Source organism: Saimiri boliviensis, chromosome 17 (genome assembly GCF_048565385.1).
Source record: "Saimiri boliviensis isolate mSaiBol1 chromosome 17, mSaiBol1.pri, whole genome shotgun sequence".
NCBI lineage: Eukaryota > Metazoa > Chordata > Mammalia > Primates > Cebidae > Saimiri > Saimiri boliviensis.
Genome location: NC_133465.1, coordinates 10,761,454 through 10,905,632, shown reverse-complemented (window position 1 = coordinate 10,905,632; position 144,179 = coordinate 10,761,454). Strand labels below are relative to the sequence as shown.

The 144,179-nt window shown below is 39.2% G+C and overlaps 3 protein-coding genes across 6 annotated transcripts; all 3 read left to right on the top strand.

Annotated features, from left to right (window-relative positions):
* The first annotated feature begins 38,175 nt into the window (after positions 1-38,175).
* LOC101034323 (myosin-2) lies at positions 38,176-67,483 on the top strand. Of its 2 annotated transcripts, none has more exons than XM_003929242.4 (40): positions 38,176-38,236; positions 38,455-38,497; positions 40,288-40,511; positions 40,611-40,754; positions 43,188-43,344; positions 44,543-44,570; positions 44,654-44,768; positions 44,860-44,952; positions 45,491-45,554; positions 45,679-45,777; positions 47,800-47,903; positions 48,423-48,561; positions 48,912-49,030; positions 49,120-49,269; positions 50,350-50,520; positions 50,648-50,957; positions 51,580-51,653; positions 52,828-52,915; positions 53,003-53,120; positions 54,543-54,666; positions 54,754-54,890; positions 56,613-56,868; positions 58,767-59,009; positions 59,101-59,277; positions 59,360-59,505; positions 59,589-59,679; positions 59,763-60,152; positions 60,815-60,941; positions 61,643-61,761; positions 61,902-62,098; positions 62,832-63,015; positions 63,092-63,257; positions 63,360-63,484; positions 63,643-63,951; positions 64,039-64,242; positions 64,758-64,883; positions 64,977-65,147; positions 65,231-65,335; positions 65,452-65,547; positions 67,199-67,483. In XM_003929242.4, exons 3-40 carry the CDS (start codon positions 40,308-40,310, stop codon positions 67,349-67,351), a joined length of 5,823 nt encoding a protein of 1,940 aa, XP_003929291.1. In that variant the 5' UTR covers positions 38,176-38,236; positions 38,455-38,497; positions 40,288-40,307; the 3' UTR covers positions 67,352-67,483. The 2 variants fall into 2 exon arrangements, with proteins under 2 accessions (XP_003929291.1, XP_003929292.1); XM_003929243.4 differs by having other exon boundaries at positions 38,213-38,312.
* A 3,346-nt stretch (positions 67,484-70,829) lies between these two features.
* MYH1 (myosin heavy chain 1) lies at positions 70,830-96,757 on the top strand. 2 transcript variants are annotated; one of them, XM_039476797.2, is made up of 40 exons: positions 70,830-70,867; positions 71,127-71,157; positions 72,678-72,921; positions 73,017-73,160; positions 73,275-73,431; positions 74,512-74,539; positions 75,279-75,393; positions 75,492-75,584; positions 75,716-75,779; positions 76,441-76,539; positions 76,623-76,726; positions 76,861-76,999; positions 77,213-77,331; positions 77,417-77,566; positions 79,676-79,846; positions 80,695-81,004; positions 81,411-81,484; positions 82,701-82,788; positions 82,871-82,988; positions 83,297-83,420; positions 83,509-83,645; positions 83,743-83,998; positions 85,594-85,836; positions 85,928-86,104; positions 86,908-87,053; positions 87,134-87,224; positions 87,319-87,708; positions 88,067-88,193; positions 89,781-89,899; positions 90,058-90,254; positions 90,944-91,127; positions 91,409-91,574; positions 91,667-91,791; positions 92,437-92,745; positions 92,833-93,036; positions 93,666-93,791; positions 93,882-94,052; positions 94,311-94,415; positions 94,534-94,629; positions 96,496-96,757. In XM_039476797.2, exons 3-40 carry the CDS (start codon positions 72,718-72,720, stop codon positions 96,646-96,648), a joined length of 5,823 nt encoding a protein of 1,940 aa, XP_039332731.1. In that variant the 5' UTR covers positions 70,830-70,867; positions 71,127-71,157; positions 72,678-72,717; the 3' UTR covers positions 96,649-96,757. The 2 variants fall into 2 exon arrangements, with proteins under 2 accessions (XP_039332731.1, XP_039332732.1); XM_039476798.2 differs by lacking the exon at positions 70,830-70,867 and having other exon boundaries at positions 71,121-71,157; positions 72,682-72,921.
* A 21,641-nt stretch (positions 96,758-118,398) lies between these two features.
* Positions 118,399-143,938, top strand: LOC101034846 (myosin-4). Of its 2 annotated transcripts, none has more exons than XM_010339856.3 (39): positions 118,399-118,449; positions 120,924-121,166; positions 121,316-121,459; positions 121,818-121,974; positions 122,715-122,742; positions 122,842-122,959; positions 123,805-123,897; positions 124,049-124,112; positions 124,262-124,360; positions 124,480-124,583; positions 126,393-126,531; positions 127,126-127,244; positions 127,341-127,490; positions 128,263-128,433; positions 129,974-130,288; positions 131,106-131,174; positions 131,743-131,830; positions 131,913-132,030; positions 132,345-132,468; positions 132,563-132,699; positions 132,830-133,085; positions 133,673-133,915; positions 134,230-134,406; positions 134,627-134,772; positions 135,043-135,133; positions 135,219-135,608; positions 136,094-136,220; positions 136,641-136,759; positions 136,887-137,083; positions 138,500-138,683; positions 138,763-138,928; positions 139,026-139,150; positions 139,419-139,727; positions 140,317-140,520; positions 141,866-141,991; positions 142,083-142,253; positions 142,340-142,444; positions 142,540-142,635; positions 143,701-143,887. In XM_010339856.3, exons 2-39 carry the CDS (start codon positions 120,963-120,965, stop codon positions 143,851-143,853), a joined length of 5,826 nt encoding a protein of 1,941 aa, XP_010338158.2. In that variant the 5' UTR covers positions 118,399-118,449; positions 120,924-120,962; the 3' UTR covers positions 143,854-143,887. The 2 variants fall into 2 exon arrangements, with proteins under 2 accessions (XP_010338158.2, XP_003929293.2); XM_003929244.3 differs by having other exon boundaries at positions 118,401-118,449; positions 129,974-130,283; positions 131,104-131,174; positions 143,701-143,938.
* Positions 143,939-144,179: the final 241 nt, after the last annotated feature.

The following is a 144,179-nucleotide window of genomic DNA, read 5'->3' as shown; positions in this document are numbered from 1 at the left end:
GCCTATAAATGTAGAATGCAAATCATAACTGATAGAGATTTGGAATGAAGGACTTCATAGACCCGCAAGGCACTCCAGCCCCGCCTAAGTGGTTGTGGCTTCAGTGGGGTCCCAACGTAGGGAGAGATGTCATAAATGAGTCTGATGCACAGAATCTGGGGGAGCTTTTCTTACAATGTGCCATCTGTTGACATCCTGGAAACAGGAAATAGATGTTTCAAATGCACATTTAAGGAGTAAACTTTGACACAGGCTTATATAGGTTATGACCCCATTCTTCATATTCCATTCTCAATGACATCCTTTCCCATCACCATAACCACCAGCAAAACAAATAGTAGGGATATTAGAAAAAAAAAGGGCAGTGAGTTTGTAAAACAACCTATACTCCCTGGTTTGGAAGTGCTGGTCCTTGGATTCTTCCATTGTTTTTGTTTGAGACAGGGTCTCACTGTGTCGCCCAGGCTGGAATGCAGTGGCGCAACCACAGCTCACCACAGCCTCAACCTCCTGGGCTCCAGCTATCCTCTTGCCTCAGCCTCCCAAGTAGCTGGTATCACAGGTGTATGCCACCAGGCCTGGCTATTTTTTTTTCTTTTTTCATAGAGACAGGGTTTCACCATGTTGCTCAGGCTGGTCTCAAACTTCTGGGTTCAAGCAATCCACCTGCCTCAGCCTCCCAAAGTGCTGTGATTACAGACGTGAGCCACTGCACACAGCCCCTCATCCTATATGATGATTTTCTCTTCTCGAATTCTTAGCATCTTGTTATATTTGGCTCCTGCCTTTGGGCAAAGGAAAATTCCCCAGATGAACCTGATGGCCCTCAATCTCACTTCTCCAGTATACAGCATTAAGCAAACACCATAATTGAACTAATAATAAGAATTTAAACTCTCTCTTCCCAGTGACAATGGGAGTCAACTGTCAGAGAGAGTCCCGAGTCTTGGCATGATGAAAGTCCCTAAGGGACTAATGGGAAGGGAACTAGAGAGAACACTGACAAAGTCGAGCTTGAAATGTTAGCAGAACTCTGACGTCCACCCTTTAAACTGGGAACCCAGAATAGTTCATTGCATTTCCACTGGAGAATCAAGCTTCTTGCAATGGCAGGTTTTGCTCAGTGGGTAGCTAGAAAAGGCCCACTTTGCACACCATTATGTCAATCATGCTCAAGACACTCATGCTCTAATAGATATTACTGAAAACTGCTTAAGTCTAAACAGATGCTGAATGTCCTGGTACAGCTGCTTATAGTTAAAACTAGGAGTGGCAGTGGCAAAAGAATAAGACAAATGTTGATAACATGACAATTTAAAAAAGTTGGAGAGAAAAAGAAATAGTTTTACATAATTATAAAGGAATCATAAAGCACTGGAAAGTGGTTTATTCTTCTCTACTACCATTAGATTAAAAAGATTCACACTTCTCTTTGAATTTCATGTCATAAAAAAATTGACTAATCCAACCTATTTGAAAACTTAACGTCCACACAAAAACCTGCATGTGAGTGTTGATAACAGCTTTATGAAATCACTAAAAACTGAAAGCGGTCAAGACATCGTTCAGTAATTAATGGATATACAACTGTGGTACATGCATACAATGAAGCATTACTGAGTGAAAAAAAAAAATAAATGAGGTATGGAGTCACGAAAAAGACATGGAGAAACATTAAATGCATATTGTAAGTGAAAGAAACCAACCTGAAAAAGGTACATACTATGATTTGAATTCTGTGACATTCTGTTAAGAGGCAAAGCTATAGAAAGAGTTAAAGAAATAGGTGGCTGCCAGGGGCTCAGAAAGAAGGGGTAGAATGAACAAGGCGTTTTTAGACCAGTGAAACTGTCTGATACTCTAATGGTAAATAAATGACATTATATATTTGTCACAACCCATAGAACTTATAGTACAAAGAATAAACCTTAATATATGCTGACTTTAAGAATCATTTAGGAGGTCAGGGGATCCCAGTAAGGAAGGCTGACTATGACAAGAGAATCTAACTAAATGACAAATTTACGAAACCACCTCACTGAAGAATATGGGGAGAAAAAATGCTGACCTAAGTAGCTTTGGAGATAAGTGGCATCTGTAAACCTAAAAGCAAAACGAACTGCATATGAGCACTGTACTCTACTTGATCAAGTTGTTTCCCAGGGAGGTCCAGGGTAGTAATTCTGATACTGCTGTGCATGTATGTTGGGAGTTGAACAGCTAAGTAAGTGGAAGGCCAACTGTGGAGCCAGGTTTCTCACCCTTGAAGTGGAAGTTGACAGATAAGCAAGAAGAGGAAGCTAGAATGGTCCATGTGGTAATGGATTATAAAGTTCATCACTGTGAACTCATGTTGAGCTTAACATATGGATTGTTATACATAGACACATGTATATACACAGGTTAGTATGCACACATTTATTTCTTTGCTCTGTCAGCTGAAAAGGCCTAAAAGAAATGACACCCCAGTAGCAATGAATATATAGAGAGCCTAGGTATTGCTTTCTAAAGTGATCATCCAATAAAGGGAATCACGGTTCCTTGGAGAAATAGCTGAATTAAATATTGGGAAGGGAAATATACAAGATGAGCTTGGAACATCTTATAGTACCAGAAAAAAAGTACTCAAACAAATGAATAAACAAAGAACCTACACACACAGAAATGGGAATATGTCAAAGGAGCATAGGAACTAAATAAAAGAGCCTCTAGGCCGGACGCAATGGCTTACACCTTTAATCCCAGCATTCTGGGAGACCAAGGTGGGCGGATCATCTGGGATGAGGCCTTCCAGACCAGCCTGACCAACATGGCAAAACTCTGTCTCTACTAAAAATACAAAAATTAGCTGGACATGGTGGCACATGCCTATAATCCCAGCTACTCGGGAAGCAAGGCTGGAGAATCTCTTGAATCTGGGAGGCAGAGGTTGCAGTGAGCTGAGATCATGCCACTGCACTCCAGTCTGGGGGACAGAGCCAGACTCCCTCTAAAAAAATAAAAAATAAAAAATAACAAGAACCTCCAGTGGCTAAATTTGCAACAATTTGAGAAAAGAAAAGTAATACTGGATCTTAACTGAAAGTATAAAATAAATATCCATAAATCTATACTGATATAAATACACGACTGAATAAATTAATGAAAGGTGGAGAAGAGGCAATTCCCCATGCAGGAGAATGGCCAAGAACATATGCAGGTATTCTGCCCTAAAGGAGTGTGGGCTGCCCATAGTGACTTCCTTCTAAAGAGTACAGTATGGAAAAGGTGGAAAAGAAGCGACTTCAGAGTGGAAAACTCTGCGCCTACCTCAGCCAGGTGATCAAAGGTCACGTTAACAGTCATAGCTCATGTTGACAGTAGGATGAAAAAATGGCATTTTACCTCTGTGATCTTTGTTCCCAAGCCCCATAATATGGGACATGAGAAACAACATCAGAGAATAGAGGAGCATCCTGTCAAATACCATCGCGATACTCCTCAAAACTGTTAAGGTTGTCAAAAGCAAAGAAAGTGTAAGAAACCGCCAAGGCCAGGAGGAATCTAAGGAGAGATGACAAGTAAGTGTAATGTGGCATCTGATGAGATCCTAGGAGAGGACATGAGTACCAGGTAAAAACTAGAATAAACCAGGAACTTTATTTAATAATAATGTATCAATATTGGTTTAAAAATCCTAACGAATGATTCTCATATAAGACGTTAACAATAAGGGAAACTAACCAGTTTTTTTTCCCCCTAGGTCTAATATTTTATTGCCAAATTGTTAAACTTTTCAAGAAGTCAGAACATCACCTTTGCTGGGCTCATGCCTGCAATCCCAGCACTTTCGGAGGCCAAGATGGGCAGACCCCTTGAGCTCAGGAGGTCAAGACCAGCCCATAAAACATGGGAAAACCCCATTTCTACAAACGATATCAAGGTGTAGTGGTGTGCATGTGTGGTCCTTGGCAGGCTGAGGTGGGAGAATTGCTTGGGCCCCAAAGTTTTTTTTTTTTTTTTTTTGAGACTGGCTCTGTTCCCAGGCTGGAGTGCAGTGGCACTATCTCAGCTCACTGCAACCTCCGCCTCCTGGGTTCAAGTGATTTTCCTGCCTCAACCTCCTGAGTAGCTGGGACTGTAGGTGCGTGCCACCATGCCCAGCTAAAGTTCTTTTTTTGTTTTTTGTTTTTTTTTAAGTAGAGACAAGGTTTCACCATGTTGGCCAGGATGGTATCAATCTCTTGATCTCGTGATCTGCCTGCCTTGGCCTCCCAAAGTGCTGGGATTACAGGTGTGAGCCACCACGCTTGGCCAGAGCCAAGGAGTTGGGGCTATAGTGAGCTGTGACTGTGCCACTAAACTCCAGCCTGGGTGATAGAGAGACCCTGCCTCAAAAGAAAACAAAAAAGCAGCAGGGGAGCTAGATGAAGGGTATATGGGAACTTTCTGTACTATTTTGTTTTTCTTACAATCTAAAACTTTTAAAGAATACATTCTATTAAAAAATCAAATGTGTTCGATTTTAAAGTCTTGAGCCGGACACTCACGCCTATAATCCCAGCACTTTGGGAGGCTAAGGCAGGCAGATCATTTGAGCTCAGGAGTTTAAGACCAGCCTGGCCAACATGGTGAAACACCATCTCTACTAAAAAATACAAAAATTAGTCAGGCATCATGGCAGATGTCTGTAATCCAGCTACTTAGGAGACTGAGGCAAGAGAATCGCTTGAACCGGAAGGCAGAGGTTGCAGTGAGCTGAGATCATGCCACTGTTCTCCAGCCTGGGAAACAGAGTGACTCCATCTCAAAAAAAAAGTATTAAAAAGTGGAGGTCGGGGTCAGGGGTCAGAAAAAAGAATTGTTTTCATTGAATAAACTAGCTGACAAGTGTTTGGCTCCATTTATATAAAGAAGTTCAAATTTCTAAAACATTTCTTCATATTCTTCCTTTAGTCTATTATGAGGGCATCAAGAAGGAAGCAAGTTCTAATAGTAAACAGTGATGTGGCTAGTCTCCTCCAGTGCTGTTCTGCCCAATAAGAAGGCTGGAGAGTTCCAAGACCATGGACCCTACAGCCCTATAGCTGTCAATCAGCAGCTACACATTCTTCTAAGTTTCTAAGTCAGACTGTATTAGAGTCAGTCGAGTTTCTGTGGCTACAACAGTCTGCCAAGAGTTGGCTTACCTACCGCAACGAGGGTGCTGAGGGTGTGTTCTTGTAAATCAGCACCCAGCATCTCAGCAAGTTTCATGACGATGTCAAGTTTCCGTATTTTCAGCAGTTCTTTGGAAACAAATCCTTAAATGCTCTCACAAACATGCCCAGGAAAATGGGCAGCAGTTTTATTTTCTGTAATGTGTATCTTTAACCAACAGGTGTAGTTATATTTATTAGGCCTTATAATTTATTCTACAAAGGACTTGGGAGTGTGAGGCTATAAAATTTCAAAATCTTCTAAGAGTATATTCCCCCACCGGGTGCTTTATTTAAACGTACAGAATGAAAAATAAAAATAAGCATGAGAGCAAAGAAATAAAATGGAGAAGGGGAATGCAATTGGGCTTTCCAATTTATGAAAACACAGGTAACAATTAAGGTAATTCTAGGAGGGATGTTTAAATCTCTTATATTATTAATTCAGGAAAAGGAGATTGTAAGCATTACCCTCTTTTCATTAAGTTTATATCTTGTCAGTCTCTGACATGAAGAAGTATAAATCCACCACGTTCACTGCAAATATATGTTCTTTGGAAATATTTCATCTAATTTAAGGAGTGCACTTTGCTGAGCTAAAGAGTTTATGTTAAAACGAACAAGAAATCAACTAAAATGTTTCCAAATGGGACAGCTGGCAATTTCCCTCATATTCATTTTTCAAGCACAGTCAAAGCATCCTGCATCCATAAGTATCATTTGTGAAATGCTCTGAACAATGGCTGGTGTTTGCAGATGGCTATTTAGTGTCTCTATCTGCATCTCCACCTGTATAGCCCTAGAGAATGTTACCAAGATTTTGGATTAAGCCTTCTCACTACTATCCAAAATAATCTACTCCTCGAAGGCAGGGTGGTGTAAAATATTCATGCCCACTACTGTCACAACTAGGAAAGACCAAGGATCCACTTATGAAATGCCTTGGGAAATACGCAGTGCCTTTTGGGCACTTATAGTAGGCATCTTTAAACTCATTTAAAAAACTCATTCATTATTCCTTTCTTTACTTAGGTTATTAGCACCTACCTGTGCTAGGTACTGATTTAAATGCTAGAGGGGAAAAAAAAGATAAAAATATAGGCTCTCATGGGGATAAGAACACATATAGATGGACATATATAGCTCTATTTTAAACTTTTAAATATTGAATATTAGTTCATTGCATGGGTATACATAAGTTTTCAATCTCCCATTGATGGGTATACAAGAGTTTTTCACTTTTCTATCTTATTACAAACATCACTACAATAAATCTTGTGTTTATATATTGCACCTATGCAACTAAATTTACAAGCTAAATTTCTAGAAGTAAACTCTTGCCCAAATGATTTGTGCATTTTGAGTCTTCACAGATATTTCCAAGTTGTCTTCTTAAAGATGTTGCCTCAGTCTATACCTCCACCAAAATGATTAGAGAACCCCTTGCCACAGGCATTTTTAAAAGGTGAGGAATGGGCCACAGAGGACTAGAGCTGTACCAGGGCGAGAAGATAATCTAATCCAACTCCCTCAGCAAATGAAAATCCTATTTCTGGGGGAGCAATCACCCTGTTTACTTCATGGTTGCTATGTGACAAATGTGTCCCCAGCTCAAATTTACAAGTTCCAGATGAAGGTGGCTTGTCTTTCAACACAAGCCATCTTTCACCAGGATGATCGTTAGCCTCCCGAGGGCAATATTCTACTTAGCACTCTGCTCAGGACGTGCCTCCATAGGAGAAGGAACACTGTAAAGTCCCAGAAGAATACATAATATTTTCTTTCATTGTTAGAAGATACTTTTCATTTCTTAAACTGAGATATTTCTTCTCCATCCAAACCTACTTCATTCTTTCAGGAAGATAACATTGGGGCCACTTCACCTGGGATATTTACAATTTTTGCCCAAGACCCTTATCTCTGGATGAATTGATAAAGAATAAATCTTCACAAGGCATTTTTATAATTATTACCAGTTGACAGCAAAATACAAAATATCAATATCTTAGTACTACTGGAACACTTGACAAATGAAAACATCCGTTTAAGCTGATCAAACAAATGGACTCACTTTGGTTTGATGCAGGACCATCCCTTCAGTTCTCTGACTTAGACTTAAGTGGATGAGACAGAATTCCTTAATTTTTCTTAGGAGAGTAAATGTTTATTTTCAAGTCAGGAAACCAAGCTCTTTCAGTAAACTGACAGATGATGCTCTGTATCCAATTACCTTTCGAGACATGCTAGCTCTCCAAGTGAGCTATTTGATGGCCAGTACTCTACAGACAGGGAGGACACTGGTGGGTTTACAGGAAACTAACTTCACTGTTCTTTTCTCCCTTTTCTATCTACCCTACTGCTCTTGGCGTTACTTTCCTTCCATCCCTGGATACGACAGTATCATAAGGTCCTCTCTCATTGCAAGAGCCCTTCTCATCTTATTTCACTGGAATTTCCTCCTGCCTGCCTCCTCTTCCTTCACATTTCACTCTCTAAGCCTTCCAGGCCATCACCAGTGTCCTCACGTCTAAAACCTGCACTGGTCCTCTCTTGCCACTGGCCTCCTCTAGCTTCTCCGGCCTGCAGCCTTAACTCCTCCCTCTATAATTTACTTGGCCTCCAATCACCATTCACTCTCATGGTTTTCCACGAACAGAAGCACATTTATGTAACTTCTCTTGTCTTGGACATGGCAGATATCTTACTATTCTGAACCTTCAAATGACCGTCTTTCTATTTCATAGACTGTAGATACAATCCCACCTTTACTGTGGATACAAACTTCTCCTTGAAATGCTAGATTTCCACTAGTGCTTTTTGACAGACAGTGTGAAAGTGTCAAGGACCATCTGTTATATTTCAATTACCCTGAATGGACATTTAAATGAAGGCAAAAGATAATAAATCTAAAGTGTTGAAAATAAGCCACATCTGAAAGGGGGAAAATGCTATATTTAAACCATCTTTGATAGAAAAACATAAGTTTTGAAAACCAAAGAGCAAGATACTCTCAATATTCAAGTTTCTCTATTATATACTATTCAAGTTCTTTCTTATCAAAAGTTAAAAGCTTAGGTTGGCACAGGTATTCCTACTGGCATAAGTATTTCTTGGGAAGTATAAATTGTCCCTGCAATCATCACAGTGCAATCAGAGAGTTACTTAAAAGATGACATTCACAAATGGGTAGCCACTATGAAAAACAGCACGAAGGTTTCTCAAAAAATTAAAAAAAGAACTATTAAATGATCTTGCAATCCCACTTCTGGATATTTACCCAAAATAACTGAAATCGAGATCTCAAAGAGATTGTACTCCAGAGTTCACCACAGCATTATTCTAAATAACAAAGAGATGGAAACAACCTAAATGTCCATTGGCAAGTGAATGGACAAAGAAAAATGTGGTAAACACATAAATGGAGTATCATTCAGCCTTAAAGAAGAAAATCCAGTCATAGGTAACAACATGGATAAACCTGGAGGCCATTATGCTAAGTGAAATAAGCCAGTCACAGAAGGACGAATACTACCATGATCTCACTTATACTTACAATCTAAATTAGACAAGCACATAGAAGCAGACAGTAGAACAGTGGCTGCCAGGGGCTAAAGGGAAGGGGAAATGGGGAGCAGCTGTTCAGTGAGTATAAAGATTTAGTTACGCAAAATGAGTAACTTCTAGAGAGCTGCTGTACCGCAGCATGCCTATCGTTAACAATACTGTATTTTACCCTTAAAAATTTAAGAGAGTAGGCTGAGCGCCGTGGCTCACATCTGTAATCCCAGCACTTTGGGAGGTCGAGGTGGGCAGATCATTTGAGGTCAGGAGTTCCAAACCAGCCTGACCAATATGGGGAAACACTGTCTCTACTAAAAATGCAAAATAAAAAATTAGCTGGGCGTGGTGGTGCGCACCTGCAGTCCTAGCTACTTAGGAGGCTGAGACACGAGAATTGATTGAACCTGGGAGGTGGAGGTTGTGGTGAGCTGAGATCATGTGACTGCACTCCAGCCTGGGTAACAGAGTGAGACTCTGTCTAAAAAACAAGAAAAAAAAAAAAAAAAATTAAGAGGGCAGATTTTGTGTTAAATGCTCTTACCATAGTTTTTTCTTTTCTTTTTTTTTTTTTTTTAAGTTGACATTCACCAGACTTTTTTGGCTATTGGTGATATTCAGCCAAACAAAAACGTCAAAGTCAGCTGTACTTCTGATAAATATGTGTGGGCTGAATTGATGGCGTGCAGTTATGACTGAATGCACACACAGAGTAACACCTGGCCTGGTCCCAGGAGCCAATGCATGGTTGGAGAAAAGGGACCAGGGAAGGGTTGAATTGCCTGGGATCAGGCAAGCCAGTGGCAACTACTCTCCCAGTGCTCAGTTCCAGCAGAGGCCAAACAGGCCAGGGAGTCAGGGAAATTGGAGGAGTCCCCTCCACCTCAGCCTGGCCATCTGGTCCCCTGGTTTGATAAACAACTTCAGCAAAAGCAACTCCCATGACCTTTCAGCTTCCTATCTTTTTTCTACAACATCCCTTCCCCAGCGTTTTCCTTCCCATTCCAGTTCTCAACTGCTTCTTCTATCCTACCCCAGAAACACAAGTAACTATAAAACTAACAGCTACCCACTGACGTAGCTATAGTACTATTTTATGTATTTATATTTATGTAGCTAGGGTACTTACTGCCCACTTACTATTTCCAAATTCAGATGTCCTACTCCCATCTCAAAATCCATTTACATAAATATACATAAGTTAGTTTATTGGATCGAATTATATATATTTATATATTTATGTAGATTGATAGGTTCCAGATCTGTATTGATATACTAATAAAACAGAAATAAATTAAAATAATAAAAACAAACATATAAATGTTCTATAAAATTATAGGGACACTGACTAAATACTGCTGACATTATTATTTGTATTAAATGAAGTAAAAAGAATGGTTTCTTCTATAACAATCTTTACAAGGTACAACACCTTAAAAAGCTATTAACAGATAACCATTACTTGCAAAGTATATATTTAGTATCCTGAATCAAATACTAAGGTACAGTATACACTTTCTTTTTTTTTTTTTTTTGCTATCTAATATTTTCCTTCTTTGTTCACTCATTGCTGCAATAAAGATCCATATCCTTTACAGCTCATCAATTTAGCCTTTCATTTGACAGATTCTGCTGATGTACCAAAGGAAGAAAATTATTGCTATGGGCAATTCACATTTTTGCTTAAAGATGTGTTTTTTGGAAGCAAAGCATTTCTGAAATCAGTCTTCCAGCAGTGAAATACTGACATAACCAAGTTAACAGTGGACTCTAAAATTACATCACATTATTTCAAAGGCAGACTCCATGTTTTTGGTAGCCTTATCCCTGAACTGGATTAAGCGTAAACATGATCAGAAAAACACGCAGAAGCAAGGTACTGGAGTGCCAGCGAGGTACCCACCTTTAGTGTGGGTACAAACTTCTCCCTGCAATGCTATTTAAATAGTTGGTTTTCAACCTGGATGCTCATTAGCTCAGTTGGTGAAAATTCATCAAATTGTCATCTGTTGAAAATTCAACAAATATGTTTACTTGTTTGCATTTTATATCATACTCAATAAACAGGTTTTTAAAAATCCTATCTTAAGATACAGGAGAAGTGGAAATCTCTATGGATATCTTTTATGAATAGTCTATCTGATTAAACTTCTGCAATAGTTGCTGCTTGAAACCAAGAAAGGGTGTAAGTTCAGGGACCCAATCTTGTAACCTTGATGTGCATTTTTATATGTCTGGGCATAGTCAACAATAAAATCCTTTTAGTAATAATTAAACAGATAGGTATAGCTCTCAAGTAGCTTGAAGCTATAGCTGCGACTTGACCTCACAGAAAAAACTGCTCTGTAACCACAGCAATCCCCAAGAGACTCTGCCCTCAGTAACCAGCTGTGCCTGTCCGTCTACCAGGCAGTTCAAGTTCAGGATATCAGAGCCAGTTGCCACAGTCTAGTTACAAAGCCACATACCCACTGTCTCTCTCTGTCTAAATTCTTTCTCTCCCCCTCCACCCCCAGGACATCTCAAATGAGTTCTAGACTCCAGTTCACCGCATCCCCTCTTTTCTGCCCTCAAACACGAATGCATACTCTCGATCCAAAACAAACATTCAAAGCTTACCTCCTTTCAATGGCTTTCCTCTTGTCTTTGTCAAATGCTTGCCTCTGCACCAGCAATCGCTCTTCCCCCTTCCCAACACCCTCAGATTTTTGCTGGGCATCTATACAGTTCCAAGGAAGGTGACTTTCCTTTTGTTAGCTCCAGGGATGGATGGGGCATATGGCCTAAGCCACAGTCTTCAATTTTGTTTTTCCTGCTCATGTGCACCTAAAAGTATAAGTTACAGGGCAGAGCTGAGAGGCCAGAAGGATCTGAGTTTTTGATAGTATCACTGAGCTTCCACATCAAGCCTTGCCTTGTGCTAGTCCTCTCTCTGATCCTTCCAGATATATTCGCTGACACATTTACTGTTTCAGCTTCTTTGAGTTGGAATTCCTGGTGCTTTTAACAAAAACACAGCAATGGATACACTTTAATAAATTTCTTACACAAATAATCCATACCCAATGGCTCCATTCCCTTATCACTTCCTCATGACCTATCTAAAATCAGCTTAGCTAAGGGGTAGAGATACAAACCAATTGCCTCTCTCTGGATCCATAGCCTTTTATTTTTATTTTATCTTTGAGGCAGGGTCCCACTCTATTGCCCAGGCTGAAGTGTCACAGTATTTTTTACAATGGCATTTATTTCACTTTGTCATGTGTCATCTAGGTCCACTATCCCTTATCTACAATTCTGAAATCCAAAATGCTTTGAAAAGACAAAAGTTTTTGTTTTTGTTTTTGTTTTAATTTTAATTTTAATTTTTAGTAGAGACGGGATTTTACCATATTGGTCAGGCTGGGCTTGAACTGCTGACCTCGTGATCTGCCTGTCTTGACCTCCAAAAATGCTGGTGTGAGCCACTGCACCTGGCCACAAAAGCTTTTTTTAAAAAATAAGTTTGCACTCTCCCAACAAAACTTGACTGAAAGTGGCGTAGAGATACTTCTCTCTTTTTATCCCATTTAGTGTGAATATTTATGTGCAGAGATTATTTCACTGCAGAAGTATTAAGCTGTTTGAGTCTGAGGTTCTCTCCCAGATTCTGCTGGGGATGTTAGAAAATATAGAGCCACAACTCCAAATCCACAACCTTTGGGGCTACGTGCATTTGGAACTCAATATTTTAGTAACTTTTGGAAAGTTTTACAGTGCACAGAACACATATTACCCTGCTGGGAGTATGACATAATATTCAGTAGTTCTTTAGAGGGAAACTGCCTGCAAAGCAGGAAGAACATTCAAAGCTCTGGAAGAACAGTGGGAATCCACTGATTTCATTACAGGGACAGATGCCTGGTAGTCACACTTGGTAGTCAAAGAAAATTCCTTCATCCATACAGCGTTAGTCTACACTGTCTCTGAAGAAGAAATGAACATCTATGTGATACTGTAATGTTCGATGTATGACACTGTCAAAACCCATAGAATATACAACACAGAAAGAACTCTAATGTAAACTATGGACTGCTGTTAGTAATAATGTACCAATATTTGTTCATCAATTGTAATGAATGTACCACACTGATGGAAGATGTTAACAGTCAGTGAAACTGGGATGGGGAAGGAAGAGGGAATAACAAGATTTAAAATTTTCTGCTCAATTTTTCTGTAAACATAAAACTGCCTTCCTGGGTCTGGTGGCTGATACCTGTAATCCCAGAACTTTGGGAGGCCAAGGTGGGTGGATCACGAGGTCAAGAGTTCAAGACCATCCTGGCCAGCATGGTAAAACTCCATCTCTATTAAAAATACAAAAAATAGCTGGGCATGGTGGCTCACATCTGTAATCCCAGCTACTTAGGAGGCTGAGGCAGAAAAATCACTTGAACCTGGGAGGCGGAGGTTGCAGTGAGCCGAGATCATGCCACTGCACCCCAGCCTGGGCAACAGAGCGAGACTCCGTCTCAAAAAAAAAAAAAAAAAAAAGAAGTCTACTTATATATCTCTTTAATTAAAAAGTTAATGTGCATTTTTGGGATATGGGTCTACTTTTAATAAATCATTTATTAAAGACACTAGCAGGCCCACAGTGAATGAGAACTTTTTGTGGAGGGGTAGAGATCTGTGTCCACCTCTAACCTTGAAGCTGGTGTCCTCCTCCCCAAGCCTGAGCATTGATGAGCATCATTTCTTATTTGCCTGGAGCTCCAAATATTATTCAAGCTCATGGACTTACACTTGGGACAGTGTATTGGGAACAAAGATACGGAGAGTGGGACTCTTCGGGCGAGACAGGGTAGAGTTTCCCATGGAAAGAAAAGTGGAAGTTTTACATAGAGAGAGCTGAAAGTGAAGGAGCTTGGGAAAAAGGCCCAAACTTTAGCACAAAAGCTTAGGACTGGGGGGAAATGCAAGGCCTCCTTGGCAAGATCTGAGCCTTAGCTGCTGTCTTGAGAGTCCACAGACAGCACAGTGATAGGGGATGCTGGTTCTGAAGTCACACTCACTAGACTAAATTTCAGCACCACCACACAGTCGATGTGTGACTTCGGGGACATTACTAAGTCTCTCAGGGTCTTGGTTTCCTCGTTTGTAAAATTAAGATTATAATAACAACTACTCCACAGAGCTGTTGTAAAGATTAAACAAAATCATGCACAGAAAGCTGTGAGTACTCTGACACATAGGAAGTACTCAATAAAGCATATAGTAAGTATTCAATGAAGGCTACCTATTAGTAGCTTTTTACCTGCTAACATGATGATTCTCTTTTCTAACTCTTCAGTAAAGAAATGTTCACGGATCATGGTCAGTGGGTTAATTTTGAGGAGACTCGGGGAACAGAGTGGCAAAAAGTTGAGTACAGGAGGAGCTGTTTCCACCTCATCTCTTCAAGGGCTCCACCCAGGAGGGGTAACTGGCCTTCTAAGAGGTTTATAGCTCCAATTTTAGGTGGACATCTGTAAAGAGAAGCAATAAAATAAATCATACAGTTTAGAGAATGCACCCTCCTAAAAGAGTAGCTAGATAAGCCAGCGGACACCTGGATATAGCTGTACAAGGAAATATTTCAAAATGTGCTTGTTAAATGTAGACATATTGTATTGGGTAGTAGATTGGATCGGATAACTTCAAGGATACTATCTAGCCTCTCTGGATTCCACTCTGTAAGCCCCTCATTCTTTTAGACTGTCTCAGAGTCATCCTGTATCTGTAAGCCCTGCCCACACACTCAATCAGCAATCACAGACGCCTCTAATCTCCAACTTGAACTCTTCTACCACCGTCTACACTATACTTTCAGATTTGCTTCTCCAACCTACTGCATTCTTCTCCCTCCTTTTTCCTCAAGACCTTCAGGGACTTCTATTCCTTACTGAGACAAGGCCAGAGGGTTCCCCTGGGCACTTAAGGTCTTACTGAACTCAGCAGGTATTCCTTTACCCATGCAAACTTTTAGATCACTCTTTTTCCACACGAGCCTTCTATTAAAAGAAAATACCTAAGTGAGTATTTGTCAAAGGAGCCCTGACCCCTTTCCTCTCACATCTCTCCACCATTTACCATTAGCTGATTTGAAAAGCGTCCTTTTAGGGTCTTTTTGTCATTAGCACAGTCACTCAATTCTTAGGCATTCATCTTCTCTTAGCTCCTCTGAATTGCTCTCCCATTTCAAAAACTTTTTGGTTCTAATCTAACATTTCTCTCATGATCATTGTACTTACCTAATTAGTGCTCTCTGAGCTTTTAAACATCATTTTCCAAAGGAAAATCCTTAATGAACTATACTCCCTCTGAATATCTGATCTGTATAAGTAGCTCTAAATTTGGGTTCCACACATTTAACGGTGCATATTATCAGATTCATCAGTAGGAAAAATTAATTGTCCCACTGTTTTTAATAGAAGATCAGGGAGAGAGGAGATCATTTTCTTGACATATAAAAGCACCATTCAATCATGGACAATTTAGCTAAAGGAAAAGAATTAACTTGTATTTGAAATATGTCATTTTCTTTCATTCCTGGAACCTAGAGAAGGGACTTTTCCCCTGAGATCAAAACTCAGAATGCCATTTTTCTCGATGTGGGTCTGTTTTATCTTTCATCTTTGTCACCTACAGGTGTTATTTGTGTGCTTTTCGTCAAAGCACATGCCAGCAAACTAACATGAAGCTTCAAGCTTCTGCAGTGTCTCATCTAAATATATACCTAAGATTTCAAGGAGTGAATCAATGTTCCCCTAGTCTAGTTTTGTTTGCTGGTTTGTTTGAGACAGGGTCTTGCTTTATCAACCAGTCTGGAGTGCAGTGGTGCAATAATGGCTCACTGCAGCCTTGAACTGCTAGGCTCAAGTGATACTCCTGCCTCAGCCTCCTGAGTGGTTAGAACTACAGGCATGAGCCACCATGTTCAACTTCTTCTTCTTTTTTTTTTTTTTTGTAGAAATAGGGTCTTGCTTTATTACCCAGGTTGGTCTCGAACTCCTGGCCTTCAGAGATCCTCTGGCCTTGGCTTGCCAGAGAGATAGCATAACAGGTGTGAGTCACCATGTCCAGTCCCCAGTCTTTGATTTTATTTATTTTGACTGCCAAAAATAAGCCAGAGGACAATTTCTGTGAAATTTCTTTTAAAGGTCAACCAATTTCTTGAGTGACTTGCTACAGAAGAAGACCTGAGGATTGTTCACATCCAGTAGCCTCAAGAGAAAAAGAACTTTTCTATAAAATAGCCTGTTCTTCAGCAATTACCACCCAAACTTTTCCAAGCAAATAAAACCAATAAGAATTTTGACAATATTAAGGGAAGATCTGCCAATGATATAAATTGACATAATTACATATAAAGTAATGACTTCCTAGATGCAATGGTTATTTTTAATTAATTAATTTATTTATTGAGACAGAATCTTGCTCTGTCACCCAGGCTGGAGTGCAGTGGTACAATCTTGGCTCACTGCAACTTCCGCTTCCCAGGTTCAAGCAATTCTCCTGCCTCAGCCTCCCGTGTAGCTGGGACTACAGGCATGTGCCACCACACCCAGCTAAATTTTTCTCATTTTTAGAAAAGATGAAGTTTCACTATGTTAGCCAGGATGGTCTCAATCTCCTGACCTTGTGATCTGCCCACCTTGGCTTCCCAAAGTGCTGGGATTACAGGCGTGAGCCACTGTGCTGGGCTAGGATGGTTAATTTTATGGGTCAACTTGGCCAGCCCACAGTACCCAGTTTTGGGAAGGAAGTCTAGACATTGCTGGAAGGGATTTTTATTTTTATTTTTTGAGACAGGGTCTTGCTCTGTCACCCAGGCTGGAGCACACTGGTGTGATCATAGCTCACTGCAGCCTCAACTTCTTAGGCTCAAGTGATACTCCCGCCTCAGCCTCCCAAGTAACTAGAACCACAGGCATGTGCACCATGCCCAGCTACAATTTTTTATTTTGTATAAACAGGGTCTCACTCTGTTACTCAAGCTGGTCCCAAACTCCTTGGCTCAAGCTATCTTCCCACTGTGGCCCCCCAAAGTGCTGGAATTATAGGCAACAACCACCATGTCTGGCCAAAGAGATTTTTAAAGATATGATTAACATTTAAATCAATAGACTTCAAGTAAAGCAGATTACTCTGTATAATGTGGGAGCCTCATCCAATCAGCTGAAGATCTTAAAAGACTGAAGTCACCAAAGGACTTAAGATGCAACAACTTTTCCCTGGCTCTTCAGCCTGCTAACCCTACTCTGCTGATTTCCAACTCACCAGCCTCACAACGGTGTGAGCCAATTCCTTCAAATAAATGTCTCACTTTCTAGGTGTGTGTGTGTGTGTGTGTGTGTGTGTGTGTGTGTGTGTGTGTACGTGTGCATGCTTTTGACTCCTTGGAGAATCCTGACTAATAAAGCAGATATGTATACTTACGGTTGAGGCATACAAGTGAGAACATAGCAATGTGATATAGAACAGACAAATAGTAGTGCTTACAAATAGGAAAATTTCTTGAATTCATCCCCTTCTCCTCCAGCTAAGGTCCAAACTTTGCCAGATGTCCTGGAAAAGTCAAAATTGGGAGTACAGGCAGAAACAGGAAGTATAGTAGAGACAAGAGCCTTCCTTCCTTCCTTCCTTCCTTCCTTCCTTCCTTCTTTCCTTCCCTCTCTCTCTCCCTCCCTCCCTCCCAAGAGCCAGCTTCCCCCCTTTCTTTCCTCCTTCCCTCCCTCCCTCCCTTTCTTTCCTTCCATCTTTCTTTCCTCCCTCCCTTCCTGGGAGTATAGGCAGAAACAGAAAGTATAGTAGGGACAAGAGCCATTTCCTTCCTTCCTTCCTTCCCTCTCTCCCAAGAGCCAGCTTCCTTCTTTTCTTCCTTTTTTTTTTTTTTTTTTTTTTTTTTGAGATGGGGTTGGAGTGCAGTGGCGCAATCTTGGCTCACTGCAACCTCCACCTCTCAAGTTCAAGCAATTCTCCTGCCTCAGCCTCCGGAGCAGCTGGGACAACAGGCACACACCACCATGCCCGGCTAATTTTTTTGTATTTTTAGTAGAGGCGGGGTTTCACTGGCCATACTGGTCTCAAACTTCTGATCTCATGATTCATCTGCCTCAGCTCCCCCAGATTGCTGGGATTACAGAAGCGCCTGGCCTGCTGCTCAGAATTTCTTTAGGCAACTACTCTTTCCCCATTCACCACTCCCCATAATTCTGAGACTAACTCAGTCTTCAGGATTCAGAAGTCCATCATCCTTTTGGCCACAAGTGATTGTCATAGGAATTAGGTTGCCAAATTCAGTAAATAAAAATACAGGATGTTCCGTTACATTTTAATTTCAGATGAATACTTTTTTTTTTTTTTTTAGTATAAGCATGTCTCAAATATTTCATAAGGCATACTTATAGTAAAAAAAAATTTGTTTTTCTGAAATTCACATGTAACTGGGAGTTCTGTATTTTATCTGGGAACCTTATACTTAGTGATGAAATGTGGCATTAGCCAGGCCAATCAGAACCCTTCCAGAATTGGTATTGGAACTCCTGGGAAAAGGCTTTCCCTTTTCCTTAGACTCTCTATTAGGACAATGAAAACCTCAAGTTGCCATGGACTAGATTTCCCACCATGGACTAGATTTCCGACCACAGAGAGGGAGCCTCTTGCAGGTATGAAGCCAATACAGAGAAAAGCACTGTCAAGAAATGGCGAAAAAGAGCAGTTCCTGGAAGTGTCACTTGAATCCCAAGATTGAAGCCAGAATACATTTTGTTTGTTTGTTTGCATTGCATTGATTTGGGTTTCCATCACAACCAAAATGTCCTAACTAACTATAGGGTAAGCAGCCAAGGTTAGGAAAGATTTAAAAACTCATTCCTGGTCTTTTCACCTCTGAGTGCATGTTTCTCCTTCCTGATTTTATAGCCCTGCTCTCTCTTGACCTTCAGCTTTTGGGGATTCGCTGGCTTCCAATTTTCATCCTGGCTGTACACAAACGCTCTCCTCAGCTTGCTTTGGAATCTGCTTCCTACCTTTTATTTTATTTTTTTAAATATTTATTTTTGGTTCGCCTTATCCTGGATTATTGCCATTTTTAAGAATCTACTGTAGGGATGAAGGGAATTTTCCTCCTCTGCCCCCCGCCCCCACCTTGAAGGTTTGATAATTTAAATCTATAAAACAAACTTACAATAGACAAATGGGAGAAAAGACATACAAATTATAAGCACATGTACACAGACGCTATGCAAAATATGAAACTCAAGGGAGGGCCAGATGACTGAAGGTTTTATACTGTACAGAAAGGGACAGGGACTCAGGGCTTGGGGCTTCCATAGGAAGGTGACAATAGTTCAGGGGATGGGAGGGAGGAAATATCTGTAAACAAAGGTTGTTGTCTTATGCAGATGAAGTCACTCCGCTGGCAGCCCCCAGAAAGAATAGATGGTAGGCTGTGTAGAAGTTTCTCTGTCAGACCTTTAAATTGTCAGAGTTCAGTATCCTTTTCCTCTGAGTTAATCTTTCTTAGATCCAGATCAGGACAACTCAGATAAAGCCCCTGCATCCATTGTTTACTTCACTAACATACATTTCCTCTACAAAGGCCAAGCTCCCCCACAAAAGGACAGCTTTTCAGAGCTATTCCTGTGTCTGCAGCCTCTCTGAAGAGCCATCTTGAAATATGCCAAAAGCAGCATACTTTGGGGTGTCAGATTTTAATCTCCCACACCACAGTTGCCTATAATCTGATTCAGGGGCATATTAAGGGACTAGTTATTTCCTTATTAGAAAATAATCAGGACTAAGCAGCTAGCCCCAATCCAAGGACAGATGAACATTCTAGAGGATAAGCATTGAAAAAAAAGATGTTCCTTCTATATAATTTCAGTAAAAGGGGAAATGGAGGCCACCCATTGTAAGCATGCTTCTTTCAAAGGGAAGGACTCACACAGACCTCTTTGAATCCTAGCTCTGCCCCTTCAAACTAGGCATCATTGAACAAGTTATTGAACGTCTCTAAGCTTTAGTAGCTAGTGAAAAAAATCAAGAAAATGATGCCCAGCAGAGGATTTCCTCTGCCAGGGAAAATCAGGGGAAATCCTTCGTATGAAGGACCTGGTATCTGGTAGTTACTTAGTAAATGTCAGTTTGACTTCAGTCTCATGGTTTCCTTCAACCTTATTGGCTTTTCTTCATTTAAGTGATTGCTCCTTGCAAAACATGTATCTGACAAACAACTCAGTATCTAGAATGAATATATATGCCACTTAAAAAAATAGACAAAGATTTTGAATGAGAACTTCCTAAGAGAAGGTAAACAAATGGCTGAGAATGCATTAAAAGATACTCAACATAATGAGGTTCTAGGGAAACACAAACTAAAACCACAATGAGATACTTTGTTAAGCCTAGCAGATCAAGCTAAAGCTAAAATTAATAAGCCTAACAGTTCCTCGTGTTGGAGAGGATATGGAGAAACTGTAGCTCTCTTACCTTGGACGTGCAACTGTAAAATGATAAAACCAGTTTGAAAAGGTGTTTGACAATTTATTATAAAGGTAAACAGACACATACCCTATGACCCAGAAATTCCATTCTTGATATTTATCCAAAAGAAATTAAAATATAAGTCCATGTAAAGACTCTTACATGTATGTTCATAGACTCTATAACAGTAACAAACTAGAAATAACACAAACGTCTGACAATAGGAGAATGAATAAACAACCTGTGTTATATTTTTACAATAGAATGCTACTCAATGATTTTTAAAAAGATCAGAGTACTGATATATGCCACAACAAGGATACATCTCAAAAACATTAGGCTGAATTACAACAGGCTGGGGAGGGAGGTGGGGACAGCCTGAGGGTGGGAAACTGGCACTATTTGCTGCTAGGTACTTGGTGCCATTGTACTCAGCTGTGGGTTTTAAGAGCTAATTGCATCAGAAAAAAGATAAAGACATTTTATCAGATGATATTCATTTAGCTGCAAATATCAGACTAGTTTAGTGACATTGCTTTTAAAGATGTGTTTTATTTTTCTCACATAACAAGAAATCTTGAGACCACTGCCGATATCAGCTCAGTGATTCAGTAATGCCACTGGGAACCCAAATTCTTCTTTTCTTTCAGACTTTTTTTTCCAAGCAAACTTTTTATTTTGGTATAATTTTAGATCCATAGGAAAGTTGCAAAGACAGTACAGACCTCTCCCATACCCTTCACCCAGTTTCTGTCATGTTAACATCTTGTGTAACTTTGGTACATGTGTCAAAAGTAGAAATTAATATTGGTGCATTTCTACTAACTAAACTATAGACTTTATCGGGATTTCATCTGTTTTTCCTCTCTTATCCTTGTCCTGTTCCAGAATCTTATCCAGGGTACCAGTAGTTCTCATGTCTCCATACGCATCTCTTGGCTGTGACAGTTTCTTGGTCTTCACTTGTTTTCCATGATCTTGACAGTTTTGAGGGCTACTGCTTGTAAAATGTTTGAGCTTGTTTGGTGATTTCTCATAATTAGACTGTGGTTGTGGGTTGGCAGGGGATACCAGCAGAGTGGAGTGCCCTACTCATTGCCAGGGGTCCTGATATCAGAAGGACTTATCACTGGTGATGTTAACTTTGTGATAATCAGCTGGATTTCAAGACTGCAACCATAGAACACTGAACAAAGCACTGGGTCCCTTTGAGGGTGGAGCCCTGTGTGGCTGCATAGGTCACACTCCCCTGAAGATGCCCTGCTAATAAAGGAAGTATCCAGAATATATAAAGGACTCAAAATTCAAAAGTAAAAAGACAAATAACCCCCTTTAATAATGGGCAAAGGATTTGAACAGACGCTTTACCAGATGAAAACATATTCAATATCATTAGCCATTAGAGAAATGCATGTTAAAACCCAAGTGAGATACCACTATACATTGCTCAGAATGATTAAAATAAAAATATACTGACCATATTGAGTACTGTTAAGGATATCAAGGAGCTGACACTCTGACACACTGCTGGGCGGGTTGCGGGGGGATGCAAAATGGTACAGCTACTCAAAAAATGTTTTGCAGTTTCTTACAAAGTTATACCTATGCTTACCATATAACCCAGCAATCCTACTCCTTGGAATTTACTCAAGAAAAATGAACTTGTGTTCATACAAAAACCTGTACATGAATGTTTAAGACAATTAAGTATTCATAATGACCCAAAGCTGCAAAAACCTAAGTGTCCTTCAGCAGGAGAGATTGGATAAACTGTGGGACTTCCATACAGTGGAATACTACTCACCAAAAAGACAGAACAAACTACTGATACAGTCAAAAGCTTGAATGAATCTCAGGGCATTTTGCTGAATGAAAGAACAGTCTCAAAAGCTTACCTAATGTATGATATCAGTTACATAACATTCTCTAGAAGACAACAGCTGATAAGACAGTGACTGCCAGGCATTAGGATTGGAGAAAGGTGAGACAGCAAAGGTATGATGGCACAAGGGAATTTTTGGGGGTGACTAAAATGCTTCTGTATCCTGACTGTGGTGGTGCTTATACGAAATCTGTACATGTGCTGGCCGAGCGCGGTGGCTCACGTCTGCAATCCCAGCACTTTGGGAGGCTGAGGCGGGCAGATCACCTGAGGTCAGAAGTTTGAGACCAGCCTGACCAACATGGTGAAACTCTGTCTCTAATAAAAATACAAACATTAGCCAGGTGTGGTGGCACGTGCTTGTAGTCCCAGCTACTCAGGAGGCAGAGGCAGGAGAATCACTTGAACCTGGGAGGCAGAGGTTGCAGTTAGCAGAGATCGTCCCACTGCACTCCAGCCTGGGTGACAGAGTGAGACTCCATCTAAAATAATAATAATAATAATAATAATAATAATAATAAACAAATCTATACATGTGCTAAAACTCACAGAATTATATATCTCCCCAAAAGCCAATTTCACTGAATGTTAATTTTTTAAGTTTTCAATATAACCTAAAATTTTTTTGATTTTATTTTTAATTGACATATAATAATTGCACATATTTATGGGGTACATAGTGTTTCTATACATATAATGTATAGTGATCAGATCAGTATAATAGACATATTCACTCAAACATTTCTTTGTGATAAGAATGTTCAATATCTTCCTTCTATTTAAAGCAAATACAATTTTTAAATGGAGCCTTATAAGCTAATACTAAAGTTCAGCCAGAAGAGAATATGTACAGGAACAATGAAGGCATTTTGAAAAATAACAGTGTTTGAAGGCCTGTCCTACCAGATTTTAAGATCATTATACCTGAAAAGTATGACATCGATACAGACAAATACATCTACAGACAGACAAATGCAAGTCAATGCAAGAATCAAATAAATTTGCAGAAATACATGCAAATATACTTCATGACAAAGTTAACATTTTAGACCAATGGGAAAAACAAGAAATATTCAACAAATAGTTGAAACTAATGGACATCCACTGTTTGTTTGTTTTGAGATGGAGTCTTGCTCTGTTGCCCAGGCTGGCAAGTAGTGGCACAATCTTGGCTCACTGCAACTGCCTCTCAGGTTCCGGCGACTTTCCTGCCTCAGTCTCCCAAGTAGCGGGGATTACAGGTGCCCACCACCATGCCTGGATAATTTTTGTATTTTTGGTAGAGATGGGATGTCACCATGTTGGCCAGGCTGGTCTTGAACTCCTGACCTCAAGTGATCTGCCCACCTCAGCCTCTCAAAGTGCTGGGATTCCAGGTGTGAGCCACCTTGCCTGGCTTAGATACCCGTTTTTTAAAGTAAAGTTAAATTTTTACTTCACATTACGAATATAAATAAATGTTACCGGCGTTAAAGAGCTAATTGTATAAAACAAGATTATGAAAGCGTCCTTCAGATAGATGTGTATGAGTGTTTATGAGTATACGTTTGTGTGCATGAATGTAGAACAGTGTGTTTGTTGGAGCACTGCTTGTAATAGCAAAAAGAGAGAAAGAAGAAAGAGAAAGAAAGGAATGTTCATTGGAAGTCAAATAACATACCTATATATTACAGAATAGATATATCAATATACATTCTGACATGAAAAGATTTTTGAAATGTAGAACAAAACAGAACGGTCTCTTTATTTAAAAAATTTCTTTTTGAGACAAAGTCTCATTCTTGTCCCCAAGGCTGGAGTGCAATGGTGTGATCCTGGCTCACTGCAACCTCCACCTCCCGGGTTCAAGCGATTCTCCTGCTTCAGCCTCCCGAGTAGCTGGGATCACAGGCGCATGCCACCACGGACAGTTAATTTTTTGTATTTTTAGTAGATACGGGGTTTCACCATGTTAGCCAGGCTGGTCTCAAACTCCTGACCTCAGGTGATCCGCTGCCTTAGCCTCCCAAAGTGCTGGGATTACAGCTGTGAGCCACTGGGCCTGGCCTGTTAAATTTTTCTATATGTGCACATTAAAACTGCATACAGATTGATCCAGACTGCTGAGTGGGATGAAGGGGAGAGAGGAAAAGGAGGACATTTACTTTTTAACTCTATATACTTATATACTTAATTGTTAAAATGTTATCCCTGCATATAGCAGGGTATTATTTACTGCAAAAAAAAAAAAAAAAAAAAACAAAAAAAAAAACCAAAAAACCCACAAAAAACAAAAACCCTAACTAACTGCCCCACCACACAATCAACACTGGAAAGAGGTCTGAATAAAGTGCCATGTCAGACTAGAGAAAGGCTCAATGGAGTCTGTGAGAGGCTGTCACAAGACAAAGGACATTTGTGCTAGGTCACTGCCAGATCCCTCTGGGACACCAGAACATTTTGCTCAGGCTAGACCTGTCCCTTTGCCATCCTAGGCTCCAGTTCCTCAGTTAAGAAGTAGTTGTTGAGGAGTAAGAGGATTCTTCTAGCTAAGATCCAGAGTCAGTAAGTGTTTATCGATTTGCATTTCCCAATACTTTCTAGTAAAAACAGAAAAGCAAAAAGCAAAACAGTGTTAACTGTGAAAAAAAAATACCTTGTACTTTTAAATATGATGACCAATCATAGTCAGTCTTACTAGCTGAAGCTTAGAGAGTGAATAACTGATGACTAGGTCCACTGAAATGCTTTGGTAACCATTTCCTGTGGGATTTGTAAAAGGACGCCATTGGTCTGAACACAGTGGCTGACACCTGTAATCCCAGCATGTTAGGAGGCCAAGGTGGGTGGATCATGAGGTCAGGAGTTGAGATCAGCCTGACCAACATGGTGAAAACCCGTCTCTACTAAAAAAAAAACACAAAAATTAGCTGAGCATGGTGGCGTGCACCTGTAATCCCAGCTACTCAGGAGGCTGAGGCAGGAAAATTCCTTGAACCTAGGAGGCAGAGGTTTCAGTGAGCTGAGATGGTGCCACTGCACTCCAGCCTGGGTGACAGAGTGAGACTCTGTCTCAAAGAAAAAAAACAAACAAACTATGAACAGATACTTTTCAAAAGAAAACATGTATGAGGCCAACAAACATATGATAAAATGCTCATCATCACTGGTCATTAGAGAAATGCAAATGAAAACCACATTGAGATACCATCTCATGCCAGTTAGAATGGTGATCATTAAAAAATCTGGAGACAACAGATGCTGCAGAGAATGAGAAGGAATAAGAACACTTTTACACTGTTGGTGGGAGTGTAAATTAGTCCAACCATTGTGGAAGACAGTGTGGTGATTCCTCAAGGACCTATAAATAGAAATTTCATTTGACCCAGCAATCCCATTACTGGATTGTCCAAAGGATTATAAACTGTTGTCCAAAGGATTATAAACCGTTCTATTATAAAGACATATGCCACATATGTTCACTGCAGCACTGTTTACAATAGCAAAGACTTGGAACCAACCCAAATGCCCATCGATGATAGACTGGACAAGGAAAATGTGGCACATATACACCATGGAATACTACGCAGCCACAAAAAACGATGAGTTCGTGTCCTTTGTAGGGACGTGGATGAATCTGGAAACCATCATTCTCAGCAAACTGACACAAGAACAGAAAATTAAACACCGCATGTTCTCACTCATAGGTAGGTGTTGAACAATGAGAACACATGGACACAGGGAGGGGAGCATCACACATTGGAGTCTGTTGTTGGGGAACAGGGGAGGGACAGTGGGGGGTAGGGAGGCTGGGGAGGGATAACATGGGGAGAAATGCCAGATATAGGTGACAGGGGGATGGAGGCAGCAAACCACATTGCCATGTATATACCTATGCAACAATCATGCATGTTCTGCACATGTACCCCAGAACCTGAAGTGCAATAAAATATATATACATAAAAGCAAGCCATTAAAGAACATTAGTAGCAATAACTTACATATATATTATATTAAAAATATATATATTATATATATATTTATATACAGTCATGCACCACATAACAATGTTTCAGTCAACAATGGACCACATGTACAACATTGGTCCCATAAGATTTCAATGGAGCTGAAAAATTCCTATTGCCTAGTGACATTGTAAACCTTCTAGTGGGACAAGACGTGGAGGTGGAAGACAGTGATATTAACGATCCCATGTAGGCCTAGGCTAATGTGTGTGTTTATATCTTAGTTTTGTTTTTGTTTTTGTTTTTTTGGAGACGAAGTCTTGCTCTGTCGCCAGGCTAGAGTGCAGTGTGGCATAATCTTGACTCACTGCAACCTCTGCTTCTTGAGTTCAAGCGATTCTCCTGGTTTCAAGCAATTCTTCTGAGTAGCTGGGACTACAGGCATGCGCTACCACATCTGGCTAATTTTTTGTATTTTTAGTAGAGACGGGGTTTCACCATGTTGGCTAGGATGGTCTTGATCTCTTGACCTTGTGATCCACCCTCCTCGGCTTCCCTAAGTGCTGGAATTACAGGAATGAGCCACTGTGCCCAGCCTATGTCTCAGTTTTTAACAAAAAAAGCTTTAAAAGTAAAAATAATTTAAAAAATAGAATAAAGCTTAAAGAAAAAAATATTTTTCCAAAACTGCACAATGTGTTTTGTGTTTTAAGCTGTGTTATACAAAACAGTCAAAAAATTATAAAGTAAAAAAGTATGGTGAGCTAAGGTTGATAACTGAAGAAAAATACGTTTGTATAAAATGCATGTAGCCTAAACGTATAGTGTTTATAAAGCCTGCAATAGTGTATGGTAATGTCCTAGGCTTCACATCCACTCACTACTCACTCACTGACTCACTCAGGACTACTTCGGGTCCTGCGAGCTCCATTTACGTAAGTACCCTATAGCAGTGTACCATTTTTTAATCTTTTATATCATGCATTTACTGTACTGTTTCTATGTTTAGATATGTTTACATACATACTTACCACTGTTACAATTGCCTCCCGTATTCAGCATGGTAACATGCACAGGTTTGTAGCCTAGGAGCAACAGGCTAGACCACATGGCCTAGGCATGCAGTAGGCTATACCATCTAGGTTTGTGTAAGTACACTCTATGATCTTTGCACGATGAACCAACTGCCTCATGACACGTTTCTCAGAATGTATCCCCATTGTTAAGTGATGCGTGGCTGTATTGTATATACATATTTATACATATGTAGTGTTTAGAGTTATGCTGATACAGTGCTATATATACATATGCTGTTATACATACACACACATATGTATATATAGCTTTTCCACTTATGAAACCCTTTGTCTTTCTGTTTCATGTTATAATGGTGTTTCCCAGACTGGATAATTTATGAAGAAGAGAAATTTATTTCTCACAGTTCTAGAGGCTGCGAGGTTCAATATCAAAGCACCAGCATCTAGTGAAGATTTTCTTCCTTGTCATTGCATTGTAGAAGACAGAAGTGGAGGAGATCAGGAGAGAAGAAGGGAAAACGATGCCCAACTTATCTCATCCCTTTTTTAGGAACCCACTCTTGCAATACAGCATTTAATCCATTCACAAAGGCAGGGCCCTCATGTCCTAATCACCTCTTAAATGTCCCACTTCTCAATACTGTTGCATTTAAAATTAAGTTTCCAACACACGAACTTTGGAGGACACAGTCAAACCACAGCACCCTTATACACAATTTTTTATTTGATCTGTAAAGTAGGACGGGTATTACAATTCTGACCTTACCTATAGAGCACTAGAAGCTTGGAGAGTTTCATGATTTAACAATTCTCTCACCAGGTCTCATGGCTGTCCCAGGTGGGTGCTAGGCATCTCACCACCAGAAAGCACATCTCACAGAACACGTGAGAAGGAATCTTGCAGCTTATTTAGAAAACTCATAGAAAAGACCATCTTATTTCACCAATGGGAAGAAAAAGTTTGAAAACCATGGTTCTAAAAATATTATTTAGTGATGAAATATAACACATGTAACTATATATACAAATAAAAAACTTTTTGTTAGAATATTGATGCCTAAAATAATAAGAATGGAATTTAAAATTACTTCCACAGACTAAACAATAATACTCTTAAGGTAAATAAGTCTTGTCTCACGTTTTAAAGTTATTCTCAGTCACGTTAATTTTACTTGTAAAACCGAGGAGGAAATTCTTTAGCTGTGCTCCTAAAAGTCCTTTAATATTGCTTGGGTAAATTGGAGCTATATTTGGAAGTCATGGTGAGTTAATTATCACAAGGTTGTTGGGTAAAATTATCCTCTCATGAAAAAGATAGTTTAGCACTTTGAGGCAGCTAAAGAGCCTTCTACAAAAATAACAATAAAAACATAAATTTAATGTAACATATATAGTTTTTCATAAAAATATTTGTAATTTCAAAGTTTTAATTGAGGAGTCCTTGGAACTAGTGAAACACATTTTTCAATATTATGGGACATTTTTTGGCTTATCTTAAAGAAAAGACTTAGGGGTAAATTAAGCTTCAGGTGAGACAATACAGAGTAAGTACCATTGGAGGAGGCAGCAGCTGTCAAAAGTTAAGCAACGTGGTTAAGACCACACAGCATCAAGCTGCAGAACCAAGACTTGAACCCCGCAGATCCATGTGAATCCAGAGCATGATTCTTCATCAGAGAACATGAAAATAAATGCCTCAGTGTGGGATCTAATATTTCAAAAATAGTAATTCATGTGTTTAACTTTGTGTTTCCTTCACCGGCATTCCATTCAAGAACTATTTATTGTGTCCACCAGCACCAGGAAATATCCTCAATGCCAGTCAGATGTGGTGGTAAATGAGATGTCCTTCACTTACATTCTAGTGAGGAGGGAAGACAACAAATTCACAAATAAGCAAACAGATAAAGAAAAACATTGGAAGGGGCTCTATCGACTACTAAGGAGGATCAAGAGGGATTGTAGTTATTTGCCTTTCCTGCTCTCATTTCTCTTCTGTGCTGTGAGCTCTCTGAGAGAAGGAATACCTTTCGGCATTCTGTTTTGTCTTACACCACAATTTTCACGAAGTAGAATCAATGCATCAATGACAAGCTGTTTAAAGAACAGAGTACAGTCTCTGACAACTTGTTATTCGAATATACATAATGGTCTCTTAGAAATCCTAGTCTGCTGTAGCTTTAGTTTATCCTACCTATATTTTGAAGGTGACGTGCAGAAGAATTTTCTTCCTTTTTTCTATAGAGTACAGGAGTTCATAGTGTCCTCACTGTAGTCAAGAAGATGAGAAATCCCCAAAGAACTCAATGTGGTAAGTGCTCCTGATAGAAAAAAATGCAGGCCGGGCAGGGTGGCTCAGGTCTGTAATCCCAGCACTTTGGGAGGCCAAGGTAGGTGGATTGCCTGAGGTCAGGAGTTTGAGACCAGGCTGGCCAACATGGTGAAACCCCGTCTCTAATAATAATACAAAAAATTAACTGGGCGTGGTGGCAGGTGGCAGGAATCCCGGCTACTCGGGAGGCTGAGGCAGAAGAATGATTTGAACCCAGGAGGCGGAGGTTGCAGTGAGCTGAGATTGCGCTACTGCACTCCAACCTGGGCAACAAGAGTGAAACTCTGCCTCAAAAAAAACAAAAACAAAAACAAAAAAATTCAGTTACCTTTAATTTTGGTAAAGGCATTGAGGTTTCTAAAGTCTGACATTTTGGCTTGTTTTTCAAAATTCTCTCATAAGCCAAATCACTAGTTGCGAGCTGCTAGATGAGCCACAAGTGCATCACTTGTTAAATAATTGATGTCTTGCAATAAATGGCACCTTCAAAGGGAATATTTATCTTCCAAAGGACTTGTATCTAATTTCTATAAAAGTCACCAGACACTGAGAAATATAGTTGCCCTATACTTGGGCCTCACAAACTGCACTTCTTTCTTTTATTCAACAAATACTTTCTCGTCCAGACCATGTGTCCGGCACTAAGAAGGCACTTGAGGGATAATGGTGTACAAAATTGGACCCTACTTTGACCTCGTGGAGTTTGCCAGATAATGGTACTTTTTCCATAAAGTTTTCTGAATTCCACTCCATACCTTCTGAATCAGAGTCCTTAGTGCAGCAATTCTCAAATCTTAGTGGATTTCAAAATCATGGACTGCTAGGCTCTACCCCTAGAGTTTCCGACTGTGTGGGTTGTGGGTAGGGCTTGATAAGTTGCATTTCTAACAAATTCTCAGGTGATACTAATGCTGCTGGTCCAGGGAATCACACTTTGTGAACCACTGCCCTAGGGAATAGAACCCAAACATCTGCAGATGACTCTGATGTGTGTTTAGGGTTGAGAACCACTGGAGCACCAGGTGCCCATCACTATGTTGGTTGCAGTTGAGGTAGGGAATTTCAAAATAAGCAGAAGTCCAGTCCCTGCTTGCAAGTAACCTACATTGAGATAGGAGAGATGAAACACAAAGTGGAAATGTTATGGACAACTGAAGCAGCTTGCTGGGCATTATCATTATATGGACACAAAGGCTTCAGAAATGTGGAATCTCAGTGGGGATTGTAATGGGTGGAGAAATCTGCTGGGTCTTGAAAAGTGAGCAGTCTTTGGACTGGGAAAATATGAAGTCACTAAGAAAAAATTAACCTGCAGTTCATTTCCTTCAAATATGGTATGGGAAACTAATCTAAGTATCTAGACAGTTAGATACAGATATCTTTGGCCCAGTCAATTTGATGCATTAAATTAACCATCACGGTCATGAAGATAAATCATAGTCACCAAGATAAATATTCATATATTTCAGTAGTTGCAGATATTTTATTTTATTTTATTTTTTGAAAGAGTCTCTCTCTGTTGCCTAGGCTAGAGTACAGTGGCATGGTCTTGGCATGCTGCAGCCTCTGCCTCCTGGGTTTAAGCAATTCTCCTACCTTAGCCTCTTGAGCAGCTGAGATTACAGGCACCCACCATCATGCCAGGCTAATTTTTGTATTTTTAGTAAAGACAGGGTTTTACCATGTTGGCTGGGCTGTCCTTGAACTCCTGACCTCAAGTGATCCACCCACCTCGGCTTCCCAAAGTGCTGGGATTACAGGTGTGCTCAGCTAGTGGTTGTAGATATTTTAAAACATTGTTTATAGGCATCAACACTTTGAAACTATCATACAGTCACGCACCATGCAATGGCATTTGAGTCAACCAATAAAAACATTTCATTTCTTTTTGCCCACGGGACCTGAGTGGCTCAACCAGCATCACAAGATTCAATTGAAGATAGTTTCCAGAAATTCAGTTTCTTTTATTTCACTAAAATTACCGATTTTCCTGAATGCTAAGTTAGAATCATTTGCTTTAGTAAGATCTTAGCAGGGAGCACCTATCTATTTATACACCCAGCTACCCCTTGATGAGTCTGAATCTTCCAAGAAAAATAAGTAGCTCTTCCGTTCCCATCTTTCTCCTGATTAGGGCATTTTTAGTTAAGCACATGCAAGAATGCTGGGCACACATCAACACACAGTGTGCACCCACATGTGTACACACCAGCATCCGATCTTTGTTTCATCAGTTCTTCACATCATTTTTACTTTGACAACTATTCAAGATTGTCTGGCTAATATTTTCCTACAAGGATATGATGTATCTTGGGGATTTCAATGGTCATTTTTGTTCTTATTGCTCAAAGAAGAAGGAATTTAGAACATTAAGCTAGAGACTTCCACAGGGCAATCAAAACAAAGCAAATGGCTGTGTTCATTAAGGTTTATAAAAGGGACAAAGGATGAGAAAATCCATGAAAACGTCTGCCATCATGTTTTTCAAACAGACCAGAAGAATGACTAGGTCTCCAGCATTTGGCTTCCTGAAGCTTGGCTTTCGGCCACATTCCTTTTGAAGTGCTTCTTGAGTCATGCCAAGTACCAGCTTCTGCACAGGACTAGTACTTTGGATGACATTACCACCTTTCCTTCAAAAAAAAAAAATTCTTCCTCAAGACCTAAAAATACTCCTCAGCCTTGGAGCACAGCCTTGTTTTAATCAACTCCTGTCCACAGAACCAGTTGCTTGACCTGGGACAAGCCAAAACTACAAAGAAAAAGCAGCAGTTTTGAGGAAGTTGATCCACATTTGGGAATCTTTGAAATGTCCAGCTCACAGAAATAGCAAAAATCTTTCCTCCCTCAATCAAGAGAATTCCACTCCCACCCCAAATCATGCTTCTTTTTTTCATTTTTGGGGTTTGGGTTTGCATTTGTTTGTTTGCTTGTGGGGTATAGATTTTGGCAGGACAAGAGGAAAATTATTTTGATCCAGTTTTTATTCTTGCAACTGAGAGAAAACAGAATTGGGTTAATTGAATACTTTTTCCATTCCTAAAAATTGACTTTGAAAATTGTCACAGTCAAGTAAAATTAAAACTTCTCAAAAAAATGTTGGTAGATTTTGTTTCAAAGCAAGTATGAGATAATTTTGGTGCTCAATGATACAGCATTCTAAATCCATGGAAGTGTTGTTTTGGCAATAGCCTCCTATTTGGTGGTTAACTTTTTTAATTTTTATTTTTGTGGAGATGGGGTCTCACTATGTTGCTCAGGCTGGTCTTGAACCCCTGGACTCAAACACCTTGGTCTCCCAGAGTTTCTGGAATTACAGACGTCAGCCATCATGCCCAAGCCAAGAGCGTTAAATATTTTATTCAAGTCAAACCCTGGTATCAAGTGTTCGAGGCTCATTGTTGTCACATACTGAGTAGACTTGGCAGGGCAGGAAAAACAGCCCATAACTGTTTCCATCTTCAACAGGCATCAGCAGGAGGAAGGACGCAGGTCATGGAAGTAGGAGAGGGGATAGGTGCCCTGACAATAGGATCAAGCATGGTCAAGGGAGGGAGAGTGAGAGCGGAAGGAGGCCAAAGGGGGAAGCCAAAATGTCTGTGTGGATGTGGGGGATGGAGAATAATCTGAAAGTATAGAACTGAGTGAAAAACAAGGAAACAAGCTGTCTGTGGTTTGAGAGCAAAGATAACAAGAAGCTGCTCTGGTTAGCCTCATTTGGAGTTCTGGTCCAGAACATTTGTTCTTAATGAGTGAGATCTGACAACGGTTTCTGATGCATCTGGCCCCAACTGTCTCTCGAAACTTCTTTCTTACACTTACGGTATACTCCAGTCAGACAAGACTGCTCTCTCTTCCTCAAAGAGACTTCCATTTTTCTTCCTCCCACCTCAGTTGTTTCTGTTTCTGTTCCTGCATCTAGAATTTCTTTCTTCCTGGATCTCCATTTGTTAAATCCTACCGAATTCCTTCATGGACCATCTCAGATGACATTTCTATGTGGCCTTCCTTGATCCTTCAACAAAATGCTACTTCTTCATTAAAGAAATCTGCAGTATATATTTGGCCGGCAACCGTGGCTCACGCCTGTAATCCCAGCCCTTTGACGGGCCGAGGCTAGGAGTTCAAGACCAGCCTGCCGAAGATGGTGAAACCCCATCTCTACTAAAAATACAAAAATTAGCCAGGCATGTTGGCAGGTGCCTGTAATTGCAGGTACTTAGGAAGGCTTGAACCCGGGAGGTGGAGGTTGCAGTGAGGCAAGATCACACCAGTGCACTCTGTACATACAACAAGTCTTTGGATTCTTGGATTTTAATATAGCATCCATTCAGCAACTTCCTGGACAATTCTACCCATGAGTGCAGATACAAACTTTCTTTCTTCCCACTTACTTCAAATTAGGACTAAACAATGTATTCTTTGAAAGCTAAATTTGGAACTAAAAAGAGTCATGTAATATATGATTAAAATTATATTTGTAATTTATATAAAATGTATTTAAATACATACATAAATTTGAATATATTTATATATTTTTATTCAAATTATAAGTGGGTCTGAATTATGTATTTCGACAACTTTATGAGCTCTCCCACAGGACTCTTACTAGCCAATTTTTTTCTTTATAAAGCAAATTTTCAGAAAGTCCTATGATTAGACATTTGGATGTATAGCTCTCTATCGATGGGGCTTTATACTTGCGGGTTACTGGTGCAAAGGTACCAAGTTTGAACCAGAAAACCAATGCATTCCTAGGAAACAGTATCAACATTCATTAACCATGCAGATTGATGAGCCTGGAGTTCAGTCTATGGAAAAAAGACAGAAGCAGTCACTGGAAAACTTTCATCGTGAGTCTTGACTCTTCTAAGGCTTTATCTGCCACCTCTTTAATTCTGTGGCCATATTTCTTTTAATCCCATCTGTTCTTTTTTTTTTTTTCTTCCATTTTTAGAGGGGATCCTGTTTCTACAAATCATCAATTTTAATTTTTAAAGCAATAATACATGTACTCAGCATAAAATTTTGAAAATACAAAAAGGTATGGTATGAAATGTCAGTCTCCCTTCTACCAAGTTACTTAACATTCAGTGCCCCTCTTGAAAAATCAGCAGTTAACCAATTTCTTGATCGGTTTTCTATTTCCACCACCAGCTCCCTAGCCTGGGCCCTCATTTCTTCACACCTTTCTTAATGTAACAGCTGAAAGTGTTTGTCTCTCTGTCAGGGCCAAACTGCCTTTTCTCTATCTGAGGGAATAATTGGAAAAAATGTCTGAATAAGAGCTGAGCTTGATTTTGAATTAAACAATAATATGAAAGAGAGGAGGGCATTCCATGGTGGCAGTAGGGAGTTTACCTGAGGGCTTGCCATATAGCTGTGCTGTGCAAATGTTTACTGAGTAACTGAAATTATTGAGGGAGCATATCTTGTTATAGAAATCAGAAAGAAAACTAGTTTCACTCCAACAGAGACTTCAGAATAAGAATTAACAAACTATGAGGGGCTATAGTAATCACAATTGTTAATATCAGTTGAATGAGTGATGGGTTCCCGGCACTGTTTTCAGCTTCTAAGCACTTCCGTGTCTTATTTACTCCTCACAAACCCCTATGAAGTACCACTTCCTTATCCCTTTTATAGAGCAGGAAGCTGAGTCTTGAGACGGTTTAGCAAATTTCCAAGGATATCCAGCTGGTATGTAGTCAAAAGTTAAATCCAGGTCCCAATTTCAGTTGTTGGGGACAAGAATGATTAGGATAAAGAAACCTGGCACCTCTGAGAATTTATAAACTAGAATTTAGGGGGACTTTCTACATGTCAGTACTATCCTAAGTGTTGATGAGGATCAAGCAGATACAGAAAACATGGATCCTTTTTTGCAAAGGATTTGTACGCTGTATCTTTTAAAGGCTGCCATCACATTGTTCTGAAGGTGACTTGAGCCATCTCTTAGTGCTCTCTTGATTTCTCAGATTGTAACCTTCCTGAAGACAAGGTCAGTGGCTGCTATTCTCTCTGAATGGCATAGACATTGCAAGGAGATTCAGACAGTAGCGACATTCAATGAGTAGCTGATGCTCATTCCCAAGCTGTCACCACCCCAAAACGTGACAGCTATTCCCAGGTGTGAGCAATGCAAAGTAGAAAGCCCCTGACTTATTGCAGCAGTGGTAAAAATACAGCGAAATCAAGAAAAAGATGCAAAATGACTGTACGTCTTTGACCTGTTTACAGAGTGGAAAAGATGATCCTGAATGACATATTCCTTAAGCCCACGTTCTCAGAGAATATTTTGTAGTCGCAAATCATGAGTCAAGTGGCACAGGAACAACTAAGGTGTGTCTCTCAATCACTGGGAACAAGGCTTTGCATGTTCTGCTTTACAGTCAAAAACAATGTATTAGACAGCTGCTACCTATAGAATACAGTATTCACTGAAGGAGTTTACCAACTGAAGAAACAGAATATAGAACCATGAGTTGACTTAAAAGTGAAGATCAGGCTGGGAGCAGTGACTCATGCCTGTAATCTCAGCACTTTGGGAGGCCGAGGAGGGCGGATCACTTGAAGTCAGGAGTTTGAGACTAGCCTGGCCAAGATGGTGAAACCCCGTTTCTACTAAAAACACAAAAAACTTGCCGGGCATGGCGGAACACGCCTGTAGTCCCAGCCACTCACGAGACTGAGGCAGGAGAATCGCTTGAACCCAGAAGGCGGAGGTTGCAGTGAGCCAAGATGGCGCCACTGCACTCCAGCCTAGGCAACAGAGCGAGACTCTGTCTCAAAAAAAAAAAAAAAAAAAAAAAAAAAAGTGAAGATCATTTCATAAATAACATTAAATATTTATTAAAACATAAGGAAAATGTCTATCAGCAGCAGAGGTGGAACAAGAGAATATTAAACTATTGCTGTGGGCACTAAAAATGGCAGTCTAGTTTGAAAAAACAGCTCCACAACTCACCTTAAAACAGAGCTTCCCAACCCGTAGGCTTTGGCATCAAAAAAGTAACTGATGTGCCATAAAATTTTGATCTCTTCAGTCTCAGAATGGCTGGAAGGGCAGGGGGGACCACAGCTTTGGGAAGTGGCTCCCAGCTGGGAGAAGGCTGACCAAGCGTTCCTCAGAGTGTTGGCTAGGCTGCATTAGAGTTTGACAGCATAACCTAGGATCCCTACAGGAGGCAAGCACAATGGTGGTATTTGCCATGTGCTGGATGGAACCAAGAAGGACTTCAGCAGCCAGCTGAGAATGTAATGCTGTCTTCTGTAGTCAAGAGACCCCTGGAATGGCTGGGAGGGTTGGTGTTCCAAGATGCCTGGGACAAGGCATGCAACCCAGAGAGCATCCAGCCAGAGTAAAGGTGCCATAAGGCTAAGTAGGTTGTACTGGAAGAGGTAGCTCACAGCGATAGCTCCAAACCTTAGACTTTGAAGAGATCAAGTACTTCTGTATATTTGTGACTGTTGTGCCCTTTGACCAACCTAGCAGCTGGGTGACTCCTTTAACCCATGAAGTTTTTGAAGATTAAGCTTCATTATCCTTTGAAATATTTAATATGAAAGAGAGACTTCAAACGGATTAAAAACTTATTTTCATTATATGAGAATATTCAACATTACGTTTTTCAATGAAGGAAAAAGAAGAGCTGGTAAATTTTTTAAATACTTCAACAGTGGTAAATGACCTAGTTTTTCATTTTCATCCCTCCTTCTTGGGCAAAGATACTCACTATGTTAATTATCAAGAATGCAGATATTGTTTGTATCATTTTTGAAAATTTGATCAGGAAATTTGTGTCATATTTCAAGTATAAAGTCAGATACAAACAAGTTTTATTTGTGAGATACAGCTCAAATTTTTCCTAAAGATTTTCAAGAAGGTATTATTTGCAAGTTTCAGATATATTCAGTATTTTATATTTTCCTTAATGCTATGCATATTTATTATATTACACAAAGGAATGTTAAAAAAATTTTTAAATGTTCTCCCCAAGCCCTTTACAGACACAGACAAATCCCTTCCACGTTACTCTACTACACTCATATTGTCATTTTTTCTCAGCGCACTGTGACACAAAAAATGTCGAAAAGTACTCTGATAATGCCTTTGCTCCTAAAAAATATTCAGCTTTTTTTTTTTTTTTACTGCAGGCAAGCGAAATGGGCAGGGGGACAGGAAATGGTGTGCTGGGTAAAGGGCACAACTTCGGCAAAAGCAAAAAGGTGAGAGAGCAAGGAAATTCCTCAAACTACAGGAATATTGGCACAACAGAGAGGACTTTCTATCTCTTTAAGTTGTTGAGGGCACATTGCTCAATTTTGCAGGGCTGGGGAGAAAGAATCAACAGGTAAAAATTAACTCTCACAAAATTAAAATACAGATTTGTATTTTATTTATGTGATTTAACATGTGAAATATGCGAAAGTGATGCAAGGCAGGCCTGAATGGTATGCCCAGCAAAGCCAAAAAGAAGTTCCAAGGGGAAGCCAGGTATCCTGGCTGCCCAGACACGGCCTTTATCCACCAGCTTGAATCTTTCTTTCAGATCATCTTCTCAAATTATCCATAGGAGATTTATCCACATACTCAATAAGAAAAATATTTCTAATTATATCCAACCATTCTTAATATGAATGAGAATTATGTGGGGACGCTAGATTGCCAAGAGGTATTTTGCCAAACAATTCCTTTTGACTTAAGAAAGAAGAGGCAGCTGCATTGTTTCCATAGCTATCCATATAAAAGAGCCCTTGGAATGAGGCTGACTCGTCCTGCTTTAAAAAGCTCCAAGGTAAGTGGGAGCAGGACGGTCTTTCAAGAGGGACACTGGTCACACCGCCCAGTGTAAGCAGCAGCTGCTAGTTCTGGTACTGCTCCTTCTGGAACTCCGTATTTTACCTCTCTGAATTTTGTTACTTTCTGTTTATAATAGCAAGTAATGCCATAAATGGAATTTTTTTCACCTCTTTTTCGTCAACTAATCAAGTGCTTTTCCCTTTTCTTTTATAGAACTGTCTCACTCCCAGGCTACATCTTCTCACTTGCTAACAAGGTAAGACTTGGACTAAGCAGTTCCTAGAGGACAATGCAAGAGGCTCTGGGATGGATTTATGTCACTTAGCAACCTTTCAGAGAGTGCTTGTCTCAGTAAATACCTTCTGACAACCGCACTTCAGGAAAGGGGCTAGAAAGGGAGGGCTGTCCCTTCAGAACAATGCACACATCCTCATTTATGGCTCAAGCATCGGTGGGGTGACATTTGAGCAAGGAAATCACTTTTAATAAATATATTGTCTGTGCAGGAAGAAAAAGAGTCTACCCTCAGATTCCCTTGCCAAAAATCTCAAATTTGATAAAAATGTATGTATCCTGCTGTTAGAATTCACTTAGTAAACATCATATCCAACAAATTAAAAAGGAACTAAGTAGGACAATGCTTCCTTTAAACTTTTTATAGTCCTTGCAAAAAGTTGCCTTACACAATGCTGAGTGCTATGGCATTTTTGTTGCGTATAATAGAGGTATTAATCTACCCTACCACTATGTACTGCATTTCTAAAAGGAGACACTGGGAGAGATGATACAAATGAGTTTCAAGTAATTTGATCACGTAATGACTGCAGTAGCATTCTTTGCCAAATCTTTCATTCTACTGATACCACTGGCAACCTGCAGATAACACAGAATGCAGCAAACAGGGCCTGCATGCTTCAAAGGAAAATTTGGAATAGCAAAGGGAGCCCTTCAATGTAGAAGAGTAAGGTTAATGTTTGCTACTGTTTTTATCCTTAGTTTAAATGGGTTAAAATGATCATCTGTATTTAATATGCAAAAAAATTACGTTAGAGAAACTATACTAAGCACCCAACCTAAAAGAAAAAAGGTAAACAAAATTGTAATCTCCCATAAACCACTGAACTTGAACAAATCTGGCTGAACAGGTAAAGGAGGAAATAAAGTTCTCTTTTTTTTTTTTTTTTTTTTTTTTGAGACGGAGTTTCGCTCTTGTTACCCAGGCTGGAGTGCAATGGCGCGATCTCGGCTCACCGCAACCTCCGCCTCCTGGGTTCAAGCAATTCTCCTGCCTCAGCCTCCTCAGTAGCTGGGATTACAGGCACGCACCACCATGCCCAGCTAATTTTTTGTATTTTTAGTAGAGACGGGGTTTCACCATGTTGACCAGGTTGGTCTCGATCTCTCGACCTCGTGATCCACCCGCCTCGGCCTCCCAAAGTGCTGGGATTACAGGCTTGAGCCACCGCGCCCGGCCAAAGTTCTCTTACATTACATTCAAGACATGGAATTTTGTGACACAATAATTTATGACATCTTATATATATAAATGGTAGCCTGAACAATTGCAAAGTACTTTCACAGTCATCATTTAAATCTCTTTTTCAAAGTATCTTCATCATATATTGTGAGTTGTGAATTAAGAAAGACAGAATTTATAATCCCTATTCTAAAGATGGAGTCACTTAGGCTCAAAAAAAATTAAGTGACATACCCAAGGTCACAAGCTACTTGACGAGCATTGACTTGTCAAGTCCCAACTTGACATCAGGACTGTAACTGTAACTCAGTTCCCGAGGAGAATGTGAGTCTTGGAGGATGAAAGAAGATAATGGATGCAAAGCCCTGAGTATGGTATTGGATACACAGAGACCACCTGATGCATTTTCATTCTTGTGATTATGTTTATCTCAGTAACTACAGCCTGGTGAACACAGGAGACCTGCCTAGTGAAATTTCCAACTGGGCCCATGAAATACAACAAATATTAAGATTTACTGGTATACATGGCAATCCAGACTCTAATGTGAAAACTTTTATCTCCTTTAGGACCTCTGAGTTCGGCAGCCATGAGTTCAGACTCAGAAATGGCTATTTTTGGGGAGGCTGCTCCTTACCTCCGAAAGTCTGAAAAGGAGCGCATTGAGGCCCAGAATAGGCCCTTCGATGCCAAAACATCTGTCTTTGTGGCGGAGCCCAAAGAATCCTTTGTCAAAGGGACCATCCAGAGCAGAGAAGCAGGAAAAGTGACGGTGAAGACTGAAGCAGGAGCAGTGAGTAGAATCCCAGGAGCTTGCCACATTTTATAGATTTTTAATTTTTTTGGTTTGATCACTCAATTAATGTACATGGTTATCTTTCCTGTTTACCAGACTCTGACAGTGAAGGATGATCAGGTTTATCCCATGAACCCTCCCAAATATGACAAGATCGAGGACATGGCCATGATGACTCACCTGCATGAGCCTGCTGTGCTGTACAACCTCAAAGAGCGCTACGCAGCCTGGATGATCTATGTGAGTGGCCCCTGCCAGAGCTCTTTATAATCATCCTCTTGTACTCTACCGTCCCGCTTCATCCACTGAGCATAAATAGGTCACAAGTAGTGACCCACTTCACTTTCATCATAGCATAACTAGTTAAAAGGCTTCATTATTCCTATTGTAAAGCACAGCGCAACAGCCAGCTCTACCTTGTTTTCCCATCCAAAGCTGGGGAAGACCACTGTCCATGTTGACTGGGTTGGCCATAAAACCCTTAAACAGGCATTTGAGCAGCTACTGCTTATTTTTCAATCACGTGCCATCTTCCCCGTTCCTCCTCCCCATTCCAGCTGCAGAATCATCAGAGTGAAAAAATAAACATAAACACTTTAAACTTTTTAAATATTTATTTTTATTTTGATTTTGAGACAGAGTCTTACTCTATCTCCCAGGCTGGAGTACAGTGGTACGATCTCAGCTCACTATAACCTCTGCCTCCTGTGATTCTTATGCCTCAGCCTCCAGAGTAGCTGGGATCACAGGCATATGCTATCATGCCTGGCTAATTTTTTTTTTTGTATTTTTTTTTTTTTTTTTTTTTTTTTTTAGTAGAAACAGGGTTTCATCATGCTGCCCAGGCTGGTCTCGAACTCCGGCACTCAAATGATCTGCCTGCCTTGGCCTCCAAAAGTGCTGGGATTACAAGTGTGCGACATCACACCCGGCCTAAAATGCTTTTTTTTTTTAAAAAAAATAATTCACTCATTTTTACTCCCCTAAAATAACAGCAATTTGTATCTGTATGTTCTGGTCCCTTCTATCTGTAATACCACCTCCTCGATGAAACCGTTCCCACTTCCCCAAGCAGTCAGATGTTCTGTCCTTCTGTTTCAGTCCCTGCAGTAACACTGACCATGTTTCTCCTTGATTATTCATTTACATGACTGTCTCCTACATAGACTGGGGATTCCTCCAGGGACATCATCTCATTTATCCGATTTCATTTCTACTGTCTGGCAAAGGCCTGCAGATAATACACATGCAGTAAATATTTTTAAATTGAATTTATTATGTTACATTCATATTTTTGCATAGTTTAGCCAGTGCTGATAGTTAGGCAACATCTATGCAAATGTGCCTAGTATTGATGGTCAGCATCCAGTCTAACTGGTTGGTGCCTGTCTTGAACCAATCATCAAAGACTTAAAATCCCTTGTTGTAATCATCATGTATCTATATCATTTTGTGTTCTGTTTCCTTATAACTCAAAACTATTTTGTAAATATTTTCCAAGTGTTGCTGTATACATTCATGTTTACTTTTAAAAATGCCTGCATCATATTCTCTTAAAAGATTTACCATAGTTCACCTAGCCATTCCCTTACTGTTAGGCACTTAGCTTATGTCCAAATTTGTGTTCTCACATATTTGAATTGTCTTAATGCTGCAAAGAGAATATATACTCATTTCCATAAAACAACACAAGGTTTCATATCCTAATTTTTGTTTTTTTGAGGCAGAGTCTTGTACTGTCACTGGGGCTGGAGTGCAGTGGCACAGTCTCTGCTCACTGCAATCTCCACCTCCCCAGTTCAAGCAGTTCTCCTGCCTCAGCCTCCTGAGTAGCTGGGATTACAGATGCCCACCACCATGCCTGGCTAATTTTTCAGATTTTTTTTTTTTGAGACAGAGTCTTGCTCTGTCACCAGGCTGGAGTGCAGTGGCACAATCTCGGCTCACTGCAAGCTCCGCCTCCTGGGTTCAAGTGATTCTTCTGCCTCAGCCTCCTGAGTAGCTGGGACCACAGGCACGTGCCACCACACCCGGCTAATTTTTCTATTTTTAGTAGAGATGGGGTTTCACCATGTTGGCCACGCTGGTCTTGAATTCCTGATCTCGTGATTCTCCTGCCTCGGCCTTCCAAAGTGCTGGGACTACAGGCATAAGCCACTGTGTGTGGCAATTTTTAAAAACATGTATTTCTTCTGCTGCTATGTAAAAAGCACTGTAAAAAGCCCTGAGGGCAGCAAGCAATAAGAAATCTGAATTGTAGTCACTTCCCTAGGATTCTGCTATCACATTGTTGAATCTGCCAACTAGTTTTCATGCTGATACCTTGAAGAAATAAAACTAGTCATTTAAAGTGCTCCTTTTTGTTAAAATTCAGTTAATTTCCAGACAAGCCTGGGCAAAAAAGTGAGCCTTTATTTCTATAAAAAGTTTATACAAAATTAGCTGGGCATGGTGATGCACGCCTGTAGTCCCAGCTTCTTGGGAAGGTGAGGTGGGAGGATTGCTTGAGCCCAGGAGGTCAAGGCTGCAGTGAGCTGAGGTAGCACCCCTGCACTCCAGCCTGGGTGACAGAGCAAGACTCTTGCCTCAAAAATAACATTCAATTAATAAGTTAATTGTACAAGTAACAGGAAAGGTCTTTGGGTGCTTATTCTATTTTTTTCATTTTCATAGACCTACTCGGGCCTCTTCTGTGTCACCGTCAACCCCTACAAGTGGCTGCCGGTGTACAACCCCGAGGTGGTGGGTGCCTACCGAGGCAAAAAGCGCCAGGAGGCCCCGCCCCACATCTTCTCCATCTCTGACAACGCCTATCAGTTCATGCTGACTGGTGAGTGAGCCAAATGCTTTGCAAGTGCATAAACCTTTTAGAACAGAACCATAGGAGAACGAGACTCTAGGCACTCTCAACACATTCTTTGAGCTCATCCCTTTTAGTTGAGGCTGGTGTGCTTATGAAGGAGAAGGTACAGGAAGGGGAGAAAGGCTGATTTGTAATCCTTAATATTACATAGTTGCTAATGATCTCTTAAATTTTAAAAAGTCAAGAGGCTGGCCATAGTTAATATACTTTTGAATGACTCAGAAACTCAAATAAATATGAGTAAAAATACAACCATTTCTGTATGTAAGTGTATGTACACATACACCCATGCACACATAATCACACATAGAAACTGTGTCTCTATTACTATGAACCAAAAAACAGAAGAGTAAAACTTGTCTCTGTGGTTTCAGCCTCAGCATCCTAAATTGTGACAGATAAAGTTCTCTCTATATTAAGGATGGCACAATGCTATTGTCCTTTGCTCAGAACCAACCTGAAGAGGCTCCAGATTTAAGGTATATTTGGTATTAAGAGAGTTACATGTTGAATCTGCTTCCTACAATATAGTCTTGGCTAGAACAATCTAAAGTACTTGTGGCACCTTGGAAGGGGCTTAGAGAATTCCTGTTCAGAGAGTAAAACATCAAAACAAAATTTTACCTCTTCCTAAAAATACGATTAAAGCTATATTTTTAAAGCTATCACCTTTACTATGATTACTCCTCTCGCACACTAAAAATATCTCTAATGTTCATTCTTCATTACTTCTTGCACCCACAATTTATATATGTCCCTAACTTAAATCATCATTTAAAGCTAACCAAAGAGGCAAGTCTACTTTTGGTGTTTATTTAGTGACAAGAGTATTAAAAAGAAAAAGTGTGGTGCTTCAGGAATACACAGCCATGTAGTCATCACTTATAAACATCACTTTCAAACATTTTCCTTCATCATAGAATTTTTTTCTTCAAATGAAATACTTGTTGGAAGATTTGAACGTAAACTGATAAAAGTGGTGGTGTTCTGTTGAAATGGGTGCATGTGTGCTAAAGCTGGGGAAGGAGGAAGTGGTAGGTATAGAGCCTGCCAAGCCCTAAAGATTGCAAAGGCCAGACTGAATAACACTGAGTAAATTCCACTTTACTTATCATTTACAAATATCTAGGAAAACAGTATTAAATGTCTATAATTTCTTTTGTAGACCGAGAGAATCAGTCAATCCTGATCACGTAAGTAGATTTTATGCTTTCTTTACATGGCTGTGATAGCTGCTAGCTTTGAGACCACACCTGATTGAGTTTTGATTTGACAGTGGAGAATCTGGCGCAGGGAAGACTGTGAACACCAAGCGTGTCATCCAGTACTTTGCAACAATTGCAGTTACTGGAGAGAAGAAGAAGGAAGAAACTACTTCTGGCAAAATGCAGGTGAGTCTGATGGTCACAGTCAAAATCTGTCGGGACTCTCAGGTAGGAAATTCCCAAGCCCCAGATGCAAAGACTGCTCTTGCCTTTGCAGGGGACTCTGGAAGATCAAATCATCAGTGCCAACCCCCTACTGGAGGCCTTTGGCAACGCCAAGACCGTGAGGAATGACAACTCCTCTCGCTTTGTAAGTCTCTTGGACACTCTAATAGATATTGTTCACTGGTCAAAATTTTTGAGATGTTTGTAAATATATTCTCTGAATCTTTTTCATTCCCATTATACTACATCATTGTTCTTTCCTTTTCCTCTGAGCATGTAATAACATAGATCAAAACTTCATCTTTCAAGGATATGTGACCTTTTCTTATCTGTCATGATCTACAATTATTCACTATTTTAAAATTTTTATTTATTTTTAATTTACAAATAATTATATTTATAAAATAAAATGTGATGTTTTGATATATGTTATGTGTACATTACAGAATGATTAACATGCTAATTAACATATCCATTACTTCACATACTTAATAAATATTTACGATTTTTAAATCAAAGATAAAACTCTTCTACTTATAAAATAGGAGATACACCTTTTTCTACCTGATACAAATATTCTCTTAATTGATTTAATATTAAAGTACGAGCATCAAATGTTTTGAATTTCTCAAAGATGTGATATTACATAAAAACAAGGTAGTAACATTAGTTTTTATTTCAAGGGTAAATTCATCAGAATCCACTTTGGCACTACAGGAAAACTGGCATCTGCTGATATTGAAACATGTAAGTGTTCAGATCCATTTAAAATCATTTCAGATTCTTATGATCTAAAAAACTGACCAAAAATCAAATTCACAGGTCAAATGAATTGTTACACTTTTCTTGTATGTTACTTGTTTCCTTCCAGATCTGTTAGAGAAGTCTAGAGTTACTTTCCAGCTTAAGGCTGAGAGAAGTTATCATATTTTTTATCAGATTACATCGAACAAGAAACCAGAACTAATTGGTAAGAAATGTCATAATTCTTTTTCAGAATTACTGCATCAGTACATATCAATGCATAGTCCAACCTAGTATTCTATGACTGAATTTTGGAAAGTTTATATGTCATTTTGTTTTTTTAAAATAGCTTTGTGAGCCGGGCGCAGTGGCTCAAGCCTGTAATCCCAGCACTTTGGGAGGCTGGGGCGGGTGGATCACGAGATCAAGAGATCGAGACCATTCTGGTCAACATGGTGAAACCCCATCTCTACTAAAGATACAAAACTTAGCTGGGCATGGTGGCACGTGCCTGTAATCCCAGCTACTCAGGAGGCTGAGGCAGGAGAATTGCCTGAACCCAGGAGGCAGAGGTTGTGGTGAGCCGAGATAGCGCCATTGCACTCCAGCCTGGGTAACGAGCGAAACTCTGTCTCAAAAAAAAAAAAAAAAAGCTTTGTGAGTTTGGTAAAAATTTACATATGCTCATTAGAAAAATTCAAAGGAAATTGGGCAAGCGCGGTGGCTCATGCCTGTAATCCCACCCAGCACTTTGGGAGGCTGAGGTGGGCAGATCATGAGGTCAAGAGGTTGAGACCAGTCTGGCCAACATGATGAAACACTGTCTCTACTAAAAATACAAAAATTAGCTGGGTGTGGTGGTGCACACCTGTAGTCCCAGCTAGGCAGAAGGCTGGGGCAGGAGAATCATTTGAACCCGGGAGGCGGAGGTTGCAGTGAGCTGAGATTGCGTCACTGTACTCCAGCCTGATGACAAAGCAAAACTGTCTTTTAAAAAAAAAGATTCAAAGGAAAGCAAAAGGAAAACTGAAAATAATATCTCTAATTGCTACCACTGTGAAAAAACCACCATGAACTCACTTGGATAAATATCACTGTAATAATTTTGTATATACATATCTCTACATATAGATACATACATACAATTTTCATAACTGAAATCAGTTACATGCTCTCCTGTACTCTACTTTTTTACTGAGCAATTATGTATCATAGCTATCTCCATGTCACTAAATATACCTCCACATTATTATTTCTAATAGTTACATAGTTTTCTATTCTAGAAAAAGCATAATTTACTTAACTATACCCTCTTTACAGATAGCGATTATTTCCAGTTCTGGATTGTATATAGTGAACACTATCGTGACCCAACTTTTCCCATTATGCGATTATTCTCTTTGGATTACAGTAGTTTTCTTTGTTTGTTTGTTTTAGTTTGTTAAGATGGAGTCTCGCTTTGTTGCCCAGGCCGGAGTGCAATGGTGTGATCTTGGCTCGCTGCAACCTCTGCCTCCTGGGTTCAAGTGATTCTCCCTGTCTCAGCCTCCTGAGTAGCTGAGATTACAGGCATGCACCACCACACCTGGCTAATTTTTGTAATTTTAGTAGAGATGGGGTTTCACCATGATGTCCAGGCTGGTTTTGAACTCCTGACCTCAGGTGATCTGAATGCCTCAGCCTCCCAAAGTGCTGGGATTGCAGGCATGAGCCACTGCACTTGACCAGTTTTTTTTTTTTTTTTTTTTTTTTTTTGAGACGGAGTTTCACTCTTGTTACCCAGGCTGGAGTGCAATGGCACAATCTCGGCTCACCGCAACCTCTGCCTCCTGGGTTCAGGCAATTCTCCTGCCTCAGCCTCCTGAGTAGCTGGGATTACAGGCACGCGCCACCATGCCCAGCTAATTTTTGTATTTTCAGTAGAGACGGGGTTTCACCATGTTGACCAGGATGGTCTCGATCTCTTGACCTCACGATCCACCCACCTCGGCCTCCCAAAGTGCTGGGATTACAGGCTTGAGCCACCGCGCCCGGCCCACAGTTTTTTTTTTTTTAAGTAAGGATTTATAAGAGTGCCATGACATCAACTTCAAGTATTTGCGACGGTGTCTAATACCCTTTAAATGCTTCTTCAGTGCCCATGAGTCATCAACCAAGCATCATACAGTGCCTCACAATTTGTCTAGAAATCTCTTGCCTTAATGAAGAAGATAATTATGCTTATCTTTGCTCTGTTTCTTGTACTTAGAAATGCTTCTGATTACCACGAACCCATACGATTACCCATTTGTCAGTCAAGGGGAGATCAGTGTGGCCAGCATCGATGATCAGGAAGAACTGATGGCCACAGACGTAAGTAGAACACAAGACTATTGGAATTATAATGGTGGGTCAGAGTAATGGTGATCCAGATCAATATTCAGTGTCTAGTAGAAATGGCAAAGGAAGATTCAAGGATGCACATGGGCATGCCCCTTCGAGTCAAATGAAAAGAGCATGATGTGCCCCTATAGCATTTTACTCAACCTTTACATTCTTCTAAAGATCTATCATTTCTGAATTTCTAAACTCTTTTTTTTTTTTTTTGCAATTGACTGGCATTAGATCCCTACCATCTCTCAAAATAACAAGTTCCTTAGATCTACTATTCTTATTCTCTGTTCTAAGTCCACTTTTTGAATCTTCAGAAGGTACACTCCTACAATTCTCATGCTCTGTGCTGGCCTCTGGTTGACCAAGTCTCTATATACCCAACCTTCCTTGTCTCCATTAGTACTGTTAGTTTCCTCAAGCCAGCAATGGGAGCATGGACTATTAACAGCGAGTGTGTGGGTCACAACCTAACTGCCATCCTATTGGTTATTTTGACAGAGTGCTATTGATATTTTGGGCTTTACCAATGAAGAAAAGGTCTCCATTTACAAGCTCACGGGGGCTGTGATGCATTATGGGAATTTGAAATTTAAGCAGAAGCAACGTGAGGAGCAAGCAGAGCCAGATGGCACCGAAGGTACCAACTAAGTTACCCATATGATTTTGCATTTGTTTGAAAATCACACTTAACTTGTTATCCATAAATCTTCCTGGGAAGGTAAATTCACTTTGAAGAATTACGGTGTCTGTATACTTAAATACTACGCCATGGGAAGCATGAACACTAGATAGATGTTTCCTATAATTTCTGAAGTTCTTTAGGGCAAACTACCCCATAATCAAAAACTTGAACTTAGTGAAAACATCAGTAAGGACGCTCAGAAAGATATATTTAAAACACTGCATATCATTGTAGTTTAAAAGTATTTTTACGGAAGTGGGTTTCTTTGAGCCGTAATAACGTTGCTCTATTCTGTCTTCTTTTAGTTGCTGACAAGGCAGCCTATCTCCAGAGTCTGAACTCTGCGGACCTACTCAAAGCCCTCTGCTACCCTAGGGTCAAGGTCGGCAATGAGTATGTCACCAAAGGCCAGACTGTAGAGCAGGTAAGTGCAGAATTCATATTAACTGCCGGGGACGAAAGCATTTTCACAGGCCTCTAACAACTTTGAGAGTTATATCTTTGTCTTTTAAGGTGACCAACGCGGTGGGCGCTCTGGCCAAAGCCGTCTACGAGAAGATGTTCCTGTGGATGGTCACCCGCATCAACCAGCAGCTGGACACCAAGCAGCCCAGGCAGTACTTCATCGGGGTCTTGGACATTGCTGGCTTTGAGATTTTTGATGTGAGTTGATGGCTGGCTGAGGGAATTTTACAATAAGGCAATGGAAATATCTATATGAAGGAATTAGTAAAGACTATGAACTTTTCTTACCACTGTTAAAATTATTTTAAGCCTTAGAAGAGAGTAACTGGGCACTTATTGTAGTAGCAATTCCACTTCTATAAGAAACAGCAATACTGTTTCATAAGGACTCGTCAGCTTGCTGTATGATCCAAAAGGAGTTCTGAATTAGCTTAGTGCAATGGGATTGGAGGTCTATTTTAAGAAATACTTAGAGACAATAAGAGCTGAGAAACGTTAATAATTTAGAGTCAGCATTAACAAATGCAATTAGCTTTTAAGACTCAATAGTATGATATGAAATAAAAATTCATATTGATTATGAAATATATTTTTCTTGATTATAGTTTTCAAGAAGTTTAAACTTTTTTCTAATTACACAAGCAAAACTTGGGCATTGCAGAGGATATAGAAGGTCCCAAGGAAAAAGATTCCACATAATTCTACTATTTATATATAATGTTAACATTCTGGTGAATTTTTAAAAATACAAATGTATACTATCATACTATATATAATACTTGGCATCTTGATCTTTTTTCATTTCACCTTAAAGAATAACGGGGGGAGGGCTGGCAATTATAGCTCACTTGCATGCTGACCATGTGACTATCATGCAAGACAGACTCCTCCCAGCCAGCTTCTCATGGGTTGCAAGTTGGCTCCTAAATGAGTCAACAGAAAACTAGAAACCTTCTGGAAAGTGTCGGAGATAATGGGAATAAACACAGGATGATTAAGTAGGTGCTCAGGAAAATACCTGAATAAACTTAAGCAAACACAGAAAAAGAATATCATTATGGTAGGATTTTCTACAAAATTACAGCAGAAAAATAGTAGATTCCACATGCCCTCAAACTTCCATATTTTTCATCTTTTATTTCAAAGTCTCTTCAATCCAGTGATTTTAACATCTATAATATAAAGGCTCTTGACACATATTTTTTATATGGAAAACTTCTGTCTTTTAAAAAATGCTCAATATGCTTAAGAGAGAAGTAAACACATCTATTTATGTAGTTCAACAGCCTGGAGCAGCTGTGCATCAACTTCACCAACGAGAAACTGCAACAGTTTTTCAACCACCACATGTTCGTGCTGGAGCAAGAGGAGTACAAGAAGGAAGGCATCGAGTGGACGTTCATCGACTTCGGGATGGACCTGGCTGCCTGCATCGAGCTCATTGAGAAGGTTGGTTTTGCATTTCAGAAACCATATTTGGTGGCAACTATATTATTCACTGCTTCTCATTTTAATTCCATAGGCAGAGAAAAGAATAAATAGAAGTACGATTTTGTTTTGTGGTCTGCTTTTTTAGCCCATGGGCATCTTCTCCATCCTGGAAGAGGAGTGCATGTTCCCTAAGGCAACAGACACCTCCTTCAAGAACAAGCTGTATGAACAGCATCTGGGCAAGTCAGCCAACTTCCAGAAGCCCAAGGTGGTCAAAGGCAAGGCCGAGGCCCACTTCTCTCTGATTCACTATGCTGGCACCGTGGACTACAACATTACTGGCTGGCTGGACAAAAACAAGGACCCCTTGAATGAGACCGTGGTTGGGCTGTACCAGAAGTCTGCAATGAAAACTCTAGCTAATCTCTTCTCTGGTGCTCAAACTGCTGAAGCAGGTAATGCTCAAATGTTAATAATAGCCTCTAGGTATTACAACATGTGATGTTAGATTGAAGTTAGTCATCTCTTAAGCCTGGCAAAAGGGTGGCAGACCAAACTCCTGGTTCTATCAAGTATTGAACAGATAGGCTGACTTGTAATTATACATTTGTGACTCACTCCACTACTGACAGGAGCCCAACTGCAGAGTCAGAGGGGAATTATCAGGCTCTCAACCAATGAAGAGCCTCAGCTTCTACAATTCTCTCCTACTTCTTCCACATCTGCAGGATACAGAATATCTGAGAGTATAAATCTGAGACAGCGGAGTGACAAACTTCTGCCTCACAATACTAATTTCTATGGATGATTTTTGACGTTAGTGCTCCCGACATGTCCTAATATTAGGGAGTCCCTCTCTGTAAAATCAGGTGAATATCCTTGGCCTCATTTCCCACTGGAGAAAGAATCACACATAAGTGGATGCAAACTTAGTTGAAAAATAAGATTCATTCAGGCTCAAACAGAGAGGCCAGTTGAGTAGGAAAAAAGCTCCACTTGATGAACACAGAAATCAGCAAATAGACAAGAGGTAGCCCTGTGAATTCAAAACTATATTTCTTTTCTTCCTTTCTTCAGAGGCAGGTGGAGGGGCCAAGAAAGGTGGTAAGAAGAAGGGCTCTTCTTTCCAGACCGTGTCTGCTCTTTTCAGAGTAAGGAACAGATAGTTTTTGACATTCTCCAGTTGCTTTGGGAATCTGTTGTTGTTGCTGCTGTTGTTTTTAATTTGGGTCTGTTTTCTGAATTTCTATTTTTGTTCTAAGGATATATTTATCTATTCATCTGCTAATATCACATTATATTTATTAAAATTAACTTATAATATGCTTTGAAATCTTGCTGGGCAGAAGTTCCCTCGTTGTCTTTCCTTTTTTAAAATTTATTTTTTATTTCAAGAGGTTTTGGGGGAACAGGTAGTGTCTAGTCACATGCACAAGTTTTTTAGTGGTGATTTCTGTGATATTGGGGCACCCATCACCAGTGTACTGCTGTGTACACTGTATCCAATGTGTAAAATGTACTTTTAAAAGTACAAGAACATTCCCTGAGTAAATGATTGATAGTAGCTAGTGACTCTGTTGATCTAACTTTGGAAAGAAGTGATTTAAATTACTCCGAAATTATTAGTTCACCTTTCATGCTAAGTCAAATAATGAGAAATATTTTACAGAGAATTTTATAGACCATAATACTCTGCCATTAATAATCTAGCTGAGCTATGAGAAAGAGGAATGACATGAACTCAAAGAGACTAAAAGACATCAGTATGGCTAATAAACTCATAAAACTCTAGCAGAAAATCTGCAGTGAAGCTAATATGGTATTCTTGCTCTTAATTGAGTCAATTTTCAATTATAATTGGTAGGATTGCTCCCCTATGATAATCTCTATCCCCTAAAAATTGATAGAACTAGAAAAGGGAAGCTATATTATAAGGAAAAAGTCCACATGTGGTACAGGCTTCCATTTCCTTATTGGCAAACTATGGAATTTAGAAGAAAGAGCAATCACCTAGCATGGGAAGGCAATGGCCTTCTAAATATACATGTGTGGCCAGGGACCAGGGAAGGAAAGAAGGATGGTGTTGGTATAAACTAAAGAGAGGAACATGCCAGGATGCTTTCTACGTGTAACTCCCAGAAACCCAAGTGCAGAAAGATCTACTGAGGAGGAAAATATATCTCAGGAGAAGCATTCAAGGTGTTGCCTTGTAAGAACGCAGTCCATACTGGTATTCGACTCAGCTATATGGATTTTACAGACACCGATAACTGCTCATATCCATGTCTAGAGTATAAGATGACACGATTTCTCCTGATTTTACAGGAGAATTTGAACAAGCTGATGACCAACCTCAGGAGTACCCATCCTCACTTTGTGAGGTGCATCATCCCCAATGAGACTAAAACTCCTGGTAAGAAGTTCTATAATAAAAGTGCAAAGGGTGACTGCCACACCTCCTTTTCAACAGCTCTGCAGTGAAATAAATATGCATTTTTAGGTGCCATGGAGCACGAACTTGTCCTGCACCAGCTGAGGTGTAACGGTGTGCTGGAAGGCATCCGCATCTGTAGGAAAGGATTCCCAAGCAGAATCCTTTATGCAGACTTCAAACAAAGGTCAGTTTCTCCTGAATATAGTGTATCCTAAAGTTTAATATGAACAAATTTAATGCAAGCAAAACAATTTAGTGAAACATATGCCTCTACTTGTTAGTTTTGTCAAAAGAAGAAGTTAAAAAAATCACGAGTCTCAAGTCTCAAACACTTTGTTTGTTTTTGGAGACACAGTCTGGCTCTGCTGCCCAGGCTAGAGTACAGTGATGTGATCTCAGCTCACTGCAGCCTCTGCCTCCCAGGTTCAAGTGATTCTCCTGCCTCAGCCTCCCCAGTAGCTGGGATTACAGGCATGTGCCACCATGCCCGGCTAATTTATGTATTTTTAGTAGAGATGGGGTTTCAACATGTTGGCCATCCTGACCTCAGGTGATCCACCCGCCTCAGTCTCCCAAAGTGCTGGGATTACAGGTGTGAGCCACCACACCCAGACTCAAACACTTTTACAATATAAAAATACAACATTTTAAGCACCTTGTAGAATTTTCATTGAATTGACCAGGCTCTTGGCTTAGCTCAGAGATGTACACATTAACTCCAATAATGAAAATAATAACCTTTTTGAGTACTTAATATGTTTAGATTACCTTGTTTAATCCTCAAAAAAATGCAGAAGGAGGTACTAGTAAGACCTCATTTTATAGATGAATAAGCTGAGGCTGAGGGAGATGAAGGTACTTGCCCAAAGTCATACTTAAAAAGTGGTTGAGTAAGAAACTCTTCCTTACAAACATAGCTACTCATTTTCTGTCATTCCCTTTGGTATTATTTGTTTGCCTTTTCCTCTCACATATTAGATTCCCAGTGCTTCCCGGAGGCAGAGGGAACAGGTCACAATGACTGCTCCTCAGGTGCTTTTTCGCCTCTCTAAACAAGCTTATCTTGAGAATCAAAGAAAAGGCGGAGGTGGGAAGGACTTGGGTAGCAGCTGCCAGAAGCTGATCTCTCCTAGAGAGTGCCACCTGGGTCAGGTGGCACTGACAGAATTCCAGGGCTCAAGATCCATAGCACGTCTAAGTTTGATTTGAGGTGATCAGGATAGTTCCCAATACGTAAAGTGTACTCTACCAAATTCTTCAATCAAGGTAGCTCTCTTGGATTCAGGGCCTTAAAAAGCAAATGTGTCTAGTAAAGATAACACATTACATTTTATTGGTTAGCCATACCACAGTATGAATGAGATGACAGAACCCTTTCCTAAGAACAGGATCTGATCAGATGAAAGGAAAGTTGCAACTGTGAGGAAAAGGAAAAGGGAGTAAAAATTGGTCCCAGCTTTCATATTCATATAAACAATGTTCTCCACGTGAACCGAGAATAGTAACTTTTTAAAAAGTTCTTGTTTAAAAAATGAATCATTTAATGTTTAGCTACTATTTGTGTCATCAGTAAACTGGTTTTTAAAAGCCGTGTGTACTTTAACAGATACAAAGTATTAAATGCAAGTGCTATCCCTGAAGGACAATTCATTGATAGCAAGAAGGCTTCTGAGAAGCTCCTTGGGTCCATCGACATTGATCACACCCAGTATAAATTTGGGCACACCAAGGTAATATTCTGTAAATCCTACCTGATGCTATCCCTATCCCTTTGAACTTTATTAAAGCTTCTGATGTGCAACCCTTCCCATGTACAGGTCTTTTTCAAAGCTGGCCTTCTGGGGCTCCTAGAGGAGATGCGAGATGACAAACTGGCCCAGCTGATGACTCGAACCCAGGCCAGGTGCAGAGGGTTCTTGGCAAGAGTGGAGTACCAGAAGATGGTGGAAAGAAGGTATAAAAACACACATTTATTCACATATTCTGTCTTCAAAAACATATCTGAAATGGCTTACAGTCAAGACTCAGCTTATGATGAGGACACTAAAGAAGGAATGAACAGGAGTCCTCCCTATAATGAAGTGGGAATATCCATGTACCAGAAAACTTAAGGAAGGAACCACCACCATCTGATCATATGGGCAAAACTTGAGAAGCATAAAATGTGTGTAATTCTTCTCTAACAAGATAAATTACACCAGTGAGTAAGCAGAAGCCAACTTTTGCCTGAGCACTTGTTTCTAATATGAAGTTACTGGAAAGATCATTAGATAAGGGACTTGAGCTGTAGAACAAACAGTATACTCAAGAGTGGTTTCACACAGGATGCAGAGACAACTTTTTCCCTCTGATCACTTATTTATCGAACTATCATGATGTAAAATATTAGGGGCCATTTATCGGTGAAAGATTTTTTGCAGTAAGTTAACACAATGTCATCAGGGAATGTAGCTTTCGGGTGATCTAATTAGATGCAAGGACAGCATTCAAAGACTATAGAGCCAGGTGCTCAAAGTACAGGATATATGTGACCAGGACCATTTCTCCGTGGTAAGAAAGGCATTTTACATTGCTACGTATAAACCTACACATATGCATATGTGTATGCAGATATATAATTTACATGAAGCAAATTTTATTTTTACCACTTGTAATTATGCTAATATTTTAGACTATATTCTATTTCATTAAAAATAATAAATTTTGGTCATGATCCACGATATATATATTTGAGCAATTGTCTATTTATAGTGTAATGAGTTGGAAAAATCATTTAGATGAAAACAAAAGTGGTATTAGAGAATGGAATGCAAAATTCACACAACGTTAACATATAAAGCCAGAGATTTTCAAAAAAATACTGAGTTTTTAAAATCTCATGCCCCACATATTCCTAAAGAGCTGTGTTCCCCCTTCACTACCATTAGTGGTGTTTTAGTAGCAATGTCTGAGGAGCACTGATGTACAGCAAGGCTTCCCAAAGGGTACTCCTTGGACTTGCAGCATCAGCGTTTCTTGCAAACTTGTTAAAAATGCCATTTTTCAGCCCCACCCTAGATCCTCTGAGTTTAAATCTGTGAAGGTCAGGTTCAGGAGTCAGTATTTTAATAAGTCCTTCACAGGTGACTTTTTCTTCTTCTTCTTCTTCTTCTTCTTTTTTTTTTTTTTTTTTTTGAGATAGAGTTTCGCTCTTGTTGCCCAGGCTGGAGTACAATGGCGTGATCTCGGCTCATTGCAACATCCACCTCCCGGTTCTAGTGATTCTCCTGCCTCAGCCTCCTGAGCAGCTGGGATTACAGGCATGGCCACCATGCCTGACTAATTTTGTATTTTTAGTAGATACAGAGTTTCTCCACGTAGGTCAGGCTGATCTCAAACTTCCGACCTCAGGTGATCCACCGCCTTGGCCTCCCACAGTGCTGGGATTACAGGCATGAGCCACCATGTCTGGCCCCTTCAGGTGATTCTTATGCATACCAAGTTTGAGAAGCAGTGATGTAGAGAAATGAGTGATCTTAGCAAGACCTTGACCATCATCCCAAAATAGAATTTCTTTTATCTGCATGTTTGAAAGCAGAATAGAAAAAAGATGGAGCAGAACCTCCAATTCTTACTGCCAAGGTTTCATCTCATTTCATCAACCACACAATACTAAGTTGCATCAATTAAATTTCAGGGAGGCCATTTTCTGTATCCAGTACAATATCAGAGCCTTCATGAACGTCAAGCACTGGCCCTGGATGAAACTCTTCTTTAAGATCAAGCCTCTGTTGAAGAGTGCAGAAACCGAGAAGGAGATGGCCACCATGAAGGAAGAATTTCAGAAAACTAAAGATGAGCTTGCCAAGTCAGAGGCAAAAAGGAAGGAACTTGAAGAAAAGATGGTGACGCTGTTGAAAGAAAAAAATGACTTGCAGCTCCAAGTTCAGGCTGTGAGTTGGAATACCATCCTTAGTATCACTAATCAGTATGCAGGGGCTAGAACTTTGGCCACTGTCGGCCATGAGTTGGGTAATCACATGGGAGACACTCATTGGAGGGAAAAGCTTAAAGCACTCCAATGGTAAGAAAAGGTCCAAACATTCTTCCATTGCCCAATAAATTCCAAGAAACCAGAACCAGGGCAGTGAGGCAGAAATGTCCCTCATCTTCCATAGCAGACAATTTCATCAAACCACAAAATTTTTGACTTTTTTCCTTTAAATACAGTCCTTAAAATGATTTTAATATGATACAATCCCAAATAAAATATTAAGGGGAGGATATCATGGAGAGAGTAATATTTTTCTGAAACTTCCTTGAACTTCTAGGTGTCCATGGTTCTTAAATTATAATAGAACAGCTGACACGTGACAGTACTCTACATCAAATTTTACTCAATTACTGTGTGATACTGATCTGAAAACCTCAGACTCCCTCTTTCCAATCTGTCTCCACCGTCAGCGTGTCATCACATCACAACCGCATTGCTGCACCAGCAGCTAAGCTGCTCAGCCTACTTCGCAATTCTCTCTTCTTCCATCCAGGCTGCGCACTGCCCTCTCCTGAACCAATCATTTTAGAACTGCTTCCATCAACTAGAGACTATAATTTATAAGACTGTGTTTTATTTGGGATGAACTGAATTGGTCTGCTTTACTTATCACAAAGTCATATATATTTTTTTCCTGTTAAGACTGGTCTGTCAATTTTGAGCAGTGTAATAACTCTTTCTTCTAAATTACAGAAGGAAAGAGAGCCCTTCAAATCTATCCTGTATTATTTTCTGTTGATCCCAGAGATTTATACAGAATCTGTACTATACCACTGTATTTACTGTATGGCTATACCCAGCACCCTATATTCTTTGATGTATTCAAAGGATGATATAGAGGATTATTGATGAGTATATATTCCAATGTCTCTTTCATTTCCTGCCTGCCCTTATCCCCTTAATTGGAAACAGCAGGTTGCCAGGAATTTCTTGATTACTTTATATTTCAACTTGAATTTAGTACATCATAATCAGAAGCATCCTCCAGTACTACAAAAAAAAAAAAAAAAAAAAAAAAAATCAGTGGCAGCTGTTATCTTGAATTTGTCCTGCTAGAATGCTTCCCCACACCCCTCCTGCTCCTCTACACAATAAGTTGATTTCTGTAAACCAAATCTTACCCTTCTCTCAAGGCCCAAATCAAATACCAATTCTTTTTTTTTTTTTTTTTTTTTTTGAGACGGAGTTTCGCTCTTGTTACCCAGGCTGGAGTGCAATGGCGCGATCTCGGCTCACCGCAACCTCCGCCTCCTGGGCTCAGGCAATTCTCCTGCCTCAGCCTCCTAAGTAGCTGGGATTACAGGCACACGCCACCATGCCCAGCTAATTTTTTGCACCTTTAGTAGAGACGGGGTTTCACCATGTTGACCAGGATGGTCTCGATCTCTCGACCTCGTGATCCACTCGCCTCGGCCTCCCAAAGTGCTGGGATTACAGGCTTGAGCCACCGCGCCCGGCCCAAATACCAATTCTTTCATGAAACCATCTCTGATCCAATTTCTCTGATCTGTTATGTCACTAATTGCTTTCCACATTAATGGTAGCTTTTGGGAAATAGGTTTTCTAATCTACTGTAGAATACATTCTTTTAAGGGAACAGGACAGCTGATACATTTTGGCTTACCCACATGTGGAAAATGCATTGCACACAGTAGGGTGGTTTGTGAAACAAAAATTTGTGAAGGTGTAAATAAATGAACATAGGAAATTCAAAAGATCAGATGCAGAAACATACACTCTTATCATTGTAAAGTATTTCATTCTTTGTTTCCAATTTGATCTTGTTTCCAACTCAAGGAAGCTGAAGGCTTGGCTGATGCAGAGGAAAGGTGTGACCAGCTGATCAAAACCAAAATCCAGCTGGAGGCCAAAATCAAAGAGGTGACTGAGAGAGCTGAGGATGAGGAAGAGATCAATGCTGAGCTGACAGCCAAGAAGAGGAAACTGGAGGATGAATGTTCAGAGCTCAAGAAAGACATTGATGACCTTGAGCTGACACTGGCCAAGGTTGAGAAGGAGAAACATGCCACAGAGAACAAGGTATCAATCCCATTCTATAATCCTATATTGAGGTTCTGCCACCCAGCTAAGCTGCTTTATAGCAACTAAGCTGCTTTCTTCACCTTTATAGGTGAAAAACCTCACAGAAGAGATGGCAGGCCTGGATGAAACCATCGCTAAGCTGACCAAGGAGAAGAAGGCTCTCCAGGAGGCTCACCAGCAGACCCTGGATGACCTGCAGGCTGAGGAGGACAAAGTCAACACCCTGACCAAAGCTAAAATCAAGCTTGAACAGCAAGTGGATGATGTAAGTCTAGTATCATCAAGGAAATTATTTTCTTCTAAAGGAAGATGAGCATTCCTTCTGATTCGACACTATTTATATTTAGCTTGAAGGGTCCTTGGAGCAAGAAAAGAAACTTCGCATGGACCTAGAAAGGGCTAAGAGGAAACTTGAGGGTGACTTGAAGTTGGCCCAAGAGTCCATAATGGACATTGAAAATGAGAAACAACAACTTGATGAAAAGCTCAAAAAGTAAGTAAGAAAGAATTCCTTACAGATTTGCTTCCAACATTAGATATGGACTAAACTGTTGTCCTTTGCTACTTTTCTAAAAGGAAAGAGTTTGAAATCAGCAATCTGCAAAGCAAGATTGAAGATGAACAGGCACTTGGTATTCAATTGCAGAAGAAAATTAAAGAATTGCAAGTAAGTACATGATTTTCATCAGTCTGGCTCGGAGACATAGTTATGACACAAAGAAGCTGAGTTTGTATTTTCACTATTTCCAGGCCCGTATCGAGGAGCTGGAGGAGGAAATCGAGGCAGAGCGGGCCTCCCGGGCCAAAGCAGAGAAGCAGCGCTCTGACCTCTCCCGGGAGCTGGAGGAGATCAGCGAGAGGCTGGAGGAAGCCGGTGGGGCCACTTCAGCCCAGATTGAGATGAACAAGAAGCGGGAGGCTGAGTTCCAGAAAATGCGCAGGGACCTGGAAGAGGCCACCCTGCAGCATGAAGCCACGGCGGCCACCCTGAGGAAGAAGCACGCAGACAGTGTGGCCGAGCTTGGGGAGCAGATTGACAACCTGCAGAGGGTGAAGCAGAAGCTGGAGAAGGAGAAGAGTGAGATGAAGATGGAGATCGATGACCTTGCTAGTAATGTAGAAACGATCTCCAAAGCCAAGGTAGTACAAATTCCGGGACACAGTTACTGACAATAATGCATTATGGACACAACACAGCTTGCACGGGGCACTTTTTACACGTTAAGTCATTTGTTAATTGCAGTAATTCAGGGAAGTAAGCACAAAAATTAGTATTTTTATTATTTCCATTTAACAAATAAAGGAGCAGAAATGCAAAGAGGCTAAGCACTTTGACCCATCACATCATTAACAAATGACACCACCAGCTTTTGAACACAGGCCATCTGTGTTCTCTAAGTCTCCAGTCAGAGAACAAAGGTCTCCAAAAATTCCAAGTACCCAATAAGGAAAGATTCATCATACATAAAGGCAGTGAAGTATTTTGGAACATGCTTTTAGAAAATGTACAATATACAATTCTAACAAAATCTTAAAATTAGAACATAACCTTAAAATGTTTATATTAATATTGAACAGAGCTTCATGATTAGCTTCATAAAATATATGAAAAATTCTTATGTTTACATTACATATGATTTTATTTTATATATTAAGATATTGTATTTAATATATATATATATATATACATTTATATATTACGATATTATATTTTGTATTTCAGGGAGAAGTTATAGCAACTGCAAAGGTGATTATTATTAGCTTAAAAGGTCTGTTTCCTTCTTTTACTTTTTCTTATACAGGGAAACCTAGAGAAAATGTGCCGGACTCTAGAGGACCAAGTGAGTGAACTGAAATCAAAGGAAGAGGAGCAGCAGCGGCTGATCAATGACCTCACAGCGCAGAGGGGACGCCTGCAGACTGAATCTGGTAATCCTCCTCAGTTCTATGGTGCTTCAGGGTGAAGATGATGTGGTTAAGAGCAAATGATTCGGTGATGTGGGAGCCTAATAAAAGCAGCTGAGAACATGTATGATTCACTGAAGGGCTCAGATAGCTCACCTGACCTATGTGAAAGGTCATCTGGGGGCAATGCTGGAGATAAAGGTTTCAGTAGGACAGGATCAAGCTCTGTTCCAGAAAGGCCTTGAGTATTTGCCCACTGCGAGGACACTGGGATTAGGGGTTACTCCAGTATGAGTCCAGGGCTTCTGTTTCAGACCAAGTTTCTTTTCATTTATATTAAGGTCAACTAACTTCTGGAATGGGGCAATGAATAGCCGAGTCTCTCAAAAGTCCTATGGAATGAGGACTCTGTAGAATTAGAAAATTTCGCTTACTAGTCTGACAGACATCACCAGGTTTTGTACAATATCATATAATCCTGAAAGAGTTATGGAAAAGACAAAAAGAATTTAAGCTGTATTTATTCATTCCGATTGATCTGAAAGTTTCACTGTAAAAACTGAACACTTGGCATTGAGCATGAAGATGTCAATATAGAATTCAATCATCTGAGCACTCGATTTGGGAAAGTAAGATTTAAAATTTCTCTCTAACATGGGCTTCCAGCATCTTTTTTTTTTTTTTTTTTCCACTTAAAAAATGGTACCATTTCTTTTGTCCATCAGGTGAATTTTCACGCCAGCTTGATGAAAAGGAAGCTCTGGTGTCTCAGTTATCAAGGGGCAAACAAGCCTTTACTCAACAGATTGAAGAACTAAAGAGACAACTTGAAGAGGAGATAAAAGTAATTATGATTCTAAGACTGATTTTTCCCCCATGAGCTGATTCTACCTGGAGCCTGTTACACTAGTTTTCAAAAGGTTTTGAAAGATAAGAATTAATATTTAAATATCTAGTCAAATGAAGGCGTAACTGTCTCCATAGGCCAAGAACGCCCTGGCACATGCCCTGCAGTCCTCCCGCCACGACTGCGACCTGCTGCGGGAACAGTATGAGGAAGAGCAGGAATCCAAGGCTGAGCTGCAGAGGGCGCTGTCCAAGGCCAACACTGAGGTTGCCCAGTGGAGGACCAAATACGAGACGGACGCCATCCAGCGCACAGAGGAGCTGGAGGAGGCCAAGTATGTGCACAGATATGAGAGAATGAGCAGAAAACTCTGCATATTGAATCAGAAAGACATCACCTTTGAAGATTCATTGAATTAGTTCTCAAATGCTCATTCATTGGCTTCTATGTGTCAGTCACAATCAGGCCCTGAGAATAAGACATGAATAAATCAAATATGGTCCCTGCCTTACTATCCCGAAATCTAGTTAAGAAAACAAAGAAAAGCAAGTAACTACACTGATAATTAGGGGATTTATTGCTGTTTGTCAGTCACTCTGAGATCACTCCTGCTTCAGGGGCTTCTACCTGCTGTTCCCTCTGAAGTACTCTCTCCACAGATTTCCCTTTGGCTCACTCTCTGGCTTCTCTTAGCTCTTGACTCAAATATTATGTCTTCATGGAGGTCTTCACTGAATACCTAGAATAGTTACCCACTATTTACCCTATTTTATTTTGCTTCATTGCCCTTCTATCTGTAAGGTGTTATTATGGATGTTCTGACTGGCTTATTGTTTATCTGTCTCACTTGTTTATGATCTTCATGTGGCAGAGACCTTTTCTGTCTTGATCACTGCTGTGTAGCCAGTGTCTGGTTCATAAAAGGGGCTCATCAACATATGTTGAAAGAATGAAAGGTGGATGAGCAACATTCATATAAAGTTGCCAATACTCTCCAGTGTGTATGGCAATAGCTCATAATTCATATTATGGTTCACTTCTCTCTGAAAACATGTATAATCTTCAAGGAAGAAGCTGGCCCAGCGGCTGCAGGCTGCTGAGGAACATGTAGAAGCTGTGAACGCCAAATGTGCTTCCCTTGAAAAGACAAAGCAGCGGCTGCAGAATGAGGTCGAGGACCTTATGCTTGACGTGGAGAGAACAAATGCTGCCTGTGCAGCCCTTGACAAAAAGCAAAGGAACTTCGATAAGGTAATTTCTCCAGCATTCTCTGCTCTGTACTGTATTCCTTTGTCTTTACAGCAGGTAACAGGTCTTGGTTTTTCAGGTCCTGGCAGAATGGAAACAGAAATATGAAGAAACGCATGCTGAGCTTGAGGCCTCCCAGAAGGAGGCCCGTTCCCTTGGCACTGAGCTGTTCAAGATGAAGAATGCGTACGAGGAATCTTTGGATCAGCTAGAAACCCTGAAGCGGGAGAACAAAAACTTACAGCGTGAGTCCCTATCACATTCAGTAGTATTCGTAACTTGGAAGAATCTTTCTCTTACATCACACGTTTAACCTAATCCCTACCTGTCTTTTACTCAAATAACAGAGGAGATTTCTGACCTCACGGAGCAGATTGCAGAAGGAGGGAAACGTATCCATGAACTGGAGAAAATAAAGAAACAAGTGGAACAAGAAAAGTGTGAACTTCAGGCTGCTTTAGAGGAAGCAGAGGTACATGCCAAATTGTGCATGATAAACAGATTTGGAAAAGAATTAAGGACATTTGCATAGAGTGAATAAAAAGACACATAGCACAAAATTATTGGTGTGCAGAAAAACTTCAGAAAGCTTTTGGTTCCTTGTTCATGTCACCTCTTACTGTCATTAAGGCATCTCTTGAACATGAAGAGGGAAAGATCCTGCGCATCCAGCTTGAGTTGAACCAAGTCAAGTCTGAGGTCGACAGGAAAATTGCTGAAAAAGATGAGGAAATTGACCAGCTGAAGAGAAACCACATTAGAGTCGTGGAGTCGATGCAGAGCACGCTGGATGCTGAGATCAGGAGCAGGAATGATGCCATCAGGCTCAAGAAGAAGATGGAGGGAGACCTCAATGAAATGGAAATCCAGCTGAACCATGCCAACCGCATGGCTGCCGAGGCCCTGAGGAACTACAGGAACACCCAAGGCATCCTCAAGGTAAATGGATCCAAGAGATGGTCCCAGGACAATTGGGGTGCTTGTGACCCTGAGAATATGGTGTCTCAATGACGGTTTGTTCCACAGGATACCCAGATCCACCTGGATGATGCTCTCCGGAGCCAGGAAGACCTGAAGGAGCAGCTGGCCATGGTGGAGCGCAGAGCCAACCTGCTGCAGGCTGAGATTGAGGAGCTGCGGGCCACTCTGGAACAGACAGAGAGGAGCAGGAAAATTGCAGAACAGGAGCTCCTGGATGCCAGTGAACGTGTCCAGCTCCTCCACACCCAGGTGGGATTTAGTACAAAGAACTCTCCTAGAGTAAATTTTGTGTACCTGAATTTTTATAAGACAGCCAGACCTTATATGTACCAAATTTTCTTTTCAAACAATACTGAATAGGAATTCTGTATTATCGAGAAATCTTTCACTGTTTTGCTTTGAAAAATTATTGTTGATCCACTTCATATAATATTTTAAGGTTGCCCCATATTCTACTGTGTTAATACCTTTACTGGCCCTCATTATCAATATTGATATTTTATTGTGGAGAAATGGAATGTTATGAACATGTTTATTATACTTTCATCCCTGTGAATGGTCTATTGGTAAAGAGCTATTTGGTCTACTTGTAACCTCTGCAATCGAAACGCTGAATATTCTATAACATTTCTATTTTATGGAGTTGTACTATATAACACAATCCTTTAATTCTTTAATATTAAAGGACATTTTTTGATTTGCAAATTTTAATCTCAGTTTTCTTCAAGTGGTTACCAATAAATGTACAAATTCTTTTTAAACAGAACACCAGCCTGATTAACACCAAGAAGAAGCTGGAGACAGATATTTCCCAAATGCAAGGAGAGATGGAGGACATTCTCCAGGAAGCCCGCAATGCAGAAGAGAAGGCCAAGAAGGCCATCACTGATGTGAGTGGCAGGCATACTTCTCCACCGATGTAGCCATAGGATTTCCTGATATCTATAACTTTCTTGGCTTTCTTAATTTATTTTGCTAATTAGGCTGCCATGATGGCGGAGGAGCTGAAGAAGGAGCAGGACACCAGCGCCCACCTTGAGCGGATGAAGAAGAACATGGAGCAGACGGTGAAGGACCTGCAGCTCCGTCTAGATGAGGCTGAGCAGCTGGCGCTGAAGGGCGGGAAGAAGCAGATCCAGAAACTGGAGGCCAGGGTGGGTCTCCCAATACCTGTTGATTTCCATGTGCTTTCAGTGCCTTATTAGATCAAAGTTCTTAAGAGTCTACTTATTTGTAGGTACGGGAGCTGGAAGGAGAGGTTGAGAGTGAGCAAAAGCGTAATGTTGAGGCTGTCAAAGGTCTGCGAAAACATGAGAGGCGAGTGAAGGAACTCACTTATCAGGTACGGCAGTAGTTTTTAGCAGTACTGGTCAAAGTCTATGTGAAAGACTCATATGCAATGAAGCAATAGTCATGTGCTTCAGTAACTAAGGCCCTGAACTTTTTATAATCTTTCAGACAGAGGAAGATAGAAAAAATATTCTCAGGCTTCAAGATTTGGTAGATAAACTTCAGGCAAAAGTGAAATCTTATAAGAGACAAGCTGAGGAGGCTGTAAGTATTTTTAAGATGGAAGTCCTCAAATTAAGCTAATAATTACTACCTCATGTAGTAAATAAGCTGTTTGCTTTATAGAATACTGTGTGCATACTTAATGTTTGTTTTTGTACAATAATTATTATGTACCATTTGTAATATTAATAGCTTCATTTTAAAAGTAAACTTTCAATCCACCAAGAAACCCGAAAAAAAATTAAAAGCAGAAATAATACAGGCCATATTCTCTGGCCATAGTATGATGGAATTGTAAAGTGATGGCAAAATACAAAGAAAAATCCCTGGGTACTTAAATATTTAAAAAACTAACTTTCTTGAATAACTCCTGGGTTAAAGTGAAAATAAAAACATAATTACTAAATAATTATTAATTATAAGTAAAATCACAAGGAAGGTGCTACTTTTAGAAACCTAGAGACTGTAGTCAAAGCTATGCTTGGAGCCTAATTCACTGCTTTAAATGCTTTCATTTTGAACCAAAAGCAAAAATAGGCAGTCCAATAAAAAATTATGAATAATAATAAAACAGTAGAAGAAGTACTGTTAAAAATATAAATAAAAATCGGTGAATTGGAGTATACTATTTTCTACTTGATAATTTTAGTAGTATTAGTAACTTCTGGGGAATTAATCAACGTACTTACTAGTTTAATCCAGGAAAATGAAGGAGAAAATACAAACAACCCTAGAAATGAGGAACGGAATAAGCTATACACATAGAGGATCATTTTTTAATATAAAACATAAATCTATCAATAAAAATGATTTTTATTGAAAAAAATTAATGATTTTTTCTAGGAGAATATAAATTTTCAAGTTGGCTGAATTACTTCTGGAAATGGACCCAAGTCCAGAAAGGTCTTTCAAAATTTCAAGGAACAGATAATCCCCCAGCTATGTAAGCTGTTCAAGAGCATAGGAAAAGACGGAAAGCGTCCAGTTCATTTTAAGAAGCTCATATAACCCTCATACCAAAACCTGTCCAAGACAGAACAGAGGGAGAAAAACTAAAGGCAGTTTTACTCATGAAGACAGTTACAGCAAAGATAAATTACTAAGTAGTAAGAGTCTTACTGTATTAGAGGAATTGTCTTCCAGTGATTAAGCTTAATTCTTACAATGTAAAGAATACCTAATATTAGGCAATCTGTCAGTAGAATCATTATATCCAATGCAAGAGGAAAAAAGTAACCATTTTGAAATGTGCCAAAATGACATATGACAAAGTCCAATATTAACTTCAATTTTTTAAAACTTAATAAATTCATCCTTAATGTGATAAAAAATCTAACTCAAGTGAAAGTTATACAGCAAGCATTAACAACCATGACTTTAATATTCTTGCCTTCCTCTCTAAGCTTATATATTTTTTCTTATTTTACTTGTGGTACATATATACGTTTTGGTTGCCAAAATAGGGGTGTGAGCTATATATAGATATATAGATATATAGATATAGATAGATAGATAGATAGATAGATAGATAGATATGAATGACACCAAGACCCCAAATAAATCTTAAAATTACTTTCAATGATAAGCCCTAGGTGTTGCTTCTCCACAGATGCCAAGCCCTTTCTTCTCTTACGTTTGAAGAGTCTAGAAAGATGCAAGCATGAGTTCCTTACAATTTCATTTTCATTCTCAGGAGGAACAATCCAACACCAATCTAGCTAAATTCCGCAAGCTCCAGCACGAGCTGGAGGAGGCCGAGGAACGGGCTGACATTGCCGAGTCCCAGGTCAACAAACTGCGGGTGAAGAGCCGCGAGGTTCACACGAAAGTCATAAGTGAAGAGTGATCATGCACTGATGCCATGGAATGACTGAAGACAGGCACAAAATGTGACATCTTTGGTCATCTCCAGCTGTAATTATTATGTATTCTACCCTGTTGCAAAGGAAATAAAGCATAGGGTAGTTTGCAAACAATATCCTTAGACTGGTCTTGTCTTGTCTTTCTTTCCTGAAGCCACGTCAAAGTTTGAATAGTCACAGAGCTGTCAAGCAATCATGTTCAATCAGCGACTAAGAAGTATTTATGTATTCACTTTTATTTCGTGTCTACAGCAACACTTAAGGCATCACTTATCAAGAAAGACTGTTCTCATGAACAGGTATCTGGAGGCCAGTTTTCTTTCTTTCTAACCTTTCCTGATATCTGAGTGCAGTAAAATCTTAGAAAGCTCCTGCGGGCCGGGCACAGTGGCTCACACCTGTAATCCCAGCACTTTGGGAGGCCAAGGCAGGAGGATCACGAGGTCAAGAGATCCAGACCATCCTGGACAACATGGTGAAACCCCATCTCTACTAAAAATACAAAAATTAGCCAGACGTGATGGTGGGCACCTGTAGTCACAGCTGCTCAGGAGGCTATGGCAGGAGAAAAGCTTGAACCAAGGAGGCAGAGGTGGCAGTAAGCCGAGATTGTGCCACTGCACTCCAGCTTGGCGACACAGTGAGACACCAACTCAAATAAAATACAGAAAGAGAAAAAGCTCCTGCTTCCCCGACCATGAACCTTTTTCAGGATGGTACTTGCTATATTCTCACATAGGGGATTCAAACGGAATTGTATTATTATTATTATTATTATTATTTTTGAGACAGATTGTTGCTCTTGTTACCCAGGCTGGAGTGCAATGGCGCGATCTTGGCTCACCGCAACCTCCGCCTCCTGGGTTCAGGCAATTCTCCTGCCTCAGCCTCCTGAGTAGCTGGGATTACAGGCACGCGCCACCATGCCCAGCTAATTTTTTTGTTTTTTGTTTTTGAGACGGAGTTTCGCTCTTGTTACCCAGGCTGGAGTGCAATGGCGTGACCTCGGCTCACCGCAACCTCCGCCTCCTGGGTTCAGGCAATTCTCCTGCCTCAGCCTCCTGAGTAGCTGGGATTACAGGCACGTGCCACCATGCCCAGCTAATTTTTTGTATTTTTAGTAGAGATGGGGTTTCACCACATTGACCAGGATGGTCTCGATCTCTCGACCTCGTGATCCACCCGCCTCGGCCTCCCAAAGTGCTGGGATTACAGGCTTGAGCCACCGCGCCCGGCGGAATTGTATTATTAATTCTCCTTGTTGAATAACTGTTATCAAGAATGTAAATCCAAAATATTCTTAATTAGCCCATGGATATTTACATTATTCATTCCAATATGCCATATGCCCACAGTATGTGCACTGGGTAATGGGTCTGACATGACCTTGCTCTTCATGAAACAAGTTTCACAATTAAATGAAATATTATTAAATATGACTCTTCTCCCTATGAAAACTACAGTGCGTCTATCAAATCTGGAAACATAGAGAGTATTATTTTACGTGTTATAATGTAGCATCCATGAGCTATTAGCCTACATTTCCAGTCCAAAGTAGATTATTCAAATGTATATTCAACACACATGATGGTTATGAGTTTGGTACCGCAAGTAGATATTGTAGCAATCTGGATTACTCAGAGATGTTTTCCTAGAGGATCGAGATTTTTAGACTGGATGTAGCTGAGATGCATAGCCAAAAATATAACCTTCCTGCGTAGAATAAAGGAAAAGATAAATGGTAACTCCCCATCAAATAGAAAGCAAGAGTATCTTGATCTAAATGTCACTGTGTGAAAACGATGTAAATTAGACATGGTAGTTTAAGCGGTAAGTTGGGTCCACACTGTTGCACTGGCCCTAGAAAGGGTGTGAAATTGCTCTTCTCACTGAATAGGTCCCTCTTTCACTCTGTCCCTGTATCACCTGGAAATGCTGAAGTGCCTTATAACATAGCAGTAATAAACAAAAACAGTATCTTACTTTCTACTTATGGAAAAGTTTATCCAGAGCAAGACAAAAGGTTGTCTGAAAATTCCCATCAAATCCTATTGAGAGCATTATTGAAATGTTCTGTCTTCCTGAAAATCATTACCCACATTTTGCAGGTGCCTACTAAAGAAACGGACATATAAGAAAGTAAAATTATGTACCTGTGCTAACAACGCAGGCTAATAGATGGCTAGGAAGGGCCCCCTCAGACACACATCCTTGCAATATCCTTCCTGATGGCTTTAATCTACCCCAGGTAGAAGAGTGTCAAAAGCAAGTACATTGGACTGTTAAGTCAGGTGACCAGAGCCTAAACTGCTGTGTGATTTGCGGAGATTCTTTTCTATTATTTGGATCTCAGTTGCTTTCTTAGTAAAATGAGGAATATGAATTAGATGATCCCTTATGGTAATAAAACCATGTGACCTTGACAACTAGTATCTCCAGATATCTGGTTTCATAAGGCAAGCTATAGACATTAAATCAATTGAAATATAAGTACAATAATACAGAGGTGGTTGCAAAACCAGGTATATTAAGCAAATGTGGTCCCAGTCCTGGTCAGACAATGCTGACAGAGAGAGACGTAAAGCCACAAAGACAGTAAAATAAACTTTTCCAAAAATCAAAATTAAAATAAAAAACAATGTTCAGGTATTGTTTGTAAGCACAATACTAAATATGCAGCATGGACAGCTAATAGAAGAAAAATCATCAATGCTGTATATTTAGATAGAACAAAGGCCCTGTTTCCAATATGTCCTTATGTTGAGTTTCATAGAGTAAACAAGATTTCACAAGCAACCTGCACATTGAAAGAAATGAGAGAAGCAGGACATCTCTGCTTGGCAAGATAATGTAATTTCGGAGCAAGTCTGAAGTGCGAGTGGAATGATCTGACACTGAATCAGAGGCAAATGACTGAAGGAAACAAAAGAAGCTATCTTTGGCTGATCTTCATGAAGCAGTTTCAAAATTAAATTTCTACGCATCCTAGAAAAAGCACAATAAATTGCAAAAAAAAAAAAAAAAAGGAAGAAATCTTTTTTTAGAGAAAGCAACAACGTTTTTATAACACTCTGATAAAGAGCAGAAGCTTTCCTCCCTAGTATACTATCTGTAACTCTGCAGGCAGTTGAAAAGACTTCACACAGAAGACTGTGAAACAGAAGAGCAGCAGGCAACAAAGTCCAAGGATTCCAGAACTTAGCTGTCTTTGAAACAACACCTTACATTATTCCAAAGGCCAACAGCTTTAAGATTGCCAACAACTCAAATTATTTATAGGAGATTGATTCATATACTTAACCCAATGTGAGAGGAAATATTTCTAATTATATCCAAACATCTTTAATATGAGGGGAATTAGGCTTGGAGACCTTCAATGCCAAAAGCATGTTTTGCCAAATGTTTTAAGAAAGAGGAGGAGGTTACGTGTTTTCCATATTTGATCCTATAAAAGTACCCTTGGAATGAGTATGACTTGTCTCTCCTCATAAAGCTTCAAGGTAAGTGTGTGTGAGGACAGGGCTCTGTCTGGGGAACCGTAAGGGATGTCTGGCTGCCCACATGCATGCCACACATCCTGGCTCCCACTGTCCCTGGCAGCCCTGCCAGTGAAGCACCAGCTTACTCTGTAGCAATTTTAATTAGATGTTGTAGTCTTCCCAGTCATTTCCTGGTTCTCAGTTAAGAATTATTCTACAATTGGTAACTGTTATCATTTAATCAGAAGACATTTGCTCTTTTTTTTTTTTTTTTTTACAGTTCTGACCCACTTTAAGGTTGCATCTCTAAGGTAAGATTCTGTCTTTTTTCTCATTCCTCACAGAGTGCAAGGAATCTTCTGCAGTGGCTTGGACAGTGGGGCTGGGGGGTGAGGGGAACGATAAAACATCATTTCCATTTCATGGTCAATTGTGCTTCTTAGAAAACAGAGAGTGACTTTAGAAACTGGTTCTCATTAACTCATATCCTTTGCAATATATGAAAATGCTTTCTCAGAGTCTTTGGGAATTTTATTCACAATTTTGTCTATTTCCAGCATTGTAGTTTATCTTTTAAATGACTGCATTACAACATGCAATGCAACATTTCAAAGTGTTACTCAATTATAAAGAAAATTTAAATTTTCTATACTATGCCTTTTCCTCAGCACTATGAATATAAAAACTATGAGAGATGATGTCTAAATGGATAAACAGAATGGTCTGAATCTTTGCCTTAGAAAAGTTGCTTAAATTTGCATGTTGTTTCACAATCTGTAAAATAAAAATTAAGGAATATATATATATATATATATATATATATACACACACACACACAAAATATGAAACATGATTGTATTTTCAGCAAGATGAAGCATTTTAATTATGTTATGAGTCAATATAGTTTCAATGAGAAAAATGTGAAAAAAAATATATCCAAATAAGCTTTCCTGGAAAAGGTATCTTTATTATTACAAAGGAGAATATACATGAAAAGTATTGACAGCATTTGTGAATGCTAGTTAATGTGGCAAGGGGTAGATCCTGAAAACAACAAGTTTTGTGAAATTATCAAAATATTAATAATAAAGCAAGAAAACATAGGTAATGTTTTATAATAAGTATTTGAGAAATGCTAAAGACCAGTGAAGAAGCTGAGTTTGTCAAAATTATGCAGAGACAACAGAAATTGATGCATAATAGAATATTTCTTAACAATGCAAAACAAAGATCCATGCATTTCTGCTTTCCTTTATATTAGTCTTTGTAACTCCCAAGTTTATAATGAAAATATTTCCATCATGCACAGAATAGTTCCTAAAATTATAGCAACATATTCCTATTGTTCTTTTAATTCACCAAGCCAGCTTTGAGTCCTTCTCTGTGTCCAGCATGTGTTCTAAGAGGTGTGAAGGATACCATAAAAAGAAGAGTGCTCCCTGCCTGCAAGGTGCTTATAATCCAATTGGAAAGATAAAACTAAGTGAAAGAACTAGAGATTAACCTGCCACCATCATAGCTTTATGTTCTCTATAAGCCAATGATAGGCAGCTTATAAAGATTAATATACATATGAAACAGAGAAAGCAGCTAAGAGGCTGCAGTAGGTGAGCCAGAAACAAGTCTCTTTCCAAATGCGTGATTAAGTATCTGCCAACACTGGCACAGAACAAAGAGACTGGCATTTTATCCTCAACCAAGCCAGGGAGGTGGTCATACCCAATGCAATGCTAAGCACTCAACTGGTCAGTAAATTTTTTTTTAAAGTTTAAAATGTAAACCTAATGATCCAGTTTCTGAAATTCTATAATTTCTTTTCTTCCTCTGCCAGACAGGGTCCTTAACTGGGCTGCCATCAATAACCTGCAGCCATGAGTTCCGACTCTGAGATGGCCATTTTTGGGGAGGCTGCTCCTTTCCTCCGAAAGTCTGAAAAGGAGCGAATTGAAGCTCAGAACAAGCCTTTTGATGCCAAGACATCAGTCTTTGTGGCGGACCCGAAGGAGTCCTTTGTGAAAGCAACAGTGCAGAGCAGGGAAGGGGGGAAGGTGACAGCCAAGACCGAAGGTGGAACTGTGAGTAGAACATCTGGAGCTGATCAGACTCTGCCTCATTTTGGGTTAGGTTAGCAGACACTAATTTTTTGATCTGGCCTCTCTTGTTTGTACAGACCGTAACGGTGAAAGATGACCAAGTCTATCCTATGAACCCTCCCAAATATGACAAGATTGAGGACATGGCCATGATGACTCACCTACATGAGCCTGCTGTGCTGTACAACCTCAAAGAGCGCTACGCAGCCTGGATGATCTATGTGAGTCTGTCTCACGGTCTTCTACTCATGAGAGTAGCTAATAGTTTTGGAAAAGTGGTAGACGATTAAGGTCCCCATCAAATAATTCTGTTCCCCTTTGTTTCTTGGATGCAGACCTACTCAGGCCTGTTCTGTGTCACTGTCAACCCCTACAAGTGGCTGCCGGTGTATAACGCAGAGGTGGTGGCTGCCTACCGGGGCAAAAAGCGCCAGGAGGCCCCGCCCCACATCTTCTCCATCTCTGACAACGCCTATCAGTTCATGCTGACTGGTGAGTGGCTCAGGGGGTTTTCATGTGCATTATTTTACCACTCATAATCATAAAATGTTAGAACTAAAAAAGACATTTAGAAAAAAATCCAATCCACTCCCCTGGTTGTTCAGCAGAGGTGACTAAAGCACAGAGAAATATATATTGTCAAAGCTGGTATTGAAACTCAGCTCTCCTGATTGCACCTCCCTGTCTCTATTAGACCACGCTGTTGCTCCATCCCATTAAATTTGTTCATGGTCTCCTTGCTTGGAAACACACAATTCATTTCATGTATTTAAGTAATAAGAGCCAAGATTCAGTAACAACTGAATCATATATTATCTGCTTAGAAGTGAAAAATAGGAGTTCAATCCTTTCAGTGCCTGGGTTTCTTGTTAATTATGAATTAGATACTTTTACAAGTACTGTCATCTCTTTAAAGTCGTCAGAGTACATCTCAGAGATGATATCCTCTGTTTGAATGAAGATGGTGTTTTGGGGCTACACACATATAAACAAAAGTTGTTTTCCCTCTTAGAGAGATTTTATTTTGATTGTGGCATCCTGTCTTACCCTTAATCTTTCTTTAACACAGTGGTACACTTTTGGGAAGGCTGATTAAAGTTGGGGCCACAAGACATTAAATTTTTTTCTCTTTGTGAGGTCAATTGACACATTTAGAAATGAAATCTCAATCATGGCTTGATTAACACTATTTCAATCTATTAAATGACAGTCTAAGCCTTTAGCATATTATGCATTTTTCAGCTATATGAATTAATCAGCAGACAGCATACCACTGAAATCTACAGATGACAACTAGGGAATGTATCTAGCTCTGGGGAATACTGCTCTTTATGTTAAACCAATAGCAGGACACACTTACTTTCTGTATTAACTTAAGGAATTTAAGATATGACATCTTATATGTCTCTTTCCCAATTTAAGAGGCTTACGTATAATAACATAACCTTACCACAATATATAGAAAAACACCATTGAATACATGACACTTATACTCAAATGCCCTGTTTCCCTATAGAAAGTTTAGTTTGTGAAACCCATACATATGCTAATTGTCTACTGTTTTTCTTCTAGATCGGGAGAATCAGTCTATCCTGATCACGTATGTATCATATTCTGAGATCTACTGGCAGTTTATTCTTACTGGAAAAATGACAAACCAAAAGAAGAAATGAGTTAATGCTCCCTACTAAATGAACAACCTGAAACTAGCATTGGTTTAGCATTATTATAAGGTTTAGTTTGCATTAGAATGTAAAATAATAATGTTCCAAATCACCTCATTTGCCAGTTCAGTCTCAAAAGTTCCACAGAACTTTTCGGTGAGTAGAAAGTATAAAATGAGCTTGGCTGGAATGCAGTACAGTGCAGTGAGCAGCATTCAGCCTTCTAAAGGAACAGCAGTTTGGAAATATTACTAGTGGCTCATTTTTAACGTCCACTTAGAGAATGTCTATTTCTTCAAAGACCAAACTTGAGCCATGTTTGTAGTCGAAGGAAATAGAAGAACATATGCATGTTTCGTAGAGTTTTCTACTAACTGTTCCATTCACTACAGAGGTGTTAAGTAGTTGCTTTTTAGACTCCACAAACCCAGGCCTCAGCACCCAGAAAAAAAGCTGACACATCATAAACACTCAAGAAATATGTGTTAAATTAATAATGACTGAATTTTTTCTACTTCTTTTCAGTGCAAAGCAATATAAATAAAATGAGCTATATGTAGGCTGAAAAGAAAGATGTAAACGGCTCTCTGATAGAGATATAAAAACAAAGGCATGAGGTAGTTGTAGTTTCATTTGCCACAGGGCTTAATTTCTCACATGTCTGGTCTTTGACAGTGGAGAATCTGGTGCAGGGAAGACTGTGAACACCAAGCGTGTCATCCAGTACTTTGCAACAATTGCAGTTACTGGGGAGAAGAAGAAGGAAGAAACTACTTCTGGCAAAATGCAGGTGAGTCTGATTGTCACAGTCAGAATGTAGGCTCTGTCAGGACTCTCAGGTAGGAAATTCCCAAGCCCCAGATGCAAGGACTGCTCTTGCCTTTGCAGGGGACTCTGGAAGATCAAATCATCAGTGCCAACCCCCTACTGGAGGCCTTTGGCAATGCCAAGACCGTGAGGAATGACAACTCCTCTCGCTTTGTAAGTGTCCTGGTTGCCAAAGGGTCTTCTCTGGCCTTAGATGCCAGAGAAAGCATGTCAGAATTATTTCAATGGCATCCCTACTACATGCTTCAAGCTTTGGCTATAACATCATCTTTTTTACTTACAAGGGTAAATTCATCAGGATCCACTTCGGTGCCACAGGGAAACTGGCTTCTGCCGATATTGAAACATGTGAGTAACAGGACCTCCTAAATAGAATCCAAGAATGATAAATGATGGTTTGGAGGAACACTCTGCAGCTCCTGCTGAACATGGAGCTTGTAAAGCACCAGTCTGCTGCCAAACATGCTTGTGGTTAATGTCAGTCTTATCCACAGCCCACAGTGTGCTTTACCCTCTCCAGTCATGAGCTAATGCTTCTGTGGGAACTGCCAGAAACTGCTGGGTATGTCCAAAGTATTCCAGCCTCAGAATGATTTCAAATTTTTCTAAGAAAAAAATAACACTAGGAGTAAACAAGTTGTCCGGGGGTTGCGGATATGTGATTTCTTCCTAGTCAGAGCTTTAATACAGTTGCTCTTAATAGTCACCCTATTATATAGTGACAGGACCCTGCAGAGGGAGTCTCAGGACTCAATTATATTCCTTATGTCAAGGATCTTCTGTATGAGAAATGAATGTGTCTTGAGCCAAGCATATTTCACATTTTTTCCCAGGAGGTAGGAGGAACTGCAATAGTGTTTGTAGAGATATAATGTGTGGTACCTCACAGGAACATTCAGCTGAAATCTCAAGAGGCTAATGAGATTTAGTTAATGATCCCAAGTCCCAAAATCACTCCAGGACACTTTGTAATTTTTCCCCGTAATCTGATGTCTACTATCTGTTGCAGATCTTCTGGAGAAGTCTAGAGTTACTTTCCAGCTAAAGGCTGAAAGAAGCTACCATATCTTTTATCAGATCATGTCTAACAAGAAGCCAGATCTAATTGGTAAGAAATAAATTAATTGGCTAAAAGTTGGTCACTTTACTATCCTCCAATGTAAAACATATGCCCTGAATTCTGTGACCCAGAAATGCTCCTGATCACCACCAACCCATACGACTATGCCTACGTCAGTCAGGGGGAGATCACAGTGCCCAGCATTGATGACCAAGAAGAGCTGATGGCTACAGATGTAAGTTATACAGGAATTTTAATTTAAAATCCATTATGCATGAGAAAGGCAATAACAGCCAGCTATACGTGTGTAAAGGATACAGCATAAATTCTTTTGTGCCCTAATCTTTGTCTTTTCATCTCTCCTGGTAGAGTGCCATTGACATCCTGGGCTTCAGTTCAGATGAAAGAGTGTCCATCTATAAGCTCACAGGGGCTGTGATGCATTATGGGAACATGAAATTCAAGCAAAAGCAGCGTGAGGAGCAAGCTGAGCCAGATGGCACTGAAGGTACCAAATGAATCTCCATCTGGGTTTAATGAGAGAATACAGGCAAAAACAACCATTTCAAAACTCAAGTCTCCTTTATAGCTGAGCTCCTGATGGACAAACTCAAATGTACCCACACACAGACTTTCTACAAAGCAATTCATTCAACACTCTGCCCCTGTGAACTGTGGGTCCCAGAGTAGGTAAAATTGAGTATCTGAATTGTTTTTGCAGTTGCTGACAAGGCGGCCTATCTCCAAAGTCTGAACTCTGCAGATCTGCTCAAAGCCCTCTGTTACCCCAGAGTCAAGGTCGGCAATGAATATGTCACCAAAGGCCAGACTGTGCAGCAGGTAAGTGCATGACCTCAATGAATCATACACATCGAAGGCCTTCATGACATGTCTTCAATAACAACAACAAACTTTATCTTTGAAGGTGTACAATGCTGTAGGTGCTCTGGCCAAAGCCGTCTATGATAAGATGTTCCTGTGGATGGTCACCCGCATCAACCAGCAGCTGGACACCAAGCAGCCCAGGCAGTACTTCATCGGGGTCTTGGACATTGCTGGCTTTGAGATCTTTGATGTGAGTTAGCAGAAAAATAGTACCAAGAAAAGTTTCCAAGAAGCAGTCTTGTTGCTGCAGTCATACAGCATGACTGTAGGCACTGATGGAAAGGGTCTATGAAAAATAGCTGCAGTATAAACTTAACTGACACATGAAAGAGCACCAAAAGACCATAAAAGGAAATGAACTTTGGAATGAGACAGGTCTGGATTCAAACTCCTGCTCTGCCCTAATGAGGCTAGCTGTGTAATAATGGGAATGGTACCTCACTGATCAATGGGCAAATTCAACTAGGCCCTGTAGGTAAATCACATAGCATTCCGAATCACAGACTCACTTCTGAGATCTTTCTGTTGGTTCAAGATTTCTGAATTTTCAGCCCTTAACACAGTCCCCAGTACTCAGTAAATGATAAGACAGTGAGGGCAACAATAAGATCAAAGATGGCGGTGGCGAAGACAATGACAAATGAAAAGAGACCTTAAGATTCTTGTTTGCCTAATTAAGAGAAATGAAATGTGTTTAATTATTAGGATAACCTCTACAATATTTGGTAATTGCGCATAGAAATGGCATTGTAAATAAACTCAGATTTGTCTGCCTAAGAAAGAATACCTGCTACACAGCTTAGGAAATAAGGCTACTGAAATCCTCTACCTGACAGCAGTATCATGGATGTGTCTCATCTAGAGGTCGAACTTCTAAAGTTTTATCTACGCATGAACTGGAAACTGGATGAAATTTTTGAAACAGAGGCACTTCCAGACATTTCCAGGTCAACATGGGAAGAAAGGAATAAGCTGTATCAAGTAGGAACAGAAAAAGCAATCCACACTTTTTAATAAGAAAACTAATGACAGGGTACTTGCAAGCTTTTTGAGTTTTTTTTTTTTTTTAAGCAACAGTTTCATTGAGATATAATTAATATACCATACAATTCACCTGTTTAAGGTATATAACTCGATGGTTTTTAGTATATTCACAAGTATATGCCATAATAATAGTTTAGAACATTTTCATCACCCCGACAGGAAATTCCATTTCGTCCTCATTCCGCCCTCCCCCAGGCCACAGAAACACCTGATCTACGTTCTGTCTTTGGATTTGGCTGTTCTGGACACGTCATATAATGGAATTGGATAATAGGTGGTCTTTGTGACTGGCTTCTTGCACTTAGCATATGCTTACCAGATTCATCCCCCTCATAGAACTCACCGAATAATAAAGCAGGGGAGATGTACTCAAGTTCCAGGAGCAGTTACAAACATGGGCTCTGGCATCAAAAATGTTGTGGTTTCTGCCATGACTGTTACTACCATAGTCTTGCGCAAGTTACTTAGCCTCTCTAATAGTGTTTCCTCACCCATGAAATTAGCAAATGATACCTACAAAGGCAGCTGTGAGGATTAAATGCAGTAATTTATACAAAGCACTTAGCATAGTGTCTATTGTACAGTAAATGTTTACCAAATATTAGCTGTTGAATTTTTACTATTAAGGACAACAAACAGACCATAATGGCTCAGATCTAGCAAACTTAGCTAGTTTACGACATAATCATAAATCATTAAGAAACCTCTAACCAATGAAAACAAATACTGTAAAAGCCAAACCACCTTTTTTTTTTTTTTTAACTTTCAAGCTCAGGGGTATGTGTGCAGGTTTGTTACACAGGTAAACTTGTGCCACTCAGGTATTAAGCCTAGTACCCATCAGTTATTTGTTCGGATCCCCTCCCTCCTCCCACTTTCCACCCTCCAAGAGGCCCCAGTGTGTGTTTGTTTCTACGTGTCCATGTGTTCTCATCATTTAGCTCCCACTTGTATGTGAGAACATTCAGTATTTGGTTTTCTGTTCCTGTGTTAGTTTGCTAAGAATAACGGCTTCTAGCTCCAAACAAGTTTTTTTATTACATAGGAAAGCATCATTCAGAGCGTGTTTATGAGTGCTGAAGAGATAATTTTAACAAGTATGGTAACAGCAGCAAAAACTTCATTGCATAGGTATAGGTAGGATAAAAACGATACCATCCTAGGAGGTCAATTTGGCTAACTAAAAAAACCACCCCTTTCAAAGAGAAGATTTCATCATAAATTGAATGCTAATTTGTATTTTCCACTCATTTAGTTCAACAGCCTGGAGCAGCTGTGCATCAACTTCACCAACGAGAAACTGCAACAGTTTTTCAACCACCACATGTTTGTGCTGGAGCAGGAGGAGTACAAGAAGGAAGGCATCGAGTGGGAGTTCATCGACTTTGGGATGGACCTGGCTGCCTGCATCGAGCTCATCGAGAAGGTTGGCTTGCTTTTTGCAGACCACAGATCATACTGCTATATAGTATTTAAGAGAAAATTATAAAATCTTGATGTAGGCAATGGTTAAATAAGGAGAATTCCTTATTTTACTTGTTTTTCACAAGTAGAAGACGTGAAAAACATGAGGAGAATTCCTAATTTTGCCAACTCTGAGGTAGATATTCTGGTAAAAGGAGATGAAATTTTTCTATAGAGTCCAGAACTCAACACTTACCACAGTTTGCAATACAAAGTCTTACATTTAAAGTCATTTTTCCTTACAAAAAGTGCACTGACTAGAATATTTTTTACTTATTATTTCTTGGTCATCCTAAAGTCATTATTACTACATTAGAAGTATGAATTTCTACTACTGTACTTCAAAGCAGAAGTTTTTAAAATCCAATGTGCAAAAGACTCACCAAGAATGCCTGGTACAATTGCAGGTTTCCCTCGTCTTACCCCTAGAAATACTTTCTGGTAAGTGTAGGATGAAACATCGGAATCCTCATTTTGAACAAGTGATTCTGATGCAGCTAATTTGAAACTCAAACTAGGAGAAATATTGCTCTAAGGTCTTTGGGGTAAAGACACAAACTCCACAGGTACATAGCCCTCATCTGTCTTACTCTTTCATGTCCCAGAGCTTGAAACAGCACGTGACTCCTGATCAGCACCCAATAAATATTTGCTAAGTTAATGACTTCTGACAAAGGAATAAGTTTTCATTACCTCTGTAGAATTAAAGGGTGAATTTACTCAGATAGGATCATTATTAATGTCACGTTATTTCTATAAGCTGACAGAATTCAAGTGGCATTTTTTTTTTTTTTTTTTTCATTCTTCCAGCCCATGGGCATCTTCTCCATCCTGGAAGAGGAGTGCATGTTCCCCAAGGCAACAGACACCTCCTTCAAGAACAAGCTGTATGAACAACATCTTGGAAAGTCCAACAACTTCCAGAAGCCCAAGCCTGCCAAAGGCAAGGTTGAGGCCCACTTCTCGCTGGTGCACTACGCCGGCACTGTGGACTACAACATTGCCGGCTGGCTTGACAAGAACAAGGACCCCCTGAACGAGACTGTGGTTGGGCTGTACCAGAAGTCTGCAATGAAGACTCTGGCTTACCTCTTTTCTGGGGCAGCAGCAGCAGAAGCTGGTAATTTTCAGTAAACTTAATCTTTTACCTAAGGTATAAAACGTAACCAGAGGTCGGGCGTAGTGGCTCATGCCTATAATCCCAGCATTTTGGGAGACCGAGGCAGGTGGATCACCTGAGGTCAGGAGTTCAAGACCAGCCTGGTCAACATGGTGAAACCTCGTCTGTACTAAAAATACAAAAACTAGCTGGGTGTGGTGGCGGGCGCCTACAATCCCAAATACTTGGAAGGCTGAGGGAGGAGAATCGCTTGAACCTGGAAGGTGGAGGCTGTAGTGAGCCTAGATCATGCCACTGCACTCCAGCCTAGGCAATCAAGACTGAAACTCTGTCTCAAAAACAAACGAACCAACAAAACCATAACCAGAGAAAGCCTGTTCTATGACTGCTTTCTTTTTCCCCTCAGAGGCTGGCGGCGGTGGAAAGAAAGGTGGTAAGAAGAAGGGTTCTTCTTTCCAGACCGTGTCTGCTCTCTTCAGGGTACAAACTTCATTTTCTTTGTCTAATTAGATTTAGGATATTAAATGTACTTTACTGTGTGGGTGAAAAAATCTTCCAAGGATTTTAGAACTGGATGTGATTCAAAGAGATAGTTCAGCTGGTAGCGGTAAAACTGAGTTTTAGGGAGCTTGAAGATAGTATGGAAGAGATACCTCACTATTCAGAAGACACAGGAGTCAGGCAAGATGAAAGTGATTTGCAGAAGTCAGTTTCAAATGGTGAAATTCAATCTGGGGCCTGAGAATGAGGTCATTTAACACTTAAAAGACTCTACTGGGATAGGATTAAGTATACTAAGACTTGCCTGAGGCTTTGGGAGCCTCCAGGTGATTTAGGTACTTAAGGCTATACTGGTATAGAACCAAAATGGGTATATTTTGAAAGTTGAAGATAGAACAGTGGTGGCAATTGGAGCCTGAGTCAAAAGAAGGAAATAAGAAACTAGATGTGATAATAAATAGCACTTAAAAAAAAATTCACGGCTGAGCATAGTGGCTCATACCTGTAATCCCAGCACTTTGGAAGGCTGAGGTCGGCAGATCACTTGAGGCCAGGAGTTCGAGACTAGCCTGGCCAACATAGTGAAATTCCGTCTCTACCAAAAATACAACACTTAGCCGGGTATGGTGGTTTGTGCCTGTAATCCCAGCTACTTGGGAGGCTGAGGCAGGAGAACTGCTTGAACCTGGGAGGCAGAGGTTGCAATGAGCCAATGCACTGCTGCACTCCAGCCTGGGCAACAGAGCACGACTCTGTCTCAGGAAAAAAAAAAAAAAAAAAAAAAAAAAAAAAAAAAAAAAAGAAAGAAAGAAAGAAAGAAAATAGTGAGAGATTTAGAGGAAGGCATTGATTAGTAGTAAAATCAGACCATGTATCTAGGCAAAAAGAGAATGGGTAGAGTATTTGCATACATTTAGAATGTCATAGTGAATTTAAAACATATGCTAGGAAATTCAACAGCAGTGAACAGCCACTTCAACAGCTAGAGGAAGAAAACTGTTTCTAACGCACAAAAACAGAAAACAGGAGGACATATTGGGAATGCAGAAATTCCAGAGCCAACGCTTTGAAAATTTGTATCTGGATATTTTTCATTAGAATTAAACCAATGTCACAGATCACAATAATTATATCTATAAATACGAATGTACAAAACAGTACACTTTTTAAACTGTAAACTCACATGGTTCCACAGGAGAATCTGAATAAGCTGATGACCAACTTGAGGAGCACTCACCCTCACTTTGTGCGGTGCATCATCCCCAATGAAACTAAAACTCCTGGTAAGACATTTCTGATATCCAGACAAGCTCCAGTGCGTCTGTGATAGACCATGAGGTATGCCATGTGGATTCATTCTTTTAGGTGCCATGGAGCACGAACTTGTGCTGCACCAGCTGAGGTGTAACGGTGTGCTGGAAGGCATCCGCATCTGTAGGAAAGGATTCCCAAGCAGAATCCTTTACGCAGACTTCAAACAGAGGTCAGACATTTTTGCTGTAAATTATTTTAAGAAGTTTTTATTACTTTTTAAACATTTTTTCAAAGAAAGAATCCTTTGTATCTTCAACTTAAATTGAAGAGAAAAGAATCTCACTTAACAAACTCCATATTGACATAAGAAAAGTCTGAATTCCTTTGTATATTCAGAGGATAAAGGGGTAGATATGATTTCTTGTTTATATCAGATTACCTAGTAGCTATGTTGTTTCTATAGCCAGGCAGGAAGATTTGTTTGTGACACAGCCATATTATTATTATTATTATTATTTTTTGGTCTGGCTTAAACAGATACAAGGTATTAAATGCAAGTGCTATCCCTGAAGGACAATTCATTGACAGCAAGAAGGCTTCTGAGAAGCTCCTTGGGTCCATCGACGTTGACCACACCCAGTATAAATTTGGGCACACCAAGGTAATATTCTGTAAATCCTATCTGATGCTGTTCCTGTCCCTTTGAACTTTATGTAAATTTTCTGATCTGAAATTCTTCCTACACGTAGGTCTTTTTCAAAGCTGGCCTTCTGGGGCTCCTAGAGGAGATGCGAGATGAAAAGCTGGCCCAGCTGATTACTCGAACCCAGGCCAGGTGCAGAGGGTTCTTGGCAAGGGTGGAGTACCAGAAGATGGTGGAAAGAAGGTATTAATAAGAATTCTTTACTTAACCTCATCATCCCAGGCCTTTTTATTCTGCTTCTTGTTATAATCTGACTTGGACATTTCTGTTCCTATCACAGAGAGTCCATCTTCTGCATCCAGTACAATGTCCGTGCCTTCATGAATGTGAAGCACTGGCCCTGGATGAAGCTGTATTTCAAGATCAAGCCCCTCCTTAAGAGTGCAGAGACAGAGAAGGAAATGGCCAACATGAAGGAAGAATTTGAGAAAACCAAAGAAAGCCTTGCAAAGGCTGAGGCCAAGAGAAAAGAGCTGGAAGAAAAAATGGTTGCTCTGATGCAAGAAAAAAATGACCTGCAACTCCAGGTTCAAGCTGTGAGTATCCAGAAGTCATTTCTTGCAATCAGATGCTAAAACTTCAGCTCAGTGGTCACTAAGGAAAGGTCTAGATTCCAAATAAATAAGGGTCATGTTATGAATCTTTCATAATTCACAATTCCTTAGAATGTTCTATAAAATTTCACATACAATATTATTAAAAATCACAGTGGTAGGATTCTTTGCCTTCAGGAAGGGACAAATAAAAGTATTTTTCCTTCTCCTCTGCTGTTTTCCATAACAGAATGTGAACAGGAAATAAAGTGAGCTTTGCTTCCTAGAGTCTCCCTACTGAAAAATGCAACTAAGAGCTGTGAAAAAGAAAAATATTGTCAGTGAAGAGGAAGGAGACTGTAATGAAACTGCATTAACTTGAAATCAATATTCTGAATTTTGTATCTACAATCCCCTAACAACTTTCTGCTCAACTTTATTTTTAGAAACTTTTTAGTACCTGAAAGAGTAGGATTATGGCAAGAATAACGGCAATGCTTTCTGGACAAGATAATGGCAATGACTTCTATAAATAATGTCTGTTTTTAATGCAAAGCATGAGAGATAGGGTTGATACTCTCATTCTGATGTCCCAGTAACTATCCAGAGGCTTGGGGAGAAGCATTTTATCAAGAGCCACTGTCTGACCAATTTTTGTGACCTAAATAACAAGACAGTTCAACTGCTGCCACCAAAACTAACAGCAGAAACATTACAAATTACCCTCCCACGTCTCTGAATTCAAAAAGGGAACTGACTGGTCCATTAGGCCTACAGGTATGGGACACAGATTTAGAAAATCTGAAGAATGATTAATTGCAAATACCTAGGCTGGCACTGTGACTTTCTTGTACTTTGTATAGATGCGGGTTTTCCACATTGAGGAGTGGTTCATCATGCCTTCAAGAAATAGGAGAGAATCTCTCCAAGAATACTTCTCTCCTTTGAAGATAGTCTTATATAACCTCTGTTCAACAGTATTCTATCAACCATCCACTAATAAATATTGGATGAAATTCTAGACAGGGATATAAGTTTGGACAAGAGACACAGTCCTTCCCTCACAGAGTTTATTCCAACTCCTATTTTTTCTCATGAGAAATATGCTTGCCACTTCTCTAAGCATCACCTTTAACATGTTCCATTCCCTTTGGTTCTTCCAGGTGTTCCCTTTAGTTCCAAGCTACTTTGTACTTGACGACATTTCTTCCTTTTAAGGCACTTTTCTGATAGTGCCCCTCTCCCCTAGCAACCTGCTAGAAACCCAAACATTTTGTCTTTGGTTTTTCATATACTGAATGCTCCTGAAAATAAATATTAAATAAAGAAAATTGGCTGATCTGAAATGATATACCAACATATTATATATGTTACAGCAAATACAATTATATCATCATTTTACCAGGAACCATGACTTAAATTCCTTTTTTCTAGCACCTGACTCATAAGTGCCAGTAAATATTTACTGAATGGTAGAAAGCTAATAAAAATTAACCTGAAGCCTTAAAACATAATTTGCTGTTTGGTTTCAAAATATTAATAAAATCTGAAAATGTCTAGGAAATTAAAATTTAAAAGTATCTATTGTCTCTTCTCAGGAAGCAGATAGCTTGGCTGATGCAGAGGAAAGGTGTGACCAGCTGATCAAAACCAAAATCCAGCTGGAGGCCAAAATCAAAGAGGTGACTGAGAGAGCTGAGGATGAGGAAGAGATCAATGCTGAGCTGACAGCCAAGAAGAGGAAACTGGAGGATGAATGTTCAGAGCTCAAGAAAGACATTGATGACCTTGAGCTGACACTGGCCAAGGTTGAGAAGGAGAAACATGCCACAGAGAACAAGGTATCAATCACATTCTATAATCCTATATTGATGTTCTGCCACCCAGCTAAGCTGCTTTATAGCAACTAAGCTGCTTTCTTCACCTTTATAGGTAAAAAACCTCACAGAAGAGATGGCAGGCCTGGATGAAACCATCGCTAAGCTGACCAAGGAGAAGAAGGCTCTCCAGGAGGCTCACCAGCAGACCCTGGATGACCTGCAGGCTGAGGAGGACAAAGTCAACACCCTGACCAAAGCTAAAATCAAGCTGGAACAACAAGTGGATGATGTAAGCCTAACACTGTATAAAAATAATTTATTTTGTAACAAATTAAGTAAGCATGAGTTTGTGTTGTTATGATGTAATGAGTACTTGTCAAGTGCCTCCTATAAGTAAGGAATATGGAACATCATCCTTGTTACAAGGACTGAGATGTACACACAAGTAATTTTTTAAAAATCAATAAAGAAAGTTAACTTTGAATAACAGATATGGGTAAAAAGAATTGAAAAAAAGGAAAGTTACCGTGTTCACAAAAAAGCTATCAAGAAACACCGGTCTTCGGCTGGGCTTGAGAGGCAAGTGGCTATGTGCAGTTACAGAAGAGGTAGAGTGTTCTAAGCAGACAGCGTAGAAACAGCAGAGAAGTCATAATGATCGATAAGGTTTCTCTCACAGAAAAAAAAGGACACTCAGAATTAGAAACGTGGAAGATAAATTTGGCTTTAAACATGATCTGATATCTAATAGGAAATTCACTGAAAATGTCTGAGTAAGGGAGGCATTAACAAAGGTGATGGTTTGGAAGTCTTAGCCTGGTGTCCATCCCAGCTGGAAAAGTATTGGATTCCAGTGGGGCTCTGCAGAAGGCATGATGTCTCACTAGTAACTTACAGCAACAATGTGACAAAGAGGCACATTTTACCTTTTAAAGGATGACTATTTCCACTAGGTAAGTACCGAAAAGAATAGAATCAATGAGATAAATCTGCCTAATTCTTAGAAAAATAGTTTGCTGATTAGATATAGTGTTTAAAAACAATGTAGTGGTCCCATTCTAAGAACTATATTCATGGATTATTAACTTACAGCTTGAAGGATCTTTGGAACAAGAAAAGAAAATCCGAATGGATTTAGAAAGAGCAAAGAGAAAACTAGAGGGAGACCTAAAATTGGCTCAAGAATCCACAATGGATATAGAAAATGACAAACAACAACTGGATGAAAAGCTTAAAAAGTAAGCAGTTTTAGGACAACAATTTTCTGGGGAAATTACTCTTAATATTTCTGTGACTGACATAAAGTGCTTTCTAATAGAAAAGAGTTTGAAATGAGCAATCTGCAAAGCAAGATTGAAGATGAACAGGCACTTGGTATGCAGCTGCAAAAGAAAATTAAGGAGTTACAAGTACGTTAAATGATTTTCACCAGTCTAATTCAATATCAAAAAGTTACTCACACCAAGAAGTTGAGTTTGTATTAATATTTTTTACCATTTCCAGGCCCGTATCGAGGAGCTGGAGGAGGAAATCGAGGCAGAGCGGGCCTCCCGGGCCAAAGCAGAGAAGCAGCGCTCTGACCTCTCTCGGGAACTGGAGGAGATCAGCGAGAGGCTGGAGGAAGCCGGTGGGGCCACTTCAGCCCAGATTGAGATGAACAAGAAGCGGGAGGCTGAGTTCCAGAAAATGCGCAGGGACCTGGAGGAGGCCACCCTGCAGCATGAAGCCACGGCGGCCACGCTGAGGAAGAAGCACGCAGACAGTGTGGCCGAGCTTGGGGAGCAGATTGACAACCTGCAGCGGGTGAAGCAGAAGCTGGAGAAGGAGAAGAGTGAGATGAAGATGGAGATTGATGACCTTGCTAGTAACATGGAGACTGTCTCCAAATCCAAGGTACAATCAATGCTTCATATTGATTATTTGGCTTTTTGTTTTTCCCTTAAGCACAAATATGATTTGTATCTCAAAAATATTTCATGAACTAAATCAGGTGCCCTTTTTCTCATATCATGAACAGTACAGCTCAGTAAAGTAGTTAGATTAATAAGCAATTCAGTGGCAGTTATGTTTAGACTATGTATCTTACTAGTATTTCCATCACAATCTAAGACCTTTGCTGGTTTTGTTTGTAAAGATAGTTTTCTCAAAATAAATGAGTACAGCAGCTCCTATTATGGAATGTTTAGATTACTGAAACTTTCTTTGGTCCAACTTCTTACTAGAGATGCCTTCTACCACTTTTTGAATACAGGGAAACCTTGAAAAGATGTGTCGCACCCTAGAAGATCAACTTAGTGAACTTAAGAGCAAGGAAGAAGAGCAGCAGCGGCTGATCAATGACCTCACAGCACAGAGGGCGCGCCTGCAGACAGAATCAGGTGGGCCATTTACCAGTACTGACCTTGAATGACGAATTCACCCTGCATAGGCAATTTGCTGAAAAATTCTGCATTTAGTTACTTGAGGTCATATACTACCTCCCTGGTAGATCCCCACTAACATGAACACATTATTGACCACTGGCATGAAACTGCTTTCTTTCATAAACATAGAGAGAAAGACAGAGAAATAGAATCAGGCCTTTTTATTTTTGAACACTTTAAGGAAGATTTGGCTTTAATCAAAAATTCATCAAAAACAAAGTGTATCCTCACAGTATCTCTTTTCACTTTTCAAAATATTTTCCCAAGCTATGTGTTACTTTATTTTCCTCATTAGTCTGTGAAATATTATCCCCATTTTAAAGACAGTGGATTATGGTAGTGATCAAGTGACTTGTCCAAGAATGTTTACTCCAGTCTTTTTCCTGAAGTCTTGCCAATTACTAGTAACTAACACAGATTAAGTAGGGAAATATTCAGGACCACAACCCAGCTCAGAAGGATTCAACTAAGATTCATAGATTTTTGATTAGAGAAACTGGAAAGAAAGTCTCTGCATTTACTCCCCCTCCTACTGACTTGTCCAACTTTCTACCAGAGTTCTACCTCCCCAAGTAGAGGTAACAAGATGGAAATTGTTTTATGAATAATTTAGACTATTAAAGTAATAAGCAGGTTAAAGTGGTGGAAAATCACTCTACGTTTTTGGTATTCAAATATTGTTTTCTCTATAACAAAGTTCAAAATAAGTTTTTCATTATTGTTAAAAAGGTGGTCGGTACACTTCATGAAAAAGAAAAATTTTATTCTCAAGGAGTCAAAATGTTCCTTGTAGTTTCTGTTCCTCAGTACATGTTTATTCCTCCTAACTCAGTGGTATTAAAAAAAAGATAATTCTTATTAAATGCCAAAGAGATAAAGTTCAAGATAACTAGTTTAAAAATGGTGTTGAAAAGTTTTCCTACCTTGCTAACATAATGTAGTGTATTTTCTGCATTATGGTGCTTAAAAAATTGAGGATGTGTAAATACCATTTAGTTTGGAAAGTAATTACTTATCCAGAAACCAATTCATTCTGGAGATGGAAGGCTACTTAATCATTTCTTAATATAAAAATCCTTCCAGAATTTCTTTTGAATATCACTTCTACTTACAGAAGAAACTGCCCAAAGTCTCTTATTTTCCACAGGATAAATCCTTTGTTTCAACCAACTTTCAATGGAAGGTAAACTAGACAACACCACAGCCTTACATAAAATAAAAAGTAGTGGAATATTTTGTTGGTTTGATTTACATTTTTTTTCACATTTCTTCATCAATTTTGACTGTGATAAAATAATCTTAAATATCTCTTGAAATCTTTTGCGTTGTTCACAAGCATGCAATCTGCCTCAAATTTCTCCATGCTTCTAATTTTTACATGGATTTGCTTATCAGGGTTAAAGTGGATGTTGGTGGTTTGTTGTCACCCATGCCCTCCATCAAGGAGAGCTCCACTTCAGCTCCCTTTCCCTGCTCAAGTTTTTATTTTACAGTTTAATTTCCAAAATAAGGTTGAGTTTTCTGGACCTTGGTCTTTCACAGGTGAATATTCACGGCAGCTAGATGAAAAAGATTCATTAGTTTCACAGCTCTCAAGGGGCAAACAAGCTTTCACGCAACAGATAGAGGAACTGAAAAGGCAACTTGAAGAGGAGATAAAGGTAAACCCCGTTTGTTGTTGTCTTCTTGTTATTATTGTTCTTGTAGTTATTTGCTTTTTGCTTAATTTACAGACTTTCTTCTGGTGGCCTACAGGAGATCAGGAATCAAACATCACTTTAAATATATAAAATTAAGTCCCCAATCTCTGTGTTCTCAGGCCAAGAGTGCCCTGGCACATGCCCTGCAGTCCTCCCGCCACGACTGTGACCTGCTGCGGGAACAGTATGAGGAGGAGCAGGAAGCCAAGGCTGAACTGCAGAGAGCAATGTCCAAGGCCAACAGTGAGGTTGCCCAGTGGAGGACCAAATACGAGACGGATGCCATCCAGCGCACAGAGGAGCTGGAGGAGGCCAAGTATGTTCCAGACTTAGTTAAAATGGAACTATAAGGGCAAACAGGTTCCTTGCTATTAAAACACATGAAAAACTAGGGAAAAAACATTCTGGGACCATATGGTTGGAAGTAATGTTTGGTAAATGCCTTAGAAGAGATTCTGAGAGGAGTTCTCGATGCAAAATTTATATTGATGTGGGAAAGCTTTTTTATGATTAATGGATTAATTAAAAGCTAGCACAAATAAGGGATACAATTAGACAGACAAAATCAAGTACATTTTATTTGAATTCAATTTCTCCAACATGTGAGCCCTTAATATATTTGACAGCCTACAAGAATACAAAGATTAGTGCAGTACAGACTCTCCTTCTGGGGATTAAAATTATGTGGAGATACAGACATAAAAAATGTAATTCAAGGTAGATATTAATATTCTAAAGAAGAGGAATGAACCAGATAACTGGAAGGGTAAAATGTTAACTTATGCTTGTCATGGATGGCCGTAAAGCCAGGCTATGAAGTATGGCAATAACAAAATTGTTTTCAGTATTTGGTGGTAGGACAATGGGGATGAGTTAATATAGAACTGGACCTACAAAACAAGCTTGAAATGCAAAAACTGTGGAATTCACTCTCTTGTACCCACTTTGAAACACCTAATTCAGTTGACAGCCATTCACTTTTATTGTGCATATTTCACTTTTCAGGAAGAAGCTGGCTCAGCGTCTGCAGGATGCTGAGGAACATGTAGAAGCTGTGAATGCCAAATGTGCTTCCCTTGAGAAGACAAAGCAGAGGCTCCAGAATGAAGTTGAGGACCTTATGATTGATGTTGAGAGGACAAACGCTGCCTGTGCTGCCCTGGACAAGAAGCAAAGGAACTTTGATAAGGTATTCTCTCTGGTTTTTGCGTTAGCTTTCAACATGGAATTAACAATAGCCTGCTACCCTCAGTGTGCCCGATTCAAACCATCTGAGGGCTGCTCTCAATAGTTCTTGACCCTTCAGCAGCTCTTTGTGGAGAGAGGAAGTGCTCCTGTGGTTTCTATTCTTCTCATTCGTCATTTTTTTTCAGTCCCAGAACACTTCAACTCACAGAGTTGCCAGAATAGATGGTTTTAATCTCATCAAACTTTCTCCACTAAATTTCTTGTCCATCCCTTGACCTTCAGATCCTGGCAGAATGGAAACAGAAGTATGAAGAAACTCATGCTGAACTTGAGGCTTCTCAAAAGGAGTCCCGCTCCCTCAGCACAGAACTATTCAAGATTAAGAATGCTTATGAGGAATCCTTAGACCAACTTGAAACCTTGAAGCGAGAAAATAAGAATCTGCAACGTGAGTACATTTTACCTTTTCTTTAACATTAAAAGATTTGAAAGAATCTTTATCTCTATGAACAAATTTCCCTATTTTTCGTTCACCACCAGAGGAGATTTCTGACCTCACTGAACAGATTGCAGAAGGAGGAAAGCGTATCCATGAACTGGAAAAAATAAAGAAGCAAGTTGAACAAGAAAAGTCTGAAATTCAGGCTGCTTTAGAGGAGGCAGAGGTAAACATTTTATTGCATACTCTAAAATAATCACAAGAGGAATTAGACTGCATTAAATGCAAAAAAATGGTGAATCAAGAGAAATGAAAAATAATTTTTACTCCATGTACTAAGGATGAGGATGAAGAACTGACCATGAACCATATGTCAGGAACTGTGCTAGACACTGAAAAGACAAAGATGAGTAAGTTCAAGGTCCTGCTTTCAAGGGCATGATCTACCTAGGGAGACAGAAGCATACAAAACTCACAATAACATTCAATAATTTGTAGAAATTTCTGTACCAACAAAATAAAAATGTATGATGGCAGCACAAAAGTAGACACTGTATGCTAGAGAACAGTAAAAAATGCGAAGGCCAGGAGGCTGAGGCAGGAGAATTGCTTGAACCCAGGTGGTGGAGGTTGTGGTGAGCCAAGATCGCGCCATTGCACTCCAGCCTGGGTAACAAGAGCGAAACTCCGTCTCAAAAAAAAAAAAAAAAAAAAAAAAGCAAAGTCATGAAAATTGACACTCTTGCTTAAATCTTAGTACTGTTTAGAAATCTATTTATAAATAAGGTTTCATGAAGGATAAATAATTCTTATCTCTAGAGTACTACACACTTTCATTACCCTGCTAATGTCACCTCTTACTGTCATTAAGGCATCTCTTGAACATGAAGAGGGAAAGATCCTGCGCATCCAGCTTGAGTTGAACCAAGTCAAGTCTGAGATCGATAGGAAAATTGCTGAAAAAGATGAGGAAATTGACCAGCTGAAGAGAAACCACATTAGAGTGGTGGAGTCAATGCAGAGCACGCTGGATGCTGAGATCAGGAGCAGGAATGATGCCATCAGGCTCAAGAAGAAGATGGAGGGAGACCTCAATGAAATGGAAATCCAGCTGAACCATGCCAACCGCATGGCTGCCGAGGCCCTGAGGAACTACAGGAACACCCAAGGCATCCTCAAGGTAAATGGATCCAAGGGATGGTCCCAGGACAACTGGGGTGCCTGTGACCCTGAGAACATGGTGTCTCAATGACAATTTGTGCCACAGGATACCCAGATCCACCTGGATGATGCTCTCCGGGGCCAAGAGGACTTGAAGGAACAGCTGGCCATGGTGGAGCGCAGAGCCAACCTGCTGCAGGCTGAGATTGAGGAGCTGCGGGCCACTCTGGAACAGACAGAGAGGAGCAGGAAAATCGCAGAACAGGAGCTCCTGGATGCCAGTGAACGTGTCCAGCTCCTCCACACCCAGGTACATGTAATAACAGAATAGTAAGAAAATCAAACACCGTATATTCTCACTCATAGGTGGGTGTTGAACAATGAGAACACATGGACACAGGGAGGGGAGCACTACACACTGGGGTCTGTTGGGGGGAAATGGGGGAGGGGCGGGGGGGTGGGGAGGTGGAAAGAGATAGCATGGGGAGAAATGACAGATACAGGTGAGGGGACGGAAGGCAGCAAATCACACTGCCAAGTGTGTACCTATGCAACAATCTTGCTTGTTCATCACATGTACCCCAAAACCTAAAATGCAATTAAAAAAATAAATAAATAACAGAATAGTAAAAAAAAAGCAACTGCATGAAAATGACATTCTTGCTGAAATCTTGGTACTATTAAGAAATCTATTTATATGATTTCGTGAAGGGGAAAGTTTAAAATATTTTATTTTTTGATTATCTATATTTTTGTTTATCTGAACTATAACATTCTGAGTTAATTGTCTTTTAAACATACATCAACTCAGCTAATATGTGAAACAAAGAGGAATATTCATGAGTTTATTTAGTTAATTAGTTTATGGGTTCATTAGAACATCAGGCTTCCTAATTTTTCTCTCATATGCCTAACATTTAAATTTCATATTTTAAACAGAATACCAGTCTGATCAACACCAAGAAGAAGCTGGAGACAGACATTTCCCAAATCCAGGGAGAGATGGAGGACATTGTCCAGGAAGCCCGCAATGCAGAAGAGAAGGCCAAGAAGGCCATCACTGATGTGAGTGAAGGGCAACACAGTGATGGTCAAACTTGAATCTCAATGTGTTGTCTTAGCTGTCTTAAACCATTTTGTTCTACTGCTAATTAGGCTGCCATGATGGCTGAGGAGCTGAAAAAGGAGCAGGACACCAGCGCCCACCTGGAGCGGATGAAGAAGAACCTGGAGCAGACAGTGAAGGACCTGCAGCACCGTCTAGACGAGGCCGAGCAGCTGGCGCTGAAGGGCGGGAAGAAGCAGATCCAGAAACTGGAGGCCAGGGTGGGTCTCCTAATCAGCCTGTATTCCTATCTCATTCCAATCCAACACATGATTCTGAACACCTAGCACTGCTAGATGATACGGGGGCATACTGAAATGAGAGAGAGCTATTCCCTCATGCCCAAAAGCTCATAATAAGGAAAACCGGACTAGGGCATTTAAAACTACATATAAAGCAGACTAAAAGAAGTATGTGGGTCATGTGAAGAAGTAGAAATTCATCAAGTGAATGTCCTTAAAATGGCCATCTCCTTGTAGGTTCGTGAACTTGAAGCTGAAGTTGAAAATGAACAGAAGCGCAATGTTGAAGCTGTCAAGGGTCTACGCAAACATGAGAGAAGAGTGAAGGAACTCACTTACCAAGTAAGGAAAATGGCCTGTCTAGGTTTTCATTTTAGTCTACATGGGATTAAAAGCCATATGTATAACAAAATTTGGCATTATACTTTCAAGAAACTCACTCTTGAAAATGTTATTGTAGACTGAGGAAGACCGCAAGAATATTCTCAGGCTCCAGGACCTGGTGGACAAACTGCAAGCGAAGGTGAAAGCCTACAAGAGACAAGCTGAGGAAGCGGTGAGTTCACAACCCCTTGGGGTGACTTTTCTCAGACCAGGCCAGTTTAGTTAAAGTGACAAAAGAAGAGATGAGTAAAACAAGGAAGGATCAAAGGAAAATAAATGACTACATGGAGGTCTGAGACTAAGGTAAAACCAACCGCCTGACAAGCCAGTGGAAGATGTTCTAGAGATGGGGAAGAGCAAATGCAAAGCTTTTGAGTGGAAAAGAGTCTGGCTCAAGAAGCAGACAAATAAGGAGGAGAGCAGCACAGCTGGGGCTGGAGAGCCAGGCAGGAGGCAGCTCACAGGGTCTTCCAGGCTATGGTAAGAACTCTGGATTTTATTCTCAGTTCAGTAAGGTACTGGGAAGCCAAGAATGGTTTTAATGTGGGCCAGTCATTACATACATACATACATATATATATATATAATTTTTTTTTCTTTTTCTTCAATCCTACAACAAAAACCTGATCTATGTTTTTTAAAAAGAGTATTCTGGCTACTATGTAAAGAACAGGTTATTGGGAAACACAAGTGGGTGTACAGACACATGCTAAGAAGGTTTTTAAATTGGTTCTGTGGCTTGGATAAGAGCAGTAGTGGAGCAGAGAGAAAGAAGTGAAGAGATTCAGGACGTATTTTGGAGGTAGAAACTCAAAGACTAATAGGTTGCACTTGGGAGATAAAAGAAAGGCAATTAAGAGTGATTTACCAAGCTTATGGTTTGAATAATCAGGTGGATGATATAACACTGAAGTGGGGAACAAAGAAGGGAAGAACAGATTTGCAGGGCAAGAAAGGAATAGGAATTCTGTTTTAGATACATAATACCATATATACACAAGAGAACATGTCAAGTAAATGGTTAAATATAAGATTCTGAAACTCCGAAGTTCTCAGTTACGTTCAAATCAGTAGATTTTTAACACTCTACCTTATTTCATTTCTCTATTCCATGATGCATCTGGAATAATAATCAAATAGTATCAATTTCCTACATATAAACATGCATAGTTACATATCACTAATGAGTTCTTCTGTTCATTGACAGTTTTTATTTTGCTCCTGACATCAAAGATGAGAGAGAGAGAAAGATGGGGATGGAGAGAAATAAGGGAGGGTGAGAAAATACATACCTGTGTGCGCATGCACACACACACACACACACACACACAACTACTGTCCATACCTCAGACAAATTGCTTAATCTTTTTCCAGTTCCTACTTTTCTTATCTGTAAGAGAAAAAGCTGAGGTTTTTTTTTTTTCAAGCTATACTACTCAGCGATTCTAAGCTTTACGTCTGTTCTAAATTTGAATGCCATATTTTGGAGGTTCTTACTGAGACTTTTAAATAAGAATGACTACCAGAGACTAAACTAGAACTGACCTGCTCAAATTCTCTGCTGTATATTTAAATATAATCAGAGACAGCTCAGACTTTTTTTAGGAAACGAACTTCTCGCATAATTTCTAAGCTTAAGTGGCAATAATTTATACTCACATGGCAATAACTTATATTCAAGCCTAATAGTTTGGTTTAGCATAAATTGCATATTTGCATTCTTAAAAGGTTTGATTCCATTCTCAGGATTTTGAAAAAATATAAAAAGCTGGACATCTGGCATATTTAGTAGCAGCTCTAGGATGTTCCATCATTCTAAAAGTTCAGATACAAACGTCACTTGTCCTTCCTTGTTATCTATGAGTTTAAGAAGCTAATGCAAAAAAAAAAAATTAATTTCAAGAGCATTTCTCTAGGTTTCTTAAAAGATCTGCTAGAATGAACCATTTTTAAGTAACAAGGAAATTCAGGATCCACTGACCTAAGAATCGAAAAATTCTGAACTTTTTTTTCCTCATAAATGCATTTCCATTCACAGGAGGAACAATCCAACGTCAATCTCTCCAAATTCCGCAAGATCCAACATGAGCTGGAGGAGGCCGAGGAACGGGCTGATATTGCTGAGTCCCAGGTCAACAAGTTGCGGGTGAAGAGCCGCGAGGTTCACACAAAAATCATAAGCGAAGAGTAATTTATCCAACTGCTGAAAAGTGACCAAAGACATACACAAAATGTGAATATCTTTGTCACTCCATTTTGTACTTATGACTTTTGGAGATAAAAAATTTATCTGCCAAGAACTTGTGAGTCTCTTTTTTCCCTCTATGTCAATTTATCTTTAGAAGCACCAAGAAAAGAAAAAAAAATCTCAACATTTTGCTTACATTTTATAGAAAAGTGCTTGATCACCAATATTAAGACATGACAGAGAGCAGTTGGGCCAACCCCGATAAGTGCCACTCTATGTGTCCCTATGGGAAGTAGATGAACCTAGAGGTATACCACAGGCACACAGAACATAAAATATTTGGTAAACCTCACTTGACAAAACATCAGCTAGTTTCTGTCAATGAAATTATTGATTTTATTCATAAAATGATAGGAAATCTTTCATCCTAAGGCTGAGTAAAATCTCTTTGGAAACTTCTATATTTACAAGGATTTCTTCTAGTACATTGATAACAATAGGTCATTTCATATTTTTTACAGTCAGTTCCTTATTCTCATTACTTTATATTTAGGTTTCTGTATTGTGCCTTTCCATAGTGCTATGGCAATTATTATGATCACTATTTTAACTGGTATTACTACCACAGTAATTATTACTGTGGTAGTAATTATAACAGGTATTATTACCTGAACTGAGGGTAGCATGGGCCTTCCACCTATGTCCATTTTTCATACAACGTGAGCAAGTAAAACAGCAAGCGTCTTGTGTATTAAAGATATAACAAAGGTCTTGTGAGAATAGTACACAGTATACTTTAAAAAATGATATACACCCGCCTATGAGCTACACACTGGGGTCTGTTGGGGGGAAATGGGGGAGGGGCGGGGGGTGGGGAGGTGGGAAGAGATAGCATGGGGAGAAATGACAGATACAGGTGAGGGGACGGAAGGCAGCAAAGCACACTGCCATGTGTGTACCTATGCAACAATCTTGCATGTTCATCACATATACCCCAAAACCTAAAATGCAATAAAAAAAAAAAAAAAAAAAAAAAAAAAAAAGATATACAATTAAATGCTTCTCTAATCTTATCATCCAATAGGTTAAAATCTCCAGTCATTCATCTCTGGACCTCAGTTCCTGGGGAATATTCTCTCTGGGCCATTATGCACCTCCACTTATTTTCTATTGGTTATTGGAAACAATTCATTATTGTATGCTGTATCTTGGGATGGACTTTAAAATAATTTTAATAGAATTTAATATCCAGTTTTCTGCCAAAGTTTATATCCTAATATTCCAATTACACATTGCCATTTCCTTTGGTTATTGACAATGAGAAAAAATGATAAATGGGCATATGTTAAGCAAGGAGGCAGGAAAGAACAAAAGGTCCTGATGTAGTAAATCTTAGCTGTACTCTCACTTCATATTGACTCTCCTGGAAAACATGAGATCTCTTAGTCTCTTTGGAATATTCCCCCCCACCCAACTTATTGGTTTAAATTGAAATCTGTCTCCCCCTGATAAAAAATCCTTCCCTACAGGTCTTCTTAAGAGGTGACCATTATTCTCTCAAGCTTCAAGAACTCCTTAGTCCTAAGCTAAAAATAATGCCCCTCTCAATTCCCCTTGTTGCTTTTCCTGCTTAAAAGAAAAAAAAACAGATCCACAAGTTGGTGGAACAGAAAGTCCCCCATTCTTATTTTTCCACAGCAACAATAATTTTGCAGCTATCTGTCCACATACAAAAGTACCTTTGTGGGAGGTTTAGGATTCAGACAGGAGGCTATGAAACCCCAGGGAAGCCCAAGACCTAGAAGGGTCATTTTTGAGAGGGCATACCAGTGGCTAGGTGGCAGGCATGAGGCCATGGTCACAGATTCAGAGCCAGAAATATTTCTGTCTTCCAGTGGACTAAGGCTACAGTCCTGTTTATCCTTGGTCCTTTTACTAGAACCATCTGGGACACAGGAAAAGTCATATCCATTCATGCCTTGAGGAACAGGCCTGTTGACCTCAGTCATGGCTATGGTCAGCCCACTAACTTAGCTCTAGCCCCTCTCAGCTGTGGTCTAAGAGCCATCTTGCCCATCCAGGTACCCAGAGGGAAACATGCCCATCTGTGCCTCTGGAGGCAGGCCTTCAGACCTTGGTATCCACTGTGAATCTATGATTCAGTTCTGGCCCCTCTCGGCCACTATCCAGAGCCAGTTCTTCCTGCCCAGCAACCCGCCCTGTGACTCAGCAGAAGCCCTATACAGACCCAGAGGAAGCCATAGCTGTGCATTTATCTGGTAACAGGTCCACCACCTATAGACCTTGAAGCAGACTCTCATCCCAGCACCAGCCCTACTGACCAAGGATCCCAGAATCAGTCTAGTCTATCCAAGTGCCAGAAAGTATCCATTCCTGCTTAATCTCCTAGTAATAGGTCTACTAACCATAGAGCCCATGCAGACCCAGCAGAATCCATGTGACCCAGCTCCAATTCCACTCAACTGCAAACCAAGATGCATTCCCATAAGTCCAAAAACACAACAGAAGGTCTTTTATCTCCTGAAACCAGTTTGTAAAGACTAGAAGATGTGTTTTCTCCTTCAAATTCACAGACGCCTATGCAGGACTACACAGATAACAAAGGATCATGTAAACATGACACCACCAAATGAAACTAATAAAGCTCCAATAACCAACCTCAAAGAAATGGAGATCTATAAACTTCATGAAAAATAATTCAAAATAATCGTCTTAAAGAAGCTCAATGAAAAGCAAGAAAACCAAAATAGACAACTAAACAAAAACAGGAAAATAATGCATGAACAAAGTGGAAAGTTTAACAAAGTTTTAAAATATAGGAACCATAATAAAGAAGAAAAAAAAAACCCCAGAAATCCTGGAGCTGTATAATACAATAAAAGAATAGAAAAAATTCAATAAACAGTTTCAACAGCAGACTCAATCATGCAAAAGAAAGAATTAGTGAATTCAAAGACATGTCATCAGAAATCAGCCAACAGCCAATTAGAAGACTATAAAGGAAAAAAGAGAAAAAGCATAAAGGACTATGAACACCATCAAGCATACAAATATATAAATTATGAGTGTCAGAAGGAGAAGACAGAAAAGGGGACAAAAAACTTAAAGAAATACTAGCTAAAAATTCCCAAATACTGAAAAAGATATACATATCCAGATCCATGAAACTCAAAGAATCACAAGACGAATTAACCCAAAAAAAGAATATCCAAGAAAATTCCAAACCACTAAAATAACCCCTAAAGTTGATGCACAAAAAATAGAAAAAAAAATCAATATGTACCACTAAAAGAAACCCCCAAAAATCACAAGGATAGCAAGAGAGAAGAAACAAAACATCTACAAAACAATCAGAAAATAATTAACAATTAAATGACAATAGTAAGATATTGTAATCAAATAGTGAAAAGTCAAAGATGGAAAATTTTGAAGAAGCAAGACAAAATCAGCTCATCACGTACAAGGGAACGTACATAAGGCTAACAATGGACTTCTCAACAGAAACCCTGCAAGTGAGAAGGGAGTTGGATGACACATTCAAAGTGCTGAAATAAAAACTACCAAGCAAAAATATTGGCAAACTATCTTTTGCAAAGATATCTTTGCAAAGCTATCTTTCAGAAATGAAAAAGGAAGAAAGACATTCCCAGACAAGAGCTGAGAGAGTTCATCACTACAAGACTTGCCTAACAAAAAATGCTAAAGGGAGTTCTTCAGATTGAAATAAAAGAATGCTAAGTAACAACATGAAAACATAGAGGAGGCTGGGCATGGTGGTTCACGTCTGTAACCTCAGCATTTTGGGAGGCCAAGGCAGGATCAATTGAGGCCAGGAGTTTGAGACAGCCTGGTCAACATGATGAAAACCCATCTCTACTAAAAATACAAAAATTAGTCAGGCGTGGTGGTGTCTGCCTATAGTCTCAGCTACTCAGGAGAATTGCTTGATTCTCCCTGAAGCAAAATAATCACTTGAACCTAGGAGGCATATGTTACAGTGAGCTGAGATCATTCCTCTGCTCTCCAGCCTGGGCAACAAACCAAGATTCTTTCTCAAAAAAGAAAAAAAAAAAAAAAAAAAAAGAAAAAGAAAAGAAAGAAAAAAAACATATGGAAGTATAAAACTCATAGGTAAAGTTAAATACACTGTCAAAATCAGAATACTCTAATATTGTAATAGTGGTGTGTTTTTCACTTTTAATCCTAGTATAAAAGTTAAAATACAAAAATATTTTAAAACTATAGCTATAATTTAATATAAACTAAGATATATAAATTTACATACACAACATAAAAATATGTAAACTGTGGCATAAAATATGGAGAAAAATAAAAGTGTAGAGTTTTTGTGTATGATTAAAGTTGTTATCTACTAAAAAGAGAAGGTTATGTAAGCCCTGTGTTAACCACTGAAATAACCCCTATAGTAGATGCACAAAAGATAGACAGAAAAAAAAAAAAAATCAACATGTACCACTAAAGAAACCTTAAAAAAATCACAAAGACAGCTAGAGAGAAGAAAGAAACAAAAGATCTACAAAACAATCAGAAAATAATTAACAATTAAATGGCAATAGTAAGTCCTTATCTTTCAATAATTACTTTAAATGTAAATGGACTAAATTATTCAATAAAAAGAAACAGAGTGGCTGAATGGATTTAAAACAAAATCCAAAAATATGCTGTCTACAGGAGACTCACTTTAGTCTGAAGGACACACATAGGCTTAAAGTAAAGAGATAAAGTTATTCCACACAAATGGTAACCAAAAAATAACATGAGTGGCTATACTTATATTAATTTCAGTCAAATTCTGTCACAAGACAAACGAGGTCACTATGTAATGATAAAAGAAATCAATCCATTAAGAGGATATAACAATTGTAATTATATATGCACCCAACATTAAAGCACCTAAATATATAAAGTAAATATTTAAAAAAATTAAAGGAAGAAACAGACATCAATGTGATAGAAGACTTCAAAATCCCACTTTTAAAAATGGATAGGCCATCCAGACAGAAAGTCAGAAGGCAAACTGCAGATGTAAATAACAATATAGACCAAAGGGGTCTAACAGACATATATGGATCATTCCATCCCAAAACAGCAAAATACATATTCTTTTTAAATGTACCTGAACATTTTCCAGGACAGGTCATATGTTAGGCCACAAAACTGCCTTTAAAAGTTTTAAAATATTAAGATCATTTAAAGGATTATTTCTAAACACAATGATTTGAAACTAAAAATAAATAACAAGAAAATTTGAAAAATTCACAAATACATAAAAGTTAACATACTCCTAAACAACCAATGGATCAAAAAAGAAATTAAGGAGGAAAATCAAAAAGTATCTTGAGAAAAATAAAAATGAAAATACAACATACTTAAATTTATGGGATGCAGGAAAAGCAGTTCTGAGAAGGAAGTTTATAGTAATAAATACCAACATTAAGAAAAAACTATTTCAAATAAACTACCTAACTTCATACCCCAAGAAATCAGAAAAAGAATAAACTAAGGTCAAAGTCAGAAGAAAGAAGGAGAAGGAAATAAAGATTAGAGCAGAAATAAATGAAACAGAGACTACAAAGACAGTAGAAAAGGTCAACAAAACTATGACTTGGTTTCTTGATTTTGTCAAAAGATAAAAAATAATGACAATTACTTGGCTAAACTAACCAAGAAAAAGAGGACTCAAATACATAAAATTATAAATGAAAAAGAAACATTACAACTCATATTACAGAAATATAAAGGATCATAGGGACTACTATGAACTATAGCCAATAAATTGAATAACCTAGAAGTAGATAAATGCCCAGAAATAAACAATCTACCAAGACTGAAACATAAATAAAACTCTGAACAGACCAACAATAAGAAAATTGAATCAGTACTCAAAAAGTCCCAACAAAGAATAGCTCATGAATAGACGGCTTCACAAATGAACTGTACCAAGCAATGAAAGAATTAATGACAATCATTACCTATTCCAAAAGAATGAAGAGAAGAGAACATTTCCAATCTCAGTTGTTTGAAACCAGTGTTACTCTTATAACAAAGCCAGATAAGAACACTATAGGAAAACAGAATCACAGGTCAATATCCCTGATGAACACAGATAAAAAAAATCATCAAGCAAATACTAGCAAACTGAATTCAACAACACATTAAAAAGGATCATACAACATAATCAAATGAGATTTATTCCTATAATTCAAGGATGTTTCAATATATACATATCAACAAATGCAGCATACTACGTTAACAGAATAAAGGATGGATTAAAATCATATTATCATCTCAATCACACAGAAAAAAGCATTTGATGTAATTAAAATTCTTTCATAATGAAAACTCACAACAAATTACGTATAGATAAAATGAATGTTCTTCATATATGACAAGCCCACAGCTAACATCATACTCAATGGTAAAATGAAGGTTTTTGCTCTAAGATCAAGAGCAAGATAAGGTTACCCACTCTCACTACTTCTGTTCAACATAATGCTTCAGGTCCTAGCCAGAACAATTATACAAGTAAAAAAATAAAAAGCCATTTAAATAGAAAAGAAAAAGTGAGATTGTCTCTGTTTGCTGATGACATAATCTTATATATAAAAAACCCTAAGGATACCACCAAAAAATTGTTAAAACTAGCAAAGAAAGTCTGCAAATATGCAGGATACAAATCAACATACAAAAATTAGCAGTATAAACTATTGATTGTGTACGCAAACAACTATGTTTTAAAAATTAAAAAGTTGGCTGGGCACAGTGGCTCACACCTGTAATCCCAGCACTTTGGGAGGCCAAGGCAGGTGGATCACCTGATGTCAGGAGTTTGAGGCCAGCCTAGGCAACATGGTAAAACCCCATTTCAACTAAAAATACAGAAATTAGCTGGCAGTGTGTGCCTGTAATCCCAGTTACTTGGGAGGCTGAGGCAGGAGAATCACTTGCGCCTGGGAGGTGGATGTTGCAGTGAGCTAAGATTGTACTCCAGCCTGGGTGACACAGTGAGACTCTGTCTCAAAAACAAAACAAAAAAATTAAGAAATTAATCCCATTTACAATAGTATCTAAAAATAAATATACATAGAAGTTAATATGGTTTCAATCTGTATCCCCACCCAGATCTCATGTTCAATTGTAATACCCCAGTGTTGGAGGTGGGGCCTGCTAGGGGTGGGGGTGAATGGATCACAGGAGTGGATCCTTCATAAATGGTTTAGCCCTATCCCCTTGGAGTTGTGTTGTAATAGAGTTCTTACGAGATCTGATTGTTTAAAAATGTGTAGCACCTCCCTGCCTCTCTCTTCCTCCTGCTCCAGCCATGTAAGACGCTCCTGCTTCCCCATCACCTTCTGCCATGATCGTAAATTTCTGGAGGCCTCCCCAGAAGAAGCCAGTATACTTCCTGTACAGCCTGCACAACTATGAGCCAATTAAACCTCTTTTCTTTATAAATTACCCAGTCTCAGGTATTTCTTTAAAGCAGTGTGACAACAGACTGATACAGGAGTAAATTTAACCAACAAAGTAAATATGTGTACACCAGAAACCGTAAACCATTGAAAGAAATTGAAGATGACACAAATAGATGGAAAGATATCCCATGTTCACAGATTGGAAGAATAAATTTTGTTAAAATGTCCATACTACCCAAAGTGATCTACAGATTCTATGTAATTCCTATAAAAATTCTAATGTCATTCTTTATAGAAATAGAAAAAAAAATCCTAAAATTTGTATGAAAGCACAAAATGCCCCAAATAGTCATAGTAATCTTGATCAAAATGAACAAAGTTGAAGGCATCACACTACCACATTTCAAAATACAGTACAAAGTTATATGATATGGTTTGGATTTGTGTCAACATACAAAAATTAGCAGTATATACTATTGATTGTGTAAGCAAACAACTATGTTTTAAAAATTAAAAAGTCGGCTGGGCACAGTGGCTCACACCTGTAATCCCAGCACTTTGGGTGGCCAAGGCAGGTAGATCACCTGACGTAAGGAGTTTGAGGCCAGCCTAGGCAACATGGTAAAATCCCGTGCCAACTAAAAATACAAAAATTAGCTGGGCATGGCAGTGTGTGCCTGTAATCGCAGTTACTCGGGAGGCTGAGGCAGGAGAATCACTTGCGCCTGGGACGTGGATGTTGCAGCGAGCCAAGATTCTCATGTCAAATCTCATGTCAAATTGGAAGAGGTGCCTGGTGGGAGGTGATTGGATCATCTGGGCGGATTTTCCTTTTGCTGTTCTCATGATAGTGAGTGAGTTCTCATGATATCTGATAGCTTAAAAATGTGTTGACTCATGGGTGTGGATTTCCTCTTTGCTGTTCTTGTGATAATAAGTGAGTTCTTATGAGATCTGATGGTTTAAAAGTGTGTTGAATCAGAGAGGTGGATTTCCCCTTTGCTGTTCTCATGATAGTAAGTTCTCATGAGATCTGATGGTTTAAAAATGTGTAAGTTTCCCCCCTCTGTCTCTCTCTCTCTCTCAATCTCTCTCTTTTCTCTTTCTCTCTCCTGCCATTGTGTGAAAAAGGTCCTTGCTTCTCCTTTGCCTTTTGCCATGATTATAAGTTTCCTGAGGCTTTCCAGCCATGCTTCCTGTTAAGTCTATGGAACTCAGTCAATTAAACCTCTTTTCTTCATAAATTGCCCAGTTTCAGGTAGTTCTTTATAGCAGTGTGAAAATGAACCAATATACTATAGTAATCAAAATAGCATGGTACTTGCATAAAAACAGATACATTGACCAATGGAATGAGAATAGGAAAGCCCAGAAATAAACTTGCACATCTACAGTCAATTCATTTTTGACAAAGATGCCAAGAATACACAATAGAGAAAAGACAGTCTCTTCAATAGTGTTGGGAAAATTGAGTAACCACGTGCATAAGATTGGATATCCTTATCTCACCATTCATACAAGAATCAACTCAAAATGGAAGAAAGGCTTAAACATAATACCTAAACTGTAAAACTACTAGAAGAAAACATAGGGGAAAAATCTCTATGACAATGGTGTGGGCAGTGACTTCTTTGGTATGACCCCAAGAGCACAAAAAACAAAAGCAAAAATAAACGAGATTGCATCAAGTTAAAAGGCTTCTATACAGCAAAGGAAAGTTAATGGTATGAAAAGTCAACCCACAAATTGAGAGTGATATGGTTTGACTGTGTCCCCACTCAAATTTCATCTTGAATTATAGTTCTCATAATCCCCACGTCGTGAGAGGGACCCAGTGGGAGGTGACTGAATCATGAGGGCAGTTACCCTCATGCTGTTCCCACTCTCACGATAGTGAGTTCTCTTGAGATCTGATGGTTCTGTAAGGGAATTTTCCACCTTTTGCTTAGCACTTCTTGCTCTATCATGTGATGAAGAATGTGTTTGCTTCCCCTTCTGCCATGATTGTAAGTTTCCCACGGTCTCCCCAGCCATGCTGAATTGTGAGTCAATTAAACCTCTTTCCTTTATAAATTACTCAGTCTCAGGTATGCCTTTATTAGCAGTGTGAGAACATACTAATATAGCAAACTGGTACCACAGAGAGTGGGGTGCTGCCGTAAAGATATCCAAAAATGTGGAAGTGACTTTGGAATTGGGTAACAGGTAGAGGTTTGAACAGTTTAGAGGGCTCAGAAAAAGACAGGAGAATGTGGGAAAGTCTGAACTTCCTAGAGACTTGGAGGGCTCAGAAGACAGGAAGATGTGAGAAAGTGTGGAACTTCCTAGAGACTTGTTGAATGGCTTTGACTAAAATGGCGACAATGATATGGACAATGAAGTCCAGCCTGAAATAGTCTCAGATGGAGATAAGAAACTTGTTGGGAACTGGAATAAAGTGACTTGCTACACAAAGAGACTGGTGGCATTTATCTCCTGCCCTAAGATCTGTGGAACTTTGAACTTGAGAGAGATAACCTAGGGTATCTGGTGGAAGAAATTTCTAAGTAGCAAAGCATTCAAGAAGAAGCAGAACATAAGAGTTTGGAAAACTTGCAGCCTGATGATGCAATAGTAAAGAAAACTCCCTTTTCTGGGGAGAAATTCAAGCTGGCTGTGGAAATTTGCATAATTAATGAGGAGCCAAATGTTAATCACCAAGACAATGGAAAGAATGTCTCCATGGAATGTCAGAGACCTGCACAGCAGCCCCTCTCATCACAGGCCTGAAGGCCTAGGCGGGAAAAAATGGTTTTGTGGGCTGGGCCCAGGCCCCTCCTGTTCTATGCAGCCTTAGGACATGGTGCTCTGCATCCCAGCTGCTTCAGCTCCAGTCATGGCTAAACAGGGCCAAGGTATAGCTCAGGCCATTGCTTCAGAGTATGCAAACCCAAGTGTTGGTGGCTGACTCATGCTGTTAGGTTTGCGGGTGCACAGAAGTCAAGAATTGAAGTTGGGGAATCTCTGCCTAGATTTCAGAGGATGTATGGAAATGCCTGGATGTCCAGGCAGAAGTTTGCTGCAAGGGCAGAGCCCTCATAGAGAACCTCACTAGGGCAACATGTAAGGGAAATGGGGTTGTGGAGCCCCCACACAAAGTCCCCACTGGGGCACTGCCTAGTGGTGCTGTGAGAAGAGGACCACTATCCTCCAGACCCCAGAACAGTAGATCCACCAATGGATTGCATCATGCACCTGGAAAAGCCGCAGACACTTAGCGCCAGCTCATGAAGGCAGCCGAGGGTAAGCTGTACCCTACAAAGCCACAGGGGACCATGGGAGCCCACCACTTGTATCAGCATGACCTGGATGTGAGATGTGGAGTCAAAGGAGATTATTTCAAAGCTTTAAGGTTTAACTCTGGCCCTACTGAATTTTGGACTTGCATGGGACCGGTGGCCCCTTTGCTTTGGCTAATTTCTCCCATTTGGAGCAGATATATTTACCCAATGCATATACCTCCATTGTATCTAGGAAGTAACTAATTTGCTTTTGATTTTACATGCTCATTGGCAGAAGGGAGTTGCCTTGTCTCAGATGAGACTTTGGACTTGGAATTTTTGAGTTAATGATGGAATGAGTTAAGACTTTGGGGGACAGTTGGAAGGGCATGACTGCATTTCGAAATGTGAGGACATGAAATTTGGGAGGGGCTAGGTACAGAACAACATGGTTTTTCTGAGTCCCTACACAAATCTCATCATGAATTGTAGTTCCCAAAATCCCCTCATGTCATGGGAGAGACCTGGTGGAAAGTAATTTAATTATAAGAGTGGCTACCTGCATGCTGTTCTTGTGATAGTGAGTTCTCATGAGATCTGATGGTTTTATAAGGGGCTTTTTCTCCTTTTGCTCAACACTTCTCCTTGCTGTCACCATGTAAAGAAGAACGTGTTTGCTTCCCGTTCTGCCATGATTGTAAGTTTCCTGAGACCTCCATAGCCATGCTGAAATGAGTCAATTAAACCTCTTTCCCTTATAAATTCCCAGTATCTCCCACTCTACTGGATCCTTTCTTTATTTTTTTTTCCACCTAATCAGTGTGCTATGGATCCTATCTTAAACTCTCTCTTAGTCCTAATTCTTTCTCCAGATTTTTCTCACTTCTCAACTTCAAAGCAGTGTCTGAAAGCAATTATATATACACACTGTTTCCATTTTCTCACCTCCCACCTACTCTCGCATTCATTTCAAAATACTTTTTGCTCCTTCCACCTCACTGAAATGTATCTATGATTCAGTGATTTATTTGTTGCTAAATCAAATGGACACTTATTAAGCCTTATCTAACATAACCTTCCAATTATATTTTATAAATCTGACCATTCTTTCCTTCTGAAATTGATCTCTCCTCCTGATTTCCAAGACTTGTTCCTGCCCTGGTTTTCTTGAGCTTTGGCTCTCTAGTCTCTCCTTCTCTCTTCTTTAGCAGTTCAACTTCCTCTCCATAACCTTCAAATGTTTATATGAAGTCAATGTTATATGACTCAAGGTCCCATCTTAGACCTTTTCTCTTCTCACTTTACATTTTTTCCTAAATGGTTTCATCCACTCCCTTAGCTTCTATTACCACCCATAACCTATGAATTCTGACTTTACATCCCAAGCCTAATTCTCTCCCCTGAGAGTCAGACTCAAATCTCTCTACTAATAGGCACTTCAAACACAAACAGCCAAAATGAATTCATGACCTTTCCCTCATCTCCTTAAAACTTGCTTTTGTTCCCATACCACTCTGTCATAGTGGACGGACATTATCCACTCAATTTCTCAAGCTAAAACCTAGGAATCAGCTTTGAAATCTATATGTCCTTGGTTTCCCCCATACTCAGTCATTAACTTTTTTTTTTAACTACTCTTAAACATCTTTCAAAACCGTCAATTTCTCTTTATCTTTGCTGTCATCTTCTTTGTCCAAACTACTATCATCTACTGCCTGGTCTTCCACATACCTACTCTCGCTTCACAAATCTAAACAATTCTAAACTGCAGGCAGAGAGATCTTTTTAAAAGCAATAGGCTGATCACATCACCCTCTAGCTTAAAACCATCCCTTTTCTCTTAGCATAAATAACAAAATCCTACAGAAGGCCTTTCCCACCTTGGAAGCTTCACCTTGTGATGCTCTTCATTTCCTAGTCCCTCCAGAACAGTTAAGAATTCCCTGTTACAGGTGAGGGGACGGAAGGCAGCAAACCACACTGCCATGTGTGTACCTATGCAACAATCTTGCATGTTCTTCACATGTACCCCAAAACCTAAAATGCAATTAAAAAAAAAAAGTTAAAAAAAAAAGAATTCCCTGTTACATGATCTCATCATTTATTTCTTATAACTATAATAATGTCTTTCTCCCTCATTAAAATACAAGCTACATGAGTGTAAATTTGTGGTCTTACTTGTTCATCCTTGTATCCCTTCACTTGGGATTGTGCCTTGAACAGAGTTTATGCTCAATATTGATATTCTGAAAGTATAAGTAAATAAATGTTTCCAATTTTTACCCAACTTCTTTAAGCATCAAAGTACCCACTCTTCACCTTACTCATCCTTCAAGGTTACCAGCTTCAAAAAGCGTTCCCTAGTAGGAAGAAGAATCTGTCTGTAATAACCTAATATTTTCCGCCTTTCAGTTATTGCTTCCTATCTTACATCACCTGTTATTTATTCCACCCTGATTATTTCTCCTCTTCAGTTATTGCATCCTGGCTTATGTCTCCTGCTTAGTTATTGCACCCTGTCTCAACTTGCCACCCTTTGTCTCTTCTGCCCTTTTACAGCATCCTATCTTATGTTTCCATTTCATTTACTGCATCCTGCTTTATCTCTTCTGACCAGTTACTCCCACTTGTCTTTCCTATTTCATTATTTCATCCTGTCTTAGCTTTCCTGCTCATTTACTATACGAATCCTGTCTTATCACTCCAGTTCACTTATCATATCCTGTCTTATCTCTTTTTCATTTATTGCATCCTGTTATCTTTCCCATTCAGTTATTATATCCTGTCTTACCTCTCATATTCATTTATTGCATCCTGTCTTCTCCCTCTTTCTCTCTGATCTCTCTCTCCTGTCTCATCTCTCCCTCATTTATTACATCCTGTCTGTCTGTCTCTCTCTCTTTCATTTATCATATCCTTTCTTATCTCTCCTCTCCAATCACTGCATCTTGTCTTATCTCTCCCATTCAGTTATTATATCCTGTCTTAACTCTCCTGTTCAGTTATTCCGTCCTGTCATATATTTTGCCTTCCGTTACTTCATCCTGACTTATCTCTCCTCTTCAATTATTGCATCCTGTCCTATTTCTCCTGTTACTGAAAGCAAATCCAGATTTCTGTCAGATTGATACATTTGTCTGACTTGTTTAAAGAAAACCAGCTGTATTCATCCACATTTTACTTCTGCATTTTCCCAGCTACAACCTATGTTTAAGAAGCAATTTTTTTTCAACCTTTTCTTAGTTTCAACAACTTCAAAATCAATAGACAACTGTTTACCCAGTAAAATTTATAGAAATCCAGAGTATTCACAACTGACATGACAAAGAAAACATTGAATCAAATTTCCCAACAAAACCGCCTCTTATCTTTTTACAGTTTTCTTTCATTGTTATCCTATAACTTGAAAACAGAGTGTATTATCTTCCTATCTCTAATTCCAGCACTGTAGGAGATGCCAGCTGTTGCAGGAACAGCAGTGACTTCCTGGTACTTCTTTTCTAGATTAAAGGTATCTTAGTGCCACACCCAAAACTTGAACACACAAATTCCTGAAAGGAAGCATGATTTTTAACATAAAAGTCCATCTCCTGGAGCAAGATGCCTAAGCAAGTCTTGCTCTCTAACTGGAACTGAGGAAGAGGTAAGAATTTAAGGAAATTGAAGATATAATTAAATTTGTCCACTGATTTATTTTTACTACTGTTCACCAATGCTTGGAAAATTAGATTCTCAGATAATAAGTATTAATGTTGCCTGAGCAGTGGAGGCAGCATGTGATTTCTCATACCTTACAGCAGAAATGTCAGATAACAACAAGGAAGGAAAGTAAGGATAAGCCACACCCATGAGTAACCACCGTTGGGAATCTAGGTCCTAAATAATAGAATAACTAGAAAGAGTTGAAAGATTCTATCTCCCCATTTTTTTCCCATTTAGACTTGCCTGCACAAGAAAATGTGTGCTTCTGAGTTGATTATAACATCTAGCAGATGCTTCTCTATACATACAATAAAAGAAGTAAGAGGAAAGGTATAGAGAGCCATGAGGGAAAAGTGGTAAATGAGCAAAACTGCTACATGTGTTGGGGCCAAATGATGAATATGTCATCAAGGTAGAATTTTTGAAAAACAGGTTCAAGGTTTGTATCCTGCAGCAAAGAAAACATAAGTCTCTACATATTTATATCTTTTCAGAATCATATACTTTCCATATTTTCATGTCTCATGATTCTAATTTATTTGTGGCATCCTGATTTTGAATATTCTGCTTCTTCTGGGTAAGCATTACAATATGTTCAACAACTGAATACCATAACATCACATGAAATTCCCGTACGTGTAGGTTTACATAAAGTGTAAGTCATTTGACAGGCGGTCTCTCACTATCCTGTTAACTTTTTACTTTTGGCATTGCCTTTATTGTGTCAATAAAATACTCTATTAGCTAAACATAGAAACTTTGAGTTGGAAGGGCCCTTAAGAGGCCATATAGTCAAAGGATAGGCAATAGCTCATGCCTGTAATCCCAGTGCTTTGGAGACTGAGGCAGGTGGATTGCCTGAGCTCAAGAGTTCAAGACCAGCCTGGGAAACACGGCGAAACCCCGCCTCTACAAAAAATACAATTAGCTGGGCATGGTGGTGTATGCCTGTGGTCCCAGCTACTCAGAAGGCTGACATGGGAGGATTGTGTGAACCTGGAAGGTGGAGGTTGCAGTGAGCCAAGATAGCACCACTGCACTCCAACCTGGGTAGGAGAGTGAGACCCCTACCTCAAAAAAAAAAAAAAAAAAAAAAGAAAAGAAAAGAAAAGAAAAGAAAAGAAAAGAAAAGAAAAACGGGAGGGGAGGAGAAGAAAGGGAAGTGGGGGGAAAAGAAAAGCAAAAAAGGATAGGCCATGGTCTCCAGGGTAATCCTGCCTGAGCTGAGTACTAACTCTACCACACACCAGCTATGTGGCCTGGGCAATTTACTTAGCAGACTGTGGCTCACTTCCTTTTCAGTATATGGTAATAATAGTATTTCTACTCTTCAGGTTTGCATAAGGATAACATGAAGCAATGTATATCAAATGCTTAGAATACACACATGACTTGTGGTAGGCATTCAAAATATGGAGCTATTTTTTTCTCATTCACTTCCCCGAAATTTTGCTTACCTGGAATGCTCTTCATTTAGATTTTTGCATGGCTAATTCTTTCACATTATTCAAGTCACAGCTCAAAGAAGCCTACTTCTTGTGGTCCTCTGCTCACATCAATCTCTATCACATTACTCTAATGTATACTTTCCATGGTCTAGTACTTGGAATATGAAATTCTTCTTTAAGTATTTTTATGAGCATATTGTCTCCGCTACCTCCCCCCACCAAAATGTAAATTCTATCGGAGCAAGCACTTTGGTTTTTAAACTGTTGTATGTCTGCTCAATAAATACCAGCTGAACAAGTGAATACTAACATAGAACGAAGCTCAAAATATATTACAATGAAAAAAATACAAGCTGAATACCATCCATATAATACAGTCCCATTTGTATAAATATATACACTATATATATGTGGACAGAAATGTATTTGCATGTATAGAAAATTACCTCTGGGGAGTAGTTCAAATTCAACACATAGTCATCCTTGACTTAGTTATCATCACTATGTGTACCTTCTCCAAAACCTCAGTTTCAATCATACTATTCAGCCTCTGCACAAACTTGCACAAGAGAAGCAGATAATCTAAATAGGCCCATATCTATTGTGGAAGTTGAATCAAGAATTAATCACCTTCCTCCAGAAAAGCACCTAGCTCAGATGGTTTCACTGGTGAATTCCACCAAACATTTAAGGAAGAAATAATACTAATTATCCACAAAAATTTCAGGAACATAAAAGCAGAGAAAATATTTTCTGACTCATTTTTTGAGGCCAGCATGACCCATACAAAAACCAAACAAAGATACTATAAGAAAGAACACTATACACCAATATCTCTCATAAACATAGATGCAAAAATCCTCAACAAAATATTAACAAATCAAATCCAACAGTGTATAAAAAGAGTACACACCACAACCAATTGCGATTTATTCCAATCAATCTCTATCCAATACCTTCTCTTCTTCCAGGTCACCTACTCTGGATTTTTCATCCCTACAATTTCTTTGATATCATCAAGACCTCCTATCTATTGATGCCCCTCCAGATTTTCATTGTTCTGATGTGTCCCCTCATATTCTCACGTCCTTCCTTATTCAAGCTTAAATTTTATGGCACATTATTATAATTACTCACTTGAAAAGATCCTTAGCTCCTTACCCATCTCTCCCTATATTACACTTACCTGATAAACTCTCACTTTGCTTAAACCCAAATATTCATCTTTTCTGTGAACACATCCAAGCAACCAAAGTTGCTGGAAAAAAGCATATAACTTTGCTGAACAGGTCTCACTTTAACTTCATGATTATTATTCACTACTCTGGGCAAATGTAGTACACCTCTCACTCTCCTCTGCAAGATGAACACTTCACATCCTCTCTATATACCCCTTACATCTCCTCCTCTACCCTCACTCAGGCAATTACCTTGCTGCATACGTCACTGAGAAAACAGAAGCAAGCAAATACCAACTCCCTCATCTTTCACCATCAAATCAACTAAGCTAAAACTTGCCTTCACTCTCAGTCTTCTTTGCTAACACACAAAGTGTTCCTCCTCCCATCAGAGTCCAGCTCTTCCATTTGACCTCTGGATTCTAGCCCCTCCCTCTTTTGCATTATTAATTTTTAACTCTACAGAATTTTTCTCCTCAACAGAAATATACTTAATTTTGCTAATCTTTTAACAATATGCTTAGTTTCTCCTATCTTGACCCCATGTCTGCCTCCAGATACCACTTCATTTATTCACTATCCTTCTCAACAATCCTTTTTTTCTCTAAGCGTTATTACGAGACACAGTACTTGTCCCTAAGTGTTGATTCCCTCCAGGATTTGGGATCTTAGGGGCCCCAGATATTGGAGAATACAGACCACTGTGTCATTTCCAAATTATTGACCCACAGAATGCATGTGCCTACTAAAATGACTTTTAAACCACTATATTTGAGGCAATTTGGTATGCAGCTATAGTCACTAGGACACGTTCCAAGCCATCATTCTATTCCATCTGCATTTTTGCAATGCCTATCTACCCTTGGCCCTGCTACCCACCACTGGCTTACCCTTGATGCCTGCCGTCTACACTGAACATAGAAAACAGAGTGATTTTTAAATCCTGTCAGACTGTATTGCTTCTCTTCCCAAAATTCTCACTGGCTTCCCATAACATATGTCATTGTGTACAACATGAAGTTTTAAAATAAGTATATATTCTGGAATAGCTTAATTCAACTAATCAACATATGCATTACCTCACATACTTAGTTGTAGTAATGGTAACACTTGAAATTGACTTTCTTACCAGTTTTCAAGTATACAATACATTGTTTTTAGTTACAGTTACGATGCTGTATAATAGATCTCTTGAACTTACTCCTCCTAACTGAAACAGTATATCCTTTGATCAACATTTAATTCTCTCAATCTCTGGTAATCACCATTCTACTCTGCTTCTGTGAATTCAACTTTAGATGCTACTTATAAGTGAAATCATATGGTATGCATCTTTCTGTGCCTGGCTTATTTCACTAATATAATGTTCTCCAGGTTCATACACGTTATCACAAATCAGACACTTTAGGTGTACTCCTACTTTGGAGACTTTGTACTTTATGTTTTCTCTGTCTGAAAATTCTTCTTCCAGATATTCATATGGACTGCTCCTTCACTTTTCTCAAACTTCTACTCAAATGCCACTTAATACAGAAGCCCATCCAGGTCACCCCCTGCCTGGTGCAGTATTCCCTTTCCCCCTCACTCTGCTTTATTGTTCCTTTTATAGCACTTAATACCATCTGACATACTACATATTAACTTATTTGTTTATGTATATCCACCCCTGCTGACTGAAATTGCCATAAGGGCAGGGCTTTGCCAGTTTTTTGCATTATCCCCTATACTAGAACAACAGCTGACATATAGTGGACACTCGGTAAGTATGTCTTGGGTAAACAAGTGAGTCAACAACCTACCCACGTGATGAAATGTAACTGTGTAGAATATAATAAACAGCTGACTTGAAAGTGACTATACCACCTCTTTTCAGTAGTGATGGCCCTTTGGAGCCTCAGAGAAATTTGAAAAAAGACAAACACCAGTCTGACTTGCTGATTCTTAAGGTGTTTTTTTAATTGATATCAGGCTGCCGCCCTGGACACTATAGAAGCTAGGACATGAACATCTCCAACCTGTCCCAACTGTATTTTTAAATAAAATTTATTTAATGATAATAATAATAATCTTCTTCATTAGACATTTCCTAACTACCATCTATCTTCAGCTCTTTACTGCCACTTTAACTCCCTGGGTATATTTGGGAGAAGCACCAGCAAGCCATTGTGACCTTCATCTCTAACGAAGAAATGTTTCCCTCAGCTGCCCCTGCTGACACTATCCTAAGCACTTTACATATGTATGTGGTGTGTATTAATTAAATAAGATTACATATAATAAAGTATATATAATCTCCCATATGTAATATAATTTCTGAATTATACTTTATTATATACATAATCTCCCATATGTAATATAATAATATAATTTCTGAAACATGTTTTATGTATGTTTATAATATATTTATAATATATATTTATAATATATTATATATAACTTTATAATATAATAAACATATTACATATGGGAAATTATATATACTTTATTATATGTAATCTTATTTATGTATTTATATATGTGTCATACATATGACATGTATATCATATATATATATAATTTAATTCATACAGTCCTATAAGGTGAAAGCAGTATTTGATTTTCGATTTATGTTTTTAATAGATATGGCAATGCAAGGTTATAGAAGCTTATAATATTTCCTAATCTGAGGAAAATAGAGAGTGAGCAGCTTTTACACAGACTGCTTAAATACAGCTGCCAAAATAACTCTTCTAATTTAGCTTGAAGCCGTTCTTCCCACTCATATCGAATCACAAAGAACTACACAAATACAAAAAGGCTTCATGGTACTCTCCTGCATTTTCTATGCAATGCTTTAAGAAGCAAGTCTAAGGGAAATGTGTACTCCCTCATTCAGTGCTGCTTCTCTTCTCTCCTTGTCTAAGCTCTGCAAGGTCCTCTGATCCACTCCTGGTGGCCCATGATAGGGGCGCAAATAGAGTATCATGCTCCTGTTTCAGAGGTTTCAGGATCTAAGTAATGAGTCTATCTGTAATTGACCAGAGTTCTAACTTTTATGTAAAGAGTCCTCACTATATATAGTCCTATAACTCACCCTATGTATCTTGGACTCACATTCATAATTTCTTTTTATCTTTCAATTTCAAATACACTATATACATTTAATACATACTGATTATGTATGCAAGTCAGATGTTAAGTTCCAAAAGAAGTAAAAATAAACGAGTTGTGAAAATCTGACAGAAAAATTAGAACAAGTTTCCTTCTGGCTTAGAGCCTAACACTTTGGGTAAGTCGCTAGACTTCTGTGAGTTATTTTCACAGAGATATTTTTCTTAAGTCTTGACCACCTATTTGATAGAATTTTATCAAAATAAATTTTAAAAGTATAAAAGATTCAATCTGTCAATGTGTTAAAGATACATTCTAAGTCAACAGAAAGCTGTGATCTCATTAATCAGTAATTTAAGCCATCAGATGACAGTCGAAAACATCTCACCAGATCTCAGTTAGGGTCACACTTAGAGTAGGTATATTTCCTGCCTTATTCAGCAACAGCTGTGCATGTAACAAAACCACCAAAGGCCAACTTATGAATATTATGGACATATGTGATGGCCCACCCATCTTTTCGATCTGCAGGGAGAATACTGTGGATATCATGACTTTCCTCCCACCTTAAATAAAAATATGCAGTACCCACCTCATTAGAGCTACAGCTAGTCATGAGAGTCTGCCCATGAACTAGGAATGCATGTTTGTTTCTCCTTCCATTATGCAGTGGAAATATGCATGGAACATCACACAGCATCCTGTTGTTCCTTCAGTGAAAACCTACAAGCTGGAGATATCCATGGAAAGTCCTCCAGAAAAAGAACAGAAGTGTTTATATCTATTCTAAATCCCTTATGCCTCCCCCAGTGGTCCATCACCACTGCCTAATCTGAGAATTCACTTTCACCTTCATATTTAGACTTTCAGACTTTAAAAGAATCTATCACTGGTCTTTCTAAAATCCAGACTGTGGCTAGGAATTTTGTCTTAATATCCATGACTCACTGCTTCCAATCATAGTGTCAGATCTAAAATTCATTCCAGACTCCTTAATGGCTCTAAGAACCAACAAATTAATTAATCCTAAACTCCTCACGTCGGGCTCATTCTGTTGGACCAATTTTATAGGCAGAGGAGTAAGTGGGAATCTGGCTTTGAATCCTGTGATGAATGATGCAAGAGCCAAGCTGGAGAAACAGCCTTAGAAGCGCTGAATCCCCATCCCCTATCAAATGCCTATAAAGAACCCTAGATCATCCTCTGTCAAATTATTTATAGGTGACAAGAAATATTTCTAATTATATCCATTCACAGCCACAGTCAGTGAATATTGTGCAAAGAGATTGCCAAAAACGGTTTTGCCAAGTAGGTTCCCAGCTAGGACAGCTGAGGTGGCTGCTGTGTTTGCAGAATGGTCTGTATAAAAGTGGAGCTGAGATGCCTCTGTCCCATCCTTCCTCAAAATTCTTCAAGGTATGTATATATGGAAGAACACTTAGTTTTACATTCCTGCTCATAGTGATTTTTCATTTAAAGGAGCTCTGTTATTTCCCAAATTTTAATTTTTCTTTCCAACATTCTTAAGGATGACACTGTACACAATATAGTTATTAGTATTTTGTGATTAAATGGGGGAAAAAAAGAATCCCGCATTCTCTTTATTTTTTCTTTCAACAGTAGTTGTCTGCTTTGAGCCCGCCACCTTCTTCATCTGATAGCACAAGAGGTAAGAATAATTTACTATTACACTCTAAAGAACAAAGGAATCTCTATATTGCTACATCTTAATAAGCTACCATTTTATTTCCTAGTTTAGTGTTGGGAGTAGGATATCAGGGGCAGCTATTCTTTAAAAATGACTTCTCATAAAATTTTGGCTTTTCAGGCCACTTAAATCTTAATGAGACTTATCTTTCACATGTTGTTAGAACTTCAGAAAGAATGCAACCATTATATGTAATATCTAATGTGAACTACTACTCCAACTTTACCCATAAGGATACATCAGAGAGACTGCATGATAAAAATCAAGATGTGCTTATCTGGAAGTCGATATTTCTAGGTGCCAATCCAGGCTTTTCACTGATTCTATTTGTCTGGATCAAGTCAATTAGCCTTTACGTATCTCGAAATACAGTGTGTTGCAGCGGAATCAACAACAAACCTGGATTTAGCAGAATAGGACTCATGTCTCAGCACCCCCACTTATCACCCATCTCTGTGACACTGAAGGACCCTTAACCTTTCCAGGCCTTAGTTTCTTCATCAGTAAAATGAGGAGGCTGGATTTTATTGACTGCTAAGGTCTATCCAGCTCTTGCCAACTGTGATCGAAGTCAGTGGTTATCAAGGACTCCTGCACAGAATCAAAACATTTAATGGAACCCTGCTAACTGTGCGTGTGGAGACATGTTCTTCTGGTATTATATTAAGGATATACATCATGAAAACCTATTCTACACTTAAGAATTATTTTAAATGAGTTTATATTTAATACAGCATCTATATTCATTTAGAAAAGAACAGAAAACACTGTTCATGTGGAAATGTTGCTTCTTCAAACTTGAGGCAATGATCACTGTGTGGGTGGATTCAAGGACCCCCTGCGAAAACCCGAGGCTCTGTGGGGGCTTGATCCACAAGTTGGGAAACAACTAATCTATAACAAGACAGGAGATGGGCAGGGTAGCAATCGTCTTTCTGTGTTTCCTGGATACATTGCATTATAATCTCCACATGGTAGTGTGTTGTTAATTCAAAGCTGCCTGGCATAAAAACAAACACAGATACAAAATATAATGTAATATAATAACATTTCTCCTTCAAAGAAAAAAACCTGACATTAAATGTTCCAATATATATCCCCTGAAAATAAGTCTAAATTTCATAGAGTCGTCAGGACACTTTTACAGATAAGGCTGATTTTGGAAATAGAGTGTGTGGTAAATTCCACAGCCAACATTTGAAGCTGAGGGGAAGTTTAATGCTGATGATAAAAGGTCGAGACTCTCTGGAAAGCCTACAAAAGGTGGTGGCTATCACTGTTGTTGCCGCCATCATCGTTGCCATTATCATTGACAACCAAGACACTGCTTTCCACAACTATTGCCTCTTCTGCTCCACAGAGGTCACCTTCTTTTATTCTGGCCACTCACCCTGTTCTTGCCATCAGGACAACAGGACTTATTTTATTTTCTCATAATTAGTTTGTCAGTGGGAAAAGTTTTTTAAGTTCATTTTGGCTTGAAACTTTATACTGGCTATCCATTTCAGAAAAAGTATTTAGAAGACTGGTATTTTTAAAAGAGGAAGAAGGAGATTATAAACCTAAAACCTAAGATTCAGATTTTTAAAATCCATTATACTGAAATCCAACTAAAAACAAAGACAAATACAGACTAAAAAATACAATCACTATAAAATTTTATTAAAAATGAAGATGTCTTTTCTCTAAGAATCTTTTAAAGTTGTTTTTGCTTTAGATAATATTTCCACCTTTAAAAAAATTTAAAAAGTAATAAAAGAGATTTGAATTTTTACTTAGGGAAAATTATATGTTGAATATTCAGCTTTCATTGTAGTTATTTTTTCCTTTACTTACTTAATACCTGTCAGTGAACTTGGTGTTTATTTGTAATTATTAGATCTGGACTTATGTCCTGAAAGAACAGATGTACCTGTCCACATTCAATTTTAGTAAGGCTGACATCCAATTTTAGTAATTTGGGATGGGAGGAAAATTTGCCTAAATACCTGTATTTGAATTTTGTATCTGTCTTAGATTCATTTATATTATAAAGCCACTGGAAACAGTTATTGTCCATATCTTTGTATCATCACAATGTTAAGTCGGGGGGTTGGAAATAGGAAAGAAAAGCAACAAGAAAAGAAAAAAGTTCTGAACATGCTTGGAGCATCACAAATGTTGCTGATTGAATATTGATTCTCCACATTTCTCAACTAAGGTTTACAACACAGAGGATGGAACTGAGGCTTAAAGTATCACAAAAATTAAGCTACCAACATAGTGCTTTCAAATCAGTGAGCTGATCTCTCAGCTCCTTGACATGGTACACAGGAGTGGTCCCTAAAGGCAGTGGTGAGGAAACTAGCATGGGATATTAAGCACGTTAACATGAAATCAGCAGAACAATTCTCCACCCCAGCCCTGAATCATCATTTGGCTGTTTCCTCCTCTAGGTACACCTAGTCCAGAACTGCCATCAATAACCTGCAGCCATGAGTTCCGACTCGGAGATGGCCATTTTTGGGGAGGCTGCTCCTTTCCTCCGAAAGTCTGAAAAGGAGCGAATTGAAGCTCAGAACAAGCCTTTTGATGCCAAGACATCAGTCTTTGTGGCGGACCCGAAGGAGTCCTATGTGAAAGCAACAGTGCAGAGCAGGGAAGGGGGGAAGGTGACAGCCAAGACCGAAGCTGGAGCTGTGAGTAGAACATCTGGAGCTGATTAGACTCTGCCTCATTTTGGGTTAAGTTAGATGATACTGATGTGTATTTTTTTTTTTTTTTTTTTTTTTTTAGATGTGGCCTTTTCTACTCCTTATTTGATACTGGCTCCTTCTTTTCTTAACAGACTGTAACTGTGAAAGAAGACCAAGTCTTCGCCATGAACCCTCCCAAATATGACAAGATCGAGGACATGGCCATGATGACTCACCTGCATGAGCCTGCTGTGCTGTACAACCTCAAAGAGCGCTACGCAGCCTGGATGATTTATGTGAGCACCCTATCAGCATTATTTCTCACTCACTTTATGTTCTAACCATGTTAGCCAAAATAAGGGCTTTAAATAAACTTGGCTATTGCACTGTTCTCTTATGACCAATCATTTGGTTAATGTTGCAAATTCTGATATGTTTTTAAATGTACATGTAGAAAGTCATTTACTTAACTGAATTACTTGAAAAACTGAAGCACTGGCTGCAGCAGCAATGATGGAGGGAGGCAACAAATGAATGAAACTTGATGAGAACTAACAGAGTACTTGGGTCCCTCTCTATTTACCCTTAAAGCAGTATTTCCAAGGTAAGTTAATAACGTGATTGCTGACCGAGCAACCCTGTCCTTCCCCACAGACCTACTCGGGCCTCTTCTGTGTCACTGTCAACCCCTACAAGTGGCTGCCGGTGTACAACCCCGAGGTGGTGGGTGCCTACCGAGGCAAAAAGCGCCAGGAGGCCCCGCCCCACATCTTCTCCATCTCTGACAACGCCTATCAGTTCATGCTGACTGGTGAGCGAGAATTACAATTTCCATAGCCATTTGTAAACTATTTGTATACTGATATCAGAAAAATCATAGGGCTAGTATTCTGAGAATAAATGTTCAGCACAAACATGATAATAGAAATCATAAAATTAGGAATTATATTTAGCATAAAATGCACTAGTTCCAAACATAGAAAAAATATTTGCTTAGATTCCTATGCTAAGCACTAGTTTCAAAAAGAGGACATTTTGCTTAGATTTCTATGCTAAAATCCAAAATTAACTAATGCTAGTTCCACCTCAAAATTAATTATATTTAGGCATTGACTCTGCATTTTAATTATAGCTAATACATAATCTCTCCTAAGAAGTAAGTTTTGAAATCTCTCAGTGACAAGTTATCACCAGCACAGTATAAAACTTTGAACTGGACATTAACAACATGACATAATTTTGAACTACGAACCAGGTGACTGAATGGGAGACAAAATTGTTATTAATCTGATATTGATAGATTATTCTCATGGATAAAATGGTAAAATGATACATTACATAGTGCATGCACTAGAAAGATAATGGGATTATTAATTAGCACATCTTTGATGCTTATTTTTAGAAAAATCTTATGGGAAGCAAAGCACAAATTCATATAGCTATTTTTGCAAATGGGGAGTTTTAAAAGACAATTCTGAGTTTATAAGTACTGTGTTAATCTATGTGTTAAGTGTGTTTTTCTTAATACTATCTTTGTTTTCTCTTTCACAGATCGTGAAAACCAGTCAATCCTGATTACGTATGTAGATTTCATTACTTTCTTTCTGTTGAGTTTTGATCACTGTGGTGGCTGCTACTACCTTATATTCTGACCTTTTCTGCTGTTTGAACTTGATAGTGGAGAATCTGGTGCAGGGAAGACTGTGAACACAAAGCGTGTCATCCAGTACTTTGCAACAATTGCAATTACTGGCGAGAAGAAAAAAGAGGAACCTGCTGCCGCTGGCAAAATGCAGGTGTGTATGATATTCATCTAAGGACAGAATAACATGTTTTTAAATCTAACCACAAGCCCATCAACAGCAGACTGTAAGAAGAAAATGTAGTACATATATACCATGGAATACTATGCAGCCTTTAACAAGAACAAAATCATATCCTTTGTAGCAACATGTACACAGCTGGAGGCCATTGTCCTAAGTGAATTAACACAGGAACAGAAAACCAAATACAGCATGTTCTCTTATAAGTGGGAGCTAGACGTTGAGTATGCATGGGCATAAAGATGGGAACAACAGACACAGGAGACTACTAGATGGGGAAGGGGAAGAGGGAGGCAAGGGCCAAAAAACTACCTACTATGGATACCGTCTATGTTCATTACCTGGGTGACAGGATCATCCATACCCCAAATCTCGGTGTTATGCAATATGCCCATGTAACAAACCTGCACATGTATCCCCTGAATCAAAAGTAAGAGTTAATATTTTTTCCAATTGACCGTGGTGCTTCAAAATCATAGCAACCAATTGCAAGGGATGCCAGAATTTAGAAAATAACTCTTAGAAGAGCTTGTGAGAATGAGTTGAATACGGCAACGTATTGGCAAGTAGAACAGGCAAAACTTCTCACAATGTTTTTTTTTTAGGAAATGTTCTGGGCCTGGGAGATACAGAAATCAAGACCACGTCACTGGAGTGTCCCATTCCCCTTCCCAATTTATCCTCCTTTTAACTCATTTTGGAAAGCCTTACGCTAAGTTACAGAATACTGTGCAGGGGCAGTGGGGAAGGTAAAGAGGTCAATCGGAAATTATTTATTGCAACTTTTTTCTTTATCTGTCTTATTCATTTCTCTTAAGGGGACCCTTGAAGATCAAATCATCAGTGCCAACCCCCTACTGGAAGCCTTCGGCAATGCCAAGACTGTGAGGAATGACAACTCCTCTCGCTTTGTAAGTCTCTTGATCTTCACTGTCATGTGAGGATCAGCATTGCCACTTCTGTGTATGTGGTGTCAATATTTTTTCCATCTGCTTGGTCGACAGCTAAAGAAATAGTTGTGACTTTAAATGTGTACAGTAATCTCTCCTTTTGCTTTTTAAGGGTAAATTCATCAGGATCCATTTTGGTGCCACTGGCAAACTGGCTTCTGCAGATATTGAAACATGTAAGTTAATAAATATTAGTGATTGAGAATCTTTTTCTTTGGGGTACATATTGAAAAATCTTGTACTTATTAATGTTGTGTGAAATTTTCAAACACTTGATTTTTCACTGTGGCCTCTTCTTTTAAATGAGCTTCATCTGACTTTCCAGATCTGCTAGAGAAGTCCCGAGTTACTTTCCAGCTAAAGGCTGAAAGAAGCTACCACATATTTTATCAAATCATGTCCAATAAGAAACCAGAGCTTATTGGTAAGATACATCTTTATTTCTACCAAAGAAGAATAACAGCCATTCTAAGAAGCCCCTCTGAAATGTTTCTGATGACCAACGTAACACTGTCTATATATTGTTCTTCTCCATGTGTTCAGAAATGCTTCTGATCACCACCAACCCATATGACTTCGCCTTTGTTAGCCAAGGTGAAATTACTGTGCCCAGCATTGATGACCAGGAAGAGCTGATGGCCACAGATGTAAGTAATAGGTACAAAGTAGGAAAAGGCAAATTCACTTTCCAGTATGCAACACTCTCCTCTACTAGGGTAGATAGCAGTGGCAGAAAAACTACTAATAGGTATTCAGCCCTTTGGGCTTTCTTACTCCTGGAAACAGATCCTGCTACACGTGTTAAAAAGCTTTCACTGCCTGTAATAAATGTCGGATCTTTAGTATTCCTTAGCTAGTAGGCTCCTTTGATTCTATCTTACTAGTCATTTTTTGTTGATATTTATGCTCAAGTATTGATGTCTCTTTGTTATTTTATGCCAGATCCCACACCCAAGAATCTGGGAAGGAATTGCAATATTATTACAGCTAAACATGGAACTCCCATGATTCTTCCACAGTCACATGTAAACATAAGCCTTGTTTTGAATAAACCTCTGTGGGCTAATGATACACCCCTCTCTATCCCCAGGCAGCATTAGAAGAAGTGGGTTGTCTACTTCAAAATTTGGGGGACTCCATAAGCCTTTATATTTGTTTTTGAAACTACACACTCTTTCCCCACCATCACTTTTTTAAGGATTATTACTTTTCGGTTTACTTTATGTATAAACTTTATGTATATATATATATATACATATATATATATATATATATATATATATATATATTTCATGTTTTCTTTTGATTTCTGAATAATCTCCTTTATTTTTAACTTTGGTATCAGTGGGACTATCCCAATACTCCCAAGTTAGGATAGAAAGTGCTTGCAAAAATGCTTTTTCTTGTAAAATATTATTTTCAAGAAGTCAATAATTTATTTGTGTGGCTTTATCTTATAAATATCAGCTTGTACTCTCTATAACTTATTATTATCTTTGTATGTCCAACAGGATAGGGTGTTAACAAACACACCCTAGTCTGGGAGGTTAAAAAAATGTAGCAGTCTTGCTCTAGGACCTCTGTAATAATGTCTAGTTTCTGTAAATAGGTAGAGTTAGCGAGCTGGAAGTGGAAGGCAATAATCTAGGGAAAGAGTCTTAGGTAAGAATGGTAAATAAACCTATTTTACTCTGCCTGCTCTGATTCCTGCCCCCATTTATAAGCCTTTTCAAAGTCTATGTGGGCAACTAAAAAGGTAATCAAAATTCAATAGAGAAAAAAGACACAGAACTATTACACTAAGATGAACTTCCTTGTTTTCACAAATGTCTCTTCTCTGAATGAGAAATAAATGACTAGGTAAAGTTTACTATCCCAGGCATCTCATGATCAGCTGAGCTGCGGCTTGCTATCAGAGAGGCATGTGGAGAAATCCTCACAGCCACTGCTGTTCTCCTCATACCCTCTTTCCAACTTCATCCCTCATGCCCTTTAGGGTGGGAAGGTAGACTGTGATTATGTATTTGGACAGGACAAATAGGAGAAGGAGGAGCAACAGACAGACTGATGAGACTGGAGAAAAGAAACAAAAATAGCCAAGAGACCATGAGGAGCACGTGCCTGAGACGCAAAGCAGGGCTGAGGTGGCGAAAAAGGGAAAGCACTGGTCTTGACTTCAAAAGTCATGGCTCTGAGTCCTGGTTCAGTGACGGTGGACAAGTCACATCATATGATGTGACCAAATGGACTCATAATTCAAAGGGAAAGACTGATGCAAACCTTTCGGTGTTACCATGTGGATCAAAGTGGTGAAGTATATGAGTACCATTTGAAAATGGCAAAGTGCTAGTCAAATATAAGGCATGGCATTATTAGAACAAAGTGCGAGACAGGCCCGGTGTTCTGAGGGAGTCTTTTGCAGTGCTAATTGGGAGTAAATTCAACTCTTTTGACAGAGTGCTGTGGACATCCTGGGTTTCACTGCTGATGAAAAGGTGGCCATTTACAAGCTCACTGGAGCTGTGATGCATTACGGGAACATGAAATTCAAGCAAAAGCAAAGGGAAGAGCAGGCGGAGCCAGACGGCACGGAAGGTACCACCCTGTATTGCTATCTTCCACTTGACAGAACTGACATAGTGAGCTTTTCAGAGTCAGGAACCATGTTTTCACTTTCTCTGACCTATCTTGTGAAGGGCAAAAGTATTATGGGAAGGAAATTATGCACTGCCTAATGTTTTATATTACTGAGCAGATTTGTGATTTCTGCTCATATTCCATTCTTCATTGGCTTTTCGTAAGCTAATATTTGCTATTTGACTAAAACACTTTTTATTTCAGTGAATAATCTATGTGCTCACATCCACTGAAAGAAACAGATCTAAATTTTTCTGTCACTACTCCTCTAGGTTATGATTCTCAAATTTACTACCTGTGGTCTACTTTGGCCATATGTTAAATATCACAGAGAGCATTGATTGCCCAACCTTCAATTTATCATCACAAGAAATGACTAAAATTAGCCCAAGTGGTGACAATGCTTTTGAGGCAATATGAACAAATAAATAGGTTTCATGATATTTGCACATATTACTCTTTGAGTAAAACATTTTTTCTTTGTCATCATCATTTACATTTTAAATTGTGTAAGCCATGATCAGTTTGAACATTCTCACCTTGTTCACACAGTTGCTGATAAAGCTGCTTATCTGACGAGTCTGAACTCTGCTGACCTGCTGAAAGCCCTCTGCTATCCCAGAGTCAAGGTCGGCAATGAGTATGTCACCAAAGGCCAGACTGTGCAACAGGTAAGCATGACTTAAACTCTGATCTATTTGAACCACTCAAGGTGGTTCATCACTGTTTTCAATTTAAAAAACTATAAACTATTACTCCTATTGAAGGTGTACAACGCGGTGGGTGCTCTGGCCAAAGCCATCTACGAGAAGATGTTCCTGTGGATGGTCACCCGCATCAACCAGCAGCTGGACACCAAGCAGCCCAGGCAGTACTTCATCGGGGTCTTGGACATTGCTGGCTTTGAGATCTTTGATGTGAGTAGTGAACTGACAGAAAATTAGCAAGTACAAATCCCCAGTCATTTTATCAATCTTGTTAGAGCGTACAAAATCACTTTTACAAAATGTACTTTACAAAATGTACAGATGTAATTCCTACTGAAAAGAGTCTTTGAAAAGATATGAAAAGTAAATAGGTACAAATAGGAAAAAAGAAATTTATATTCTTTTGAGTCTAGAAGTCTCAAAAATTGATCCATGAGAGGTTAAAACAGTCAAAATCTATCCTGGATCCTAGCAGATGAGCATAAAAACATCTTTTAAAAATTACTCTAAGGCAGGCGTCCCCAAACTTTTTACACAGGGGGCCAGTTCACTGTCCCTCAGACCGTTGGAGGGCCGCCACCTACTGTGCTCCTCTCACTGACCACCAATGAAAGAGGTGCCCCTTCCTGAAGTGCGGCGGCGGGGGATGGGGGGTGCGGGGGGGGTGGGGGGGCGGATAAATGGCCTCAGGGGGCCACATGTGGCCCGCCGGCCGTAGTTTGGGGACGCCTGCTCTAAGGGAATATTTAAGAGTCCTCATTTAACAGTATTTTGCCTAGTATGCATGATCTCATGTGGTTACCTGGAAAACAAAGTATTCAAAGGATCGATTCTACTTTGTTTAGAATTATAACAAAACAATCTGAAGGTTTATAATTTAATAAACCAAAATGCCTTGAATTCAGAAGAAAATATTAACAGATGCGCTGTAGATAGAATATTTAAATTATGAGTAATTTCCTATATTTATCTTGCTATGTAGTTCAACAGCCTGGAGCAGCTGTGCATCAACTTCACCAACGAGAAACTGCAACAGTTTTTCAACCACCACATGTTCGTGCTGGAGCAGGAGGAGTACAAGAAGGAAGGCATCGAGTGGGAGTTCATTGACTTCGGGATGGACCTGGCTGCCTGTATCGAGCTCATCGAGAAGGTTCGTACGACTTTTCTAGCTTTCATAACAAGAACAACAAATTACTTGCCTCCCAATGCTTAATCACACTCCCTGTTCTCATAGAACAAGCAGTACTGTTTCATGACATGCTTGTATATTCTGATTGGTTGTCAGGTATGTCCCAAGTGATCTGTTATTAACGAGTGAAGTAGAGCAGTTATATAAAAAAAATGATTATCATTCACACAGTCATGGATTCACATTTATCACTCTAAAAACTTCATTCTCTCTCACTTTTATTCCTACATGATTTCATCTTATGGGAGAAAGGGATGAAATTACAGCTAATCCCCTGCGGTGTGTAATTAACCCTGGTGTACCCATGACAGTGTATTGTGCATGAATCGTCATCCCTCGTGTGTAACAAGGCAGGCTGTGTCAAGATGTCTTAAAGACTGGAAGGTTAGCCCTTCAAGTGTTGCAGTCAGCAAGTCTTTCTTCATTCATGACAACTACTGAATAAATACCAAACCTCTGTATCACTCACCTAGATAATGGGCCCTGAATTCCCCATTGTCAAGAGGGTAGAACAATAGTTACATCAGATCTAGATATGTTAACACTCATCAAGAAATCGTCAAACACTTCCAAAAGTGTATCGGGAGCTTGTTGTGTACTTACTGATATCAATGAAGTGTATGTGTGAACCCTTCCCCAAGCAGAGGGAAAGGAAGAGTAAATGTAATTTTCACCCAGGAATACTTAAAATACTCAGGTTAAAATTCAAAAAAATACGAAAGATAAGAGTTTAAAAGCAGACTAGGTCTGCACCATTTGGGGAAAAGATATGTTAATTTGGGGATATAATATTACTACTCATGAAAACTTTATGGTCCTTAGAAAAGGCATTTATTTTATTCTCTAGTATTTCAGTTTCTGTATCACCAAAATAGTCTTAGGTATACAATTCATGAATTTGTTAAATCATCAGTGTTGAATCTTCTTTCAGTCTTTCGTATCAAATACAATGAGAAAAAAAGCCAAACTGAAAGCAAAACCAAATTACTATCACTTAACTCCACAGTGGTGGAGAATACAGGTTAAAGCACAGAGTTTTAATGATACATCATAAGATGTACTTTTCTCCTAGAAATGAATCATTTTTAGTCCTTACACATAATCTCTCTTCCCTTCATACTTTTGTTACCTCTAGATTTGAGGTAAAGGAAGTTATATTGTCAGCAGGAAAGAAAGTAGTCAGATATATACATTTATGGAATAAAGAATTCAATTTTGAAATGATGTTTTCATAATTTGATTTTTTAAACTGAACATAAAGTGTGCCAAATGGTTCAGATGTTTTTTTTTTTTTTTTTTTTTTTTTTTTTAACTGAGTCTTTCTAGCAAGCATATTTCCCTTATGTTCTGGGTACATCATGGTTGTTTCAGATGTCATGTCTATTTAATTTATCATTTAAAGCCTTCTTTTGAAACACTGTATTTTCAGTTTTCCATCAGCTACATGGAGCATAACTTTTTGAGGGATTCATTATTATCATCCCTTTTTTCTTATTCTTAGCCCATGGGCATCTTCTCCATCCTGGAAGAGGAGTGCATGTTCCCCAAGGCAACAGACACCTCCTTCAAGAACAAGCTGTATGAACAACATCTTGGAAAGTCCAACAACTTCCAGAAGCCCAAGCCTGTCAAAGGCAAGCCTGAGGCCCACTTCTCGCTGGTGCATTATGCCGGCACTGTGGACTACAACATTGCCGGCTGGCTTGATAAGAACAAGGACCCCCTGAACGAGACTGTGGTCGGGCTGTACCAGAAGTCTGCAATGAAGACTCTGGCTTTCCTCTTCTCTGGGGCACAAACTGCTGAAGCAGGTGATGTTTAATAGCATTAATACGTTGCAAGAGTCATAAAATAGATATACATGTTCAGCAAAGACAAATGTAGTTATAGCAAAACCTAACATGAAAACACTAGCCAATACATGCCTAATGAAAGTGTGTTTAATAGCTGTGGTACAGTCTTACAGTCATAGGCATTCACAGCTAAGTGACACTGTGGATCATTTAGCCCACAGCCTGATGTCACTGGTGAGAAAACAAGAATCTCAGAGAGGTTAAGTGATTTGCTCAGGATAATGAAACATTTCTGTGGTTCTCCAGCTAAGCTGGAGGTAAGGAAATCCTTTGTCAGGGCCCTAGTGCTGGGAGAACTGAAGTCCTGTTCTCTTTAGTGTCCTAAGACCAGATGTGCAAGTCACATCACACAAGCACAGGCAAATGGGAGCCAGGACTTCCCTGCAGGTGAGCAGAGGCTCACCTACCTGGGACCAAGCTTGCAACTCTGCCTATTGTCTGAGTGATGCCTGCACTAAGGAGACATTACTACTCTGTCTCCTTGGCCCTTCTTTCAGAGAACAGACATTGCTGATTTGGAGTAGGGGAGTCCCATCCCCTACCCACATCTACCCTTTACACTACAATCCTTTTGTTGTTGTTTTTTTTCCTGAATGCCCATAATGTGAGCCGATTCTTATTAATCTGCAATTGAGGGAGGAGAGATATGGAGAGAATAGGAACGACACAAGTGAATACAAATTTAAATTCCAAAAGGAATTTTGGCAGTCCTGAGATCTATGGATAGTACTTAAAAGGCTGTTGCAAATAACTTTAACTTTTCCCTTTTATTTTTTAGAGGGTGGTGGTGGAAAGAAAGGTGGCAAGAAGAAGGGTTCTTCTTTCCAGACAGTGTCAGCTCTTTTCAGGGTACAGTATATTCTTGAATTACAGACAAATACTTTCATTAAAAACTAAACTATCAAAACAAAAAAAAATTTAAAGCTATCTATGGTGAAAGTGAATAAAGTAGTATACTTTTCAGTATACTACTAAAGTTTTTGTTAAATGCCTTAGGAAAAGATTAACAAAAAAAGACAAACTATGTGTCTCTTCACATCAACTTTATGATAAATGAACCATTGCCCCTGAGCCCTACATTCAAGAAATCTGGTATTAAACAAATTTCACATGAAATCAAACGCTCTTTTAAAAATAGCCACCGTATTCAATTACATCTGCTTCATGTGACAAAAAATCGCAATACAAAGTTTCCCTGACTGGTGGTGCTTGAGAATAGCAAACTGAAATGAACTGATTTTATGTAATCTCTCATTTCCTACCTATGCTACATATATATGATTCCTCTCTGTTATGATAATTTACATTTTTCATTGAGATAGCTCATTAAAATATGAAATGAAAGATAAACATTGATAGGGACTCTAATGCAGACGCAACTCGAAATGATTTTAAAACTTTTCACATGGTTCCACAGGAGAATCTGAATAAGCTGATGACCAACTTGAGGAGCACTCACCCCCACTTTGTGCGGTGCATCATCCCCAATGAAACTAAAACTCCTGGTAAGACATTTCTGATATCCAGACAAGCTCCAGCGCATCTGCAATAGACCATGAGGTATGCCATGTGGATTCATTCTTTTAGGTGCCATGGAGCACGAACTTGTGCTGCACCAGCTGAGGTGTAACGGTGTGCTGGAAGGCATCCGCATCTGTAGGAAAGGATTCCCAAGCAGAATCCTTTATGCAGACTTCAAACAGAGGTTTGTGTCTTATTATTTTTCCCTTTCTTTGTCTTAGTCTACATCAACATCACTATGTAACCCAACCATTTTAAAATTTTTCCTTGAAAAATGACATGAAGTATTTGAAAATTGATCATAAAAGAAAGGTTTCTATTATGAAAGTTTTTCATCATATCTTCCCAAGTTTTACGTAAAGCACTGTTTGACTTTTTAAATGGCATTTTGCTCACAAAAACTTAATCTATCATCTTTTCAATGATAGTTACCAAATGTTCTACCTTTTTTTTTCAGTGAAGAAAAACCACATTTTAATATTCTTTTTATTCTGACAGATACAAGGTTCTAAATGCGAGTGCTATCCCAGATGGTCAGTTCATTGACAGCAAGAAGGCTTCTGAGAAACTGCTAGGGTCTATTGACATTGACCACACTCAATACAAATTCGGTCATACCAAGGTACCACCAGTCCAAATTTCTATCTGTCATAATTTCATGACTTTTAGACTATCTCATGAGTGGAAATAACATATTTAACTTGTTCTTTCATAAGGTTTTCTTTAAAGCTGGCCTCTTGGGAACTCTAGAAGAAATGCGAGATGAAAAGCTAGCTCAACTCATCACGCGCACTCAAGCCATATGCAGAGGGTTCCTGATGAGAGTGGAGTTCAGGAAGATGATGGAGAGGAGGTGAGAGGCCACACACAAGTCTTCTTTCTCCGCACTTTCATAAATAAATCCACTGCAGTCGTAACTTTTGTTGAGTGATAGTCATTTTCCACATTATTCTCCATTTGCATCTTTTTGTCTTTTCCTACAGAGAGTCCATCTTCTGCATTCAGTACAACATACGTGCTTTCATGAATGTGAAGCACTGGCCCTGGATGAAGCTGTATTTCAAGATCAAGCCACTCCTCAAGAGTGCAGAAACAGAGAAGGAGATGGCCAACATGAAGGAAGAGTTTGAGAAGAGCAAAGAAGAGCTGGCTAAGTCAGAGGCAAAAAGGAAAGAACTAGAAGAAAAGATGGTGGCTCTGATGCAAGAGAAAAATGACTTACAACTCCAAGTTCAAGCTGTAAGTATTGATAGTTACAGCTGGATAGTTCAGCCACATCTTATTATCCAGTCACTATGTGTGTGGATGCTGCACATGTTCATATGTGCATTCATATATAGTTCGGTCATCAGGGAGCAAAATCATAAAAATATTCCTAGACATTTTCCTTTCTTTATGGAACTTTCTCTCAGATCAGATTATTGTTCTTTCTTTAGTGTACTTTTTTACATAAAATAGAAGGTATGTTGTTTTTACCGGGGCAGAGAAATGGCTACATTAATCCCCTCTTAAATGTGAGAATACTGAGTACTACAATGAATAAATGACTTTTCCAAAGTTGCAAAGGTTAGTTAAGTGACAGATTTTTGCCAAAAGGCTAGTTTTCCTGACTTGGCCTTCTACATGTGAATATCTGAAGGAAATCTGTTATTATACTTGATCAGTAGATGACAGTGTTACCATTTTGTCCATTTCATTTTAAAAGTTAGCAACTGGTATACAAGTTGACCAAACTGGTAGTTACTGAAGTTTTCATCTTTTAATAAATTATTGTGTGCTTGTAGATAGAGCTCAAACAAATCAAAATGCTTAATTTCTCCCTTTAGGAAGCAGATGCCTTGGCTGATGCAGAGGAAAGGTGTGACCAGCTGATCAAAACCAAAATCCAGCTGGAGGCCAAAATCAAAGAGGTGACTGAGAGAGCTGAGGATGAGGAAGAGATCAATGCTGAGCTGACAGCAAAGAAGAGGAAGCTAGAGGATGAATGTTCAGAGCTCAAGAAAGACATTGACGACCTTGAGCTGACACTGGCCAAGGTTGAGAAGGAGAAACATGCCACAGAGAACAAGGTACAAATCATAATGCATTTTAGAATATTTACAAGTACCTTGATACCAAAATATTTTAACTAAAAATTTAATCTTAAGATTACTGAATATGAAAAATACCAGTGTCATAATTATGCCATCTCTTTAGTCTTCACCACCTCAATCTACTTACTTTGACCTTTACCACATATTTTTTCAGCCATATAGGCCTGGGTTAGCTTCTAGTTTTCATTTTCCATCTCAGGCTGACATAATTCTAAGATACTATGGTATCATGTCTTTCATCAAGATAATAGGTTGTCATTGACATTCCTATCACCTGTTCAAATCTAAAGGTGAAAAACCTCACAGAAGAGATGGCCGGCCTGGACGAAAACATTGCAAAGCTGACCAAGGAGAAGAAGGCTCTCCAGGAGGCCCACCAGCAGACCCTAGATGACCTGCAGGTGGAGGAGGACAAAGTCAACACCCTGACCAAAGCGAAAACCAAGCTGGAACAGCAAGTGGATGATGTAAGTGTGAAAAAGAAAACGTTTCCCCTTGTGATGAAATAAACAGTTGTGACATGAAACCAGCACTGATGCTCATAAGCCTTTAAAGCTTGATCTGTAAATAAAGTTCTTGTGCTATTTGTTCTATCTTCAATTTTTTTTTCTTATGACTCTTTGAAGGCTACTGGTAAAAGGTTCAGTACTTAAGAGTTGAAATAAATAAAATGCATTATAAATTTAGCTTGAAGGATCTCTGGAACAAGAAAAGAAACTTCGCATGGACTTAGAAAGAGCCAAGAGGAAATTGGAGGGTGACCTAAAATTGGCCCAAGAATCCACAATGGATATAGAAAATGACAAACAGCAACTTGATGAGAAACTCAAAAAGTAAGTATGGTATAATTCAGCTATAACCTGCTTGTTGAATGTCACTGCGAATGAAACATATGCTAAAAAGATCTCCAAAACATTACATCATGACATATGGGAAAAAATGACATCTTTGACCTCTTTACTTAATGAAAATAATACATTATTAACCTATAAAACATTGTACTACTCACTCTTTCAACACTAGCAGTATAAAAAACTTGGATTATACATAGAAAAGACGGATAAGAGACCTGATTATAAGCTAATGTGCTGTTCTTCTAATAGGAAAGAGTTTGAAATGAACAATCTGCAAAGCAAGATTGAAGATGAACAGGCCCTTGCAATGCAGCTACAGAAGAAGATCAAAGAGTTACAGGTAAGTTATAACCTCCACCTTTTCTGGGCATTACAGAAAACAAAATTGGCATAAATTCACATTAATGTTGACATATCACACCCAGGCCCGCACTGAGGAGCTGGAGGAAGAAATTGAAGCAGAGCGGGCCTCCCGGGCCAAAGCAGAGAAGCAGCGCTCTGACCTCTCTCGGGAACTGGAGGAGATCAGCGAGAGGCTGGAGGAAGCCGGTGGGGCCACTTCAGCCCAGATTGAGATGAACAAGAAACGGGAGGCTGAGTTCCAGAAAATGCGCAGGGACCTGGAAGAGTCCACCCTGCAGCATGAAGCCACGGCGGCTGCTCTTCGGAAGAAGCACGCAGACAGTGTGGCCGAGCTTGGGGAGCAGATTGACAACCTGCAGCGGGTGAAGCAGAAGCTGGAGAAGGAGAAGAGTGAGCTGAAGATGGAGATTGATGACCTTGCTAGTAACATGGAGACTGTCTCCAAATCCAAGGTCTTCATTAACTTTACGCCCTTTTCTTTATTTGCAACAATTCAAAATGACCACGTTTATATATGACTATTTTTAGCCAAATTACACAAACATCAGATGTTATCTGAAGCTTAAAATTACTCTTAGTACACATTATTGTACTGAATCACTTATGGTCTCATATCCTCTTTGTAGAAAACACTTTGACCTCTGATACTATTACCAGGAAAAAAATATAATTACAAAAAAGGTTTATCTAAAAACCATACTCTAGATGATGCAGAATTTAAATGACATTCATGCTTTCCAAGAGAATATAATTTGACAATCATGTATTCATTAATTTAACCAAATTAAATGCCTGTATTACTTTATAGCCACCATGCAAGATTGAGAAAAAAGTGAATAAACATCAGCCGCTTTCCACAGGTAGTTACAGCTCTCTAAATCCTAGCCTCTGAAATAGAAATGTATTGTCTCTTCCTATTTTGTACTTCTCACTCCAGGCAAACTTCGAGAAAATGTGCCGCACCCTAGAGGACCAGCTTAGTGAAATAAAAACAAAGGAAGAGGAGCAACAACGCTTAATAAATGAGTTGTCAGCCCAGAAGGCACGTTTACACACAGAATCAGGTCAGTAAATAAATCGCATCAGCCTTTGGAGAGGTGACAAAAAACGAGATTTTACCTATCAAATACAAGTAATTTCCCCAACTATGTACATTCATTTATCATGTCTTACTTACTCCTCCATCTTTTTATTATGAGATAGTAAAATGCAACGATTCTAAGCTACACTTGGGGAAAAAATTAAGCTCCCTGGGCTCAGGAGATTTTTGTTGCCTCAGCATTACCCAAAAGGTCTCGAATTCTAAAATATCAAAGAAAACTTACACATTTTTAAAAAGCAAGAAATAACCTTCTCAATAGCACTGAAAATCTTGAGGGTTTTTTTCATCTTATGAAATAAGAGGGTTACAATGTTTTTCCATTCTTCAAATTATTGTTTACCTAGACAACAGAACTAAATCATTAACGGTCTGTCTTCCACAGGTGAGTTTTCACGACAGCTAGATGAAAAAGATGCTATGGTTTCTCAGCTATCCCGAGGCAAACAAGCATTTACACAACAGATTGAAGAATTAAAGAGGCAGCTAGAAGAGGAGACTAAGGTGAGAATTCTCCAGCTGCTACTTTCAATCACTTGAACTGTGCAACATAACACACTATTGAACTTTGCGCAGAGAATGTCAGTGATCAGAAGATAAACTTATATCACATACTTTTTGGTTGGTCTAGGCCAAAAGCGCCCTGGCACATGCCCTGCAGTCAGCCCGCCATGACTGTGACCTGCTGCGGGAACAGTATGAGGAGGAGCAGGAAGGCAAAGCCGAGCTGCAGAGGGCAATGTCTAAGGCAAACAGTGAGGTTGCCCAGTGGAGGACCAAATACGAGACGGATGCCATCCAGCGCACAGAGGAGCTGGAGGAGGCCAAGTATGGGCTTTTAGTGCCATGGGGGAGGAAGAAGCAACAGTAAAGACTGAAGAAAAAATAGAGAAAGAGAATATTCCAGGCCTGGGGACAGATGAAAGACTTCAGCTTATTTTATTACAGGGTGGCGGATTCCACCATATTCTTCTTCTTAAAGCCCAGTGTATACCCACTGGAGAATGAAATAAGACCAGATCCCTCCACCCATTCTGGTCCAGAAGCACCTTAAATTTATTTCCACCAAGATGGATTCTTAATTATCAGCATACTCTTTATGAAGTAAATAGAATTAGTATCTTTTAATAGAAGGAAAAATTGAGACACTGAGACTATCTGATAAATTGTTATGAGTATTACAATGAACAATAATCAGATTTTCCTTACCCGGAGTATTGAATGTTTAGAGTATGGCTGTCATACACTGTCATTATTTGAACTAACAATCTGTATCAACGGATGTATTTTCCTAATTACTCATACTGTTTGTGGACTACAACTCATGAAATTTGCACGTTTTCACACAGAAGGAAAAAAAGCATTATATTCCTAGTGTAGAAACCCTTTATAAATTTGATTTATCTCAGTAGCTGTTAGAATTAAACAGCATGAAAGAGTTTTTAGCAAGCATTTGCAGAGGGAATTCTAGATAAGAATGTAGGCTGGGAAAGGTCATGAATTGTATAGGTTGATGAATATAGCTGTAGATAAGACTTTGGAGGAAATTTGGGAAGTACAATAATGTAGTAATATTTATTATCTGAGGCCACCAAATCCAGAAAGTTACTGATTCACTGTATAACCTTGAACATGTCACTTGGGGCTGCAGTTTCCTCATTCACAAAGAGGACCATACTAGAAAATGCTTAAAGATTTTACTCAATGTTAACATTCCTTCGTGATATGCCTCCTGTTCATGGTTGCCATTTCTTCCTCAAGGTAAATAAAACTCAGCCCTTTTCCACAAGTAGTTATAGATCTCTAAATCCCAGCCTTCAAAAGAGGAATGTACTGTCTCTTCCTGTTTTCTACTTTTCACCCCAGGCAAACTTCAAGAAAATGTGCCACACCATAGAGGACCAGCTTAGTGAAATAAAAACAAAGAGCAGCAAATTTTCACATCGCTCACTTAGCTCTAGTGCTTACTTATACACACACACACACCCCCACACCCACCCACACCCACCCACACCCACCCACACACACAAGTACTTCATAAACATGTTTGGCAATACCTGAGATGGATAAAGACAAGAACTCAACAAGGAAAACAGAATTCTAAGAGAGTGGAAATGTTTAGAAAAATTCAATAACTTGTGGACAACTCTTGGGGAAATATGCTTTCCTAGTCAGCAGCTTTATAAAAGTCACTGTGGTGACTCTGAGTCTGCTCTTGGTCACTCATATTGACCCAATTTTCAGGAAGAAGCTGGCTCAGCGTCTGCAGGATGCAGAAGAACATGTAGAAGCTGTGAATTCCAAATGTGCTTCTCTTGAAAAGACAAAGCAGAGGCTACAGAATGAAGTAGAGGACCTCATGATTGATGTGGAACGATCTAATGCTGCCTGCATAGCTCTCGATAAGAAGCAAAGAAACTTTGACAAGGTGGTCCACAGTACCGGCTCCCTGGGGGGAAACTGACATCACTCTTGGTTTCAAAGGCTTACTGTCTATCTACCTCCAGGTTCTGGCAGAATGGAAACAGAAGTATGAGGAAACTCAGGCTGAACTTGAGGCCTCCCAGAAGGAGTCCCGTTCTCTCAGCACTGAGCTGTTCAAGGTGAAGAATGCGTACGAGGAATCCCTGGATCATCTTGAAACTCTAAAGCGAGAGAATAAGAACTTACAACGTGAGTCACTGTAATCATTCTATTTCAAAAATGACAGGGAGGTATCTTTTCAATCTTCCTTTCTACTCAACTGAAATTTGGTACTTTATTATTACAGAGGAGATTTCTGACCTGACAGAGCAAATTGCAGAGGGTGGAAAGCATATCCATGAACTGGAGAAAGTAAAGAAACAAATTGAGCATGAGAAGAGTGAACTACAGGCTTCCCTAGAGGAAGCAGAGGTACATTTTTTCATTTGCTCAGCTATGCATTATAAACAAATACAAAATTCATAGCTACTGAGCTCTCTATCATGTTGTAAAATCTTTAGGGAATAACACATGTAATTCAGTGAAAAATACTGAATGGTACCTTGAGGATACAGAGCTAATAGGCTACATTAAGACATAAAAGTTTGTAGATTTTTAATGCCTTCTTGGAGAAATCATCATAATGTGAAAGCAATAAAAAGTTCTTTAGGTAACCTAAATAAATGTTGCTTTCATTAAGGCATCTCTTGAGCATGAAGAGGGCAAAATTCTTCGCATTCAACTTGAGCTAAATCAGGTGAAATCTGAGATTGACCGAAAAATTGCTGAAAAAGATGAAGAAATCGAACAGCTAAAGAGGAACCATTTCAGAGTTGTGGAGTCAATGCAAAGTACACTGGATGCTGAGATCAGGAGCAGAAATGATGCTCTGAGGATCAAGAAGAAGATGGAGGGAGACCTTAATGAAATGGAAATCCAGCTGAACCATGCCAACCGCCAGGCTGCTGAGGCAATACGGAATCTTAGAAACACACAAGGAATACTGAAGGTATGCTGGGTTAAAGACACAGTGTCGTACAGTTTCAGTGCCATTGCGTAACTCATATTTTAATGTTTTACGAGGACTACATATCATAAATCACCTAAGTAACATGGTAATCAGTTCAAAATTGTACATACACAACTGAAAAAGAGCTTAATTCTAGAAGGCCCAGGACAGAATTTGCTTGGTTATCTGCAGAGAAGCACTGTGGTGAGGGGTACGGAGATGGGGGAAGGGATGAGAGAGTTTGGCTACATGACACTGCTTAAATCACCTCATTAATCTGGGCTTCGTTTGCTTAATATGTAAAATAACACCACTGGACTAGTTGAAGTCTACGGATAGTTTCCTGATCCAAAATTTTATAAAGCTAGCCATGGTATTTTTTAATGATCCATGTTTTAAAATAATAAAACATGTTCTTTTTAGTAGAACTGCAACCCTCAGCTACAAAGAATTTATTATTAAAGGTACTTGCAGATTGTTTCTCTCTAATCATACTCTAAGTCATTAAGATCAAAGTGTGTACATGACCACGCATTTGCATTTGCTTTAAGTGGAGCACGAGTAAGAGGCTTTTTGTCTTTCTGTGTAGGACACTCAGCTGCATTTGGATGATGCCATCAGAGGCCAAGATGACCTTAAGGAACAACTGGCAATGGTTGAGCGCAGAGCTAACCTGATGCAGGCTGAAGTTGAAGAGCTCAGGGCATCCCTGGAACAGACTGAGAGGAGCAGGAAAATGGCAGAGCAAGAGCTTCTGGATGCCTGTGAGCGTGTGCAACTTCTGCACACTCAGGTGAGGCTCAAGATCATGGTTTAGCAAATGTACTCTTTGAAGCTGAAGACAATTTCAGAAGATAAGCTTATTTATAAAGTAAAAAGTAATCTTGGCAGGTATCCCTTCCTGGGGTTCTAGAAAATGTACAGGGTGCTGTAAGTATTTACTGGGACCTAGCTGGTTCAAAAGTATATTTATGGGCTGGCATAATCATGTTGATTTGAAATAATCTGGAATTCTAGAAACTTACTTAAAAAACATAGAAGACATATACAAGTAACCATATACACAACATTTGTAGCTGTCTTGTCTTATGCAATTCTAAGCTACAAAAAAGATAGGCAAAGAAAATTGAGGAGAAAGACAATAAGCCACTAAATAGTTCTTATGTATCACATATGCACATAATGCTAACCTCATGGGATACAAAGGGAAGCTCTTTACTTCAAATTCATGGAGACCATTATTAATACTAGTTAGGATTTGTTGTATATAGTGAATTTGTTAAATAAATGGTGGTATATCCTCACAATGGCTAATATGTAACCACTGTAGTATGCATTTATTGCCATGTGAAGATGTTTACATTTTAGTAAGTAAAAAAGTAACTTAAAGATAACATAGGATATGTGATCTTTTTGCCCAATAAACATATAGGAAACATCCAAAAGGATAAATAAAAGTTTATCCTTTCTCTCCGGTGAAAGTGCAATAATTATTTTTGTCTCTTGTCTCCTAATCTATTTTTATAATAAATGTACGTTACTGTGTACTTCTGTATATTGTAAAGTTGCACTATATAGCCATAACCATTATAGAAGTGTTAAAATCACATACTTTATATAATTTTAAAATCAAATTAATATGCAGCATTTTTCTTACTCATTAACAGTATCTGAAGTTGACTATTCCAAATACCGTCAACTTTCCAAACACAGAAGAGATTCTTGGTTCATTTTTATCCCAACAGGACTACCATTTGTGCATTTATAATATGGAGCCAACCGATACGAATTAACAGCTAAAAAGTAATGATTCATTTTAAATGAGCTGGGTGGTGCTGCATGGTACAGCACTTTGAGTTTTGGGGGTTGTGTTTTATGCTTACAAATAGCAGTTGATAATAGTTGAATATGTTTGAAATCAGAAATTAACTTTGACCTGGAATAATTTAGAAGCTTGATTAATAGAGATATAGACAGAAAGGAGAAAAGGCATAAACTTAGAATTATCTTCTAATTTGATATTTATTCTAAACATTTCTTAATGGTCAATAATTTATGCCTGTGTACACTAGTTAAAATGACAATGTGAATGGTTATAATTAAATGTGCTTCGCTTCTCTTTTATTAATTTGAAACAGAACACTAGCCTGATCAACACCAAGAAGAAGCTGGAAACAGACATTTCCCAAATCCAAGGAGAGATGGAGGACATTGTCCAGGAAGCCCGCAATGCAGAAGAGAAGGCCAAGAAGGCCATCACTGACGTAAGCAAGATAAGCATTTGTCTTACTGACACATGCATGCTGCCTGCTATCATCAGAATTCATTATTTTCTGGATTTATTTTGCTAATTAGGCAGCTATGATGGCAGAGGAGCTGAAGAAGGAGCAGGACACCAGCGCCCACCTGGAGCGGATGAAGAAGAACATGGAGCAGACGGTGAAGGACCTGCAGCACCGTCTAGATGAGGCCGAACAGCTGGCGCTGAAGGGCGGGAAGAAGCAGATCCAGAAACTGGAGGCCAGGGTGGGTCTGCACCACTTCATCTAATTCCTAGCCTGCTCATATGACCAGTTACAGCCAAATGGGTAAATGTCTTTGTTTTCTTCCAGGTGAGAGAGCTTGAAAATGAGGTGGAAAGTGAACAGAAGCGCAATGTTGAGGCCGTCAAGGGTCTTCGCAAACATGAGAGAAGAGTGAAGGAACTCACTTACCAGGTGACCAGTGTTTTCATCCTTCCAGGCCTACAGCTTTCAAGAAAATAATGAGTTGTTTTCAAATAATGGTACTATCTACTTGCTCCCTCTTTTAGACTGAGGAGGACCGCAAGAATGTTCTCAGGCTGCAGGACTTGGTGGACAAATTGCAAACCAAAGTCAAAGCTTACAAGAGACAAGCTGAAGAGGCTGTGAGTATTTCCACAGTAGAAATGAAAGGTTCACAAGCAGATCCAGGTTTTCTGGGGCCTAAAGTTTATAGAATTTAGGGGGCTTTCTTTACACTGGGAATACATAATTAGGTATGAACATGAATATTTAGAATGAGAAAAGTGAACCATAAATCACTGGAGCCTTAGAGATTTGAGTTTATATCTTCTGAGACCTCTTTAAGCAATTTTCCAGACATGCTAACACAGAAATTCTTCTTGGCTGCAATCCACTTCCCTCCCTATCTACAACATTCTACAGTCAACCACCAGCATTCATATGGACCTGTGCAAATGAGGGTCTGAATTCTAAGCCTCATTTAACTTCATGATAAATCCATTTTATGACTTTTTTTTTCAATTTGGCTGCTGTTATCCTTTTCATTCTGTTAATTCTGAAATCTTCCTTAGGGTTCTTAGAACCAAATGCCACTACTGCACCTATTTTTTAAAGTTTGTTTTTTAGAAACAAGATTGAATTCAGACCCCTGCTACTTTGTTCTCCCTGTTACCATTTCAGCCTCTTCAGTTTGCCAGAAAGGGAGTCAAGTGAGAGAGACTTGAGGAGGGTCAGAAGCACATTCATTTACATAGACGAGTTTGTGGGATGCCTTGCTCTCAAATAACTACATTACTAAATAACAGCCCTTTTCTTTCTTTCTTTCTTTTTTCTTTTTTTTGAAATGGAGTTTTGCTTTTGTTGCCCAGGCTGGAGTGCAATGGTGTGATCTCGGCTCACTGCAACCTTCGCCTCAAGGGTTCAAGAGATTCTCTTGCCTTAGCCTCCTGAGTAGCTGGAATTACAGGCGTCCACCACGCCTGGCTAATTTTAGTAGAGACGGGGTTTCATCATGTTGGCCAGGCTGGTCTTGAACTCCTGACCTCAGGTGATCCACCCGCCTCGGCTTCCCAGAGTGCTGGGATTACAGGTGTGGGCCATCGTGTCCAGCCAACAGAGGCTTTTTCTTTCTCATTCATGAGGTAAATCCTGTAACAATCAGAAAATGTCCAATTTTCTTGTTAATTCAAATACATTTCTGTTTTCAGGAGGAACAATCCAATGTCAACCTTGCCAAGTTCCGCAAGCTCCAGCACGAGCTGGAGGAGGCCGAGGAACGCGCTGACATTGCCGAGTCCCAGGTCAACAAGCTGAGAGTGAAGAGCCGCGAGGTTCACACGAAAGTCATAAGTGAAGAGTAATTCATTCTGATGAAAGAAAATGTGATCAAAGAAATGCACAAAATGTGAAGTTCTTTGTCACTGTCCTGTATATCAAGAAAATAAAATCTTCAGATAATTTTACATCTAAAAATACATTTGTCTCTTAATTATAAGCTCTATAGTGCTATTGGAACTAATTTCTTTATTCAACATTTGTGAAGCTCCTGCTACGTGCAATCAAGTTAATAACAAAAATGAATGCGGGAAGTGAACCCGACATTAACAGGTGAATGAAATAACGTGCTCTGAGGAGACACAAAGGTGATAAATGCACTCTCAATTCCACTGAGTACCAAGTATATGTC

Excerpts from the sequence above, each read along its gene's own strand:
- LOC101034323 (XM_003929242.4), top strand. The coding sequence starts at position 40,308 with ATGAGTTCAGACTCAGAAATGGCTATTTTTGGGGAGGCTGCTCCTTAC. Across the intron at positions 60,942-61,642 it reads ACGCCTGCAGACTGAATCTG|GTGAATTTTCACGCCAGCTT; the intron begins GTAATCCTCCTC and ends TTTGTCCATCAG. Across the intron at positions 65,336-65,451 it reads TGAAGGAACTCACTTATCAG|ACAGAGGAAGATAGAAAAAA; the intron begins GTACGGCAGTAG and ends ATAATCTTTCAG.
- MYH1 (XM_039476797.2), top strand. The coding sequence starts at position 72,718 with ATGAGTTCCGACTCTGAGATGGCCATTTTTGGGGAGGCTGCTCCTTTC. Across the intron at positions 85,837-85,927 it reads AACATGCCACAGAGAACAAG|GTAAAAAACCTCACAGAAGA; the intron begins GTATCAATCACA and ends TCACCTTTATAG. Across the intron at positions 92,746-92,832 it reads ACACCCAAGGCATCCTCAAG|GATACCCAGATCCACCTGGA; the intron begins GTAAATGGATCC and ends TTTGTGCCACAG.
- LOC101034846 (XM_010339856.3), top strand. The coding sequence starts at position 120,963 with ATGAGTTCCGACTCGGAGATGGCCATTTTTGGGGAGGCTGCTCCTTTC. Across the intron at positions 121,460-121,817 it reads ACGCAGCCTGGATGATTTAT|ACCTACTCGGGCCTCTTCTG; the intron begins GTGAGCACCCTA and ends CCTTCCCCACAG. Across the intron at positions 140,521-141,865 it reads TGCAACTTCTGCACACTCAG|AACACTAGCCTGATCAACAC; the intron begins GTGAGGCTCAAG and ends AATTTGAAACAG.